The 144,179-nt window shown below is 37.9% G+C and overlaps 1 non-coding gene across 1 annotated transcript; it reads right to left on the bottom strand.

Annotated features, from left to right (window-relative positions):
* Positions 1 to 116,906: 116,906 nt before the first annotated feature.
* Positions 116,907 to 117,070, bottom strand: LOC142457521 (U1 spliceosomal RNA). Its single transcript, XR_012786243.1, has one exon. It is a non-coding gene; the product is annotated as a U1 spliceosomal RNA (small nuclear RNA).
* Between the last annotated feature and the right edge of the window lie 27,109 nt (positions 117,071 to 144,179).

Raw genomic sequence — 144,179 nt, 5'->3', positions numbered from 1 at the left:
GACTGGCCCAGACAGACCCTGTGACACTAAGGCAAACCACTAAAAGTGAGCGGAAGAGCAACCGTGGGAATCCCTGAGGGTGTACAAAGGACAGACTCTGGGCCCAGAGAATGGTGCCCCATTGGACATGACTGAAGGACACACCTAGAGATGAAAAATCAGACATTGATCTATTTATAGGTGTTTCTTTCTTTACATTTTTTCTTTTAATTAATTTATTCTTCTATGGGTAATTAGTTTATTTTTCTGTAGTCATAGCTGTGTTCTCACTCATTGCCTATCTTGCTATGATTTGATTTTTGGTGCATATTATTATCTCTACTGATGTATCTAGATGAGATAGACTGGATGAATAGTCTAGAGAAGAAAACAATGGGACCAATGGTCCCGGGGGGACAAGGGAGTGGGGATGCAAGGGAAAGGAGGTGGTGCTGACCAACCAAGGGACAGGGGAGGAAAAAGTGATCCAAAATCAGTGGCAAGGAGGGTATGAGAGGCCTGGTAGGGATTCAGCAAGGGCAAGGTAACAGAGAAATTACTGAAACCCAAATGAAAGCTGAGCATGATAGTGGGATGGGAGGAAAGGAAAAGGAAATAGAGGAAAGAACTAGGCGACAAAGGGTATTTATAGAGGTCTAAAGACTGGAATGTACATATGTAAATATATTTATATAAGAGTGTGGGGAAACAGATCTATGTGTATATATTTATAGGTTTAGTATTAAGGCAGCAGATGGACATTGGGCCTCCACTCAAGCACTTACTCAATACAAGAACACGCTGTTCTATTAAACTGGCAGGCTGTACACTGGTGCATATGAGGGTTGGAGGTACAGGGAATCCAGGGTGGATGATACCTTCAGGACCAAGGGTGTGAGGGACGATGCTGGGAGAGTGAAGGGTGAGTGGGTTGGAAAGGGGGAACTGATTACAAGGATCCACATGTGACCTCTTCCCTGGGAGAGGGACAGCAGAGAAGGGGGGAAGGGAGACTCCAGATAGGGCAAGATATGACAAAACAACGATGTATAAATTACCAAGGGCATATGAGGGAGGGGGGAATGGGGAGGGAGGAGGGGAAAAAAAAAGAGGACCTGATGCAAGGGGCTTAAGTGGAGAGCAAATGCCTTGAGAATGATTGGGGCAGGGAATGTATGGATGTGCTTTATACAATTGATGTATGTATATGTATGGATTGTGGTAAGAGTTGTATGAGTCCCTAATAAAATGTAAAAGAAGAAAAGAGAAAAAAATGATTAGGGCAAAGACTGTACAGATGTGCTTTATACAATTGATGTATGTATATATATGAACTGTGAAAAGAATTGTATGAGCCCCAATAAATTGTTAAAATTAAAAAAAAAATTATCAAGGTTTCTTGAGGGAAGGGGGTGCGGGGAAGGAGGGGAAAATATGAGGACCTGATGCCAGGGGCTTACGTGGAGAACAAATGTTTTGAGAATGATGAGGGCAATTAATGTACAAATGTGCTTTACATAATTGATATGTGTATGGATTGTGATAAGAGTTGTATGAGCCCTAATAAAATTATTTTAAAAACAGACTTAGACAAACAAACAAACAAAAAAAAATAAACTGGCATTCCAGGATTCACATCTTCCTGACACGATAGCTGAAGAAAAATGTGTGTATAAGCAAATGTGGTGAAGAAAGCTGATGGTGCCCGGCTATCAAAAGGTATAGCATCTGGGGTCTTAAAGGCTTGAAGATAAACAAGTGACCATTTAGCTGAGATGCATCAAAGCCCATATGGAAGAAGTACACCAGCCTGTGTTACCACGAGGTGTCGAAGAGATTCGGTATAAAGCATCAAAGAACAAAAAATCATATCATTGTAAAAGTAGATGAGTGCAGAGTGGCGACTCAAAGCCCATCAGTAGGAAATTGGACACCCCCTTACTGAAGGGTTGTGGGGAGAAGATGAGCCAGTCAGGATGCAGGGTAGCAACGATGAAACATATAACTTTCCTCTAGTTCTTAAATGCTTCCCGCCCCTCCCAACCATCATGATCCCAATTCTACCTTACAAATCTGGCTAGACCAGAGGATGCATACTGGTACAGATAGGAACTGGAAACACAGGGAATCCAGGACAGACGACTCCTTCAGGACCAGTGATGAGAATGGCGATGCCTGGAGGATGGAGGGAATATTGGAAAGAAAGGGGGAAGCAATTACAAGAGTCTATGAATAGCCTCCTTCCTGGGGGATGGACAGCAGAGAAGAGGGCAGGGGGAGACGTTGGACAGTGAAACATATGAAAAAGGGAGGGTGGGAGGGGGAGAGGGGGGAAAATGAGCAACTGATATTAAGGGCTCAAGTAGAAGGCAAATGTTTTGAGAATGATGATGACAACAAATGTACATATGTGCTTAACACAATGGATATATGTATGGATTGTGATAAGAATTGTACAAGCCCCCAATAAAATGATTTAAAAACCAAAAAAAACCACCAAAATTTTAAAAAACAGAGTAAAGGACTTAATGTATTTTAAAAAGTTAATAATAATAAATATTATGCATATGTGTGTAACATCTAAATAGTTCACTCCACATATATGTTTGATTATATATACAAAGGTGTTATGTCTAAGTTTAGATAAAACAGACTATTCAATAAATCATGTTGAAACAGTTTACTGTCTTTCTGAGATGGTTTCATGTTCTAAATATAAAGATTATCATTATATAATAAAAAAGAAAATACTACAAAATAATATCTGTGTAGCATTGGATAACAAGTTTTATTTTAATGAGCTAAAATGCAAACCATTAAGAAAATAACATTGAGTTACATCAGAATTTTAAACAAATTTTACATATGTATAGGACAAGCTTAAACCAAAGTTGTAGATTAACTATAGACTAGATAGTAATACATTTGGATCCAGTATGTACTTAATGAAATAGATGAGAAATCATTGAACTAACAGAAAGTTTATTGAGGAATAAAAACAAATACTTTGCATATAAAGAAATACAAATAAACAGATGGAAAGGTGCTCAATCTAAATATTCAACATATGCATACAAATTAAGTTACTATAAAATGATATAACTAACCTTCCATTTTGTCAAAATATAAATAAATGGAGACCACAATGAATTGATAAGCATGTAGAGATACATATCTATTTGTATCCTGTTGTTGGCTCTTTAAATGTATACAACCATTGTTGAAGGGCAGACTGACATATTTTAAAATTTAAATACATATCATATGATATAAATCTTTTTTAATGTTTTATATTCTAGAAAAACACTCATACATATGTTCAATGAAGCGTGAACAAGCATATTAATTTTAAATCGAAACATTCATCAGTAGGGTGAATGTCTAGTAATCTTAAGCAACTATTAAAAACAAGTGGTAGATCTACATGTACTTAGCTTCAGAAAAATTCATGAAAAAACAATGACATCTATGAAAACCAAGTCACACAATATAGATATAATATTTGTGAACATACAAAAAATAATAGGTCTTTAACTGGTGATCAGAGAGGGTGTTTATTTTGTCTGTAATGGTTTTATTTTCTAGGAGCTATGATGTACCTAGTAATTGCATATGAAAGAGAGACAGTACACTGAAATAGACATATGCATTGCCTTAGTGCCATAAAACATGCTAACTGATTTACCCTGGAAGAAATGCAATTTGAAAACGAATGTTCACCAGTCCTCAGTATACCTCTCACAGTGGTAAAGGTTATTGTTCACTGCCCTTCTGTGGTTCCGACTCACAGCGCCTTATGTGCAAAGAAATACGGCCTGGTCCTGTACACTCCTCAACTGTCCTCATGTTTCAGCGCATCTATACAGCCGGGTGTCCATCCACCTTGTCAACGGACTTCCTACTTTTCACTAACCCTCTGCTTGACCAAGCATGATAGTTTTCCTCATGGACTGGATTCTCCTTACAATATGTCCAAAATATCAGCGATGAAGTCTTACCATTCTTATATATAAGGGGAATTCTGGCTCTACTTTTTCCAAGACACATTTGATTGTTCTTTTGGCAGTCCATGGTACTTTCAATATTCTTTGCCAGCACCATAATTCAAATTCGTTGATTCTTCTTCGGTCTTTCTTAATCAATTTCCAACTTTCACATGCATATGAGGCAATTGAAAATGCCATGGTTTGGGTCAAGAGCACCCTAGTCCTCAGAGTAGCACCCTTGCTTTTCAACGTTCTAAAGAGGTTTTGTGCAGTAAAGCTATCCAATGCAGTGTGTTGTTGGATCTCTTGGCTATTGCTTCCAAGACATTGGTTATGGATCTAAGAAAGATGGGATCCTTGATAATTTCAATTTTTTCTCCTTTTACACTGATGTTACCTACTTGTCCAGTTGTGAGTTTTGTTTTCTTTACACGAGTTGTAATCCGTACTGAATGGTGCTGTCTTTGATCTTCCAAGTTCTCTTCCCTTTCAGCAAGCAAGGTTGTATAGTCTGTGCATCAAAGGTTGTTAATATATCTTCCTTCACTCCTGATGCCACATTCTGTATCATATAGTCCATATTCTGTCATGATTTCCTCAGCATGCAGATTGAACAAGTATGGTGCGAGGATGAAGCTCTGATGCATGTCTTTCCTGATGTGAAACCACGCGGTATGCCCTAGTTATGTCGGCACTCTTGCAACTGCCTCTGAGACCATGTACAAGTTCCACATGAGTACAATGTAGTCTTCTGGGATCCCCAATCGCAGCATAAGACAGAACAAGAGGCATCAATAATGGTAATCTTACAACTGACTCAGCTTGGCCATTTTGAATGATTGTAATCAGTGTTCTGAATCCAGTATTGAATCAGCCTGATTAAGACTAAACAGTAGCAACAATATTGTTGATCCAAGATGTGTCTCTATCCTTACTTTGTACAACTTCCTAGTGACCAGAAACTCAAGTCACAAACAACATAGCTGGTAAATACCCACTCCTTACTTTTGCCACTTCTCTGCTACTTTTTAATTCACTGTTTATCCAACTTCCTTTCAGTTATTCCCTATCCCACTATTATTTTATTTATATTTTTCTTCCGTCAGTGTATTTTTAATTTTTTTATCTTACAGAATAGATAAGCCCCCCTCACCCAGTACATCCATAATTAGAAACTCCTACCCACAGTCATCTTGAGTTAGTGCCGCATGCTTCCACGGAGTCGGCTCTGTATTCACGATGCAGCCGTGTCTGGTGGTTGGCACTTTCACTACTAGGACTAGGATGCAGTCTTACTCTCTGCTTTCCTTCTTTGTATTTATTCCCTCTCCACATTTTATTTTTCTCTTTGTTGCTTCCTTTACTTCTTCCTCTTCACCTAACCCACCAGTTTGAGCTGACGAAGCAAATGCAAAAGCTCCCATCGCCTGACTCAGTGATTCCTGCCCTTGCCCCTATGTGGGCATAGATGCACAGTTGCAGAATGAGCTTCACGCCATGCCTACGCCCACAGCACCTCCGTGCTTACTAACACTCACTCCTGACCTTCCAGATTCAGTTCTGCTGACACTCAGAGAGCAAGATCAGCTCTCTGAGCATGTTGTGCAACCAATCCTTCTGTTAATACTGTTAGCTTTACCCCATATTTTTCGTCTTTTTAAACTTTCTTCTTATGCCTTTCCCTTACTCCTCTCCTTTGTTTTGTGCCTGTTTCTCTTTGTTATTTCTGTTTCTTCCCCAAATTCAGAAGCCACCAAAACTATCCAAATCTGCTACCCTCCATTTTGCCTAAATGCTCCCTCTCCAATGTCAATGACTCAGTAATAGACAGCTTACAACATGGACACAGTTTGCCTTCAGCTTTGCTACACAACTAATAAAAAAAAATCATAAGCACACTCCCACTGCAACTAAATCTTCTCAGAAACAGGGGAAAGATAGATACTCCAGTGGAAGGAACACAGCCCAGTGAAAACACCCGGGATAGGCATGTAATACAGGAGCTCTGGGCTCAAGTCCAAGGAACCAGAGGTCAAATGCTGAGGCAGATGCAAAAAGCAGGTGAGCTTTGCTAGAGCATCCAAATCCACAAACATCTGGCGGCAGGCACCCCCTCTGAGGAGACACCTTTTCAGTTACTCGTTGCTCATAACATACCTCTCACAGAAATGATTACATCACTTCTCTTCATGGGAATTGACTTTAGATCATAGCTGCCAAGCAACCAAGAAGCATGGTCCAACCAAGTCAACACACATCATTTACCCTGACACCTGTAATTACTTATGCTGGTCTTTGTGGTCTTCATCTGTATTTATGCATTGCTGTGTCCATTCAAAATAGTTGGGATTCAATGTGGACAGTTGAGTGTCTATTTAAAAATTCTATTTGTGATTCCTGAAATTTTTGATCAATATATGATCAAGAGTGTTTATTCTTTGGGGGAAAATAATTTTGATCCTTCATCACAATGGATGTGTATGGAAATTTATATTACATTTTATATGCAATTTATAAATAAAATGTTTTTATGAAATATTTTCCCAAACACTTATACCATAATATTAATGTGGTAGTTACACAATCTGTTGTCAATTTAAGACTTATGAATGAAAGGATGGAGTTTAGCCTGTCAATAAGATCACAGCTTGATGACCTCATATGGAGATGCTAAGGAGATACATAGTTCACTGGGGGTGGGACACTAACTCACTCCCCATGAGACATTTCTGTTGATAAGACACATGGAGCTACGCTGGAGCTCTGGAGGTGAAGGAGCCATGTGGAGACACCTGCTATCGCTGAGGTGCCTCTACCACCACTGGATCCATAAGACTTCCCACCCACTGGCCTGTGATCATCCTGCATTCAGCATCATTGCATGAGTTTTGTGAGTTTGAAGAGGAATTTATACATTGGTGTCGGACATATGGCCTAATAGTAAACTTATGGACTTGATCTGGACTGGGCTCGGATGTTTCTCAATATGCAATTACTCTTTGATCTGAAGCTCTCTCTATGTGAGAGTCTCTGGATTTGTTTCTCTAGTTAAGCCAGACAAACACAGTAACTAACTTGAAAATCAAATGACTAATAGGACACTAGTTCTCTGCTAAGTATTCTCTTATAACCATGAAAAAAATTTCCATTGTAATATTGAACTTAATGACATATATTTGAAAGAAAATAACATATATCTGCCTGGTTCTGTAAAGATGATTTAGTGAGGGCATTTAACTTTCTAACATTACTACGGGAATGGCGAATCCAGATAAGCATCCCAAGGCTCATTTTTCTCTATGGCTGAGGTCAGACAAGGCTCGACCCTTCAACCATTTTTCTGACACAAACTGTTCCTTTGTGGACACTCTCTACTTCGCTCCTTAAACTTTCCAAATGGAAAAGGCCCAATGAGCCACACATAGCAAGTGATGGGCAAAATAACTGTTGGAAGCATTCCTTCAGATTATTCTATGACTTTGGAAAAGCAATCCTCTGTGTTCCATGTCTTTCCAAACCACCATCAATCCCTTTTGCTCACTGGTAGGGACCAAGGATAGCCTGATAAAAAAATGAATCCCCACCTCTCCACAGACCACAATGATATCACTGAAGAAGCTTCAAAAGCATGTGGTTTTAAAATCCATATTGAGTTAATATTTCTGTTCTATCAAATTAAATATTAGCCTAAATCATAGCGTAGGTAAGCTTGGATTTTCTTTTTACCTTTACCTGTATCCATCTATCATCAGAAGAGACTTTAAGAAATGAACCATTGATTTAGAGAAAGGATAGGTGTAGAAAAATATTATCTCACGAAACACAACACAGTTGCCATGGGGAGGAGACACCAGGAGCAAGTGTCAGGCAATATGAAAGCTGGGGGCATAAAGAAAAGGAGACAAAGAACCAAACACAGAGCAACAAGTTCACTGCTATTGAGCCTATTGTGACTCACTGTGACCCTACTACACAAAGCTGAACTGCCCCCGTGGGTTTCCGAGACGGTAACTCTTCACAGGAGTAGAAAGTTACTTCTTTCTCCCAAGGAGTGACTGGTCGTTTAGAACTGCTGACTTTGCTATGAGTAGTCAAACCCATAACCACTATCCCACTAGGGCCTCTAAGAGAACAACAACAAAAAGAGAGTTTCAAAATCAGTTGCCTGTGTACATCCTCTGATGAGAACTAGAAACACAGGGAATCCAGGACAGATGATCCCTTCAGGACCAGTGGTGATAGGGGTGATACCGAGAAGGTGGAAGGGAGGTAGAGTAGAAAGGGGGAACCAATTACAAGGATCAGCATATAACCTCCTCTCTGGAGGTCAGTCAACAGAAAAGTGGGTAAAGGGAGACGTCGGACAGTGTAAGATGTAACAAAATAATAATGACTTGTAAATTATCAAGGGTTCATGAAGGATGGGGGAAAGAGGAGGGAGAGGGAAAATTGTGGAGCTGATGCCAGGGGCTCAAGTAGAAAGCAGATGTTTTGAGGATGATGATGGCAACAAATATGCAAATGTGCTTGACACAATGGGCGTATGTATGGATTGTGAAAAGCATTTTATGAGCCCACAATAAAATGATTTTTAAAAATAATCAGCTGCCTCTGAGTTGACAGTGACTCATGGCAAAGCCTTGTGCCCCAGAATAGAACTTTGCTCCACATGATTTTCAATGACAAAGAGATTACCAGGCCTTTCCCTGAAACTCCATTAGAGAGACTTGAGCTATTAATCTTTTGCTAGCATTTACATACCTTACCTATTTGAATATCCAGTGTTCCAAGTAGAGATTCATTCACACACACACACACACACACACACACACCATTGCCATCTAGCTTATTCTGATTTAGAAGGAGCCTTTGTAGATGGACCCAGGTTTTGTAAATCTTTATGGAAGCAGACAACCCCATCTTTTTCTCTTGGTGGGTTTGAACCATGGACCTTTTGATTAGCTGTCCATGTTTACCTGACAGAGACACTGAGGAGACAAGTAACAACACACAATTCTCTCTAGGAGAGGTCTAGAAGGCAGACAGGCCAGGAGAAGGCAAAAGGGGTCTACACAAACAAAAATTATAGGTGAAGACCCATTATAGGAAAAGAAAAAAATCCTTAAATTGAATTATGTGAGGAAAAAATAATAAAGTATTTAAAATTAGCTGTTAGAATATTTGAGATTTATATATACATCCAAGTAAAACAGATTTTCTCTGATATAATGTTGAAGTTTTTTTAAAGGAAGATCTAGGACTAATTTCTCATTAAGGTATGATTGCATTTTCCAGAAAGTAGATGATTACAAATTATATTTGAGGGTAATGGAGAAGCTGCTTTAGGGAAGTGTTTTAAAGACATTCTAGCAACCTATTTGTGCTATTAATCTGCTATTACACTTCTTTTTCTTTGTAGGTACTTTAAAGTAATAAACTATTAATGCTGTGTAACCATTGTCGAAATCATAAACAAATCACAAAGCATTGAAAGTCAAGTTAATGAGCTTTCACTCTAGCAGAATAAAGCTCCTTAGCTGCTACAACAGACAGAGCAGGTAATAAACAGAGTGAATCTCCGGATGCTCCTCCAGACAACCCAGACGAAAAAAGAAAAAACAACCACAACAAAAAACGTTTCCAGAGACTGCCTGAGCCCTCCTTGTCCTGGCCATCACCAGTGGGCTCTAGCAGCTACATGGGCGCATGGAGGCACGTCCTCAGACAGATTTGCCTGCTGCCAGAGCCTTCAAATGGTACACGGTTTTTGGCCGCTGCCTCTGTCTACTGCAGGTTTGTGAGCTCCTTTGCTTGTTTGGAGGTATAATTTGATTATTTTCTATGAGAATTTTGTATTTTTTTCAGAATAAGTACTACATAGCAGCATCATTACAAATCTAATTTCCCCTAGTACCTATTTTCCAATTTCTCCAAAATTTTGTGGAGAAAAACAACCCCAAACTGTAAATTTTGAAATCCATTCCCACTGAGCTGATTGTTAAAAGAAAGAAAAATCTTGATAATGTGTACTTTGGTGACAGTAATATTTGGCTTCTCTTTTCACTCCCCATCTGCATGCTTATGGTTTCCTACAGGTTTTTATAGTTTTATTTTTTAAGAGAGTCTGCAGCTACATTGGGAATTTTTCTCTTTTGTAGTTGTTAAGTATGCTTGCACTCAACATCAATTTTTAGTTCTTCATGGAGTCTTATAAATATAATAAAACTTTCAAGTATGAGGCCATTTGGGGGATTTGTATGTTTCCCCTTATTTTTCATGATTCCTATTGCCTGTACAGAGCCAAGACTCTTCTCCTGGTTCTTGAAAATCTCCTCTTGTTCCTAGGGAGGATTGTTTTTAATTTCATGTTCAAGAAATATTAAGCCTTTTCCTTTTTGTAGAATTCAAGCATCAGCCAAAGAGATGACTATGTTGAAAAAGATAAAAAGAAGAGTGAAGAATATTTCTAAAATATAATCTATCCAAAGATTTGCTATCATGAATCCAAGTAGAATATAATAACAAAATTAATTTCATTTTTTATAATAATGCTCTGTAACAGATTAGAATACTAATTATAGCTTAAAAGATTGCCTAGTAAACTAGATCATGTATTAAGATGTCACACGCCTCAAAAACTACATGTATAAGTCAGTGAGTAGTGACTAATGATCTTAAGAATTATTAGTGTATTACATTGATCAATTCGTTTCCTTAATTGCATTGAGTCATTTTTTCCCTATGGAAGGGTAACTCACAAACAGTGTGAAAACATATACCTCCTTTGTAAAAGGAACAGTTTTAAAATATGGATATTAATTTGGATAATATGATTTTAAATAATGAAGTTGCTCTTCCCACAAACCTTTAATCATTTCTTGCATAAATAGGACATCTCTAGAATAATCTTCACAAAGTTTTAGCTTTCCAAATGCTTTATCTAATAAACATTGCTTTTGAATTCTAACAATTTATATTCTGCAAGTATGAGAGGGGCGGGGTTGTACTTCAGAAAGAAAAAGATCTGAATTGGAGAATGGGAAGAGATTCCCCTCTGGAATCAGAGGGATGTGGAGAAGTTGGGTTTTAAATTCAGCCTTTGCCTCATATGGATAGGACGACCTTCAGTTTCATAAACCATATACAGAAATGGCCATTCCATTACGGTGTTGCTTCCTTTTCAATTATCAAGGTTTTTGATGACTTAATTCACCGGAACCTCCAGATCAGAATCCTGAACTGTGGACGGTGTGGAGGAAAGAGGCTGCCATGTGTTTAAGACAAGTCCTTGTGTCTTCTGGGTGCCCTTCCCTTCCGTTGGTTCCAGCTAATAGCCACCCGATGGCCCCGCAGCAAGAAAGACCATCCGGGTCTGCCCCATCTTCCCATTGTTGAGCACACTGTTCCAGTCAGTGTGTCAGCCCACCTACTTGAGGCTCTTTCTCATTTTCGTGGACTAAGCATGATGTCCTTCGCCAGGGATTAGTCTCTCTTCATTGCATGTTCAAACTAAGTCTTGATTTCCTTGATTCTAAGGAGAATCCTGGTTGTACTTCTTTTAAGAGGAGAAAAAGAGTCAAATTTAGGCAATGGGGATAGTAAGGTAAATGTGATCAGATAGATCCTACTTTGATTTTGTACTTAACTCATTTTCGTGATACAACCTGCCCATATGTCCTCACTCCAAATGCATTTTTCCATACTTTGTCAGGTCAAATCTGTGGCCTTTTTACCGTGTGCCTTCTGCCTTCCATGACTCTGTCAGGCACTTGTGTTCGTATCATTCGGACACCTCTTTAGAGACCTTTAAAGACAAGAGCCATGTTTTATTCATCTCTAAAGGAGTAACTGCTAGCCTGGTGATTGATAAATACATTTTTTCAAAGCTCAAATATGCTGCTATCCCATCTGTTCTAACTCATGGTAACCTCAGGTGTGACAGAATTACATGGGTCCATAGCGTTTCCTTCCAAGGAGCCCTGGCGGCGCTGCCAGTATGCACTGGACCACTCATGGCGGAAGCAGCGGTTCTGACCCAATAGAGACTCTGTGGGATGAAAATCAGTCTATTTGTTCCCATAACAACGTACAGCCCTGAGTGCCCTATACAGGGCTGTTATGAGTCAGAATCAACCTGATGGCAGTGGGTTTGGTTTTTTGGTACAGTGCTTTCTTAGGCATAATATTTATAGCAATAAGCCACCAGACGATTTTTTTGATGTTTCTACTGGAAGCTAGGGGTGGGGTTCAGGAACTTGAACAACCAACCTTTTATTTTGCAGGGAATTGAAAACTGCTTAGATTACCCCCAGGAACATGCTCTAGAAAGAGTAGAAATGTATTATGTTAGTCTGGGTAGACTAGAGAAACAAATTCATAGGCACTCATATGTGTGAGAGACAGAGTTTTATATCAAAGAGCTATTGTACATTAAGAAAGCATCCCAGCCCAGTCCACTCCAAGTCTGTAAGTCCAATATTAACCCATATGTTCAGTACCAGTCTATAAATTCCTCTTCAGACTCATGCAACAATGCAATGACGCTGAATGCAGGAAGATCACAGGCCAGTGGGTAAAAGTCTTGTGGATCCAGTGGTGGTGGAAGCATCTCAGCGCCGGCAGGGGTCTCCATGTGACTCCTCAGCTACAGGGCTCTGGCTGCGTCAGCGTAGCTCCATCAGGCTGTTGTCAGTAATGTCTCTCAGGGAGTAAGCCTGTGCTCCACCTCCAGCGAGCTATTTATCTCCTTAGCGCCTCTAATTGAGGTCATCAAGCTGTGACCTGATTGACAGACTAAATTCCATCCTTTCACTCTTAAGTCTCAAATTGACAACAGATTTTATATGTAGCTACCATACATATAAAATATCTTTGCAAATTGTCTAGTGGAAATATATTTGTGTTAAATTGAATCAAATTGAAATTAGAAATTTCCTTTAATCCAAAGAAAAGCTTGGATCAATCATTTCATTCTCATTATGTTTTTCTGAACTTCTTCCCAAACTTCACCAGTTACTAGTTGTTATTACTAGCCAAGTTCAAAGAATAATCGATGCATCTGAATGATGGTGTTGAGGATGAATATTGAATATTCCGTGAACAACCTAAAAAGAAGCACATTTCTCTTGGAAGAAGCAAAGCCAGGATGCTCCTCAGGCATGAAGGCAGCCAGGTTTCTCCTCACACACTTCAGATGTGTCACAAGGAAGGTTTAGTCCCTGGATAAGGACTTCATGCTTGCTAGAGCAGAATGCCACCCAAAAGAAGGCTGAGCCACAATGCAATGGACAGACACAGTAGCGCGCTGCAACACGGGGCTCAGATGTAGACATGTCTGTGAGGATGGCACAGGATCTGGCACTGCCCCTTCTGCTGCATGCTGGTCACCGTGTTCAGCTGGGTTGACTAGAGAAAGAAATCAGTGACACTCCTCTATGGATAAGAAAGAGCTTTATATCAAGAAGTAATTATGTATGTAGAAAGCACCTCAGCCCAATTCACCTCAAGTCCATGAATCCATTACTAGTCCATAAGTCCCTCCCCAAACTCATGTAGCCCCATCCAATGATGCAAATGCAGGGAGATCCCAGGACAGGGAGTGCAGAAACATGTGAATCCAAGTTTAGTGGCAACATGGCAGGGCAGCAGCAGCTTCCAGGGCCAGTGGCAGAGTTCTGGCCCGCAGAAGGGCAGAGAGATCAGAAGGAGGGAGGCTCCCTGTTGCTCATGTTGTAAGAAGGCCACATCCCCGGAGGCATTATCAAGATGGGACCAGATTGATAGGTTGCATTCCAACCGAACATGTTCATGCCTCTTCACTTATTTTCTAGACATAAAATTATCTAATCCACAGTCACTATGAATTGAATGGACTTGAAGACATCTCATGACAACACTGACCCAGACATATAGATCAGTTTCCCCTCATAAATACGATTGAGACTTAAGGGAGAGTGGAAGTCACCTCGGGGTAGTTGCTAAATGTAATCTAAGACATAAGGGAAAGAGCCTGGGCATCTTTGGAGAGAGAGGCATTCTTGGGGAACTTTTCTAGTCTGTTCACAAGGAAAAAATATATGAATCAGTATTACGGCACAGATTTTCAAGGATATAGACCACAGTAGGCTTTTGATGTAGCTGCATGTACTTTGAAGCTAATAAAACTTTAGCTTTGAGGTTTCATAATAAGCATTGACCTCATCTAAAGTATGCACCAAATTCTGTCTTCCTAGCTTTGGCTGCTTAAAAAAAATAACTCTGACAATTATGTCTGCTTTGGTGCCTAGAAATCTAGATCTGACCCCAAATACCACATATATGGTGATTGTTTTTCCTAAAAATCTAAAATTATATTTAGAAGTTGTATATGTTGAAATGATGATAGTGATCAATATTAATACTTTTTCATTATCAAATTTCTGAGGATCTTAATCTTTTAAAATTTTACTATGAATTTTGCATTTATTTTAAACACACTGATTCTAATCTAGGTAACCCTGTGCAGCTAGGAACACAGGGCAACAGGCCTTCCAGTGGTATGCAAGAGACTCTCGTGGTGTAGACCCCACTCTGCCGAACTTCAAAACGCTTTCTAAGCTCTTTACGTCACACCATCATTCAGAATGGCAAAAGTGGCTACTTTAAAAAGAAATCTTGTATGTCATTAGGCACCAACTCAATATCAATAGATTCACAAAATGAGGAAGCATATGGTTTCTAAATCATTTATTTCGTGGTTGGTCATGTTACCTCAAATCACATCCCTCTTTAAAGAACCAAATAGTCCATTTACAAGTAGGGTAATAGTCTGTCAAGACTGCATGTGGGGACCATTAGGAGAAGATGAATTAGCCAGTCCACAAGGTTGTTAAATGTTAGTAACTATAAGATCTGAAATGGCGAGTGTTAATTCAAAGAATGTTAAATGCTATTCATGGGATAAGTGAGCTATGTCTAATACCGGAAAACAACTCAGGTATGGAATGATCCAAAAATGCTGCCTGGTGGATATTCATAGAGACGCTGCCGTTTTCCTTCCCAGTTGAGGTAGTTTTCTATTGTATTCATTGCACTTCATGTGGACGTGGATGTTTTGTAGATTTGGCCAGTGGAAAGGATTTTCTGTCATTTTTTGGTGTGGTTAAAAACAAGAGTGTATAATCGAATCTCAGCCTTTTAGGCTCAGAAAATTCAGTGGTCTCTTCCCCTAACCAGAATGTCCACTATATGAGGAGACTTCGAAGAGTTCATAGAAAAAAATCTATTATCTTTAATTTCCATTTTCCATGAACTTGTTGAATCTCCCCTGGTATCTGTGGGGAATTTACATATTACAAGATCAATTGACTTCTACATAAAACTAGATTGCAAATTAATTATATTGCAGTAGAAATCTTATTTAGATGCTAAAATGGCCCCTCACAACTCAAGATCTCTGCTCAGGCCATTTTATTTTTCTGTAAGAAAGAAAAAATAATTATGAATAAAAAGGAAGTATGCCTGCACATTTTTAAAAGGAAATATTAGTAGACCATAAACTTGTTTTTGTTTGTGGAGTTTTCAAATGGATTTCTTGAGAGTCAGGTAATGATTCTGGGTCAGGAGACCTCTCCCTGGACAGTGACTGGCAAGTCACAGTTGCCTCTGATTCTTCTCTTCTCTTACTGTCTAGGCTTATCGCGTGCCCTGGAGACTTCAACATTTGTTCACTGTATCGACTTCCTCCATCTGAGCCCCTGCCACTGCCCCACGTTAATCTTAATGCAGATTCACTTTCTCTGTGAATGTGACTCTAATCATTTTCGATGCAAACTTGAGTCATCGGTTAATCCTTGCATCTTAGCTCCTCCCTTGAATCTATCCCAAGTTTTTTTTTTCCTATTTGAGCCTCAGAGTATCTTTTCTATCCACCCTTCCTCATTTTACTGCTTTCATCTAAATCATGTTACTCTCTTTTAAAAAGTTTAAGTTACCACAGTGACCTGCTATCTCAATCCCACCCTGCCACTAAAGGTTTATTTTGCTCTGATGACAATTTGAATCATGACATCTCCTACCCCTCTCCTTACCTGAACACTTTAATTCCTTTATTCACTTCTAAATAAACCTAAACATCTATTAGAATCTATGACATTTTTCAACTTTCGCCCATATTTGTTCCCTGCACTTCAGCAAATATGCTTCTATTTTCCTCCCTGGGTTCTAGGTGGTTCACTAGCTTCTTAGTTTCCTTCGATGTTCACATTCCTCTTTTTCATAGAAGCCTCAAATTCGACCAAGAGCTACCTGTGATTCACACCTACAAAGACTTTCATTTGCGTTCCCTTTCACATTCCAGATCTAGCTTCTCAAGAAAGTAGTTTCTCTATGACCACGACAATATCCTTCTATGAGTTTCTCTTTGCACTATGAATGTTTTGTCAAAAGTCACATTCATAATTGTGCATTTATTTAATTTTGCCAGGTGCCCTTAACTCTATTTGAGCCCATAGCCACCCTATGCACAACTGATGCCACACTGCTTGGTTCCACACGGTCCTCAAAATTATTATTTTTGAGTCTGTTGCTGCAGTCACTGTGTCAGTATATCTTCTTGATAATATTCCTTTTTGGTGACCTTCAACTTTACCATGCATGATATCCCTTCCCATGGACTTATCTCTTTTCATAATATGTCCAAAGTGTGTAAGATGAAATCTTGCCCATCACTTCTAAAGAGCATTCTTGGCTGTCTTTCCCAAGACAGGTTTTTGGCTCATCTAGAAGTCCCTAGTGTTTTCAATATTCCCCACTAACACCTTAATGCTAACATGTTATTTTTAAATTTTACTCTGTTGTTCATTGTCCAGTTTTCACATATATATGAGGCAATTTAAAATACCATGACTTGGGTCAGTAGCATTTAAACCTCAAAGATATATATTTTCCCTTTAACCCTTTCAAGAGGCCTTGTGTGGCAGATTTGCCCAATGTATTGCCCACTGTATTTGATTTCTTGATTGTACCCTTCAAAAGCATTGATGGAAGATCAGAGTAAAACAAAATCCTCTACCACTTCAATGTGGTCTTCATTTATCATGATGTTATCTATTGGTTTAGTTTTGAAGATTATATTGCTTTCTTTACATTGAGTTGAAATCCATAATGAGGCATGCAGGCTTTGATTTTTGTCAAAGTACATATATATTATTTCTTCCTTCATATCAAGAGTTTGTTGAGCAGACCCGAATACAAAGAGGGTGCTTAACTAATGGTTACTAATAGAATAAATGAAAGACAGCATCGCTGGATGGGTAATTGGATAAGTAGACAGATTTAAAAGTATTAGGATAAAAATGGGGATTTTATTCAAGTCAATATTTTAACATAATAATAATTCTGGCCTCTTTTATTATTAATACATATTTTAACTTAATACTCATTTAACAATTGTGTTTTTATATACCCAATTTTGTCTCATTTACAACCTAAGAATTGAGCAGTATTTTTCAAATGATGACTGTTTAAGGAAGAGCAAAAACAAACACAGATAAAAAATATATATGAGTAGTGTGTGTTCGTGTGTGTGTGTGGTACATAATAAATACCTTTTATGGAGCCCTGACAGTCAAAGTGCGAGAGTGCACTTGCCTTCGAGGCTGCGGGTAGGCAGGGGAGAAGAAGTCAAAGAAATGCCTAGGAAAGCAATGTAGTCTGCATGGCGTATGGCTTTTAGGGTCCAGTGCCATTAGGTATGGGACATATACCCAGAGCATAATAGAAAGCAATGACAACTGTCTCCCTAGCCTTCAGTGGTGTCTCATGTACTAGAGCATGGACTATGGTAGAGATCCCAGCATATGGCATCTGATACTCTTCCTACAAGTGGCAAAAGGGAAATAAATTTTGTTCTAACTCAGAAATAGTGCAGCATTCATCAACACAAATCTTCGTGTTAAGAGTATAATGTATCTATTTGAAGCATGAGGTGAAAATACAAGCTAAGGTGAGAATAAATGCATAAATCTTTGAACTTTATCATCTACAAATAAATCAAAGTGTACTTTGTTCAGAATGGTGAGTTTTCTGACTCTGTTCACAATCTTCCGGCAAAGACTGTATTTTAATATCTCCCAAGACCTGTTGCTTTTCTGATCATCTTTGGAGTAAATTGTTATTAGCACTGTGGGGCCAAGAAGAATACGAAGAACTACAGCTTTTCGGACTGAGTCTCTGCTATGAATTCAATATCTAACACATAGAGAAGAGTTTCAGAAATTTGAGATAAAACTCATTTTAAAAAATGTAAGACCTTGATTAATTTGAATTTTAATCAAGTGAAATATGACTGTAATAATGAATTCTTATCCATTTCCTGGATCAAAGAATAAAAGACAATATACTGATCCTAAAGAACACAACATTTAGTGATTAGAAGATCCAGTAAAAAATGTAACAAGTATCCCTCCTCATTTCCAACTTGGTTTTTAATTTTGTTTAGTCCATTCAACACCATTAACACAAATAAAATGAAGGAAAAACAAAATAAAATGCTGTCCTCTGAGGGGTTCAAGGTGACTACTATTGGCTGTATGATTGATAGTTTGTAAATTACAAAAAAAAGAAGATAAAGGCTCAACTTCAGTATTTACATACTGAAGAACGCTCAAATATGTTTATTGATGTTAGCAGTTTATTTTGAATAAACCCAATAGAAAAGAAAAAGTCCCACAAACAATCAGATGCCTTAAGGATAGAAAGAAGGCTGTATACACAGTAAGGCAAATCATCAAAAGTGAATCATAGGAGTTGGTGACTGTACAAGTGTTGACTAAAGCAGTCTTTCGCATTTTCCCTATATTTGAAATGTCGTCTATAGAAAGTAGTTACCTGTAGCCCCTACAGAAAGTAGTCTATAATATACTTTGAAAAAAGAAATAATAACAGATACTTTTAGAAAGGGCAAGGAGCTAAGAAGGGCTTGGGAATTACTAGAAGGATTCTGATTCTTGATCTGGTTGTTGGTTACAAGGGGTGTTTACTTTGTGAAAAGAATCAAATGGAATATTTAAGATGTTTATATAACTGTGCCTGTAGGTTTGATATAGCTCAATAATAAGTTCACAAATAAAACCAAGACATATTACCAGTATTATACTAGAGTCTTTTGATAGCAAGTAACAGAAACCCAGTCATAACAATGTAGGGGGGGAAGTTGGCTTATGTACTTGGAAAGACCTAAGGCACAGCCAAGTTTATCCCACTCTGGAATCTGGGATGTTGTCTGGGTTCTGTGCTTATTTATCTTTCTGACTTATTCAGTTCACAGTAACAAATGGTGTCCTAGTATTCTGTTTGTCTCTGTTCATGTCTCGGCCAGACCTTCTTCTCTTAGCAGACCAGATGTTTGTCAGTTAACAAACAACAGCAGCAAAACAAAACCTAAGGGGTTGGGGTGGGGGGCAAAGCATTTCCATCAAGTCAATTCTGACACATGGTGACCTGTGTAGGCAATGGATCTTTACAGGAGCAGATACCTTCATTTTTCTCCTACAGAGGGGCTGGTGAGTTTGAACCACCAACCTTGCCGTTAGCAGCTTACTGGACAGTCACCCAGAGCTTTTGACTGTCAACAGCCACATATTTCTATCACACAATCCTTAAGTGCCTGGACTATAGAAGTCTATTTTGATAATTGACTAATAAATCACACGAAAAACTGATTGGACTAGATTGGGTCACATACCCTGATTTATAGAATAAGGGTATAGAGGATGATAAACTTTTATTGTCCCATCTGGGTTATATACCTGCGTCTGGGGAAAAAAAGCACCTGGAGATAGGTCTGAAAAAAATTCATATCACGGCACATTCATCAGAGCAGAGAATTAAAATAATACCAGAAAATAAAACCCAGAAAAGAGCATATGCTTGTGCACAGTTACACCACACACACTCACACAAACCACACACGCACACACACACGCACACACACACGTCTACCATATTTGATACTCCATGTAATGTTGAGGTTAAAATCTATGAAAGTGGTATCTGGCCCAGGACAGTTAAAGCGAATGAGGATATATGGATATATAGGGATATATATCTATAGATATATATCTATCTATATATATCCCTATCTACATTTCTACTGTTTCAGCTCATCTCCCACAGCATGTCCTACTTTTCTATGTTCTATAATTCATTGTAGTAGCCACCCCACACTCAGTTAATACTCAAGATTATGGAGTGTATTATGGAGGGTAACAGGTTATAATTCCAATGAGAAATGTTCAGAGTGGAGCTGTCCAGTAAAATCATGTTACAAAGTTCTTTGAGGACTGCTCATAAATGCATGTCACTCCCCTGTAAGTTTCAGCTGCAGTGCCTTCATGTCAGCACACCCCACTCCCCTAATTAAGTGCCCAGAGAGATTCCCCTCTACAGGCCAGCCCCTGCCCAGCATCACTGAGCTCTACTTGATCTGTGCCTGGGAAATCCACAATTCTCCATCTCGTGCTCTGGTTCCTGCCTCTGCTGCTGCCCTCCATCACAGTTATGTAAGCTTTCTTTCAAGGAGGTCCACCGCACAGGGTTGCAGACATGCAGGGTCCAGGACACGTGCCCCCCACGCCCAACCCCCATGGCTTCCGCAGGGAGTACAAGAGCCCTTCCTCTGTCTCTTAAATGGCTTGCTTTATAACAAGCAGGATGGATGTCACTCACCCCTGAGTAGTATAATACAATCAGTATCTTCCCCCACTTCAGTCCCATTGAGAAAAAGCTTTGGTGGAAGTCACAGAGACTATGGCTGGATGAGCCATATTAAATAATTCATTCCCCTGCATGAACTCCATAGCCCATCCTGTAATATTATCATTGAGAATTGAAACCTAAACAAAATTGAATTTATGTGGTTATTTAATGAAATAAATTTGGTGATATAAGTAAATCATAATTATATAAATTAAATTTCTATATAGTATTTTCACATTTATACTAAAATAAAACACTCTGATCTTGACTTTTCAAACAAAATTGGGAGATGCAATTAGAAAGATATTTCTGCTGTCTTGTGTAGCTAGCTATTTCCACTATACATCCTGAGAATGGTGGTGGAGGGGAGGATAAAAGACCCTTGAACAAGCTTCAGAACTGAAAAGGCAGTTCTAGCCTCAGGAGGATATATAAATGCCCATATGAATAATGAGCTAGACTTGAAGATTCTCTTATTACACAGAGAAGAAAAACTAGAAGATAGTTGATGTCTGTAGAAGATAAATAATGTGACTTCTTCAAATAGACATTCTTCAAATGTACTGCAGTACAGCCTGGGACTGATGCACTAGAGATGGTTTGACCAGTTGGGGTTGAAGAAATAAAAATTGTTGCTTAATCATTTGTATTATGACTGCAATGATTTATTTTTCATTATAGAAAGCAATTGAGATAATATCATTCCTGGGGGTAGGGAGGTTTATACAAGGTAAAACTACCAGAGCTATAAAATTCGTTTTAATGTCACTAGTTTGACATTGTTTTCATGACCTATAGATAGACAAAAGAGAGGGAAGAATATAACAATATCCTGGATAACCATCACTAAGAGAATGTAACTGTTAGAACTCCATTTGATGGTCCCCATATTGAAATCTTGTACAAGTTTAATAAATAAATAAAATATACCATGATTTACTTCTCCTTCTACAACTGATATTATGTTACTTAGGTTCCAACGTTTGTTCATTTATTTTCACCGAAATATGGCATGCCATTGTGTCCTTATACCATGACTCATTTCCAGATATCACTCTTATAGTATTGTCAGTGACTGAAAACTATTTTTGTAATTAAATATCAACTGTGCTCATTTAATTTTGATTATGATATGTCACATATATGTATATATATAATTAATGCATTTGGATTTGGGTGCTGGTGAAGACCTTTGAAAGTACCATGGAGTGCCAAAGCAATTTTAGATTACATCCTAAGCATTTTACCCATTTAGTTTATAAAACTCTTGGAGATTACACTTAATTCATTGTATATTGTCTTGGTAGCCAATCAATTCAGTTAACTTCAGGTTGCAAATTTTGTCCATATTTTGTGGATTGTGGTTCTAATATTAGTTCACTTTGAATGCTTAGGCTGTGTTGCTCTGGTTCTACCCTAGCACTCTGACTCTCAGAGGCTGTTGTTGGTAGGTGCTGTGGAGCGTAAACTCATAGCCACTGTATGTGCGCAGAATGAGACATGACCCGGCCCGGCACGGTTCTCGCATTAGTTGCTGGTCGTCATCACATGCATGTGAGATGATGAAAGCAACCATGGCTTGAGTCAGGAACACCTTAGTTATCAAAATGACTGACATTTTTGCTTTTCAACACTTTAAAGAGATGTTTAACAATAAGTTTGCCTAATACAGTGTGTTCTTAGATTTCTTGGTTGCTACTTCCACAGGCTTTGATTGTGGATCCAAATAAACAAGATTATATTTTACAAGTTCAATATTTTTTCCATTTATCTTTTAACCTCTCAGGATATCAGCATTTAGCTCTTCGAGCTTTTGGTACACTGTGTTGTTTGCTGCACGGACATTTCATCTTGATCCCTGGACTTGTGTTATCTCATACACAGCTTTATGGAATCTTCTCTGGTTCTCGAAATTCCTCTCACACTGAGGCCCTTACTAAGTTCTCTTTACCTACCTTGGCTCTTAGACATGCTTTCTCTAAAAGTTTTCGTCTCTTGCTCTGCAGCCCATCTTAGAATGGTGGTATCCAACCAACATCAGGAAAAACTGTGAGAAAAAGAGAGACAGAGGGAAAAGAAGAAGCGGGCTGCCTTATACCTTTTGCCTCCTCAACCCCATACCTCAGTTTCCTATGGTTGCTTTAACAGAGTAGCATGAATTGGGTGTTTTAAAAGTCTAAAGTATATTCTTTCACAATTCTGGTGGTTAGAAATCTGTATTCAGATGCTAGGGGCAGGGTGGTGGTGGTGGTGATGGTGCATGTTTTCTACAAGACTGCAGGGGAAGAGCCTATCTTGTCTCTTCTGGCTTCTGGTACCCCCCAATATCCCTTGGCTAGCAGCTACAGTGTAACTCTTATCTTCCTGGGACTTTACTTTTTCTCTCATTCTCTATTTCTTCTGCTCAGTTGTAGGCGCCATTTAGATTTCATTAAGGCCATCTCACTCTCATATGAAAGGTCTTGGTGAAACTGTGGCTTAAGCATGAATCTGCTCACCACATAGTTTGTGGTTCAAGGCCACGAGTCACCGCACGGGAAAGGGATGAGAGGGTTTCCTCCTGAAAAAATTTACAGAAACATAAAACCTTCAGAGGGTCCTTCTGATTTCTCTTCCTTTTTTTTTTCTTTTGATGGGGGAGTTATGGTTTTAGGTCCTCCACTCCAATGACTGCTTGTATGAACTGATCACCTCATGAACGGATACCATCTTTAAACTTTTTAATTCCAAAGAATGTCGTGTTTACAGGTACCTGGAGTTGGGGTTACAACATACATTTAGAGTGGACATAATTTCATTCTTACCGTTCTTCTCTTCGATCCTCGTAGGAGTTTAGTGTTCTCTTCAGCTACCTTGCAGTTCTGCAACTAGGATAGCCCTTTGGGCTGGGCCTGGAGGAAGAGATTTAAAAAATACAAACAATCGTAATGCTCGTCTGTGAGCACACCCTCTCTTCAGTTTTTCAAGAGCAGCCTTTCCACATGCTCTGCCCCAAGGTCAAGGATTTTCTCATAGATTTGATTTCCTACCGGAACTTGCTGTACTGTTATGAAAGATCACAGATAGGAGGTAAAAAGTGGGAAAGATTTCATAAGCTAGAAACTCATTTTAGTTACATCATTCTTCAAGTTTTGATTTCCTTTGCTGTTGATTACTTTTGAGAGTACCCCAGTAGTTACTCTGCCTTCCCCGCACCCCCTCAGGGTTTTAGTTGCAATCAGCATAATAGATAGGGTCAAATGAATTGACTTGTTTTACTTTTTTTTTGGCAATGAAACTTTTTGACTGACACTGTAAATCCTCACTCCAAAAGTGCAACCAGATTATCAAAATATTACTTTAAACCTTAAGAATGTACTTAAATTATTGTTGGTCACTACTGATGTGCCTCTTGCTTACGAGTAATTGATTTCTATTGATAGGAACTTTGTTTTTGAATTTCCAAACTCATTGACTATCAGAATGTCCCAAATTCTCTTTCCAAATCTTCATCAGCAAACCCTCCCCCGCCCTTCCTTTTAAAGATGAGGTCTTCTGCTAGTTACCTATGTGCCTGGAAAGCCTCTTTCCTGTAGCAGGGGCGCAGAGAGAACTGACAACAACTGCACAGCTCCTGCGTAACAAAGCATGATGATTCCCCTTATCACCGTCCTCTCAACTGTGGATATATTACGCAAAGGCAGAAGCTAGCACTTTAGCATTTTCCAGTTCTCTTCTTCAATGTTATTCAGTTGTACTGAACACATTAATTCCTAGTCACTATCGTGCCTACAATTCGATATGTTCCTTGTACCTTGATGAAGAGGCAATAAAGCTTTCACCTGCTTCTTTTAGTCTCAGCAACTTAATAAAAAGTTAGTGGTGCCTGCTTTGTGTTGGTTTCCTTTCTTTATTTTATGTTCACCAAGGAGATTGTTTCTTTACATCCTTCTAAGAGATTTATAAATGAACAGGAGAACAGGGAGGAACTAATTAGAGATAGCTAGAATACTAAAATCCATGAGTCCGGTCCAGTGGTCGGGAGCCTCTATTCATCATTTGAGCAGCTTTTCTCCAGGGGCCTCCCCTGAATCCATGGAGTTCGAAGTGACAAAAATAATCGGTCTGGTTTACCTTTGTTGCCCCAAGTGATATGGTATCTAGTGAATTAAGTAACCATATCAATCACTTACCTGTCTCAGGCTAATGGCATTATTTTACTTTGAATATCTTAGAAATAAAATAGAGAGGCATTTCTGGCCTTCAAATGATTGTTTCTAAATATGGAAGAACAAAGGATTGGAGAAGGCCGATCAGTGAGGTGTTTGTGCATATTTTTCACATCTCCACTGTACTGTCATAGTTATTCAGGTCTAAAAAGAATTCGTCAAAATGATCATTTTCATCAATCTAAAGCATACACATACATACAATCCCCTCATAATTATCCGCCTAAGCAATAATTTTTAAGTGTCAATTTGATTCAAAAATAGGTTTGTTCAAATTGTTCTTCATCGTTGACAGAAGCTGGCATTGTCAGTAATTTAGAATAAATTTAGCCATTTCTAATTTTAATTTCAGTCATTCTAAGAAGTGTGTAGTGGTATCTCATTATGGTTCTGATATACATCTCTCTAAAGACTGCTGCTTAACTAGGCGCGAACCAAACACTGTCTCGGATGACATGGCCTCTGTTTCCTTCTCTACTGCCATTAGGGAACACAGAACAGCATTTCACACTTAATAGAGGACAGTCTATGGTAAACATAACTTTTAAGTTCCCTGAGAAACTGAAAAAAACAAAAACAAAACCCTAGCTCCCTATGTTGCACTACTTGCTTTATTGTGGAGGTCCGAAACCCAGTCCAAGGTATCTCTGAGGTATGCCTGTATGTGATTCTTTGCCGTCTCACATCATGATATGTCAGCCACGACCTATCTTAGGTATTGCTTTATTTTAAATGTAGGAGCCATCAGGAAATATATCTTAAATGTATTGATGGGTAAATAAATGCTTTCTTAGAAAACTTATCTTCAAATTTCATCTGTTTACCTACTTCTCTTGGCTATACGTTAAGCTGCCTTCTCTTCTTTAATAGTGTTTCTCTTCTGTTTTACTGTCAAGTGTGGAATAGGCTGCTTTAAAAGAATATTTGCTGGTGGATAATATTTTACTAGAATAATAAGATATTAAGGCTAAATTAGCACACCCCGTATACTGCGTTGTCATTTTTTCCATTTCTCATCATTCAACAGTAAATTAGGCTTAATTACGACTACTCTAACCTGTGGTATTACTCTAGATCTAACTCCCCTCCAGTGCTGTCCTATTCTAATGTATCCTCTGATTAACCTCTCCAGACTCTAAATAAAATTTTTGTAATGCCAAGCCAACAGAATGTCATGGGGAGTAGAAATGAACATGGCCTTTGATTGGCACCCACACGAAGCACACATGCACAGACTACTGTATCTATTTACATTCAAATTAATCATATTTGAATGAACCAAACACAACTAGCAATTATTTGAATAAATATTAGGATAAGGTGGTGACGATAAAAACTCTTCAAGAAATTGTTTAGTTTCATATCTGGAAATGGGCTTACTATTCTATCACTTATTCATGCAGGTGGAAAAGGGTTTCTGTGGTGGGTGCTTTTCAAATGACTTGAAGGGAAAAGCTTAGTCCATTTTATTCATAGTGCACTCACACATGGTAAAATATAGTAAGCAAGAGTATTATATTTAACATTTTTTTCTAGAATTGGCTCTATTTTTGAATGTAGTTTTGACATTGAAGTTCATAAACAAATCCCACAGAATGAGTATAAAATGGCATGTAGGTGCATGTATTACTGATGCTGATTGCCATTCATTTGCATGTGTTTACAGGAAAATGTATTGTTATTACACTGTTCACATACATTGGCATTACAAGCCGATTAAATTTCCCAGGACCTGTGAGCAGAAATTACTAAATTCTAGCCTTTCTATTTCCAGATGAACATCATTCTTCCATTACAAAAAATTACACCACCAATGTGTAAAGCAACCTGATTTCACACATCTCCCTGAATGATGTACTAATCTAAGTCAATGTAGACAGGTAATATTTAAAACAACATCTTTAATCTAAAAATATATTTATTCTTTGTTCTGTCCTTGATTGTATCAAAATATATCCAGTCATCCAAGAGTAAGGTTGTACCCAGTAGTCAAAGAGTAAATATTTAGCCAATGGAAAATAGCGCAATTTTTATTTGGGTATTACATGCAACTAGTTCAATATGTCAACACAATTCTAAATGTTGCACATCCTTTTTATCTAAAATAAAACAAAGCAGCCTTATATAACAAAATAGAGACAGTATTTGATATTTCCCTTTCATTGTAACCGAAAAATCATGCGAGTGCTGGTTATATTCTAATTGGAACCAGAACTCAAACCCACTACCCCACCCTCACCTGCCTCTCTGTCAAGATCTGTGCCCCTGGAAAGCTTCTCCTATAGACTATGACTATGTATGATTTCAAAATGATCATCTTTAGTAGCCACTGTACAGCCCTTACTTGATTCCTTTGATTGAAGCATTTGATAGACGTATACCCCTTCTTCCACAACACTCGTTAACATGTCCAGTTTTAAAAAGAAACAAATAAGTGGGCTTCCACTGCAAATAAACTTTTACCACATTTCTAGGTCCACTGCAATCTTGTATCTTGTTCAATTATAAAACTCCAGATGATCTCTCACTATAAATGTTAACACAAAATGCATACAATTTTTAGTGTACTATTGTTTTTTATTGTTTGTGTTTTTATTTTCTTGTATTAATTCTAAATTGAATCCCACTATACCTGTGTCCAAATTAGCTGATTGCATTCAGAGCATGTCAGTGACACTGTGGAGTTCTTCCCTGTAGGATGAGGATGTTGCTATGGATATTTTTGTCATGCCAGAACGAGGACCCCAATCCAGCCGTTGGAGGTTTTCAGTTCTCTATGGATAATTTTCTAATCGAAAGTCTTCAGTAGTAAAAAATGCTGACCTTCATTATTTTTTAATATATTTCTGAAGCATCGCCTCCGTTTAAAAGTTGTAATTCCAGTCTACTGGTTCTTCACTGAACGCTTTCTGCTGGACAGTTTTAGTAGAGCTGATAAGAGACTTCCTCATGTAGATGACCATGCAATTACTAATTCCACAGGCTGGTTTTTCTCCATACACTTTTTGGGCCAGCCCTTGTTAGCATTTGAGTCCACAACCCTGCATTTAGGTATTGCAAATAATATAAATACAGAAAATATCAACAAAGTATTTGATTCATCCTTAATACATTGTTGTTAAGTACCATCAAGTCATTTCTGACTTAATATAGAGCTACAAAATAAGAAGTCCATCTTTTTCCTTTTATTTATTTATTTAGATTTTAGAGGTATCAGAAAAACTTCAGATCAATGACCAAGTTTGGCATTCAGGCAACAGATATTTATATATGATGAACATTGAAGAATAAACAAGAATAAAAAATAGTTGTGGACTTCAAGATCATTTCAGGGAGATATGAAAGGGCCTCTATGAGTCAGCATGTACTGTACAGCAGTGGGGAAATTATATATATAACAAATTTTAAAAACTATTGTTATATTCCAAGCTACCTTTTTCTCCTGTGGAAAGGGTATCACCCTTTAGAGATCTCATAAGAAAGTGAAGTTCCTTTATATTAATTGTATAGATTCATTGCAGAAAGTTAACATTGAAATGCATATGTATAACCAATGTCACACCAAAGCAAAAAAATTTTTTTAAGCAACCATAATTAAGAAATGGCTCTCACTCATCCATGTAAGTAGTCAGTATATCAGAACTCCACAATTCATCAGAAACTTTAGAGTGATTTTTCATCTCCTATAGAACATGTTCATAACTGTCCTAAGAAGAAAAACCGGACATTTTGAAGATGAAAATTTTTACTCTACTTTAATAGGTCTCTCTTGTTAATATGATGACCATATGATTTATGAGCAATTTTTATGATATCATTAAATGTTCGACATTTACTGACTAGTTTTTGTTTTTTTAATACTGGGCAGGAAATTAAGTAATGTCTGGTCAAGAATTTCAGACCCAGTATCATTTCTCTAAGCTTGACGTCATGGACTTGTAGTGCTGCATCAGGTCTAACTGCGTTCAGGCAACAGAAGGCTTGGACTGCTTCCTTGCTTTCTCTTACGTTCCACCCTCTGGTTTTCCCGTTCTTATCTGATTCTGCTCCTACCAAGGTCATAGTGGAGAAATTCACTGGGACCCCAGAGTTTATTCTTTTCCTGGGCTCTTGTAAGTTTTGAAGACCTCCAGAGAGCCTCTGAGGTTGTGAAAGATTTGCTTTCTGCCTTTTCAGGACTGCATTATGTACACTGTAGCTGTGGCCTGTTTTAGTCTGCTACTCCCTGAGGCACAGGTTGCCTTCTACATTCACCACTGTTCCTGGTAGAAAGAATTTCCATTAGATATTGCTTTTTATTTTCCTCTCCAGCATCATGCTGTCCTGTCTTTTGGTTTTATGTTTTTCTGTTTTGTTTTGTTTATGCAAAGCTACTTATCTCTATAGCAACTCTCACAATATATATGACCATTTTGAATTTTCCTGTTCATAATTTACTATTGTATTAAATTGTATGCTGGACTTATTTTTTAAAAATAGTTATGCTATATATCATTTATGTGCTAGATTAATAGGGTGATAAAAATGACTTCCAACTATGCATAATTATAAACAAAAGATTGTAAAGCAATTGACATACGATTCAGTCAATTATTTGTTAGGTTATTAATTTTAAACATGCAAACAACCTACTGCATTGACTTAGAAAAGCCTCTTTGTGGTTATTACATATTTTTATTTTTAAATGAGGTTCATTAATGTAGAAGTTATTTCTACATACGTCTATATTATGTATTTTATTGTAAAATCAGATTTTTAACTTAATGAATAAAATCAAATGAATATTATTGCCAACCATTTTTAATATTTCATATTTGTGGTTGTTGATCATTTTGAAGAGGCATACATGATGTATTTTTGGTGATAAATGCCTAAGTAGAGTGAAGAATATGAAGAAATAATTGCAAATATTGAATTATAAATTGAAAAGAGTAATAATTAAAAACGTCTCTCCTATTGTGATCATATATTCACCTCTCCCATGGGCTTGTGTGTGTGTGTGTGAGTGTGTGCTACCTTTCTTGGCTTTCCTTACCTAACTAAAGTAGACTAATATCAATTCCCCTGAGGGTCATGCTTCTCCTCTAAGGAGCACAGACACATGTGATTTCCCATGATTATATACTCTTTTGTTCCATTTCTACCTAAGTACATTAATTACCTTTCTTTGTTTAAACTTTTTATTGGTGTATAATTCACACATCATACAATTCAATAGTTCATTCACGTTAACAAGAGTTGTACAATCATCACCACAATCGGTTTTAAATAATTTTCTTCATTCTTGTACTCATCATTAAAATTCCAAATTTTCCCGAACTTACCCTGCCATACCCTCAAGGAACCATTAATCCAGTTACTTCCTATACAATTCTACCTCTCCTGGATTTCACATACTTAAAAATGTTAAAATAAAAACAAGCACTAAGAAGAATAACAGAATACAACAGATAAATCCGTTTAAAAGAAACAAAACACGAGAAAAAAGTTGATACATTTCAATGGGTCATATCTTCAAATGTTATCTTTTGCATTCCAGTTTCCTAGTGAGAATTTCCTCTCTTCCAGGTATAGTGTCTGTTATAGAACATTGTTGGTTTGTGTGGCATCTAATTGATTCAACCTCGTAGTGAGCCTATGAACAAAGGATGAAATACTGTCTGTTCCTTTACTGTCCTCACAATCATTGCTATATTTGCATGTATTGTAACCACTGTGTCACTCTAGCCTGCTGAGGGGCTGCCTCTTTTGTGCTCACCTTCTACTTTAGCAGGCATGATGTTTTTCTCCAGACCCTGGACCCATTAAACAGTGAGTTCAAAAAAGTCTCACCATCTTTGCTTCTATCCTCAGGGCTGCACTTCCAATGGAAATGTAGTTATTTGTCTGGGCGTCAGCCCATGACATCATTAACAGCCCTTAGCAACATCAAAATACATAGGAATCTATTATTCATTGGTCTTAATTATTAATAATCTAGCTATCACATGCATATGAAGCAATTGGAAAGATCCCCACTGTTATCAAGTGCACTTTAGTTTACATGGTGACATCTCTGCTTTTTAATACAATAAAGTCTTTTTAAATAGTTTTGCCTAATGCAGTAAGCCATTCCTCAAAAGCTCCTCCCACGTGTCTGGACTGTGGATAGAAGTAAAATGAAATCTTGAAAACTTAACTATGTTCCTCTTTATCATAATGTTCTTTATTAGTCCACTTAGGAGATTGCTTGTGTTCTTTATGTTGAGACATCATCTGTACTGAAGACTACTATCAATAACCGTTTCAGGTCTTTTTTACTGTCTGTTCGCGAGGTTGTGTCATGAGCATAATAAAAAGTTGACTTCAAGTCTTCTGCATATATTCTGATTCTCAAATCATTTTCTCAACCTACAGATTGAATCAATATGGTGAACAGATGCAGCCCCGATGCATAACTTTCTAGATTAGAAGCTATGCAGCATCTCCTTGTTCTGTTCAAATGCGAACCTCTTATTACATGTACATGTAGGGGTTCTGGAATTCTTATTTTTCTGTATACTGTTCATAATTTTTTATAATCCACGCAAGAAAATGCTTTTGCATAGTCACATTAGACAGTTATGGTTATTTACTCAATTACTTTTGCTTATTTTCCTTCTAGGTTGTAAGCTACAGGTTGGCAGGCTACATCTTACTGAAATGTCATTATTAGATCACAATTACAGAGCAAAGAAGCTAGTATGTGCAAATAAAAATTTGATGATCGATAGATTGCTCTTATATTGTGGGAGTTACATAATTTCATGTCAATCTAATAGATGGTTGAAATGTTGGATTCTAACTTGTCAAGAGGTCACAGCCAAGTGATGCCTCTTTTAGGCATGGCCTTCTCATGAGGATTCTGGGGAGTTCCTCTCTTTCTCCCTGGAGGTGGGTCACACTCTCTCTGCTTCAACTTCCATGCTGAGGAGCCACACACTCAGGAGTTTGAGGACTCATGTGAAAACCTGAGCCAGCACTGACATTCTTCTAACACCACTGGATCCACAAGACTTTTCACCCATAAGCCTGTGATCTTCCTGCATTCAGCATCACTGTGAATGGCTACATGAGTCTGAAGAAGAATTTATGGACAAGTATCAGACATATTGACTAACAGAGGATTTATTGACTTTATCTATTAGGCTGAGATGTTTTCTCAATATACAAATGTTCTTTGCTATAAACCTCTTTCTTATACACATATGTATGTCCCTGGATCTGTTTCTCTAGTTAATCTATCGAACACAATATAGAACATAGCATGAGGTTGTAAATAGAAGTTCAGAAATTAAAATTTGAATATCTAAATTTTGAGGATTCTTGATAAGGCCAGGTGGATACAATTGATAGGAAACTAAATATTCAGCTGCAGATTTCCTGATAAATGTCCGGGAGATATACGATTAACAAAGACAGTGCTCACTCTGCATGGTACTGAGCATATAGGGATGTGTGCTTATTGTGGAAAGACATATGGTTCCAATGTACACATGCTTTTGTTAACAAGATACCATGCAAGCAAACGCTGCGCGAAGTTTATATTATAATTTAAATCAGATGAATATGTAGAATGAACTCTGTGAGGAAGCATCAAAAAAGTTTATGAAAAATTAGACTAAAAGATAATGGATTTTTAGCAAACTTTAAAAAGCCCCATTATTTCTATCTATCTATATATGTCATTTATTTATCTTAGCTTATTCAATAAGACATTAAAAAATGAACCACTTGCCATTGAGTTAACTCCACTTTCCGACAATAAGGCTTTCAATATTTTTACTGGGATCATAATTCAAAAACTTTAATTCTCCTTTGGCATTTTTTATTCACGATCCAATTTTCACATGCTTATGAGTCAATGGAAATACAATGGTTAAGTCCAGCATACCCTATAACTCAAAGTGACATCTTTGTCCATCAGCACTTCAACAAAGTCTGGTGCATCAGATTAGCCAAAGGTAACACTTCATGTGTTCACTCATAGTTCCATTAGCATTGATTGTTGATCCGATGACGACAAAAACTTTGATAAATTCAATCTTTCATCTGTTTATCATGATGCTCTATATTGGTCTAGTTGCAGGTATTATTGTTTTCTCAATATTGAGTTGTAATGCAACCCTAGACCGTCATCAACAAATGCTTTGCCCTCCTTCATTTCAGCAGATAGATTGTGTCATATGCTTACTGCAAATTATTCATGTCTTCCTTTAATCCTGATGAGCTCTTTTACATGTAGCCCAGCTTCTCTGATTATGTACTCAATACAAGATTGAATAAGTGTGATGAAAGGATACGACACTGATGTTTAACCTTCCTCATTTTTATAACTGTTTTATTGATACTCATATATGATGAATACAACCTCAATGGTTCAATCATATTAAAAAGAGTTGGGCAGTCATCACCACACCCAGTTTTAGGACATTTTCTTTTTCATGTGCCCATTGTTGTTAGCTTCTCATTAATATATGGTCTCTAGAAATTTACCTATCCTGTATTTAATATGCAGAAAAACATAGTAAACCAAAATAAAACAACAATAACAAAAATAAAACAGAAAAACCTCAACTGAAAATTAAATGGAAAAAATTTTACTTGGAACAAGTACCCAGTATAATGCGTCAAAGAGGAGATGACAAGGTGTAACATTTTAACCTACCTACCTCTGCTGCAATCTGCCTTCACAATGCACCCATAGGATAATAAGGCCATTCGCATCCCCCTAGCCAGAGGGGAATTGCTGGAAGCTTAATGCACATGGGGGCCCTGAAAATGGTTGTGGGGTTCCACTGTCATCCATACCCTTCTGAAAACTGAGTGATTTTAAACCACTCAGTATTCCCTTGTTCTGTCCTAATGACTGATTCTTGGTAGATGTATAGGTTCCACATGAGCACAATAAAGTGTTCTGGAATTGCCATTCTTTCTGAGGCTGTCTGTAGTGTGTTATTACCACACAGTTGAATGCCTTAGCATAGTCAGCAAAACACCAGTAGGCATATTTCTGGCATTGTATGCTTTCAGCCAAGATCCCCCTGACCTGAACTTCTGGCAGGTCCTGATCAATGTACTGCTACAACCATTTTGGATGGTCCTCAGCAAACTTTTACTTGTATGTGATATCAATGATTATTTATACTTTGAGCATTCTTTTGGGTCATTTGTCTTTGGAATAGATATAAGTATGGATATTTTGCAGTTAGTCATCCAAGTACTTGACTCCCAAATTTCCTGGCATAGATGAATGAGTTATTCCAGTACTTAATCAGCTTCTTGAAATATTTCAATTAGTATTCCATGCATTCCTGGAGTCTTGTTTTTGGCCAATATTTTCAATGTAGTTTATACTTCTTTTATCATTACATACCAGTGACTCTTGCTCATATTCTAACTTGTGAGATGGTTGCATGTCAACTAGTTCTTTTTAATACAGTTCCTCTGTGCTTTTTACTCTTTGAGGCTTTTGGTGTTTCTTCATTTTTCCCATGGAATCAAGGCTTGCATTGTTCTTTAGGCCTTCCAGTTTAAGATCTGCTGAGGGTGCTCTTCTTTAAGCTTCCTCATTCCAGGTCTTCGCACATTTCATAATAACATTTGACTGTGTTCTTGAGCTGCCCTATAAAATTTTCTATTCAATGATTTGGCTTCATCATGTCTTCCATTTGCCTTTGCTACTCTATGATTAAAACAGGTTTTGGGGTCTCTGCTTACATCCACTTCATATTTTGTTTTCTCTCTTATCTTTTTAATGACCTTTTGTTCTCTCTCTCTCTGATCATTTTATGGGGATCTTACAGCTCTTATCACAATCCATTCATCATTTGAATCAAGCATATTGGTACATATGTTGCCATCATCATTTTATAAAGCACCTCCTTTTCCCCTCCTTTACCCAGTCCCACCCTCATGACACCTTGATAAATTATAAATTATTTTCATATCTCATGTATAATGTTCTTGAATTCCTTTAACAACTCATATGGTTTTCTGTTATTAGTGTTTAATGTATGAAATCTGTTTTTGAGATATTCTCAAAATGGAAGTGAGTTATACCCTTGAGTATTTGTTGGCTTTATTTGGGCTCTCATGAACTTGCTTTAATTTTATTCAACCTCAACCAGAACTTAAGTATGAACAATTGATACTCTGTTCATAGTTGGCCCTGCCAGGTCCTGGCTGTTGACATCTCCTTTGCATCATCCCACAGGTAAGGTTAGTTTGATTTCTATAAAATCCATCTGGAGAAATCGCGCGTATAGTCAGATGCCTTCTGTGTTGTTGAAAAAGGGATTTGCTGTGAAAGAGTTGTTAGTCTTGCAAAATTCTATCATTCAATCTCCAGCTTCTTTTCTATCACCATGGCGATATTTTCTGATTAGTTTTCCCTCCTCTTTGTTTCTGTCTTTTGCATTCCAATCTTCAACAATTATCAAAGCACCTTGATTGCATGTTTCGCCAATTTTACACTGAAGAAGTTGGTAGAATTCTTAGATTTCCGCATCATGAGCTTAAGTAGTTGATGCACATTTTATGCATGCATTTGAATAACAGATAAATTGATAGAACGTCATTGTATGTGGATAGACATTATCCTATCACAGATAGCATCATATTTAAGGATAGATCTTGAAATGTCCTTTTTTCATTTTAAGTTTAATTATTATGGTAGTCTTGTTCCTACATTTTAGCCTGTTTTACTTTTTATAATATTTTATTAATTGGGAGCTAATATATATAATTCCATGTTTCAATCACATCAAGCGGAATTGTAAAATTGCCACCACAACCCATTTCCAAACATTCTTTTTCTTCATGAACTCCTGATGTCATCTCCCTTTACCCCACCCCCACCTCCTCCACTGTACCCCACACTCCAAAACCCTTATTCTACTTGCTGTCCCCACAGGTTCATTAATCCTGGATTTCATATACCCAAAACACAGAAAAACATATAATACAACTTCATGAGGGTCCCTCCAAAGGCAAAATACCACTGAAATACACTCTAATATGTACAAACAAAAACAATGCCATTTATTTTGGTTGCGTTTCTCCCGGCATAGTAGCCATATGATTTTCTGATTCAAAATGGCCGATATCAGCCCATTTCAGCTCACTAGCCTGTAGTCCAATAATGTCTTGGATAGTAATCCTGGTGGCATAGTGGACACTGGCTGAGCTAATAACAGAAAGGTTAGCAGTTTGAAACCACCACATGCTCTACAAAAATAAATAAATAAATAAATGGGGCTTTCTACTCCCATTAAGATTTATAGCTTCAGAGGTTCACAAGGGCAATTGTACTCTGGCTTATAAAGGCTCTATGGTTCAGATTTGAAAGGATGACAGTGAGTTTGGTTGCCTCAGAGAATGAAACAGAAATTTCCCTTTTTATATGGCTACATGGTTTAGTGAATAATTTTATTCAGATATTTAGAGGCTGAATCTAAAAGTTCAGGGATTTATTTTAAGTAATCATTCAAATTACATCATTAAGGATCCTTCTTTTTTTCCTCGGATGCTATGGATCATAATCATGTGGCTTTCATTTGAATGTGTGATAAAGCCTCCAGATTTAACTGATTTAGGATGAAGAAAGAAAAAGACTACACTAACAAGCAACTAAAGTTGCTTTAGACTGTGGAATTTGCCAAGGTTCGGTTTCAAAAGCAGACCTCATGCTGATAAGAATGAAAATCTATCTCCGAGAGTCTTTTGGAGTGGTCACTTATAGATTCCCTATGCCACAATTTATTTTCACAGAAGCTAATAGGCACTGGACAATAATACAAATACATTATTTGTATAAAAAAGAAGGGCAAAAAGAAAAAAAAACAAAAATAAAAGGGCAACTGTGATTTTTTTGAATGACTAATGATTTGGAGAACACAGATTTAATTAAAATTAAGCAGAAATCTCTGTGCAAACTTACTCAGATTCTGTAATAGTTTTGAAAAACACATGCATAATCAAGAAAGAAATGTAGCTGGAGATTTTGAAACATTTCCCACACCCACTTTCCATTCGAATCTTTATTTTGTCCTTCTTAAAGAACAGCTCAGGGGACCAGTTCTTCTTGGAAAACACTGTGAGAAATGCTATCAGCCGTGTTCTTGCCTTATGAGAGAAACATTTTCTGTGCTTCCTGGTCAAATAGGCTAAATTGGGTGAAATGGGAACTTGAGATTACACAAGCCTTTGGAGACAACAAATCATAAATGTTGGAGAGTGCGCAGAGCACCAGCAGCCACAGAAATTCAGGCCCCCAAAGATTACTTTTTGGCCCTCTTTACTTCAATCCTGCTTCTTTCTGTCATCTCTGGGCTGGAGAATCTAAGACAGATCTATCAGTGTGATTCTTCCTCTTTTTAACCTTTACCTTCAGACTTCATTAAAAAAGTTGTTCCTATTCTAGTTTCTTCTCCCACAATTATTCTTATGCCCCTCCTACACAAGAAAGTGCTGTTGCTGGCAATAGCACTTGTAGAATAATGATGGTGGTGGGACTAGTATCAGCAGGAATAAAAGCATTAACTAACCTTCATATGCTGATTAGATAAAAATTTGCCTGTAGCATCAGAAGACCACAAACAAACAAACAAACCATATTGTTGAGAACCAGGGGACTCAGAGTAGAGACCCAAAACCCATCAGTAGACAATATGACTTTCCCTCACAGAGGGGTTCCAGGGAATGGAGCAGTCAACTAGGACATAGTATAACACCAAGGAAGCAGTTCCTAGAGGCTTCCTCACCCCCCACTATCATGACCCCAGTCCTGCCTTTCACTAAGGGCTAGACAAGAGCATGTGCACAGGTACAGATAAGAGATAAGAGCTCATGACACACAGAATTGAGGAACAATAATGGGAGTAGGGTACCAGAGAGTGGGGGGGGGTGTGTGGGGAGAGGAGATAGTATTTTATTGTGCCAACCTGGCCCATAAACACATGTGGGGTTAATTGAAGAGCAGAGGGATAAATGGCTCAGTGAGCCTCACCTTTCCAGTTTTCTGGTCTCTTGCTTTGTGATGGTCAGATCAGGGTGCAGCTGCCTTAGCCAGTTCCCTGCTTCAGCTGGCAAGGCTCCCTTCCTACTAGACATCCCCAAAGAGAAGTCTCATGGATATACCCTGATGCAGGTCTGGGTGCTGGAGCAGCCACGTGGAGACCCCTGCCAGCGCTGAGATGCTTACATGCTCACTGATTGAGATTTCCTCCTGCAATTGGCATCATAGTGTGTTTTTTGTGAGACGGAGGAGGGCTTTGTGGATTGGTATCAGACATATGGGTTAATGTTGGACTTGTGGCCTTGGGCAGCACTGGGCTGGGAGGTTTTCTTGATGTGCACTTACCCTTTACATAAAACTCTCTCTTATACATGAGTTTCTGTGGATTTTTTTTCTCTAAAGGACCCAGACTAATACAGGAGGGAATGAAGGGGGAACCAATCGCGATGATCGACTGCACCCCACTGGCATGGGGAGGGGACCAACAACAGAAACTTTGGGGAAAGGGGAACAGAGGTTGGTGTGAAACTAATAATAATTTATACTTTATCAAAGGGTCACAGGGTGAGGATAGGGAGGGAAAAAAGGGGAGCTGATACCAAGGCCTTAATAGAAAATAAATGTTTAGAAAATAATCATGGCAACATATATTCAAATATGCGTGATACAATTGATGTATGGATTATTATCAGAGCTATTAGAGCCCCCAATAAAATGCTTTTTAATAAAAAAAAACTGCCTGCAAACCAGTCCTCGGGGTAATCCTATTGTTTATTCTTTTTTGTTGTTGTTTTTCCAGACAAGTGAACTACCAGAGCTAGCGTGTCAGTGACTTCAGCAAGTTCATTCCGAGTCATTAAAGGAAGGACAGGTCTGGGGAAGAACCTTTCCAACTCAGTCCTGAAGGCTGCGATCTGGGGAAGAATCAAATTCTGGAATAAAATCTGAGAAGGAGCACAACAAAAAGCATGTGGGAGTTAGAACTGATCAGTATAACTGCTTAGACTCGAGGCTTTGGGAGACAGGAGGAAAATAGTAAAATTTTAATTTCCAAAAAATATAATTTTCTGCATACATTTCTTAGGATGTTTACAATCCACATTGTGTTTTATGATAACTGTATGTGATCATAACTCATAGTCCTAATATTATTAGTTTATCAACTCCTGTGTATTGTCATGTGGCAAGAGGACACATTAATTGGTATGAATAAAAATATCTACTTTGTATTCAAGTCATTACTGTGGTAGAATGTTCATGAGCAACTTACAGCCTAGAGAAAAATATAGTCATATATTCTCTTATGTTAATACCTACATAATGATAAAACATCTGGTTTAAAGTAAAAAATTTAATTGGGTATTTTGCACATAATGACAAACATAAGTATGCCTTCAAGTGTCTGATATTGACATCATGTAAATAACCAGGTGGTTTTTTTTTTTGACATCTGGATGTTTTCCACTTTTTTAAGAACTAATTGTACTTTTCCAATTTCCTTATTTTACAGATTTTATCTGTTTAATGAAAATAAGTTGCAAAATAGTTTACTTGAATGCAGAAAACAAGACATGTCGATAATTTCATGATAACTATGGAGAGATACCTGAGCCATGGTGGTATAGTGCTTCCATGATGGGCTGTAATCTGCAAGGTCAGCACTTCTAAACCACCAGTCACTTAGAAGGAGAAAGGCAGGGATTTCGACTCTCCTAAACAGTAACAGTCTTGGAAATTCACTGGGAGAGTTCTATCCTAACTTATCGGGTCACTGTGAGTTGGCATTGACTTCATGGAAGTGAGTTTCACTTTAAGATGGCAAAATAAAACTTACATTTACATGGAAAAGTGCTTTACTACTGCACTGTTCTATTAATAGATGCTAATGCTCCTGTTAGGTGCTGTCGAATTGTTCCAACTCATAGTGATTCTACATAGAAGAGAAACACTGGCCAGTACTACACCATCCTCACTTTTGTTGCTATATTTCAGCTCGGTCGCAAAGCTACTATGCCTATCCATCTCATGAAGGGTCTTCTGTTCAGGATGTGACACTCTGCTTTGACAAGCATGATTTTCTTTTCCAGAAACTGGTCTCTCATGGAAACATATCCTAAGTCTGTGAAACAAAGCCTTGACAGACTCAATTCTAACACATTCAGGCTGTATTTCTTATAAGACAGATGTTTTTATTCTTCTGGAAGTCCATGGTATTTTCAACATTCTTCATCAACACTATAAAGTAAAATGCACACATTTTTCAATGGTCTTCCTTATTTACGGTCCAGCTTCAACATCCATATAATGTGATTAACAATACTTTGATTAGGCATACATACATCTAATGTGATTAACAATACTACGATAGTCCTCAAAATTATGTACATATTTGTAACCCTAAAATGAGGTCTTCTGCAACAGATTTGAGACACATAATAGGTCTTATAATTTCTTCATTATTTTTTCCATGGGCATCAATGTTACTCCAAGTAAAGCAAAAACCTTCACAGCTTTAAGGCTTTCTTTATTAATTATGATGTTTTTTTATTGGTTCAGTTGAGAGGATTTTTTTTCTTCTTTACATTGAGTTTTAACTCATACTGAAGGTTGTGTCCTTGATTTTCATCAGGAGTTCTCAATTTCAGCAAGCAAAATTGTGTCATTTTCATATTACAGGTTGCTAATAAGACTTCTTCCCATCCTGATGCTGAGTCCAGCTTCTCTGATGATGTGCTAAGGCTACAATTGAATCAATTGGTGAAAGGATACAACCCTGACACACACCTTTCTGGATTTTAAACCATGAAGTCTTCTCTTGGTCTGTTTGAACAGCTGCCTCTTTGTCCATGTACAGATTCTCCATGAACACAATGAAGTGTTTAAGAATTCCCGTTCTTCTCATTGCTATCTATAGACTATTATAATCTCCAAAGTTAAATACCTTTGCACAGCCAATAAACACAAGTCAACAGCTTTCTCATTTACGCTGCCTTGAGCCAAGGCCTATCTGATATCACAAAGCTGTTCCTCACTTTATGTCCTTGCTGGATTGCGTCTTGAATTTCCAGCAACTCCCTCCATGTACATGCACTGTTGAAATCATAGTTGAAAGATGTTCATTAAAATTTAATTTGCATGTGATCTAAGTAATATTGATTGATAATGTTCACATTCTGTTGAGCTGCCTGTCATGGAAAAGGGCACAAATAAGGATCTTTCTAGTTAATAGTCCAAGTAGATCTCTTCCTAAGTTCTTGGCTGGTGAAAATAATTGCTTCCAGTGCTCCGTCACCTTGTTAGAACAATTCAATTGGTATTCAATAAATTCCAAGAAATTTCATGTTTGCTAATGCCTCCAGTTCAGTTTGGACATATTCCTTCAATCCTATTGGTTCTTGATCAAGTGCTACCTAACGAAATGGTTGTATGTCAAACAGTCTCTGCGTTTTTTTCCTTCTTCTTTTGAAGCTTTATGCATCATTCAATATTTTGGTAATAGAATCCTTCAATATTTCAACTCAAATCTTGATTATTTTTTGTTAATCTTTCAGTATGAAATGCACTGATATTCTTCCTTTTGGGTGTTCTAGCTCCGTACCTTTCCATATTTAATTACATTGCTTTGCTTTATCTTCTATAGCTAATCTCTGAAAAGTTTTGTTCATGCCCTATATTTAATAATTTATTCCATTTGCTTTAGTAACTGTACAGGATCAAATTTTAGAGTCATTTTTGTCATCTATTTGGTCTTTACAACTTTTTTTGTCTTTAAAATTTTCTGTCTTTTTAACGATCTTTTGCTTTTGTTAATGATGATGGTCTTGATGTCATGTCGCAATTCCTCAATTCTTTTCATTGGTGATGAATGTGTCAAATCGGTTCTTCAGATATTCTCAAAATTCGAACGGAATACACACAATGTTGGAAATCGGCTCTTGTGGATTTGTTTTTGTTTTCTTCAGCTTCTGTCTGAACTTGCATGTGAACACAGCCATCCCCTCACATTGTTTGGCTGCCATCATGGATTTTCTTCCAGCACCTGCCTGTCATTTAGTCACACTGCGGTGGCTTGAGGAGTGCTGTGGTGTTGAATCCATGTCCCCAGGATTTAAAATACCAGGAGGGTCACCGAAAGTTAACAGGTGTCACTAGAGGTTCCAGGAGTAAAGCTTTCAGAACCTCTACTTGCTGATAGGGTATGACTCAAAACAAGAAGAAATAGCTGCAAACATCTACTAATAATCAGAATCTGGAATGTACAAAGTATGAATCCAAGGAAATTAGAAGTTGTCAAAATGAAGTAGCATCCATAAAGATCAATAGCTTAGTCTCTGGCAAGCTGAAATGGATTAGTCTTAGCCAGTTTGAATCAGAAAATCATATAGTTTACTATTCTGGGAATAACAGTTTCAAGAGCAATAGTGTTGCATTCATAATGAAAAAGGAAATTTTAGGCTTGTCTTGAAGTGCAAAGCTCACTGTGATAGGATAATATCTATCCACACACACAAAAAATCTTCTTGACATACTACTGTTTTACAAATTTATACACCAGCCACTACATTTTATGATTATGAAACTGAAAAATTTACCCATGTACTCGGTCTGAAATAAAGTCTATATGCAATTGAGATGCAGTAGTGATTTTGGATGACTGGGACACAAATGTTGTAAGCAAAGAGGAAGGAACAGTAATAGGAAAATATGCTTTTGGTGATAGACAAAAGGCTGGAGATCTCATGATAAAATTTTGCAACCACAAGTAATTCTTCAAAAACATCTTTCTGAAAAACACAAAAGACAAGTAAACATGTACATTTCTTCAGGTGAAATAAACAGAGAAAAATGACTACATCTTCAGGAAGAGATAATGGGAAAAAAAATCAATATCTATGCAAACACAAGCCAAGATCCTGACTGTATAGCAGATAGACAATTAATTGCTCATATTTATGTTCAGATTGAAGATGGAAAACTTGAAAGCCAAAATATGACTTAGAGAATTTTCCATGTGAATTTCGAGAACATATCACGAATAGACTTGGCACATTGAATACTAATGACAGAAGACCTGATGAGCTGTGAGTTGACCTCAGGAATATCATGAGGAAGCAAAAGGTCATTAAAAAGACAGGAAAGAAAGAAAAGATCAGAGTAGATGTAAGAAGAATACACTCTTAAACTTACTCTTGATCCCAGAATAACTAAAGAAAATTGAAGAAATAATGAAGTCAAGGAGCTGAACAGAAAATATCCTAGAACAGTTCAAGAAGACAAAGTACAATATTATAAAGAAATGTACAAAGACCTAGGATGCGAAAGCCATAACGCCACAAAGGAAGAACATGCTCAGAATATCTTAAATTGAAATAACTAAAGAAAATTCAAGCCTCAACTTGAAATAATGAAAGATTCTATGGGCAAAAAAATTGAAGGATAAAGTGAAGAAAGCTGATGGTGCCCAGCTATCAACAGATATACTGCCTGGGACCTTAAAGACTTGAAGATAACCAAGTGGCCATCTAGCTGAGAAGTAACAAAGCCCACATGGAAGAAGCACATCAGCCTGTGCGATCACGAGGTGTCGAAGGGATGAGGTATCAGGCATCAAAGAACAAAAATCATATCATTGTGAATGAGGGGAACTGCAGAGTGGAGACCCAAAGTTCATCTGTAGACAACTGGACACCCCTTTACAGAAGGGTTGAGAGTAGGAGACAAGCCAGTCAGGGTGTAGTGTAGCACCAATAAAATACATAACTTTCCTCTAGTTCTTAAATGCTCCCGCCCCCCCCCACTATCATGATCCCAATTCTACCTTACAAATCTGCCTAGGCCAGAGGATGTACACTGGTACAAATCAGAGCTGGAAACACAGGGAATCCAGGACAGATAAACCCCGCAGGAGCAATAATGAGAGAAGTGATGCCAGGAGGGTCAGGGTAAGATGGGGGGGAGAAAGAGGGAACCAATCACAATGATCTACATAGAACCTCCTCCCTGGGGAGATGACAATAGAAAAGTGGGTGAACGGGAACATTGTACATTGTAAGACATGAAAAAATAATAATAATTTATAAATTTTCAATGGTTCATGAGGGAGGGAGGGAGGATGGAGGACAGCGAGGAAAAACGAGCTGATGCCAGAGGCTCAAGTAGAAAGCAAATGTTTTGAGAATGACGATGGCAACAGATGTACAAATGTGCTTGACACAATGGATGGATGGATTGTGATAAGAGTTGTAGAAGACCCCCACCAAAAAGAGGTTTAAATAAAAGAAAATGGAAACAATACACAGATTCACTGTATCAAAAAGAACTGATTGATATCCAACTGCTTCGAACATTAACATATAATCTCAGCGTACTGTAGTATGAGTGAGACATAGCATAGGAAATGATAAAATGATGGGCACAGACCAACGAAAACTGTCTGTGATTCAGCTGAGTACTTTTAGACCTTACATGGGAATGCTTCTAAGGCATTCTCTGATGTACACGTCAGAGCTTCTTAGGTAGCAGGAAGGTAAATGTCAAACATCACCAGGTTCAAAATTAGTATCCTAGCCCCAAATCATGAAGGCTACACAGGCCGGAAGCTTGGCAGAGAACAAAAGCTGCAGAATAACAGTGAATTTGGTTACTTGAAAATCAATAAATACCGAAGTACTGCAAAAAGCTGCAGACAGCCTATGAACAGGAACTAATATCCCATATGATGCTTTCCACATGGCCTTACAGAACCACATCAGGCAAAACACGATGATGTCAAAGCTTTAGAAACCCAGATCTTTTCACATGTGTCTTTAGCGAGTAGTCCAGGTGGAGCTGCTTTTGATTCCTGATACTGGTTTTAAAAGTTCAACAGCCACCAAGAATATAATCAGCAAATAAGCTTCAATTTACATATTTAAAATATTTCACGCATTATGTCATCTCCAGTAGCAGAGACATTTTTGGAAGAAACTGACAAAAATTTAATACAATTAAATAAACAATACCATGACAGATCACATTTATAATGAATTTTTATACTTAGAATGTATATTTCAGGTTTAATTTCTATCTTAGAAAATTCCTGAGGGGGCTATATTAGAAGGGAAGAATATCAGAAGAAATAGTATAAGAAGATTTAAGTATTCCATTACAGGACTGTAGTGTATATGACTGTAGTGTATAGGACTGTAGTGTATAGGACTGTAGTGTATAGGACTGTAGTGTATAGGACTGTAGTGTATAGGCAATGACTGTGGGCACAGAGATGTATATAGATTTGATTTGGGGTATAGTGTAGAAAGAATTAGTTGGATTTAAAGGGATTTACATGTGGCAAATGAGTGGAATCATGCTGAATATGTTATGTTTGCACATTCAACTCTACCCTTCCCCTACCTTAATGGGGGTCCTGAAAGCTTGCCTTTCATAAATGAGGTCAACATTATGCATTGTTGTCTGGTATCCTAGTGGATTCAGACAGTGGGAGACACGGGATATTGGAGATTAGAAATGCAATGAAACATGGTTTTGTTACCTCTGCATTCTTCCTGCTGTTCACAATGGATTGACTCAGACCTTTACTGACACCCTATCTTGTGTCCAGGCAGCCCTGTCAATGAAGCCATATTGTCTACATTTTTTCAGCACTATCCTTCCACTAGGCCATGTGTGTCTGGGGTTTAATATCTCCTTACTTTTGATAGTCCTAGGATACTTCACTATCTCTTTGGTCCCTAAATTCAGTTCTTTTATTTTAAAAAATTACTAAACTCTCTCAAGAGTTTTTAATTTGAGTATAGGCACACCTTGTTCTGTTGTTGCTTCATTTTACTGTGCTTCATGGACACACTGCTTCTTAGCATATAGTCGACATTTGTGCCAACCCTGTGTTGAACAATTCTATTTTTTCCACGACATACTCACGTTGTGTCTTTCTGTCACATTTAAGAAACTTTCACACTCTCTCAAATGTTTTAAAAATGTTATCAGGTGCTTAATAGACTGCAACACAGTGTAAAAGAAACTTTGATATACACCTGGGTTCCAACACATTCATGTGACTTGTTTAAATGCAATATTCATTTTATTGCAACTCTTTAAAATTAGACCTGTAACATTGCAGGGGTTTGTGTGCCTTGACATTTCTTGCTGCTGGCCTGGTTCCCACAGAATAAGAGGTGTTTTATTTTGGGTGTTTTTGTTTGCTGTTGTTGCTTTCCCCCTGATCATCTAGGTGAATGCTAAGGCTATTTCCTGATGTGCAGAGGACATGGTGGAAGGAATTTTCCAAAGTCTAGCACACATCTTCTCTTTTCCCATCAGAAGCATTTTTCTTGTTCCTACAATCAGAGAAAGTTTTAATCATTTTCCAGCACCTTGGTTTTACTTTGTCCATCTTCCTTGGTGACATAAAAACTTGTTCTGCGCCTTCATTATACCATTTTTATCTAATAGTCTGTTTTGGGTCAAGAATAATGTGGATCATCAGGATAGGCATGTTTAGGAGAAGTAAAAGTAGCAACGAAGCTCTGGAACAGTGGAGACCAAAGCATGCTCAGATAAGTTTAAGAAGGAGAATTTGATTTATGGATTATGTGGACAGCAAAAATAGAAGGTTCTATCTATCTATATAATAGGAGTCAGTCAGGAATCATCTGATGAGACCATGAGGATCTATGAGAGCACACTTCCCTCTTGCTAAAGAACATCAACTAAAAGAGCCAATCTTTCACTTGGCAGAACCATAATCAAGTGTTGCATATTTTCAGTGGGGAAATACTAAGACAGATCCAGATTAGTGATTATTCCCACGGGTTTGTGTAGAATACTAGCTATACAATTTAAGATGATTTGGAAAGAAATCAGAGTCTTCGTTGCTAGAGCAATTTCAGACTGTTGAAAGAATACTTCACAAAATCCAGTATTGTGCTGTGAAATCTGTTTATGGAAAATGTTATCCTGGAACATGGAGCTTTATGAGAACTGATTCGTTTTCTATATACATACCCAACAAAATTGATCCAATGGGGTGTAGAAATCATCAAAATATCACTAATATCACATGCAAGGAAATTTTTATTGAAGAAAAAACTTTTTAAATTGGTTTAAGTTCACCAAACACCCAGAGGGGGAAATTTAGGGGCATCTCTTCCCATAAAAAATACAGGCTAAGAAACCCCAAATAGAGAGGTTATGAATCCAAATCTACTCAATGACAGTGGATTTTGTTAGTGGAAAAATGATTGAGACATTTATAGTGTTGGAAAATAATTTTTTTTGTAGCATGAATTGCCAGCAGAATGAATGAACCTCTTTGGGAACACAGGTAAATTGTTCCTTAAAAGTGAAGCTAGTGTGATTTTTAATGCATGTGAATGGTGTACTTTGGTCTTGTCATCAAGAGAGCCTGATCCGGGGAGAAGGTTGTCTACAATGTTTGGTAGTGTAAACACAAAGCAAACTCACTGTCGTGGAGTCGATGCAGGATCAGAGCGATCCCCTGCGGTTTTCTAAGACTGTAACTGTTAACTGGAGTAGAAAGCCAGCCTTTCTCCCGCAGAGCTGCTGGGGGTTTCGAACTGCAGACCATGAAGATCACAGCACAATGTATAATCCCTAAGAAGAGGAAGCCGCCAATGCAATGGATTTATCCACGGGATCAAAAATAGAAACAATTTTGATGATGCAAACTCTGAGAAAGTTTTGCTCTGTTACACATAAGGCCACTCTGTGAATTAGAATGGACTTGACAACACATTCAAACACCCTAAGAAATGCAAGCTCTTACAGCCCAGAACCACGGATCTGAGAAAGCACTGCATTTAGGATTACTAAGAGAAGACAAGGTTGCTGACCACTCACAAGAAAGAATTCAGGTGAGGGGCAGTATTCAGAGCAGAGTCAGAGACAAGGTTTGAATGGAGCATGAGGTTTGGACTGGGAGATATTTTGACAGGGCACATCAAAGGGCGCTCAGCTAATCCGAGGGCACAGTAGAATAAAGAGTTAGGATTTAACTAGCTAATGGCAGACCCTCCACCATTGGCTGGATTTCAGTTGGGTCTTCTGCAATTCACTGGCTTTCTGTAGCCTACCTACCCTCCCTATTCCAGTTGCAAGCACGCCTGCCCCACAGAGTTCATATTGGGCCTTTGTTGCCAGTCTTGGAAACCAAGAGTCAATTCAACCACTGCTAGGGACAGGATTAATATCCTATCTTTTCACACATATGCCTCTTCCCTACCTTCCTCTCTTCCATTGATAAGGAATCATGTCTTTTCTCCCCTTTACCTTCCTTTGTGCTGGGAAGGCATTGGGGAAGTTTGTCTTACTTCTCTTTTTGCTTTAGAATTTATTTTATTAACACTTTCTTCACTTTGTTAAGCCAAGACCAAATACAAATAATGACCCGAGAGTCACCCATTTGCCTTTAGTTTTGCTTGCTGAGGTTTTGGAGGGAATAACTTCCCATAGTCTTTATTGAGCCTCTATCTAGTCTACTTCAATACCCCATAGATTATATGACCAGTGATTCATTCCCTACCCTTTTCTTCTCATTATCTATTTCTGAGCTCTATGTATCAGGAGTTGTATATTTTCAAACCTTCAGTGAATATTTAGTTTGATCCCACAATGAATTTACTTCAGAGTTAGCCAAGTACACATAGTTATTAAGTGACTCAGACTCATGCTCCAATAAATGTCATCTGAATTGGAAAGAAAAGAACTGCTGCCACCTTAGGGCTCTCGGGTTCACAGAGCGCTTATCGACCTGTCTAGAGGCTCTTGAATTAAGTCAAGCATTTGACAGCAAAGACTATGCCGGCTCTCTCTTAATTGATGGTTTTCAAAAACTCCTTTCCTCCCAAGTACATCATACACTAAATAAATTGTCCTAACATATTTTGCTATCATAAGATTTGTTTTAGACAAGAGCACCATATGTGATTTCCTTATCACAAATGTTCTCTAAATATCTTTGACAAATGTTAACTCATAAATTCTCTAAATATGAAGATAAAATATCCCCTAAATATGAGGATAAAATACCATGGCCCCAACAATAGGGCCAGAGGACAGGCCCCTCCAGTTACTGAGCACTTGGTGTGTGACTGAGGAGGTTCACATTTAGTGGAGTAGAGTTAATTATGGTGACCTGAAAAGCATGTGTGAGTAGAAATTTTAGATTCTTCACGTACAGATGGGGCATGAACCAAGGTAAGGAGAAACAGCTACAAAAATCTGCTAATGATTACAACATGCAATGTATTTATTAAGTATGAATCTGGGAAAATTGGAAGTCATCAAAAGTGAAGTGGAATGCTCAAAACTCAATATTCAAGCCATTACTGAGCTTAACTGGATGGGTATTAGCCATTTTGAATCAGAAAATCATACTATCTACTATGCCATGAATAATGTAATCCAGAGGATTGGCATGGTTGTTAGTCTGGGTAGAATAGAGAAACAAATCCATGGACACATATATGTGTAGAAGAAAGAGATTTATATAAAAGAGCAATTGAACTTTGAGAAAACATCCCAGCCCAGTCCAGATCAAGTCCATAATTCCAATATTAGCGCATATATCTGATACCAATCTATAAAGTCCTCTTCAGCATCATGAAACACATGCAATGACACTGAATGTAGAAGAGCACAGGCCAGTGGGTAGAACGTTTTTGTGTTGTAAGCATCCAACACTGACAGGGGACCCTACATGGCTTCTCTGGCTTCAGAGTTCTGGTTGCATCAGGGTAGATCCATGTAGCTTGTCAGCTGCAAAGTCTCCCAGGCAGTGGGGTAGAGAGAAGTGCCTCCTACCTACAAGGAGGAAGTACCGGATTTACTAGAATTCTCAGGAAAGGCCAAGCCCACAAAGAGGCCTCATTGGCTATGATCTGATTGACAAGCTAGAGTCCACCCTTACACTCTTAATCCTCAAATTGACAAAGGATTATATATCTACCACACATGGTATTCATCACCGAAAAGGACACTGTAAAATCTATCATGAAGTATAATGCTGTCTGTGATCAGATCTATCTGATTTCAAGGAAATCCAATCAATACAATTATTATTCAACTTTATGCACCAATCACAAAATCTAGTGAGGAATAAACTGAAGAGTTCTACCAACTTCTCCAGTCTACTATTGATCAACTGTGCAATCAAAATGCATTGATAATTGTTGGTGATGGGAACGCAAAAATTGGAAACCAAGAGGAATAAATGGTAGTTGGAAAATATGGTCTTGGTGATTGAAATTAAGTTGAGGATCCCATGATAGAATTTGGCAAGACCACTGAGCTGAATTGTTTATAGAAAATATCTTTGTGTCAACAACAAAAAAGATGACTGTACACATAATCTTGTCCAGGTAGACTATATAGAAATCAAACTGACGGTTTGTGGGAAGACAGGATGTATGAGCTCAATATCAGCAACTAACACCAGACCAGGAGCAGACTGTGGAACAAACCATCAAATGCTCATAAATAAGTTCAGGATAAAGCTGAAGACAATTAAAACAAGTTCAAGAGCACAAATACTACTTTGAGTCTATCCCACCTGAATTTCAGGAACATCTCAAGGATAGATTTGACACACTGAACACTAATGACGGAAGACCTCATGAGCTGTGGGATAAAATCAAGAACATCATTCACGATGAAAGTCAAAGGTCATTAAAAAAGACCAGAGGGGAAAAAAAAGCAAAGATCAACGTGGATGTCAGGAGAGACTCTGAAATTTGCTCACAATCATAGAATAGCTAAAGCAAATAGAAGAAAGGATGAAGTAGAATAGTTGGATAGAAAATTTCAAAGTCACTTCAAAAAGGCAAAACTAAATATTTTCATGAATTGTACAAAGACCTAGACTTAGAAAATCAAAACTAAGAACACACTCAGCATACCTGAAATGGAAACACCTCAAGAAAAAAATTCAAGCTTTCAGTTACAATCTTGAAAGATTCTATGGGATAAATATTGAATGATGTAGCAAGCAACAACAAAGAGATGGAAAAATACATAAAGTCATTGTACCAATCGACAGTCCACCATTGCAAGAGGTAGCATATCAGCAAGAAGCTATGGTGCAGCACTGAAGGCATTAGGCAACATCAAGGCTCCAGGAATTTATAGAATACCAAAGCAAAAGATTCAACAAACTGATGATGCCCTGGAAGTCGTCACCAGTCTATGCCAGGAAACTGGAAGACAGCTGCTTTGCCAACTTAACCAGAAGAGTCCCCTATTTGTGCCTATTCTAAGGAAAGGTGACCCAATGGAAGGTTTGAGCTATAGAACAGTGTCATTGATATCAGACACAAGTAAAATGTTGCTGAATATCACCGAACAACAATTATGCAGTACATTGACATTGGACTGCCAGAAATTTAGGCTGGATTCCGAAGAGGTTGTGGAACAAGGATCCTCAACAAGGTGGATTGACATTGTGGCTGCAAGGACGGGCTCAGGCAGAAAAACAGCCGAAAGGATGGCACGAGAATGCACAGTGTCTCCGTCTGTTGTTCACAGGTGGCTATGGGTCAGAGCCAAGTGGATGGCACTTAACAGCAATGTTCGTCAAGTGACTTGTTCAAAAGTTTGTGAAAGGCAAGACTGAAGCTATTGCTAATTTTGAACTCACTACTTTATACTATAAAAATTTCCCCCATTTTTAATTATATATCTCCTAGAAAATTCAGCATTTATTTTATTCTTAGATTTTTTTATTTTACCATCATGTATTTCAAAATACAACTAATTAAAAAATAAAATGTTTTCATACTAATGGCACTCTAGAAGGAACACAATGTGAAAATATAGATAGCTAGGAACAGATAATTCAGAGATATCACAACATACAATTGGTGATTCATACCCCCCAGAGTGCTGGAAGTGGAAGAGGCTTCTAAGTCAGAACGTCAAAATCAAGCTTAAGCCTTTACCTACTGTTTTGATCTGTCACTGACTGGGAGACTTTGTGCCTCATATTAAACTTTGTGTTTATTTCCTCATTTATAAAACAGAGATAAAATAGTACTGTGTTTGGTTTGTAATGTAGATTGACCAAGGTAAGTCAACTAAACTACTTATCATACTGCTTGGCACATAGTATTTAATAAATCTGACAAATAATAAATATCTGTGACATCGTGTATCTTTTTTTTCTCCTTAGCAGTTATTTGAACTTGATATTGTCCAAATCAGAAACCTGAAAATGTAGCTCACTGAAAGCCATGAAAATAACTTTATCACTAAGCAGAGAAATTTTCTCTGGACAGATAATGTATGAAAAGAAAACATGAGATTTTCAATTTATTCTATCCATAGCCTTTATTTGAATTAAATATATTGATATTCAACAAACTTTCCCAAGTTTCTAAGATACCAAGGTGGTTTCCAATAGGCATACACAGATAAGTACTTCCTTATGCTAAGGGAATTTTATAGTTTTATGCCACTGAGACAAAAATCAAGAACTGATAGAGAATGGTACATTATATAGTGGAAGGGATTAGTGGAAGTGATTCAGGTGCCAAAGATGTAATTATTCATTCGTTTTAGGAAATTGAAGATAGAGTTGATTCGTGGGAAAGATGGCACTGGAGTCGAACTACTCCATGAATGTACAAGAAAGCAATTAGAGAATGACTTGTCTCCCTAAATTGGAGTAAACATAAAGATCATACAGAGAGATAAAAGTTTGAAAGCCCAAGAAGAAAACTGGTACATTGGCTTCAATTTACAGTGCATATAATTGTCATATGGACATTCAAAAATGAAGGATTTAATGCCCATGCTGACTCAACAATGTTTCCTTCTCAGAAATAGATATGGAGAAATTTAAGCCATCATTTCTGGAAGGAAAAAAAATCCACAATTTAAAAATTTTCTTAACAATAGTTCCAAGTGTTATTTACTAGTTCACTAATTTATTGATGAAAAAGTATTTTCTAGTCCTTTGAAATATAAGTATTTTAGACAATGTACCCGATATACTTGTGTGTAAGCTGAGTTTTTCAGCATATTTTTTATGCAGTTTTTGTGGCAAAAATAGGTGCCTCGGCTGATATTCGGGTTGACTTATACTCGAGTACATATGGTAACTTTCACATCTAGAGGTATCAAAATACATACTATTGTTTTTCTTACTTTAAATTCCCAATCAGAATTATAGCAGATTCTTATTTTATGGCTTAGTGCCAAAAGCAATTTTGTTAGTCAAATGAGGTTAACAATATTTTCATTTATCACTAAGGGCAATTTACGTTTTTCTGGTCATTTACAGTGTCCTCTCTTAATCACCGATTTAGTAAAGTGAAAGATTGCCTAAGGCTGCTTCACAGCAGGTATTAACAAGTTGTAAATGAGTGGGACATTGAGACTGTCACTTCAATCTTACTTGTGCATGTAATTTTTTAAATGAAATTGTAGTAGATACTGAGAATACTCCCCTGGAATTCCCACTTGTATTTTCACCTTGTGATTGATGTTTTATAATCTAGCTGAAGATTATTTTGGAAAAGTCAAGCTGAAGCATGTGTTGTTTTGTTTCATACAATGTATCATCACAAAATTAATTATTTTCAATTAGCATAATTTTTACATATCAAGAAAAAAATTGCTATCCTTGTAAGTCTACTTCCTCCCTAGTTTTATCAAACCACTTGCCTATGCATTCCCACTCTCTAAGGAAACTATTTGGGGTTTCGTGCTCCCTAGCTTTTCATTGTACAGCAACTTGGACGTTTTCTCATCAATCCAGGTAGTGTAAATCCTGATGAGCTTGCCTACTAATCATGTGTGTCACTATGAACCTATCCAGATTGCCTCAAAAGAAAGACCCAGCGATCACTTCTAAGAGGTTAAGGTCTTGAATGAAATCTTAGGAATTGAAGTTTGACTTTGAAACACACTAGTTTACCATGACTGATGACAACTGGTAGATGAGTTTAAACGTTTGAATTGCGGTTTGCCTCTTTTTAAATGAGATACCCGTGCGCGCGCACACACACCATACTTGACTAAAACCAAGCACACTGCCATCTACTAGATTCAAACGTATAATAACTCCACAGGAGCTAGTGGAAATGCTCTTTAGGGTCTCTGAGGTGTACACCTTTATGGGAGAAAATCGTCTCATCTTTTGATTACAAAGCAGTTAGTGGGTTCAAACTGCTAACCTTGCTGGTAGTAGCCCAATTTATGATCCACTGTACCACCAAAGCTTAGTATATGTGTATACCAACACAGACATAAATATGTGAATGTATACACAGGCCTACCTCTTTTTATTGTGCTTAACTTGATTGTGCTTTGCAGATAATGCTTTTTTTTTTTTTTTTCAGATTACAACAGGCCATGGGAACTTTTTTTTTCTTTTTTCTGCCAAGGGCAATTTGGACATTGACAACATCACTAGCAGGCCAAACAAAATTATCAACTTAAAATTAACCTGCTATATTTGGTCAAATATTTAATTAACTCACCCTTAATGTGATGGCTGGAACTGCTTTTATTTGGTGAAGTGTGGGATGTTTGTTGGTACTGATCATTTTGAAGACATTCATGGCCCATGGGCCAGGCATGCCCCAATGCTGGACTAACGTAATGGTTTGTGGTAAATCTACATCAAACCAGTCTATTGGTCTCCTTTTTCTTTTTCAAATAGCATGCGTTCATTTTCTGTCTCTGTATCACATTTTGATAATTCTTTTAATATTTGAATATTTTCACCATACTTTTGGATATTTAATAGACTGCAGTATAAAATAAATGTAGCTTCTATATGCGCAAGGGAACCCCCACAAATTGTGTGACTCGCTTTATTGTTGTGGCCTGGAAATGAGCCCGCAATAACTCCAAAGAAGAAAAGAAAAGAGAGACAGAGAGAGAGTGTGAGAGAGAGAGAGAGAGAGAGAGAGAGAGAGAGAGAGAGAGAGAGAGAGAGAGAGAGAGAGCCACATAGTAGTTATACTTTGATCTGGTTTCTTTTGTTCAACATTGAGTTTATAAGAATCATTTGTTGCATATAGATAGTGGTAGTTGTTTATTCATTTTTCATTGCTAGAGAGTAGTCTTGTCTACAAAAACATCATAAGTTTTTAACTTGTTTTACTATGACGCACAATTAAATAATGGCTACTTTGCCTATTGCTGCTCTTGAACATTCCGGGAATTTGAACAATGTTTTTTCAAAAAACTTGGTAGTTTTTCTGTTTCATTTTGTTAAAATGTAAAGTAAAATTTTTAAATCTACTCAACGATATTATATTACTAGATGTAAGCCTAATTTTTCGTGACAAATTAAGCTGGATTTGCTATTGTAGTCAGTATGTTTGGTTTTGAATGACTGCCTTTAGGGATTCAACGTCCAGTCGCTTGATGAGTTTGGTCTGTGGGTTTATTATCTTGTTTTGTCTTTTCAAAAGCAGAGGTGACTGTTCCTTCCTCATCTGCTTTCTGAAGAGATTGTGTTAAATTAGTTCAAACCATCCTTCATGTGTGGTAGAGTTTATTGGTGAATCCATCACGGGTGCATTTTTTGTTTGTTTGTGTCAATGTTTCTAACTACAGAACTTACTTTTAAAATATAAGATTATTCATTTTATTTCCTTGATGATTTGGATAACTTGCATTGTTCTAAGATGTGTACATTTTATATAAATTTATATTTTAGGTTCAAAATTATTTGTAATATTCTTTTATTTCTTTCTGCCTATTATCTCTGAAGTAAACCTAGCTTTTCTATTCTTAGAATTAATTATTTGTGTGTTCTGTATTTACATTTTGTTCATTTCCGCCAGTGGTTTAATCTATTAGTCTTTTCTCAAAACCAGATTTTCTCTAGCTAGATTGACACTCCCTAATGAATGTTTATTCTTTATTCTGTAAATTTATTATGTTTATTAGTACTGCACTCATTCTATTCTCTGTAGACTTCATTTGATGGTTCTATTTATTTGTTTGTTTTTCTCTTTTAATCCTTAATGCATATATTTAAATTATTTACAGGCAGTCTCCAGTTAGATTCTTCCTGTGTCTTTAAAAATTTATAGGTTAATCAGAACAGGTGAATATGGTTCTTATTTAGTTTTACTTTAGTGCAAGGAAAGGCTCTGAAACTTTTCAAATATGTAGAAGCTGCATGTGCAGCAAATAAAGGTGACTGTGACAAAGAAGTTGGTGTGAGTAGAGGTCCGTGATGGCCTGCTCACATAGGGACAAAGAAGGAGGGTGTCAGAGGGAAGTGCCTCACTTAAGATAATGGTGATCGCTCTGCTTTGAACATGTGTGGCTCTCCCTAATATTCCAGTTTCACAAATTAGCTCCTAAGAGCCCTTACTACGCGTCGTCACGGTCTCCCATCCCAGGGCTTCCACTCACAACTTTTCTCATTGTCTGTTCCCATTTCACTTTCTCTTCGACCATGAAGGAACCAGTTCACAGCACTGCTTTAAAGAACAAGTCAGACTTGTCCATAAAGTGGGCACTCTAACCAGGGAAGACTGGAATTCACCTTTCTTATTAATTCATTTTTAATCTCATATGTCTATTTTAAAGAATAGCATCACTTACATTCACAAATTTTTAAATAGAAGTTTATAATTTTATCACTTAATTCAAATACTTCTAAACTTCATTTAAATGATTTCACTTTCATTTTTTTAGCTATGAATGGCGTAAAAGTAAATTGTCAAATATTCAAGATTTGGGACTACTTTCTAGCAAATATTCCACGTGTAGTGTGAAAAATGGCATGAGGCTAGTATCTGGCCTCTGCTTTCACAAGGGACAAAGAGAATGCATATCAAAAGGAGTTCGAAGCCTGTTGGTTGAGGCAAAAGTCAGACATACCTCCACCTTCCAGTCTTCTTTGCCATTGCCAACACTAATGATCTGTCCCATTTCTTTGCTGGGTTCAATCATTCATTATAATAGCCACCTAGAACTTACTGGCTAGCCTCGTAATTATGGGGTTCACTGTTGAAGTGAATGGTCACAATTCAGCCTCAGAAATACTCAGGATACAGTTCTTCCATCAGGAGCACCACCTCATAAAATTCTCATAGTTATGCCTCGCTCTGGTTCTTTGTCTTTCAGCAGTATGGTTTCTTGGTCTCTTCCCTCATTGGGCAATGTTATAAAAATCTGATAGCTCTACTGATAAATGCCTAAAAGGCACTCCCCCCCCCCCCCATCAGTCCTACGATGTTCAGCCGCAGCTCTAAGACTCAGAACAGCTGCCACTGCAGCATAGGTGTTGTCAGGCACCACATTCCTCAAGGGATGACTCCTGTTTGAAGAAATTCAGGTTTTCTGCTCTGTGGACTTGACCGCCCAATTGAAAAAAACAGCATGGAAGGTCATATATGATCTCCTCTGGCCTCCTCATTGCCAAGAGGAAGGGATGAGACATGCCTCCACGCTCCACCACACTACTGGGCCGCCAACCATTCCTCCTATTTCTGTGATAGGTTCAGCAGTTGATCACATGGCCATGCAGAATTCCCATTGATGGGAGTCTATTAAGGACATTAGGAGGTTACCACAAGTCAGGTTTAGTAAACAATGTGGATATAGTCCAGTTCACAGCAGCACCTCTCCTCAGCAAACAAGTCTCTCTCCGGTCCTCAGCCTCTCAGCCACACAGTTTGGTCTCTGCACCTATTTAATTTTATTAAATTTGTTTTAGATATTTAGGACTACACATAAGAAGGAAATTAAGAAGGCACATATATCAAGCTCTAGACACACTGACTACAAGGTCATCCATTTGAAGACATAGTCTGCTCCCCGGGAGAAAAATGACGCGGCCACAAAGAGTAGCACTCTCAGAAACACTTTATAGAGTTGCAATGAGGCAGATTGACTTGATAGCAGTAGGTTTGGTTATTTTGTTGATTGTTATTCTTAGGTGGTTCTAACTCATGGACATCCTGTGTGTACCACAATGGAACACCGCCCAGGCTATTGCAGCTTCTGTGTCAATCCATCTCGTCGAAGGTCTTCTTGTTGGTTGACAAGGGGAAGACCTGTACTTGCCATGGTTTCCTGTTGCAGGAAATAGTCTTTCCTGTTGGCTTGTCCAAAGCATGTGAAGCAAAGCATTGCCATCACGTTTCTCAGGAGGATTCTGGCTGCAGTTCTTTCCAGAAAATTGTGTCTGTTCTTCTGGAAGTTCAAGAATCTTCACAGATATCATAATCAAAATCTACGAATTCATTTGAAATTGTCCTTATTCAGTGTCCAGCTTTCATATACATATGAGACTACTGATAATGTATTTTATTAGATCCATTCAAATTTCTGTTTGTTATATATTACCAATGGATTTAAACACTGGGAAGTATTTAATTAAACAATTATTAATTCCATATATTTTTTAATTTAGCATCTATTTTGCTTGACTTATTACAATTACATGAGGCTTTATTATTTCTGATACACAATACCCTTTTCTGATTTTAATTTCAACTTCTCTGTTTTTCTGTTTTTAGATATATTTTCATTAGATTTCATGTAGTGAAATTTAGTACTTTATACAGTCTGATAATATTTGACTTTAAAGGAGAGGTTTACATTTGGTCTCAGATCAAGATGTTACATTGTATATGCATTTTCTCATACCATGATTTAAATTACATCCTAAGATTGATTTTTCCCATCAAGAATATTGAACCAAATCAATTATAATAGAAACTTTATGCTAATACAACTTTAAGAATACAGAACCAAGAGAGTTCTAATATAAATCTGAATGTCAGCATTTCCCTTTGAAAAATGTAATAATAAACAATGGTTCACAAAAGCAAAAAAATTAAATCAACCAATCTGTTCATGTGATAACACATACACGTCCAAAATGATTATTTACAAAAACAAACTGTTAGCAGAAATATTTTAGCTATGTCTGACATATCATTATATAGACATATGTCCAATTTACAGGTTCAAAAATGTTCTTTGCACTTATGTTTGTTGTTATAAAAACTTAGAAAACACCCAAATGTCCCTCAGAAGAAAGGGAAAATATTGTGGCATGTGTATAATTGAACAACTCTAAACCCAATTTAAAGAAAAACTAAGTGTAGACAAATTTGCAAAATTTAATTTCTTAGGACATCTACATTGTGGGTTAGGATCAGCATAACATGGCATAACTCTTATAGAATTTAAAAATAGAACATTTATGGAATATCCCTAGATACAAATACATGATCAATTTATGTAAAACAGCATGGGATATAATAAAAATGCTTGTGAGTCTGTAATAGAATTAATTATGTCTTTGTGAAGATGATCAGAAATGAATTTTATTTATAATGGTCATTTATTTTCATTTTACAGTAATGTTGAAAATATTACATAAAGCATGATGATAAATATAGTTTTCAGTATATTTTTCTACTTGGAATATTTAATAAGAAATAGTAAGTCAAATGACAAAAAATGTGCTTTAATTTAAATAAAAATGAGATCCCTCTTGTAGCCAACATTAAAATAATGAATGTGAATATCGCCACCTAATTCAATACTTATCTCCAGTTCAATTTATGTGATCATTATCAATATTTTTATTATCCTATAAGTCCACAATGATGCAAAGTATTGCTACATGGCTTCATATGTTCACCTAAACTCCTAATGACTTTTAAAAAATGATTTGTGAATGCACTGGCATTTTTGCTTCAGAACTGATGTACAATTACTTGATGTAGAATTAGAGTTTATTCTATCATAAGCTAATGACCTAAAATAAAATAGACAGATAATGACGCTATTGGATTATGTACTTGAAAAAGTCATGGAGGAGTCTGGATCTTAAACATCGCTTGGTCCGGGAGTTTTAATGAGTCCAGAGCTGACTCCATCCACCTCCCAGCATTCCGTGCCTTCTGGTAGCAAGATGCCTCTAGTTCACAGCCTGACACCAACCAAAGGAGTCTCCGTGCGTCCTGCAGAGACTCAGGGAGGATTGTCTTTCATGTGACTTTAGTAGCACACTCAGCTGATCGGGAGTAATTGGATTGGACAGTGTCCTGGGGGAGAGAGAAGAACAGCTCCACCAAAGGAAGGACAAGTCATTCTTACCCCAAATGTAGGATTGTTATTGGTGGACGGAAATCAACAACACCCTTTGTAGTGAAGCTCATGAGGAGCTTTACAAGTATAATTTTTGATGGGATGATTCAGTTAGCAATATTAATAAATTCATGAATGGAAGACATATATTGATTTTTTTGCTTTTATCATTTAATATATATTATTTACCTTGCCATGAATCCATATGTAAATTCCCTGTAGTTTCCCACTTTAATATCATTATGAGTTAATAAATCTAGACAGAGAAACTGCATGTGAACTACTTTTGTTGCCTTAAATACATTGATTTCTGTTGTAACAGAATATTTTATAAATATTAATGTGGATTCTTGGTTAATTTTATATTTTAAACATCAAATGTTTGTTTTGTAAACAATTATTTTATAGTACATTATCTCAGTTCAGTCATTAAACTAGTAGCTAAAAAGTTGATGACAATATAAAATTTCCTTTTGGAAAGTTTGCATACTTGTTTTTACATACCTATTCAAGAATTTCCATATGATCTGTGTCAAAATATTGAAAAATGTGTAGCAGATGTATCACCGAAATTTCTTTAAATAAAAAATACTTTATTTTCCTTAGCTTGAGGGAAATCTGTGTCCTTTTGGCACCACAAAGTTTTTCCGGGGAACCAGACTGCCTCATCTTGCCTGTGGACTTGACTTATTTCAAAATGCAAAACTTTCAGATGGGCCAGCCAAGATGGAGACATAAGAACAGAACCTAGCACAGGAACCGCAGATTATAGATGCCCAAAGTGATGCCTAACCCTATCTCATAATGTTTATGGAAAACATGGCCACTTAGAAAGCTACATCGAACAACCGAACCCTCTAAGCTAAATTGCCTTTTCTACAGTTAATAAAGTGATTGAAAATCTTAATATATTGTGACTTTAGTTAAAAATATACATTTATAGTAACAGTGAATCAATGGACATTAAGTAGATAATTGGAAAATGAAGAGGAGAGTCTTCAAACCCTGGATTTTAGTTATTCTAATCTTCATATGGTACTGATGAAGTATTGAATATATATTGGTGAGCCAGAGGTAGAAAAATCTGTCTTGGATGAAATCCAGTTAAAATGCCCTTTAGAAATGAGCATGGTAAGATCTTGTCTTAAATGCTGTGAGCAGGTAGAGACTTGTGTCTAGAGAAGGTCCTCGTGTTTGGTAAAGTAGATCAATGAAAACAAGAAGAGCCTTGACTAGGTGAATTGAAACAGCAGTTACAACAATGAGCTTGAACATAACAATGTTTAGGATGGTGCAGGACCAGAGAGTATTTCATCCTGTCAAACATAGAACCATGTGGATAGAAACAGACTTTAGGACCCCTAGTAACAATGACTGTCATTGTTACACAGTACCTGAAAAAGTTCTACCCTCTTGTAATAGGGGTTGTCATGAGTCAGAATTAACTCAATGTCAGCTAATAATAATATTTTTCATTTGAACTCTATGCCATTGAAAATGTCTCAAATTATAAACTAGTCAAATTCCAAATGACTTTCATGAAAATAGTTCATAATAATTCGAAGATACCAAAAGTCTTAAAATATTATTATTAAAAATCCAAAGTAAAATAATTTCAATTTGAAAGCTTTTATAGAAGTAGACCCTATCTTCTATAGCATTTATGAGCTTTGGATACTAATGAAAGAATAATCGTATGTTAACCTGAAGTAAATTATTCTATAATTAAATTATCAGACAGAGAAAGCATCAAATGTCTCCTCATTTAGCAAATACACATTATTTAGATTGCTACTTGACATTATAATTTTGTAAAGGGGTTTATATATCATTAAACACATTATCATAACTTCGGAGGGTATGGGCGATAACATAATAATAATAAGAAATATATCATCACAGAAGTATGCACCTCTGCTCATTCAATGGGGAGTTGATAAACAGCAAGAAAAAGTATAGAGAGCGATTGAATTGATTTGGAATCATAACAGACTACAATAATTCTTTCAGGTACCAAAGCATAAGCATCTTTTTGACAGATGTTTGTTTTACTAAAAACTCATTGCCATCAGCTCAGGCCAACTCATAAAATCCCTGGAGGGAGCAGTGGAAGTAGCCCTGTGGGTTTCCAACAAGTATTGAAATCAAGCGGACTTCGGAATCCTCAGGTTCCACATTGATGATAAATACTGAATTCAAGTTTATCATTTAAAGAAAACATAATGACTTCCAATAGTCATATAATTGAGCAATAACTAAATTATGAAGAAACACTCAAATATACTCATATTTTAAAATAATAATGTTTTTGTTACTGGAAAATATAAAGGATATATTTGATTAAAGCATAAATCAAATTGATTAAATTAATAAATATATTAGAGAATAAAAAGTAGCAGATTTAATGTCAAGAAATCTTAACGAAATATTATAAACTTTAAAAGTAAAAATATAATAAGTTCTAAACAATTTAAAATATTAATAAGAAAATATGCTATTTAAGTCATTTGTAAAATATCACTGCTTAATTTATTAAGTAAAATGAATAATGTTAAAGATTATATGATTATATAATTATATGATTATATGATACTTTAACTCTAAAATTCAAAATAATCTAAATGACATTGGAAAATGAAGCAGACTAAGCCATGATCCTTATTACTACCTTATTTTATATGGACTATAGGATAAACATATTTATCTAATATATATTTCAAATTAAATAATATAATTGGTACCAAATACAAAGAGATTCTATTTCAGAAAAAAATAAAACACCTATATACTATAGTAATAGAATATTTGTTCCAAATGACATGACAGCTAAATAGTATGTTGCATCAGGACAGAACAGAAATAGAACATTAAGTGAAAGTAAAGAAATATAAATATTATAGAATCCTAAACTCAATGCCCTAGTGGCTCCATGGTTTCGACATTAGCCTGCTAACTCTAAGACTGGAGCTTCAAACCCGTCTGCTCTGTGGTAAAAAGATGAACATTTATGGTCTCAGAAACCCTATATACGGTCGCTCGGATTTGGAGCCAACTCAATGGCAGTGGGCTTGGGTTGGGTAGGTCCTAAAGCTACTACTACTCATTTCTCAATATTAGTTCACTGATTTAAATCAATATAACATACAGATATCAAGATAGGAATCACAGTCACTCAGTGATTATGCTTTCATTCAGTAACCATAAGGCTTGTAGTTCTAAACCACCAGCTACCCTGGAGGAGGAGGAGGAGGAGAGTAAGAACTGGTGATTGGCTCCAAAACGATTTCAGCCTAGGAAACCCAAAGGGACAGTCTATCTTGACGCATAGGGCACTATACGTCATGAAGCCGTACTACATGAAGGAAAACTAAGCAATATAATTGGCGGAAGCCTTATTAACAACCTTGTTACTGAAAATGAGGAGGAGTTGAAGAACTTGCTGAAGAAAATAAAAACCGTGAACAAGCGGCCATCTAGCTCAGAAGCAAAAAAGCCCACATGGAAGAAACACAAAGGGACCAGGTATAAGGCATCATGCAAAAAAAAAAAGATATATGTGTGTTTATGTATATATATGTGTGTGTTTATGTATATATGTGTGTGTATATGTATGTATATATACCATATTGAATGAAGGGGGAAGTGCAGAGTGGAGACCCAAGTGTCGGCCAATGGAGATCCCCTCATAGAGGGGTTTAGGAGAGGAGATGGGTTAATTAGGGTGCGAGGTAGTACCGATGAAGAACACAGCTTTCCCCCAGATCCTGGTTGTTTCCTCCCCCCAACTACCATGATCCGAATTCTACCTTGCAGGGCTGGATAGGGCAGAGGTTGCACACTGGTACATATGAGGGCTGGAGGCACAGGGAATCCAAGGTGGATGATACCTTCAGGACCAAGGGTGTGAGGGGTGATGCTGGGAGAGTGGAGGGTGAGTGGGTTGGAAAGGGGGAACTGATTATAAGGATCCACATGTGACCTCCTCCCTGGGGGAGGGACGGCGGAGAAGGGGGGGAAGGGAGACTCCGGATAGGGCAAGATATGACAAAATAACGATGTATAAATTACCAAGGGCACATGAGGAAGGGGGGAGCGGGGAGGGAGGGGGAAAAAAAGAGGAGCTGATGCAAAGGGCTTAAGTGGAGATCAAATGCTTTGAGAATGATTGGGGCAGGGAATGTATGGATGTGCTTTATACAATTGATGTATGTATATGTATGGATTGTGATAAGAGTTGTATGAGTCTCTAATAAAATGTTAAAAAAAGAGGAGAAAAAAAAAGAAAATCATTAGGGCAAAGAATGTACAGATGTGCTTTATACAATTGATGTATGTATATGTATGGACTGTGATAAGAGTTGTATGAGCCCCTAATAAATTGTTTTAAAAAAAAGAAAATAAAAACCTGAAACTTTCTGTATGTGTTACAACTCAATGTAAAGAAAACCCAAATCTTTACCGGTGGACCAATAGGCGATTTCATGATGAAGAAAGGTGAAGACACATAGCAAGTCGATAGCAAAGAGTAGACCTGACACCTTTGGACATTCGAGATTGTAACTCTTTACAGGAGTAGAAAACTGCTGGTTCCTTTGAATTTCTGAGCCTGTGGTTAGCAACCCAACACTCATTAAACCACCAGGGCTAAATGTTTAATGTGTTGAAGGCAAGGATGTCACTTTGAGGACTTTGGTGTGCCTGATGCAAGTCATGGTACTTTCTATAGCCTTACATGCTTGTGAAGTTGGATACAGCCGCAAGAAAAGAACTGGATTTTAAATTTGGTTTTGACAAAGAATATTGAAAACATAATGGACTACTAAAAGAATAAATTAATCTGTTCTGGAAGAAGTATAGTTAGAATTCTAGTTAGAGGTGAGAATGGTGAGATTCATCTTACAAAATTTGCCAGGTGATCAGGAGAAGCCAAAAGGACATCATGCTTGGTACAGTACAGGGTTGGTGAAAAAGAGGAATGATATCAAAGAGATGGATTGACATGGTGACTGCAATTATGTGTTCAAATATAACAGCCAGGATGAGGATGATGCAGGACAGGGCAGTGTTTCATTCTGTTTTACATAGGAAGACAATAGAGCAGAATGACTCCACAGCACCCGAGACAAACAAGGTAGGCCAGTTAAAACAGCAACAAATGGTAGATGCTAATAACAGAGGAAAACAGAAATAAGTCCACAAAAGCCAAAATATGACCTTGAGGATGCTCTACCCTAATATCGAGAACCTCTAACAAACCATTCATTAAACACTCATGACAGAAGACCTGGTGAGCGGTAAGTGATATCAAATGCAGCACCCATAAAGAAAGGAAAATGTCACTAAAAAGACATGAAAGAACTGTGCACTAATATTCATCATGGTGAAATGCAAGAGTGATAGAGATAACATTGTGTGAATCATAACAAATTATGATTCACTTTGAGAAGAATGGAAATTTCAGAGCACTTACTGTAGTATGTAGAACTGTAAGTAGATCAAGGGGCAGTTGTTCAAATAGATGAGAATAGAATATGGCTTAAAATTAAGAAAAGTATATGTCTGGGTTGTGTCTTTTCTCCATCTGTATGCTGTGCAAATAATCAGAGAACCTGGACTATATGAAAAAGGATGTGGTGTCAGGATTGGAGAAAGATTCATTAGCAATCTACAATACGCAAATTTCATGTCTTGCTTGTTAAAACTGAAAAATACTTGAAGATTAAAGATTACAGCCTTCATTGTGAATTACACCTCAGCATAAATAAAAAATCCTCACAACTGGACCCAATGCAACATCATGATAAACAGAGAAAAACTAGAAGTTGTCAAGGATTTAATTTTCTTTGGATACACAATCAACAACCAGAAAAACAAAAGTTGGAAATCAAAAGGCATATGACAATAGGCAAATCTGCTACAAATATCAACTTAAAGTGTTAACAAAAAAGGATGATACTTTAAAGACTGATGTGAGACTGACCGAAGCCATGGCATTTTCAGTTTCTGCATATGCATGTGAGAGCTGGACAGTCCATTAAAAAGATTTCAGAAGAGTCAATGCATTTGAAATGTAATGTTACAAAAAACTATTAAATATATCGGTCTGTCAGGAGAAAAACTCTCTCAAAAGCAGGATAGCCAGGGTGCTCCTGAGAATTAAGCATGGTGAGACTTTGTCTCATGTTTGGACGTGTTACCTGGCAGTCAGTGAGAGAGGTGAAGACTTTCTATGCAATAGGACGGACATTGTGACCACAACAATGGGTCCAAACATAGCAACAGTTGTGAGGGTGGCATGGGATGTATGGGACAGCATTTCATTCCATTGTACTGAGGAGTTAACTAAGTAACAACCAATTCAAAATCACATAACAACGTCAAATCTGTTAGATGGAAACAATATTTTCTATTAGAGTAAAAGAGGGTCATTAATGCTGTAAAATGAATGTCAGCAAGTTATACAAGATCACATAGAAATTCATACTGATTTTAAGGTTAGAATAAATGATCTTATTATTATTTAAATACAGTTAAGAACAATAGTTTCATCATCTTTACAATGCCACGTGAGTCATGTCATACTGATTACATATTTGAAAGTATCTTAGTAACCTACCAATGAACTGAGCGTCTTTTAGTCTAATTGTGTATAAAACCATTTCCTTTCAATGATGGGGGGAATATACTTCCTTTTACTTCCCAATAAAGATTTTTATATAACTCTTCCTTGGAATTTTCTTTGCTGTGACAGCTGTGCCTTCTTGTCATGAGACCCCACGGGAATGATTATAGTAAGATAACAGTGAACAGCCTGCTGGGCTATATGCCTTTCATGCACTAATTACAACGCACGCTGGAAACGCGGCTTTATGGAACACTTTGGCCATCAAAAATAAAACAATTTTAGGGAAACCATTTTAGGATTTCATCATTAGAAAAATGGTAGAAGTTGAAGCAATACAATTATTAAAGTAAACAGAAAATACTTGATGAAGCATCGTTTTAAGTTGTTATCCATTTCTACTACTCTGCATCAGAGGACTCTGGTGTCAGGAGAAAGAGGGTTGATAAGGGAGAATGAGGGAAACTGCACATAACACAGATTTAAATGAAGAATAGCAATGGTAACAAAATCCGTGAATCCGTGAAAGCTCAGGTATGATGGAGTTTCTAAGTAATAGTATGTTTATTTCATAAGAATATTTAACTTGATTGATTAATTGTGAATGGTGGAAATTGAATTGATTAGAAAAACAAGATATTTTCTATTTGAGTTATTTCTAACATGAGAAGCTCGTCTTATTGTCCTCCATCAGAAAATGTTCTGCCTTGATTCATAAGGTTTCGGGTGGCTAGCTTTTCCAGACAGGACATCCTTTTCCTTCTTATGGCAAGATTAGGGCAAGAATCCGAAGACTGATCAAGTGCATTCAAGAGAATGAATATACTACAGACTTGCAAACCTGGACTGGTTAGAACTTAGACCATGTCTGAAATGTACTTGTGTTCCGTGACATTTTTGTTAGCTCTCTTGCCTTTGTTGCATTTTCTTAGTACAGCTGGTAAAAATAGTTTTGAAGATGTTTTCCAGTTTCCTTTAAATCACAGAAGCAGGAACATACCTTTGATCAAGGTATAAGTATAATAAGTGAAAGAAACGACATTGCCCTCAAGGTCAGAGGTGAAAGTGATGAAGACTGAGAATGGCAGCAGGACAGGGCTCGGGGTTGGGGACCACTACGAGTCCCCGAAGCCCCTTTTTTCTTTCTTCCAGTCCTTCAGAGGAGATCTGAGGTGTGTGTAAGCAGAAATATGCACAATTTCTTTTCTAAGATTTTGTTGACTCTGGTGGACCCTCTGAATGCGGCCCCAAAACTTCCTAAATCCAGGTACGAGTTTAAATTCACATTTAAATTTTGCATTAATAATTTCAACCTCACCTCACAATTATATGAAACATAGTATGCATATTATCCCAATTTTACATATGAAAAAATCAGTCTTAGAGGAGTAAATAACTTGTCCAACACAATAAAACACAGGAGGGTGTGATGGTTACAATGCTGTAGGCAGGACTATGCCCAGCATTGCACTGGTTTAAAAGTGGCCTACCCTGTATATTTCTTTATCTCCAACTGTTCTTTTAATCAACTGTTTTACAGGAGCACATTTTTATTATCTCCATAATACATAGAAAAGTAACATTGAATGCATATTATTCAGAATAACTCTGCATGTAACCCTATAATTAACTGTGAAAATAAGTTTAGTTTAAGGATTAAATTTTAATTTAATGTCAAAATTAAAGATTTGACTAAAGTATGTGACAAAACTTCCAAAATATTGAATTTCCAACAGAACTCAGGGGCTTGTAACTATAAGCCAAAAAAAGGGGAGGAAAAAAAAGAAAAAGCTTTTTCAAAATTCTTAAGAATCATGGCATGTCATTTTCGGGATAAATTATAAACATTCATTATATATCCCCAAAAATCAAGTCAACAACTCCAGATAAAAATTAACAGTCATAGTTCTAAAAGTTATTTAAAAATAATCTGCTAGTGAAGTGTTTAACTGTTTTTTGAAACATACTGGAAATTTGTCATTAACACACAAATGTAAATGTGTTCTGTTGTTTACTTCTTTGTTTTAAAATTAAATTGTTGTTAAAATAAATGTGGGATAGGAAGACTTGAGAACTGAAAAGGAAGAGAATGTTGATCATATTAGTTACAAAACAATTTATTAACTAAAAGAAATACATTAGTTAACAACATAATTTCCTAGATAAAAGCAAATTAAACAGTAGAGGGACATTGATTCATTCATTTGAGAAGTGTTTATTTAAGATAGTTTAAGGGCAGAAACATCATTAGTCCCTGAAGATATGCAGACAAACTACACAGTCTTGAATTTGACAAGATGACAATCTAATCACTAGAAAATAAATAAGTCAATAACTATAATAACACAGGACAATAAATTTAAATATTTTCAATGTATATTAACAATGAGAAAGACAAACAATGATAACATTTAGACAAACAGAACATCAAAAAAATCTGAATAAATTGGGTAAATGAAGGATAAAGCCCACAGCAGCCATAGGTTTGATTGTTTTTCAAAAGAAGTCAAAATAGAAATATTAATGCAGACTTGGTACTAAAACTTTATAGTGCAGTTTTATTATTTGATAAATAAATAAAGTTATATCAAACAATATTGATGGTCATGTCATTAACGCACATATAAATCATTTAACTGTTGGAAAAGAATATCATAGTTCTCTCAGTTCTACACAGTTACACAGAAAAGTAAATGCCATAGCTAAACCTTTCTTTTTCACTCTCTCACTCCCTTTGAATGCTTTCTATTGACCCATTTCAAGTACGCAGTCTGTTTTTCAGCTGGGATTGGATCCATAGGTGAATCCATTAAAATAAGTCTTGATCTGTTTCAGACTTGTATTGTTTCAGTATTTATTTTATGCATTTTCTGTATCTATCTTTGATATATTTACGCATTCATGTTGTTTATCATTCCCGACTAAATCATTAGATGTTGTTAACACAGAAATCAGGACAAGCAGAAATAAAGTTTGGCTCCATCTAGACCAGCGGTTCTCAACCTGTGGGTTGCAACCCCTTTGGGGGTCGAACGACCCTTCACAGAGTTCACCTGATTCATAACAGTAGTAAAATTAGAGTTATGAATTAGCAACAAAATATGCAAAAAGAATTATGTTTGTGGGGGTCACCACAACATGAGGAACTGTATTAAAGGGTTATGGCATTAGGAAGGTTGAGAACCACTGATCTAGACTAAAAATCCAACATCACCTTTGCTATTTAAGTACATTTAAGCATATGATTTTATTTAATGCTCTTCATCCTAGGATGATGATATTTGAGTAGGGACAGCGTTGTGGATTTGCTCTTGTTCCAAAGAGCAGTATCTTTTGAGCTTCCAGATAGAGTTACAGGAAACAACCTATATTTATCTTCTCTCTAAAGTATCCTGGTACCTCAGTGGGTTGCACATTGGGCTGCTTACTACAGGTCTATAGTTTGAATTAAGTGGCCCTGTCTGTGGAGAAAGATGAGGCAGTCTGTTTCCTTAGAGATGAGCAGCCTTGGGAAGCTTAGACAGTATTTCTACTCGGTTCTATAGGGTCACTATGAGTTGGAATTGACTTGATGGCAGTGAGTATCATAGATCTCTAGGAACATGCCCTTGTCTATTATCATAATTGATTTAATCTTGAGTGCTTCGGCAAGCCATTCCAAGAGTTGAACCCTGGGGATGGATGATGCTAAACATTATAAATTACGTGTTATGAATGAGGTACCAAACTTTTAAAATGAGGAACAACTGAAGTTCAGGGAAGTGATATTTCTACTCATGTTGGACACAGTGCTTTTAGCTGTTCTTGAAAAGCAAATGATACATTTTAAATATTTCAGATAATCTGGCTCTATAATTGTCAGACTGGTTGCACATGAGAATCTCTAGGGAAGGAAGGGGTTGGAGGCATGTTTTTCAAAATGCAGATCCCAAGAACTTCTGACCCTGACAACAAGGCAAAACAAAATTCAACGGCTTCAAGTCGATTCTGATTCACATAAGGAGACCATATGGGAGGTTTCCAAGCCTGTAAATCTTTACAGGAACAAGCAGTCTCATTTTTCTCCCATGGCATGAGTGGTGGTTTCCAACTACTGACCTTGAGACTAGCTGCCTGCACCTAGCCCACTCTGCTAACAGGGCTCCTTCACCAATTAAATAAGAGTAGCTGAGGAGGATACGTATTAGTGTTTCAAAGACCTTCCCAGATAATTCTGATACAAGGTTAGTGTTCAGCCGAAGACATATGAGGAAAAATGGCGCACACACACACACACACACACACACAAAATCTTTGATAAATTGCCTTCTGAAATATGTATGTGATGCAGGAGGGAAAGATTGATAAATATAACTATATGAAATGAATCATGTTTTATATGATAAATATTCTATAAAAATTTCCAATGATCTACATTGTAGAAGGTATTGAATATATATAGAGAAATATAAGGTTAAAAATCTTATTTTAAAAGAATGTCTGGTTGTTTTTAATAGGAAAGGCAACGGTACTTAATAGGAATCATTATATAAACAAAAATCTACAAAATAAATACAAATGTCCAATAAACACTAATTCTCACCAATAAACCTAAAAAACCAAGAAGTTCCTACAGGAAATTTGCCTGGCAGAGACCGGAATGGTTTCTGAGAGGAGACCTTTGTCCCTGCAGACTGGATTCTGCTGAAACGAAGAGACTGTGCTGTAGCCAGCATGGTGAACCGTGCTGCAAACATCCTGTAAATGCTGGACCTGTACTTAGAATTTGGAGTCGAGTGTGAATTTGGTTGGAAATAACTTCTTGTTCAGAGGGTTCTAAAGGTACTTCTTGAGAAAAGCTGCCCTAGGATATGAGAAAATGACTTGCAATAGTGTATCGGAAAAGATAAAGTCAACCAACCAGCATGCCCAAACTCTCCCTTCCTGGAACAGGAGGATTGCCAAAAGGGACATGGATCTTAGAGTATGAGCAAGAGCTGTGTATGCTCAGGGAGGCAAAGCCTTGTGCAGAGGGCATGGATGCAAGGTGAGCTGCTCTCTCCCAGGGATCTCTACATGACAGTAGCGACATCAAATTAGAACCAAATCTACCCTAGGAAATCACATCCATTGTAAATTCAGAAACCACATACCAGTGGATGCTACCAGCCATCGATAGAACCTGCTAAAAACAAGCCAGCATAAGTCTGAGGACTCTTCACCATCTGTGGAACTTTCATAAGGAAAATATGATTTTCACTTTTTGTCTTGCCTGATCTGTTCTCAGAAGACCTCGACCCAAAGGGATAGGAGAAAGTGATAGAAAAAAGCAGATCACACCATCAGCTCTGTCTTCCAATTTTGCTAGCCCCAACGGTTAGCAATTCAAAATGATCAGGCACTACATGGCAGAGATAAGGTATTCTACCCTTGTACAGAGTTATAGTGTCAAAAACCCACGGGGGCAGCTTACGCTGTCATATAGGGGCCCCGTGAGTCAGAATCAAGAGCAGTGAGCTCTTCATTTTGATCCCTTACCAAAATTTAAACAACAAGCATAAAAAGAAAACTGCAAGTAAGAGTACTAGTGATATTGAACATAATGTTAGTTATAATATTGAAATCGTAGGCTATACTGAATATTAACTTAAGACAATAAAAAGGAATCTTAAACTTAAAGAAAGACATATTTGATAGATGGTAGATAAACACAGGGGTGATGCCACAGAATGACCTTGCGGAAGTGGCTATTGAGTTGTTACTCTTCAATAAACAGTTTGGTGTGCATTGCTGTGGAGTTGGTTCCAATTTACAAAAAGCCTTTCTGTGAGGTGTAGAAGGGACCAGTTATCAGACATCAAAGAACTAAAAATCATATCAGTGGGTGCTCACCTTCCTGATAAGATCAATGAATACAAACGTGTGCATAAGCAAAGGTGGTGAAGAAAGCTGATGGTTCCCGGCTATCTAAAGATATAGTGTCTGGGGTCTTGGAGGCTCGAAGATAAACAAGTGGCCATCTAGTTCAGAAGAAACAAAGCCCCCATGGAAGAAACACACCAGCCTGTGTGACCATGAGCTGTCGAAGGGACCAGGTATCAACCGTCAAGGAACAAAAACTCATATCATTCTAAATGTGTGAGTGCAGAGTGGAGACTCAAACCCATTGGTAATGTGTGAGTGCAGAGTGGAAACTCAAAGCCCATTGGCAGCCAACCGTTCACCCCCTTACTGAAGGGTTGTGGGGAGGAGATGAGCCAGTCAAGGTGCAGGGTAGCAACAAAGAAACATATAACTTTCCTCTAGTTCTTAAATACTTCCTCCCCACCCACTACCATGATCCTAATTCTACCTTACAAATCTGCCTAGACCAGAGGATGAACATTGGTACAGATAGGAACTGGAAACACAGGGAATCCAGGGCAGATGACTCCTCCAGGACCAGTGGTGAGAGTGGCTATGCCTAGAGGGTGGAGGGAATGTGGGGTAGAAAGGGGAAACTGATTACAAGAATCTATGTATACCCTCCTCCCTGGGGGATGGACAGCAGAGAAGAGGGTAGAGGGCGACATCGGACAGTATAACATATGACAAAACAATAAAAATTTATGAATTATGAAGGGTTCCTGATATAGGGGGAGTGGAGAAGGAGGGGAACATGAGCAGCTGATGTTAAGGGCTGGAGTGGAAGGCCAATGCTTTGAAGAATGATGATGGCAACAAATGTACATATGTACTTGACACAATGTATGTATGGATAGTGAAAAGAATTGTACAAGCCCCCAATAAAATGACTTAAAAAAAGAAAGTCTTTCTGATCCTTTGCCATACTTATATACACCCATAGAAATAAGCATATATTTATAGTCACAGAAATTATCATAGCTTCATACTGTTCTGTTAGGAGTGGTTGGTGACCTCTAGGGAGTAGGATAAGAGGGGATAATGTTGAAAGGAGAACGTTTATATTTTCAAGTTCAAAGACTACTGCAATGTTTACATTTTTCATAAGAAAAATATATTAATTTTAATTAATGATTGATAGAACGATAACTTCAAATTTCAACTGCACAGTGTTTAAAAATATGATCTGCCTATTAAGGCAATGCAATTACTTTTGTCCTGTCTTTCAGAAGTAGTTGGATTTCTTGCATTACATATTCACTAGTGTAATAGAAAGGGGCTAGGAAAGTGGTAGCGTCTTAGCTAATATGTTTTGTTTATGTTGTTTAAAGAGACAAGCAATGTTGCTTATCATAAATGGTTATTTCACAATTATAAATGGTAATGAGTGGCAAAATTAATGTGTAATAACAAAATTGAAAGCAACAAATATTGCTCCAATGTAATTTTAGATAGTATTTTCTATCTTTCCTGCTACCTAAGCACTTAATTGTTCTATTAGTGACTACAAACACTAACCAGTTATAGATCACAACTCTCCGCCATTCATCCCTCACACATTTATGAATCTGTTGACAGGGAGTTAAATGACTGAGTGGTAATCATCAGCTGGGACTCTGTAAATACAGTACCACTTACTCAAACATTGAAACCCTGAATTAAATATGGCATGCTAAGTGTCCTGAATCTAGCATATCTATTTCTCATATATCATGGATATACAGATGTCAATACTTTACTTACTTTTTATTATAAAGGTGGATCTTTATTTAGCCACGGGCTCTCAGATCCTTATGGCCAATCACAGTGATATGTGACTTGGAGAGGTTTTTGATGGCAAACTTGATAAATAGACACTGTTTTTATTATTGTCTGTTTCTTCCATCAGTTCAGTTCTATCATTTCTGACCTATATAAAATCAGTCATCAGCTGTTAAAATGGCTTTTTGAATGACTGACATATTCAGTGAAATGAAAACAATTTCCAAATAAGGGTCTCAGCCCCAGTACATTCTTTGCCAGAGGTGACAGCTGCCCATTCCTTCTGTCTCTTGTTTTCTGGCTACCTAGCTTTCACTGTACTCACCAACTCATCCACCCTCACTGTTTCTTAGCCTCTCGATGCTGAGGTTTCTTACTGGCGCTCCTGATGCTTTTCTATCGTGTAATAGAAATAGAGGAATTGTGCTAGTTCTCATTTTCTCCAGTCGTAGCCAGAGATACAGGTGGGGCACCCCTTTGTCTCTCCTCAGAGCACATCTTCAGCTCGCTCTCGTCTGCTTCCTGGGTTTTCCTGTCGGACTTTAACTCTCTAGTGAGGCTGTTGGCTACCCTGTCTGCAATGAAACAACTCTTCAAAAGAATAAAATGCTTCAGATGTCCTATCTCTACACTTTATTGGAAACAGGATCTAAACCATGTTTCCTCTCATTTCTTTTAATATGTACCTAATCTCAACTCTGACTTTAACTTCCTCCTTATGACTCCTGTTTGCATATAGCCTGGCCTTGGTCCGGGGTCCAATAGGTCACATTAAAGGACAGGCAAGGACAAGTCTGACTGAGGAAAACAGGGAGGCAAGGCTGTGAGCCTGAGCAGCCAGCACCTTGCCAAGTAAAGACATAGCTGGGTCCCAGCTAACCAGGGACAATTGCTTGAGTCCCAGGCAACGAAAGTAAATTCCTGAGGTTTTTTTTCCTTCTTTTGTTTTTGAAAAACCCAGCCCTGAGGTCAAGGGCCCCTGTCAGACACATATTAAGGGCCTGTCAGCCCTCAGTTCTTTCACCCTTTCCGTAGCGTAGGCAGAGTCTATCCAGAGTGTATCCTGACTGGGCTGCTCAGGAGTAAACCTGCTGTGCTCCTGCTCCTAACGGGTTTGTTATGTCTCTGCATTGTCATCGTGGAAAAGAGGTCACTTACCCCAACACTTTCTCCCATCCACCAATATCTACCTTATCCTTAGAGAACGAGGTGGTGTTTTCAGACACATCTATTCAATGTCGTTTTGTATAACTTAATGGCCTGGACTGCATTGCAAAAGGCTAACCTACTGGGAGTGTGAGGCAGAGCTTTCCAAATGCTGAGCCACTGAGTTCAAGCCTCCCCCTGACTCCCCTGTGCCTTCCCTCTCAGCACCACGATTTTATACAGAAGAGGGTCGTCTGCTTGGGGGACACATCACATAGCTTTCTTTCCTCATAGGTCCCTTCGCTCAATTATCAATAACATGCACCCCAAACTTTGCAACCCCCCAAAAATACTGTGTGTATGTATAATATAAAAATACACCGAAAGGAAATTTAATTGACCTTGATTATGTCAAAAATTCAGAAGTACTGATTGCTTTCTGCTAAGAACTTTTTCTTTCCAAAATCTTTTCCATAATGTAATACTGAATTTTTAGACTTTAAAAGTTACTATTAATTTATATAACCACTGTCCTCTTGTTTAGGGCTGAATTTGGATCATTCACAATTATCCAAAGAATATACGTCTCTAAGAAAATACAACAATATGAGACAACCCAGAATAAGCCATGATCTTTAGATTCTAAGAGCAAAGAAGACATGTAAATAAATAATAGCTAAAAGGAATAAGTGAAAAAATACAATTTGTACTTGACAAGTGGGGATTTAATGGATAAAGAAAAATATATAACAGCTTCTACTCTGAATGTATGACAAAAACAGATTATTCACAAGTACTAAGCCATTTTGTTAAGATAAGAGTTAAGTGCTCTCAGATTCTGCTTTAATTACTCCAAATCCAGGAGGAATTAAGAACCAATCATCAATTAAGCATTTTCTATCTCTCTCTCATATCATATGTATAATTATAATTTATATATTAGCTATATAATCAATGCAACCGGTGATCATCCTCTGGCTTTGTAGTTAGCAGCCCAACTCGTTCCCACACTACCATCACCAAGGATCCTTTGTCTATCAAGATACACCCCCAGAATTTGGGGATGGGATTCAATTTAGAGGACCAGATTGAATTTGACATTGAAATGAAACCATTTCTATTTTAATTAGAAACAAGTTTTTAATAATGATTAAACATACTGCTAATTCTATAGCTAATATATCTGTACTTAAAATGTACAGCACTTTAAAAGATCATTTTATTGGGGGCTCATACAATTCTTATCACAATCCATACATATATCCATTGTGTCAAGCACATTTGTACATATGTTGTCATCATTGTTTTCAAAGCATTTTCTTTCTACTTGAGCCCTTAGTATCAACTCCTCATTTTCCCCTCTCTCTCCGCTCTCCCCTACCTCATGAACCCTTGATAATTTAAAAATTATTATTTTGTCATATCTTACACTGTCCAACATCTCTCTCCACCCACTTTCCTGTTGTCCATTCCCCTGGAAGGGGGTTCTAGCAAGGTCAATGTGATCGGTTCCCCCTTTTTACTCCCACCTTCTCCTTGCACTTCTGGTATAACTACTTTCAATATTGGCCTTGAGGAGTTTATCTGTCCAGTATTACCTATGTTTCCAGCTCTTATCTGTACCCATGTACATGCTCTGGTCTAGCCAGACTTGTCAGGTAAAGTTAGGGTCTTTTATAGAGATCTAAATACAGGCATGTATATATTTGAATATATTTATAAATGACAACGGGGGAATAGATCTATGTTCATATATTTATAGATTTAGTATTTAGGAAGCAGATGGACATTGGACTTCTACTCAAGCATTCCCTCAACACAAAAACATTTTGTTCTAACAATATGACACTCTGAGATGCTCTCCTTTCCAACATGATCACTGAAGACAAAGCAGATGCATAAGCAAATGTGATGAAGAAAGCTGATGGTGCCCGCCTATCAATGACATAGTATCTGGGGTCTTAAAGGCTTGAAGACAAACAAGCGGCCATCTAGCTGAGCAACAACAAAGCCCACATGGAAAAAAGCACACCAGCCTGTGTGATCATGAGGTATCAATGAGATCAATATCAGGCATCAAAGACCCAGAGCAAAAAAATCATAATATGAAGGAGAGATGGGGGGGGGCAGTGCAGAGTGGAGGCCAAAAGTCAATCTGTAAGCAATTGGACATCCCCTTATGGAAGGGTAAAGGGGAGAAGATGGACCAGTTAGGGTGCACCGATGAAACATACAGCTTTCCTCTGGTTCTTTAATGGCCACCCCCACACTATCATAACGCCAATTCTACCTTACAAAATGTGTAACACTTTTAAAAGCATCTTCTCACTACCTTCAAGTCAATGCTGACTCATAGTGATCCCCCTAAAAGTTTTCAAGATCGTAACTGTTCGTGGGAATAAAAAACCCAGTCTTTCTCCCGAGGAGCTCGTATTGTGAACTATGCAGATCGCAGGCCAACACCTAACCGCTGCCGCCAGGGCTCCCAAAACACCTTACAAGCACTTAATCTTCTAGGAAAAACACCTGATCTCTTCCAGCTCCCAAGGCTTTGCAATAAGATTCACTCTGAAGGCACTCAGCTGTGGTACCTCTTTTCAGAAAGTGCAGCTTTCCCAATTAAGTGCCCAGAGGCATCTGAGTTAGTCCGGGTACATCAGAGAAACAAATCCTCAGAAACTCATACGTATAAGAGACTGTTTTATATAAAGGGTGAGTGCACATCAAGAAAACAGCCCAGCCCAGTGCTGCCCAAGCCCACAAGTCCAACCTTAACCATATGTCCAATAGCCATCCACAAAATCTTCCTCCATCTCACAAAACAGATGCAATAATGCCGACTGCAGGAGGAAAGGGGAATCAGTGAATGTGTAAGCAGCTTAGTGCTGGCAGGTTTCTCCACACACTGCTCCAGCACCCAGGGCTGCATCAGGGTAGACCTATGTGGCTTCTCCTCAGGGATGTCTTGCAGGAAGTAAGCCTTGCCAGCTGAAGCAGGGAACTGGCTAAGGCAGCTGCATCCTGGTGCGACCATTACAAAGCAAGAGACCCAAGAACCAGAAAGGTGAGGCTCACCTAGCCATTTATCTCTCTGCCCTTCAATTAACCCCACATGTGCTTATCAGCCAGGTTGGCACAATAAACTTTAACTATCTCAGCATCCCACTTGTAAAGTCAGTCTTAATGGCAAAAGGCCTTCAGTTTTACCTGTTTGGTGGCCTCAGAAGTCCATAGCTGGGTCTCATTCTTTGGCTCCTGGTGCTGTTCCCACTGCTGCTCCTCTGCTGCCAAAGCTGCCTCCTGGATCAAAAAGTTTCAATGTGTCTGGATCTCAGGGTCCAAAGGATTCACTCAACCCCTGGCTCTCTTTCTTGCTGGTAGAGGGATCCTATTCCCATCCCACCTTCCTCTGAGTTGGCTTATTTTATACCCAGCCGGATGACTATCACACTTTACCCTGTTAACAATCACTTAGAGCTGAATCACAACATCAAACTAGTATCTTTCTCCACCTTATTACTCAGGCCTATCAGGAGAATGACTGTCATTTTGTGGGGCCAACAAAGTCAGAGACTAGCAGCGCCATATTCAGTGATTGACTGCCTTGCATTCTCAGAGCTATCATATAAGTTCAGTACACTTATTTTATTGTCCCCATGACACAGGTGGGTTTTCTGAGGCAAAGGAGGGTTAAGTAGCTTGCTGTAAATCATAGTACAGTATATCTTGAAGCTTAAAATAATACATGTAGGTCACATGTCCGGTAATAACTCAGAACTAGCCTGTAGCACTATCTAGATTGAAAGTGTTATTTTTATGAGATTTACCTCCTATTGGATTTATTTTTTCTGTAAAAATTAAAATGGTTCTTTGTAGTACAGTTTAGGGATTACGACTGGCCTTATTGAACTGTTATGATAGTTATGAGCCACTGCTTTGAAAGACAATCAATATTGAAGATTTCACCAGTCATATAAAAGGTAGATAGCCTTGGGTTATCCAACTTACCAACTCTGCCCCTAATTAAAGTGAGGAAGTTACTTTTGCTGAAAATTCTGGAGAGCAGAGAAATTACCATAGGAACCTTTGGTACTTAATCTAGGGAGAATTATGCAGAGTGCAACATGGCGTTCCACATCAAAGTGCACCATGCGGCATAAACCAGTATGGAAACAGTACAGCATAATACAGAAAAAGACATTCGAACTTTAAAAGCAAGCAAGACAATTGTAGAACAAGTTAGAAGAAAGACAGATGTACTACTCACCTGGACAATAATTTTTCACTAACTCTAAGGTATAGAAATTGATACCAGAAACCCACAGCATTTGGTCAGTAGTAATAGTAGTAATCGTTGCCAGGTGTCCTCTATTCCATTTTGATTTCGGAAATCCCTTGTGACAAAGTGGAATGTTTTTCTTGGTTATAATCTTTATAGGCGTGGTCTGTCCTGTGAAATCAGTGGTGGATTCAGCCATGAACCTTTCCATCCATAGTTGAATACTTAACTCCTTGAGCATGCAGAACTTCAGAGTAACTAGCTTTCAGCTCTTAAGTGACTATATTCCCAACTCTCTGGATTCAATGCTAAGACTTTCAGATTTACACATTTGAAAAATCCATTGGAGACCCAGTTATAGATTGGTAGGGTGAACTGGGGTAACAAAGGGAGAAATATTCTTATGGTCCAGGTCAGAGTGAATATTAGCAGGGAGCAAGAGATAACAGTGCACGTGGGGAGAAGTGCATAAATCCAGAAATGACTAGGTGATAACATTGGGACTTGAGTTCTGCTTAGAAAATATTCTGCATGAAATATTTGAAAAATAATCAAATTGATTTCCATGGTTCTGTTTTCAGGTACGTATTCAGGTCATTAATGTTAAGGATGTAGTAGGTGCCAGGTTTCCTAGAACATTTAAATGAGAAGGGAAGTAAATAGTTGGCTCTATGAATTTGGAATGCAACAGACGCTTGTGTTAGAAATGTGAAAATCATCATAAAAACAGCACTTATATGAAGAACATAGAACAGAGTAGTCAGGGCGAAAGTGTAACTGGAGCTTGAAAAGCTCACATGATTTCACTTAATTTTGCAACTGTCCTACGATGCAGGTTTAACTGAACCAGTTTAGAGTGGCCAAAACTAAGACTCAGATGGGGTTATGGACTTTGCTGATAAATCTTGAACTCAAGCCTGTATGTTTTATTTCAAATCCTATACTTTTATTCACAAGCTAGGTTATAATTACATGACTATAATTATGATGGTGAACTTAATAGGTAAAATATTTACATAGATACTTAACTGATTACTTCTTTGTATAAAGTTTCAAAGACCTCTACTATAGTTCACTATAGCGCAGTATGTGGTACAGTACTTTATTTGGGTTGTGGTGCTTATTTCAACCAAGTCACTGGTACCAAGAGGGACAAAACTATGAAGTAAATAATAGCATTTGGTAAGATTTATTCCATTTCTATGTGCTGTGCTCTGTATATTGAGCATACAATATAAGCAGCACTATATTTAGATTTGAGATGGTGTTTCGCTAATGCATTGGGCTTCCAAAGCAAGGCCTGAAGTTCAAAACCACCAGTTGCCATGTGAGAGAAAGACAGGGTTTTCTATTTCCGTAGAGTTCAGGGGGAAATTCTACCCTGTACCCTAGGATGGCTGGGAATTGGAGGCAACTCGATAGCAGATAATATGCTTCAATTAAAAAAGAATAATGGATGGTCACTTATAATTGGGAGAAAAAAGTATACACTTAAAGCAACTGTGAGCACACACTAACCCCAAACCTTATATTGAGTTTCAGCCTGAGAGTTTATCCAAAGGATTTAGAGACATCCTCCAGTGACAAAAGGACTTGACCCAAGGGAGTCTGGGGTTCTTAAACAAAAGAGGGAAGAGTTTTCTAGTTAATGAAAATATCAAAATGATGTTACAAAACAATACATGATCAAGCCAACTTCTTGCAACAAGAAAGGCAGGTTTATGAGGAGGAAGGTTTATGAGGGGGTACACCCCTCTAAACAGATTTTTTTCAAAGCTATGTATTTAAATTCATTTTTACACAACAACCGAATCACCTTTAACGTATTCTCCATTACATTTAATACTTACATTTTCCAAATCTGTGATTCCATTCTTGGAAGCATTTTTCAAATTCTTGTTTGGATTGCCTGATAGAACCTCCCATGTTTTTTCTTCACCTTTTCCATGTCATCATTTCACTGTCCTCTCATGTCCCTCTTCATTTGTGGAAACAAAAAAAATCACACAGAGAAATGTCAGGGGAGTTAGGTGCATGGAGCAAGAGAGGCATGCTGTTTTTTTGCCAAAAAACTGGCGTGCTGAGATGGCTGTGTGGGCAGGGTGCACTGTCCTGGTGGCAAAACCAGTCTCCCGTCTGCCACAGATAAGGCCTTTTTTGGTCACACATTGCTATGTGATCTTTTCAGAACCTGTAAATAAAAAGCTTGACTAACAGTCTGACCTGGTAGAGTGAACTCCACATGCACTATCTCCCTCACATCAAAATAACACATGAGCATCATCTTGAACTTCGATTCACTTGAGTTTGGGGGAGATGTGATGATGGCGTCTTCCACTGGCTTAACTGAAGTTTGCTTTCGGGATCATAAGAATAACACCAACTCTTATCACCAGTAATGACCTTGGATAAAATGTCTGGGTCACTTCAGAGCTGTTCTTTCAAACATGGCAGGTTTTTACTCGAAGCTCTTTTAGGTGATCAGTCAGAACTTGAGGCACAAAGTTCGCAGTCACCCTTCTCATTCCCAAATCTTCTGTTAAAATTCACTGAACCAAGCTCCAAGATAGTCCACAGAACTTCCTCATCTCTTCAATGGTCTGTCGATCTTCAAGCACAAGTGCACGAATTTTGTCGATATTTTCATCCATTTCGGAAGTTGACACACGTCAAAATGAGGTTTGTCATCAATTGACCTTTCACCTTTGGTGAAATGAGAAAACCACTTGTACATTGAGTTTTCCCCATAGCTCTGTTCTTGTAATCTGTGTTCAGCATCACAACAGTTCCTGCAGCATTTTTTTCCAAGCAGGAAACAAAATCTCACAGCACATGCTGTTCTCTTCAATCAGCCTCACCAAAAAAAAAAAAAAAAATGAGGTTTGAGCCAAACTGCTTTTATGAAAAATCCACAGTGACCAGAGAGAAACTTCCCAGTTGACACCACCAGGTGCCCTAACGCAGAGTGAGGTGTTTGATGCTCAGCTAGGAAAAATACATATTGTGAAAACTCCACCCAGCAGGGGTCTTGTTTCCTTTTTTAAATTTTTGGTGGGAGGAACGGGTCCCCCCTCATCTGTCACAGGATAAAGCATGGTTTTCCAGCCCGAGCAATATCTACTTTTTAGTGGGAGCTATCGTATGTTTACCAGCATTCCTGGTATCTACTCACTCAAAATAAATAACCTCCTCAGCTGTGACAAGCAAAAGTATCACCAGATATTACCAACTGCCTGGAAGAGAAGGAGGGGCAGTGAAATCACTCTAATGAGGACCACTGGAACAGATTGAGGTAATGCTTTATATGTACACAGGTATTGTTTTTTGCAATGATTCTGATTCCTAATTGAACTCCTGGAATCTCATGATACTTAATGCTCCCCCAGGCAATCTATTTTTGTAAGGAGTGAATAGAACACACGAATGAAAATTAAACCAATTGTTTCACTGAAACTTGTTAATCACCTAGATCAGTAAAGAAAGAGTATATTCACACATCCCTACATTCATGGAAGGAGGAAGTAATCTAATAATATCATTAATATTAAATTTAAGGACAATTTCTGCTAGAGATCATTCAACAAAGGAATAGTGACAGAACTGCCAGAAATCCAACCTGGATTTAGAAGAGGGCATGAAAAGAGGGATATTATGGCTGACATGAGATGGATCTTGGCTGAAAACAGGGACTAGTAGGAAAATGTTTGCTTGTGTTTTGTTGATTATTCAAGGACATTTGATTCTGTGGATCACAACCAATTATGGATAACATTGAGAAAGTAAGAAATCTAAAAACTTAATTGCATTTATGTGGAACTTATTTGTGGATCAAGAGATAGGCATTCTTACAGAACAAGAGAATACTGATTGATTTAAAATCAGGCGATGTGTGCATCTGAGCTGGATCCTCTCACCAGATGTAACCTGTATGCTGAGCAAACAATAGGAGAAATTGGACTATGTAAAAGGAACAGAGCCAGGATTGGAAGAAGGCTTTGTAACAACCTTCAATAAGCAACATACTTGCTGCCATTGAGGAGGATTTGAAGCACTTGCATATGAAGATCAAAGAGTGCTGCTTTCATTATGTATTAAACTAAATGCAAAGAAAAATTCCTCACAAATGGCTAGATAGGTAACAGCATGACAAACTGAAAAGAGATTGAAGTTGTCCATAATTTTATATTGCTTGGATCTACAATCAATGCTCACAGAAGTAGCAGCCAAGAAATCAGCAACTTGCATTGGATAAATCTGCTGCAAAGATCATTTTAAAGTGTGAAGAAGCAAGGGTATTACTCTGAGGACTAAAGTGCGCCTGATCCAAATCATGGTATTTTCCAATGCCAATTGCCCCATGTGCAGGAGAAAGTTCGTCATTGAATAAGAAAGATGGCAGAAGAATTGACACATTTCAAATATGGTGCTGATGAAGAATTTTGAAATGTCATGGACTTCCAAAAGAAGAAACCAATCTGTCTTGGCAAACGGACAGCCAGAAGCTCCTTTGAAGCAAGGATGCTAAGACTTTGGCCATTTTATCAAAAGGAACCAGTCCCAGGAAAAGGGCATCACCCTAGGTAAAATAGAAGGATGTGGAAATAATGAAGACCCTTCATGAGATGGGCTGACACAATGGCTGCAACACTTGGCTCCAACATTACCATAATTGTGAGCACGGCAGCGGGAATGAACAGTTTCCTTCTGGTGTAGGTAGACTTACTGTGAGTTTGAACTGTCCCAAAGGCATCTAACAGTAACACAGGCATGGAAATCCAGGGACTGGATCAATTGAATATATTGGTTAGCTCAATGTGAATTTCATTATCTCGATAGATCCTCAGAGCCATAAGAATTTCCCTGATTGAAAGTTGATCTGAGAATATGTGTATATGTTTGTAAAAGTACTTTATAGTTGCCAAAGCTCCTCATAATTAAAAAAAGTAATTGGGGTGCATGTTTAACCACTTTTCTCAGGCTACTTATTTTTACATTGAGGTATTCAGGCTCACTCTTATCTTATTCCCCTTGGATATTTTCTCTCAAATTAAACAGTCTGTCTGCTACAAAGAACTTTCTTACTGTGTGTTAACTTTGACTGGCTTAGAAAAATCTCAATACCAAAAGGTTTTACTATGCTAGCATTTCATTTTCTTGCCCTGAAAATCTGATTTAAAATTCAGTTTCACCTTGCCAGATAAATAAAGCTCAAGTTATTTATTTTAAATTCTGTTTATTTTATTGCTAAAGATAATGCTTTAACAAATGTAAGTTTATGAAGGATGACATCAACATTTCTAATAAAGAATATAAAACCTCAAATATTTGTAGTTAACATTTTGCTAAAATAACTTAAAAGATCCCTTTTTTGCTAAATACAGTTTACAATAATGTTTCGCTCTGAATAATAGCCTAACCTTTGTTGTAAATTACTGTTGATGCCATTAAATTGACTGTACTGCTGACTGTGAAACAGAATTGCTAATTATTACAGAGGGGGCTGCAAATGTGAAGTGCTTGATCTTAGCTAGCAGAACTAAAAATAATCTCACAACAAATAACACCACATCAGCAGCTGTTAGGTGTGGAAATTTCTGGCTTCCACTGAAGTGCACTTTGGGATTTTTTTTTAAACGAAGGTTATGGGAATTATATACTCCCAGGACCAATAAGATCCTTTGTATTTCATAAAATAACCAGTTCCTATGTTGAGTTTTCCAGTCTTTTGAAATTAAAAACAAAATAAAACTTTTGTTGAGTCTATGTAAATAGCATATTATGCACTTTGGGGAAATAGAATAGGCAGAGATACGTGAAAAGCAATGAGCAGAGAAACCATAAACTATTTTTCAGACAAAGAAAAAATTACATCTTTCACTTCCTCCTTACAGCCCGATGTACCACCCCTAGGAACAATTAATTCTTTTGTTACATTTCTGGGGTGGTTTGTCTCAGTTCTTGATTCTCAATTGTGAAAGAATTCAGGCGGCAGAGCACTTTTGTAAATCCAAGTAATATTTATGAGGAAATTGAAAGGAACCATGAGTAGGCAATTCCAAGAGAGGTGTTTGGGTGCACACACATGAGAAATCCCACTCTCCAACCTGCAAGAGAGCAACCTGCAAGAGAGGCCTGAGAGAGAGACAGAGACAGAGAGAGAGAGAGAGAGACCTGAAAGCGTGCATGGGCACATGTGTCCAGCCCTCTGACCAGCAAGAGAGCCCCTGAACAAGATGAAGTAGTTTCCCTCAGTCTGATCTCCTCCTAACCCCACTGGGGGTGGGGTCGGGCCTGAGGGTACTGGCTGACCTTCTTGGCTGAGTTCAGGTGTACCTCTGTGATGTAATATTGATGGTGCCCTATTTGGGGCTCTCAGGTTGACTTCCACCTGGGCCTAGGTGGCCTGGGTCTGTGATTTTCCCATAGGTATCTTAATTAGTGGGCCTGATTTCTTTCCAACCCCCTTCCTGTGGCAGTGAGAGCTAATTTTCATTTAGGGTAGACATTGGAGGAGCTAACCCCATTTTATCCCTAGTCTATCTCTGAATCACTTTTGCATATAATGGGAAATGAAGTCTCATTGAAACATGGTCATGTAGAAAGAATAGATTCTCTCTGTGTGTTCTAAAGGGACTGCCCTCAAATCCTGTTCATTAAGATGATCATACAAGATAACTTTATATATTTGATTATTAGGGATCTCATGGAAAATAGATATAATAGAAAACACATTTAATTATCAAGATTATGATCCTCAACAGTTCATGGAATACAAAATTTCATAAGCAAAAAATATCTATTCAACCTCTAAATAAGCAGATAGGCAAATTAATAATTTCTTACCTGTTGGAGTAGCAAACACTTTAAAAATTATACTAATTGATAGGAAGAAAATTATGAGACAGCTACTTTTATTCACTGTTATCAAAATTATGTAGGGCAAGCATATTAACACAGGAAACTGTTACAAATCAATTCTGGAATAAAATTAGAATTTCAATCCAAGATTTTTGTAAAAGAAGACCGGGATAGCATCAGCAATCACAGGCTATGGAAATATTTGTCAGGGTCTTACTTAACAATTAAAGCCATAGACAAATTATATTTAGCAAAGTGAAATCTTTCAGTGACATAATTTAAGGTAGGGGAAATAATAATAATAAAGTCCTATGAATCTGATTTTAAAAATTCACTTACATTCCATCATCACAAAATAAAATAAAATAATCAGGTAATGTTTTATCTAATTAATTAAATAAGACAATATTTTTGTTTGTTTAGGAGAGACGGTTTTTTTTTTTCATTCAAAAATTTAAGAGGAAGGTCATGATTCACTACTTTGCAAGCAGAAAGCAAACATTTCTAAAATAAATTGATTTCACGTTTAACCAAATGTCATTTGCTGCCAAGGAAATTTATACAATTCCACTGGATTTCAAATCTGGGCCTAGGTAGGCTTATTTCATATTCTTTGAGAATTAAGCGCTAGATCCCTTGTGGGGTACTTTTCTTTAAAACAAACCAACAATATTCACCTGCTTGCATGTGAACCATTGTTGATGTGCTGTTTATACCTTTAAATTGTAACTGAGGAGTATGTATTGGGTCCCTTTGCCTGTGACATGTATGTCTAAGATTTGTCCATTGTTTTCCCAGAGTTTCCTCTTCTGTCCCCTTTTACCTGTCCTCGTGGAAGGAGCACATTGTAGGTGTTGTCAAGTGGATTCTGACTCATGGGACCCCCATGCACAATAGGAAGCACAGTGCTATTATGTGTTAGTCCGTGGTGGCAGCCCCTGGGTCAATCCACCTCCCTTTCTTTTCTGACCATCCACTGTACCAGCACGAAGCCCTTCTCCAGAGACCGCTCTCCTGAGACGATGTCCAAAGCACATGGGACAACATTTGTTTCCCCATCCTTGTTTCTAAGGTCCTTTTCAGAGAGGCTTCCCAAGCACACTGTTCTTTGTTCTTCTGGAAATTCCTGGTACTTTCAATATTCTTTAACCAACACCATCATTCAAATGCAACAATTCTTCTGCAGTCTTCTTTATTCATTGTCCAGCTTTCATCTGCATATGAAGTGACTAAGAAAACCATTGTTGTGTCAAGCTCACATTGATCCTCAAAGTGACATCATTGCTCTTCAGCCCTTTAAAGAGATCATATGCAGATTTACCCAAATGCAATCAATCATTAGAATTCCTGGCTGCTGCTTCTATGAGTACTGGTGCTGGATCCAAGCAAATTGAAATCCTAGACAACTTTAATCTTTTCTTCATTTATCACGATGTTGTCTAATTGGTCCAATTGTGAGAAATTTTCTTGTCTAACATTGAATAGTGTGTCTAACATTGAATAGTGTGTTAGTCTGGGTACTTTAGAGAAGAAAATTCACAAAAACTCATGGGTAAGAGAGTTTTATATAAAGGTTAAGTGCACATCAAGAAAACATTCCAACTCAGTGCTAGCCAAACCCACAAGTCCAACATTAGCACACATGTCCAACCCCAATCCACAAAGTTCTCCTCCATCTCACAAAACACATGCAATGATGCTGACTATGGAAGGAAAGCGGAATCAGTGAATGTGCAAGCAGCATAGTGCTGGCAGGGGTCTCCACACACTGCTCCAGCACCCAGGGCTGTATCAGGGTAGGTCCACGTGGCTTCTCCTCAGCGATGTCTTGCAGGAACTGAGCCCTGCCAGCTGAAGCAGGGAACTGGCTAAGGCAGCTGCACCCTGGTGCAATCATCAGAAAGTGAGAGATCCAAGAACTAGAAAGGGGAGGCTCACTGAGCCATTTATCCCTCTGCCCTTCAATTAACCCCACATGTGTTTATCAGCCAGGTCGGCAAAATAAACTAACTCAAATAATAGACTATACCGAAGGCTGTAGTCCTTGATCTTCAACAACAAATGCTTCAAGTTGTCTTCCCTTTCAGGAAGGAAGTTTGTGTCATCTGTATATTGCACATGTTAATAAGGCTTTCTCCAATCCGGATTCTGCATCTTTCTTTATACACTACAGCTTCTTGGATTATTTCCCATAACACATGGATTGAACAGATCCGATGAAATGATATAATGGTGACATATGTGTTTGCTGGTTTTAAACCATTCACTATTGCCTTGTTTTGTTGAAACAACTGCTTTTTGGTTCATGCATAAGTTCCACTCAAACACAAGTAAATGCTCTTGAAGTTCTATTCTTCTCAATGTTGTCCATAGTCTGTTATCATCCAAGCAATTATATGTCTTTGTATAAATATTACAACAGAGAGTTTCATTTTATCTTCTCTTTTATTTGTCCAAATATGAGGAACAAGTTGTTAAGGTGCCATCTAGTGGATTCTGACTCATAGCAACCCTAAGCCTAAGCGAACACTTTCTGACATTCGGAGGAGTGTTGTTGTTTATTTCAAAATTCAATATATATTATAACAGCTTTGCTACTCAATATTTCCAGAATTGCATGCTAAAAATCAAGATTTACTTTAAAATCATTTGGGTAATAATGTGTCTTTTTTTTTCGTGGAAAGTAAAAAATAACTCACCTGAGATGCTACAAAAGATTGGATTGTCGATAGAATTACACGAATAGAGTTCTTACATAATAGCCTACTTCCTAAAAAAAAAAAAAGGCACAAGTTATTTTTAAGTTGAGAATTGTCTCTGGTCTGGGGAGCAGCTAGTTCTCTAGGCTTCTTGAAACCACCTACACTCTGGACCATATGACTTGCAAAATGTGGAAGTCCAATGAGGAGTGTCAATCCTCACTACAGGGAGCTGAAAACATTCTCATCAGTGGTAAGTCGATGAGGTATTTGAGAACAAACATCTTTGCTAGAGTAATGCATTAGAATGTCTAACTGGTGTGACTAAAATATACATAACCTGGGCACACTGTAAGGAGTATATTTTACATACCCCCATCCAAAGGGACCATATTATTTGGGCCACAGAACTCTAAAAGTCTCTGGGTCCCATGGATTATAGTTGTGCCCTTAAGGGAATATTCATGTGACAAAGAAAGACATAAAACTCTAATCATTTTGGGTACCTTGTTTATAAAACACTCAAATGATGCACCTATTTCTAGTTACCTTTCTGTTTGTATGCTGTGCTAGAAATGCATTATAATAATTGTGTTATCTGGGTAGACTTGAGAAACAATTAAATATTGAGCAAACATCCCAGCCCAGTCCAGATCAAGTCTATAAATATATTAGTCCATATGTCCGTTACCAATCCATAAAGTCCTTTCCAGACTCATGAAATACATGCAACGGTGCCAAATGTAGGAGGATTACAGGCCCATGGGTTGGAAATCTTCTGGATCCAGTGGCATTGTAAGCATCTCAGCACTTAAGTGGCAGGAGGTCTCTATGTGGTATCTCCAGCTCCAGAGGTCTGGTTGCATCAGGGTAGGTCCATGTGGCTTCTCCAGCTCTCGGGCATAGTGCCATGTATCTTGTCAATAGAGCATCTCTCAGGGAGTGAGCCGAGAGTGAGATCAAGAGACAGAGTGAGAGAGAGAGAGAGAGAGAGGTGTCTCCTGCCTCCTAGAGGAAATCCAGGAGTTCCCAGAATTCTCAGGAGAAGGCCATGCCCACACAGAGGCCTCATTGGTTATATCTTAATTGACAGCCTAGACTCCACCCCTACACTCTTAATCCTCAAATGGACACCAGATGATGTAACTACCACAGTAATGTAAAATCCAGATGAGAAGACTACTTGTTCTCATAAAAGGAAGAAGTTGTGGAGAGGGCCAATAGGAAAAAGGGTCAAGGTAGCCCCAACAGGCGCATCCATTGGTTTTAGAAAACGGTACATATGGATGATTATATTTTAAATTATCCACAAAACAGCAGGGGAAGTGTACAGGGGAGAGGCAGTACATCTTGCTGTAGCTTCTATATTATCTTTCTGTAAATCCAAAACTCTTAAGAAGAAGGTCTATTAAAAAACAAATTAGAAAATCTAGCCACCATTTTGCATGCTATCCGTCGTATCGTCCTTCAGTGAGACATACATTTTGAAGGTCATCAGAGTGGTCAGAGCTCTGAGAGAGTTCTGAGCTGAGTTTGGTTGTTTACTGTATGAGGAGAGGGAGATACTTACAATGCAGAATGAAAGGGCAAGGAAAAATGCCTGAAACTAAGGTGTACGGCCTGGATTCCAGTTTCCTCTATTTTCAGTATTGTTCTCAGGACACTAAACCTGCCTACGAGTTTAAATAGAGAGTAGCAAGATATTTTGGATTATTAAAGATAATTAAGCTAAATCATAGAGCTCTTAATCTTCATGTCTGATAGCACGCAAAATAAAAGGCACCGGTGATGGAATATTTGATTCTGCACCCTTGTGTTCAATTAAATAGCTGACAGGGATATGCAAACCTCTTAAGCAGTCAATGAACCATTTCTAGATATTGTGACATACATTTTTTTCTATGTGACTTAGATGATTTAATACTTATTCTTTTGATTCAAATGTCTTAATCCAATTACCTACCTCTTCTAAAAAGATCTTGTCCTATGGGATATATAAAATGATTACCATACAGCATTTTCAATTTCATGATATAAAGGTTAGAGCCAGACTACAATAAATGTTCTTGGTACCTTTAATTTGAGAAAGGATTGCATATTGGAAAAAGTTGGCTAGATTATTGGCTAGTCAAAATAATATTTATACTATAACCTATATTTGTTAGGTACAATTGAGTCCCTTCCAATTCCTACCACCTCTGTGTATGGAAGAACAAAACATGCTGGGTCCCGTGCCATTTACACAATCATTACATTTCTGCCCGTTGCTGCCATTTCGGCCAATCTCATCTAGGATTTTTCTCTTTTTCACTGATCCCTTACCAAGATTGATGCTGGTTTCCAGGGACTGGTATTTCCTGATAGTAAGTTCAATTAATAAATTCAAGATTTTTCTAAAAAGGGAAGTTCCCTCTCATCTATCCTGGCTCTGATTATTTTGTTTTAGATAAATCTGTGAAAGAAAAAAAATACTTTCCCCATTTTTGTGTGGTTTTCCTATTTTTTTCCTAATAAAAAGGGAAGAGTTTTGTATCCAAAGCCATTTATTGAAAGGGTCCTGGCTTCTGCTCTGTACAGATTAATGTGACAAAGAGGTATTTCCTTGAGCAGCTATCAAATATGTAGTGCTAGTATTAGCATAAAACCATAACTTTGCTTTTCACTTTGCCAATATTTAGATTGTGCTGCCAGCTGATTCATAGGCAGGTTTACAGGCATTCATTCTGTCAAATACATTTTAGACACTAAAAAATTACCCACTCATCAGCTTTTTATTAACTCTTATGTCATGTACATTCAGACACATGGGAAAGTGGTCAAGAGAGGCAAGTAAATTCTTTATCATCAGGAGCACTTAAGATTTAAATTGAATTCATGGAAGATTTGCAGCTATTTGGAAAATGATTTGAGAAATAAAAGAGACCATCCTTAAAGGAAAACGAAAGCCAGTCAGAGGAGCAGAATGAAAACTTCGATGCATTTGCAGAGAAAAAGTTGACATTGGATTAAATTCGAGGGTAAACCATTTAAGTCATAATGAGCATAGAATAGACCTCAGTAATAAACATCCATTCTCTGCTCATAATAAGAGCGATGGACACTGGCTCATCATGAGTTTGCTGTTGTGTTTCCTTTCTCAGTTCGCATTTGTCTTCTGCAATAAAAGTGAAAACATGATGGCAACTTCTACTTCTGAATAACAACGGTGTAATTGTTACCAAATACACTAATAGCATTCAATTCAGAAAGACACTCTTAGACATTATTTTTTCTATTTAAGTAACATTTATTTTTGAAGGGACTATACACAGTCAAGACATCCCATTTCAAGCTGTACTACCTATCTTACCATCCTTTTGCAAATTATTCTACCACCATTACCTTAATCTTAAACTTACTTTCTCTAGCTTTCTCATCCAATCTTTCAAGTTGTCTTTGTCAACTTGATCTCACATAGATCATTTTAAAAGTTTTCTTTTAAAAAGAGAGTTGCTCTGTAAAGCATTGATGTTAAGTAAATTAGGAAGATTTATCACATGGTGAACTCCACTGACTCTTGTCTTCCTCTCTTAATAGAAATGAGGTATATGAGGGATTAATTCAATAGTTAATTAAATCATACATATACATCAATCACCAATCAATCTTCTCGAATCTGAAGGTATATTGGAAGCAAAGCGAATAAGGCTGATAGCACATGGTACTTAGATCCCATTAGAAAACAAAGATTAAAAAAAACTGACTAATAGTACAATAGAATTTGAAGTCATGCCATGTACAAGATAAAGAAAACAACGACGGGAGAAGAAGGAACTTCATTTTAACTAGGGTGAATGAGAAAGCCTTCTTCGAAAGGCGACCTGGGACCAGTAATGGACTACAGTAGGCCATACTTATAGGGGACGATTACCAGGCGACACAGCAACGAAAACATAAATTTGTCATAAAATTAATGGAGAGTTAGAAAATGCTGAATGCAATACCAGAATGTACGTAAAAATGGCAAATCTATTGCCCCCTCAAAGTAGCAGTGTTAAAGGGTAAAAATGAGGGGAAAAGCAAGATAATGCGAACCACAGCCAGGGATACAATTATGAAGGGCAACATAAGTCATGGTAAGGACGTTAACTTTGAATGAGATCCTCGGAAGATCTACTGGCATCAACATCTAAGGTAATCCCCCCAAAAGGAATACACAAAATCAAGAACATATGTATTGCAATTATTTTATTTAATTTCTTACTCATTCAATTGGTTTTGTAGTTTTTAAGATGATATTCATGCCTACTTAATGTTTGAAAATATTAGGTGAACAAAATGGAAAATATCACTGTGTCTCTTTAGATGAAACAGAATATAAAGCCAGTTCAAAACAAATGTGTATTTCCCAAAAGTCAGTATCATTTTATAAAGATTTGTTGGTTGATTTAAGTTGCTTCAATTAAGCAAACACCAAACACTCCTGAAAATTACCTAGTTGAGAAGTCCCACGAGAAAAGAGCAGGTAAATTACTTTATACAACCTTCCAAAATTTACCATACACTTTACAGATGGAGATCAAACAGAATTATGGATATGTATGTAAAATTCACCACCAGTAAAGAAAAAGCAACTCACTGTGCTGAGTAAAAAATTGTTCTAGAAAGTACCAAGGTTTCCTAAGTAATTAAAAATAAATGTACTTTGGAAACAATTAAATGTAAATTTGACATAAAATTAATGGAGAGTTAGAAATGTTGAATACAATACCAGAATGTACATGATAAATAACAAATCTATTGCCCCAAAGATACCATCATTGAAATAATTCTATTGTATTAAAAATTCAAAGAAAAACTAATATCAACATTGCGATTAGGGTCTAGAATACAAAACGTTGCTGCTGTATTTGTAACAAGTTGAACCTAAACATATAAAGTCTATTTAGTAATAATTTTCTGAATTGCATTACTGAAACTTGGAAAGTAAACACATGGATGATCTACCCTCAAGTACAGACATAGACACTCAAATGCAATGATTGGCTATACCTAAAGGATTCATGAGTATCTTTGCTATCTATAGTATCAAGTTGTCTTTGTTACTACATTATCAATCATCTCAAATTATATATTAATAACACACATAGAAAAGGCTTTGGGGGCTTGAAGTTAAAGAAGCAGCCATCTAGCAGATAAACAACATGGAAGACGCACACTAGCCTGTGTGATCATGAGGTGTCGATGGAATCAGGTAGCAGGAATCAGAAGACCCAAAATAAACAAACGAACAAACAAACAATATTGAGAACAAGGGGGTCGGAGCAAAGACAATGGAACATTCTGTAGACAATGGAACATTCCCTCACAGAAGGGTCACAAGGAAGGGATGTGTCAACCAGGCGCACTATAACCCCGATGAAACACAATATTCCTCTGGCTCCTTGAGGCTTCCTCACCCCCCACTACCATGACCCCAGTCCTGCCTTTCCCTGAGGGCTAGACCGGAGCATGTGCATGGGCACAGATAAGAGATAAGAGGAACAGGAACAGGACTGGGAACAGCAATACCAGGAGGGTAGGGGAAAGCGGAGAGAGGAGGGGAGCAATGATGGACACATAACCACCCCCACAACCACCCCCGCCCAGAAACCATGGGGGAAGGAAGATATCAGTCAGTGTAAGATACTAGTCAATCTTTCTCAGGTGCATTTCTGATTTTCATAGAAACTGTTGACATTATATGTTTTACTTAACCTACTGAAAACACACATCTTTAAAAATGCGACTGTGAAAGACAATATGTTAGGCCAGATTGAATAAGGAAACAAACCCAGTGACACTCATCTGTGTATCTCAAGAAGTAATTATATATGAAGAAGGTATCCCAGTCCAGTCCAACTAAAATGCATAAGGCTGATACTAGTCCCTAAGCCAGACTCATGTAGCCAACTTCAATGAAACAGAGCTTTCTGCAAGAAGATGGCAAGCCAGTGTGTGCAGAGTCCTATGGCTCTAACGTGGGGGACAAAACAGTAAAGCACTCAAAGTCAGCTCTCAAGTTCAGTGGCAGAGTTCCACCAAGCAGGAAGATGAATGGGGCTGAGAGAGGGAGACCCCAGTTTCTTCTTATAAGAAGGCCACAATCCCTGGAAGGCATCATCAGGCTGTGACCTGGATTGAGAGGCTGGACTCCACCCCTACCCTTTCATACCTCTTCGAGTTGACAAAAAACATGTAACTCCCACAGATGGCTAAGAACCAGTTGCTCTCAACTCTAATCCACAGTGACTCCATGAATGTTAGGAGTCGACAGGCCCTGGTGGCAATGTTGGGTAAGCACCGAACTGCTAATACAAGATTGATGGTTCAAACCCATTAGCTGCTTCCTTTCTCTTTTTTGCCAATCACTTTACTGGGGGTTCATACAGCTCTTATCTCAATACAATATCCCTTGTGTCAAGCACATTTGTACATTTATTGCCATCATTTTCAAAACATTTTTTTCTACTTGAGCCCTTGCTATCAGCTCATTTTCTCTCCCTCCCTCCCTTTCCTCTCTTACAAATCCTTGATAATTTATAAATTATTATTTTTCATGTTTTATACTGACCGATGTCATCCTTGACCCACTTTTCTATTGTCCGTCCCCCAGGGAGGGGGTTATATGTAGGTCATTGTGATTGGTTCCCCCTTTTTCCTCCCTCCTTCTCCTTCCCCTCCTGGTGTAGTTACTCTCATTATTGGTTCTGGGGGGTTTAATCTGTCCAGGATTCCCCGTGTTTCCAGATCTTATCTATATCCATGTACATGCTCTGATTTAGCCGGGTTTTAAGGTAGAATTGGGATCATGATAGTGGGGGGGAGAAAGCACTAAAGAACTAGAGGAAAAGTGTATGTTTCATCTATTCTGCATTCTGACGGGCTCGTCTCTTCCTTGTGACCCTTCTGTAAGGGGATGCCTAATTGTCTACAGATGGGCTTTGGGTTTCCACACTTCACTCCCTGCTCATTCACATCAGTATGCTTTTTTTTATCTGGGTCTTTGATGCCTGATACCTGATCCCATCTACACCTCATGATCACACAGGATGGTGTGCTTCTTCCACGTGTACTTTGTTGCTTCTCAGCTAGATGAGTGCTTGTTTGTCTTCAATCCTTTTCTTGAAGAAAGATGAGGATATTAGCTTTGGATATTTACAGCTTTGGAAATCCTCTATAGGATCATGATGAGTGAGAGACGATTTGAGAGGAGTGGACTAAGGTTTGGGATACTCCACAGGGTATGTGATGGCAGTTGTAGGAAGTAAATCTCTAGGCATTTTCTTTCCAAGGCACCTCTAGGAGGAACTCTCACCTTCTGTCTTTCAATTAGCTGTCAAGTGCATTAATTATTTGAAGCACCTAGAGATATCTAGATTAAAAAACACACAAACAAACAACAACAAAAACTCACTGCCATCCAGTTGATGGCCATGTATAATAATAGATTGCATGGTGACACAATGTTTATGTGCTAGGCTAATCAAAATGGTCTTTGGTTCAAACTCACCAATATTTCTCCCAGAGAAAAGGCCTGGGAATCTGCTCCTACAAAGATTGCAGCTCAGGAAACCCTACAGGACAGTTCCCTCCATCATGCACAGTTGCTACGAGTCACAGTCTACTAGATAGCAGACAACAAGAACAGACATCTTAATAAATTCTGACAGTTAACTTGCGACCTGACTATGATCATTATCTCCAACTAGCAGAGGAGAAAACCTAGGATGAAGTGGGAAAATAACTACTGATTGACCAAAGAAGTTAATTAACAGATGCCACCCCAAATAAAGCAGGTATTATGAACTCAACTAGTACTTCTAAGTGCTATGTTAAATCATCTGGCACGGCAGCCAAGAAGGAAGGAAGAGTAGTGAGATTAGTGATGTTTGAACATGCAATACACCAGCTGGGAGGGTACTCTTAGTAGGCATCTACATTTTATTTGAGTAATGAATTAATTGGTTGAGTGATGAATTAGCTAAGTCCTAAACTCATTATAATATAATTATATTATATTAATGAATTATAAAAATAAAAATTAGTGTTGACATTGAAAACTGTGTACTTTATTGGGGTCAAACCTATGCGGGATCTTATTTCTCTGAAATAAATGAAGATTGGACTGACATTTTTCACTGTTTATTTGATTTAACAAGACTAAAATAAACATTTGAACCCTGAGTTATTAAATGTTTTTTGTAATTATTAATGCACCCATGATTAAGTATTAATATACATCTTGCTTTTGAAAACTCTCTCTTTAAATGTACTCTATAGAAAAGATGAAAGAATATCTTCACAAAATTAATATCATTGAGGAATCCAAAACAGGGATAATTACATGTTTAATGTTTAGCTTCTTTCAATTGAAGTACTTCTTATCACACAGCTGGGTACTATTAGGAAGAGCTCTTATCTGAGCCCATTCACTGCCTGGTATACAACTTTAATTCTATTATATTTAAACACCACTTTTACAGTATTTTGAAGAATGCTGAATGTGAGAAACAAATTTTGTAATACTTATTTCAGAGACAGTAACTCTGTCAAAGAAATACAAGCTTAGATTGGTAGGTATCATTTTTAATTAAATGAATTCCTTCTATGCCTATCTATGCTGTTTGTTTCAAAACACTTGTCCAAGTGGTATATTTAGAGGTTCTCTAATGGTCAGTCATGAGGAGTCCTGGTGGCTTAGTGGTTACATATCAGGCTGTGAGCTGCATGGTCTGCAGATCTTAAACGGCAGCAGCTCCACCAGAGAAAGACTGGGTTTTCTACTCCCTTAATGGCTGCAGTCTTGGAAACCCACAGGGAGGTATTATGAGTCAGTATCAATTTGATGGCAGTATATTTGGTTTATGTGGATAATGATCATTTAAATATTAAACTATGTGATATATTTTGTATTTTATTTTTTCAATTTTGTTTTTTTCCAATCCCATCATGAAAAATGAACTGTTTTGATATTCTCATTTCAAATAAAATAGTTTAATATATGTAATTTCTTAGCTCAATGCATAAGAATATGCTGCAGATCATAAGTTGGGCAGTAAAGCACTACTTTGACAAGTAGTTCTCGCTACAAACATAAATACAGAATTTTGAAAACAAAATGAGATCATAGTAGTGCTGACAATATAAAATTCAAAATGAATATTTAATTGTTATTAGTTTGGTAGAAAATTACCCAAATGTATAGACACTTTCTTTTTTTTAAGTCATTTTACTGGGGGCCTCTACAACTCTAATTACAATCCATATATGCATCCATTGTTTCAAGCATATTTTTGTACATTTGTGGCGATCATTCTCCTCTCCTTCCCCTTCCCCCCCTCCTTCCCTCACCCTTGATAATTTATAAATTATTATTATTTTGTCATGTCTTTTTTTGTTTGTTTGGCTTTTTATTTATTTATTTATTTTAACCATTTTATTAGGGGCTCATACAACTCTCATCACAATCCACACATACATCAACTGTGCAAAGCACATCTATACATTCATTGCCCTCATCATTCTCAAAACATTTGCTCTCCACTTAACCCCTTGGCATCAGGTCCTCATTTTCCCCTCCCTCCCCACTTCCTCCTCCCTCATGAACCCTTGATAATTTATAAATTATTATTTTGTCATGTCTTGCCCTATCCGGCATCTCCCTTCACCCACTTTTCTGTTGTCCTTCCCCCAGGGAGGAGGTCACATGTAGATCCTTGTAATCGGTTCCCTCTTTTCAACCCACTCTCCCTCTACCCTCCCAGTATCACCACTCTCACCCCTGGTCCTGAAGGGATCACCTGCCCTGGATTTCCTGTGCCTCCAGCTCCTAACTGCACCAGTGTACATCCTCTGGTCTAGCCAGATTGCAAGGTAGAATTGGCATCCTGACATTGCTCCATAAACATGCCAATAGTTAAAATCATGTCCAGATTATAAAATACCTGAACTGGACTCTCATAGCTATATTGTTAGTCAGCACATAGGAAGCACAGAATAAATGTTTCCTGAGTTGTTAATAATTAAAGAGGAAAATTTAACTTTTCTTTCAGTCTTTGGAATATTGGGTGTCAGTCAAGGAGTGAGAATCCTATGCTGATTTTTAAGAAGCCTTGCAGGGACCTTTCATAGTCTTAGTTAATTCCTGGGGATAAAACACCCAATGGTCAACCTTAAATACTCCAAAACCCACTTGTTTCAAGTCACCGAGTACATTAATATCTCAAAGATCAATTTACATTAACAAAAAGAATAAGATTGCCTTTAAAACCAGAAGGATGACTTTATATAATTTAAATGAAACAGTTCATCATAGTGTCTTCACATTCTCTACTACAGGTAGATCAACTCAGAAAATCACATTGTCAACTGAAGATTGATTAATGGTCTTGCAAACTCAACAAGCTGGAAGAAGCTAACCAAAAATATATATATAAAGAATTGGTTAAGGTATCAATTTAGTGTCTCAACGTCCAAACTCTCATAATTATTTCATTTGTTTAAAATATGATAACAATGAATGTACAAATGTGCTTTACACAATTGATGTATGTATAGATTGTGATAAGAGTTGTAAGAGCCCCCTAACAAAATGATGTTTTTTAAAAGATGATGAGTGTAAGATGAATACTATATGTAATCCTGACTTCCTATAATTCATGGGTTTAAGATAATTAATGTTTGATACAATGCTTTAATGATTGGAAATAAAATTTAATGGGCATTAAAATTTCACTGAAAATATTTATTTTTACCATATTCTTGTGATTAGTAGCCAAATCAATATACAAATAAATTCCTTGGGAAATAAGTAGATATTTAGTTATATTTCTGACCAGAAAAAAATAAGACAGTTTAAGGTTGATTTCAATCATGGGAAAAGATACCACTGATAAATCACTGTGGGACTCCAGTCCCAGAGCTCATATTTTCTAATTGTGTTGCACTGAAATAATCATGTAACTTCTTTCACTGTTTGCTCATCAGTAAAATATAGAAAAGTAATAAGCAGACAAGAAATTGGTACAATTATGAAATTAATAATGTTCCTAAAATATGTATACAAAATAAAACATGCCAAATAGAAAAGTAATCGAGGCGGGAGGCTTAATCACCTTTGTGATTTTTTTGTTTGCTGTCTTCATCTCTTTTCTTCTCCCCTAAAATAAAATCTCTTGTGATTGTCCAGTGTCCAATAACGGCATAAGACTTCTCAACACTTAGGCTTTAAGTTCCAACTTTATATTTCATTTACTCTTTTGTCTTTCACCTCGTGCTCTGTACTGCTTGTTATTACGCGCTAATATACCAAATTGGGAGTTTGAGCGGAAAGAAAGAATTGGTGAGATTTCAGTTCTCACCATAATGGCTCGTTGCGTATACATGTGTCACTTTGACTAGAGATAATGGTTCTAATCAAATTCAGTCGTTCCATCTGGATAAATAATTTCAAGTGCTATATTTTACACCAATAAGTTGTATGTTCTCTGTTTTTGCTTCCTGTGAAACCTATGTGCAATTTTTCAGAACTAATAGTTTTTATAACATTTTTGCATATGGATGACTGATTTATTTTAGTTTTGTTGTTGCTGGTTGGTTGGCTGCTTAGTTTGTGCTGTCCAGTGGATTTAATTTTAAGTTTTGATGTCTTTGTCTTGGTGCCTGTTGATGCCCCAGTTTGCTCCCCAGGAGCAGATCTTTACCAGCCTAGCCTCAGTTTCGCCACCAGCCCCTTTATGAGCAGTATCCATTGCCGTTCTGAAAACCACTTTCTCAATACAGAAAGAAAACACCCCCCACCCCACCCCTGTCTAAGAAAACAACTCTTATCAGGGGAGCTGGCTCCTGCCCAGGAATAGCAGGGGTCTCTGCTCTTGCCTTTTAAAGAGGTGAACTAGCCCCTCAGCACATGCCTCCGCCCTGACATCCCATTGCCCAGACGCCACGCTGAGTGCACCGTTTATTTCTGTGGACACTGCGGTGGGGGAGAGAGCACTGGGCTCAGAGGGTCGCAGGGCCCTTGTTCCAATAAGATGGCTCGGACTGACCACGTTGGTCTACGGGCAGGCATAGTAGAACTGACATCCACACCTCCCTGCTGCTGAGTGATAGGTCGGGGATGCTCCCTCGAATCCCTGGCAGCACCATGCGGAAGCCTTTATGAGCTCAACGCTCAGCATGTCTCTGGGTTGGAGATCAGCTGCATGGAGCTGCAGTGCCCTCAGGCCTCACCAGGATCTGCCGCAGAGAAAACTGGTTCAGTGGTTTATTTTCCAATTGCCAGGCCGCTATCAGACAATCCATGACTTCTTGACCATGGCATATACGTTTATTATAAAAATATGATGAAGCGTAACATTTTTCAGACAGTTGAAAATTCACTTAGGGAAATACCACAAGATATGTACAGCATAGCCACAGACATGGTGTGCTGTAATTTTTAAACATATTTTTTCTCTACTTAAAACAAAAAATGAAACCGTTTTGTTAACATATTATACTGTGCTGTTTCTGCACTTTGTATGTGTGCACACATTACTTATTTGTGGAAAAATGTAAATATTAAAATACATTTTGTACCACTGCCCACATTATCTAAAGACATTATCTTTCCATTAAAATAAACTCTCCTTTTTAGAATTGCTCAATGCCCGATAACAGCATAAAGCTTCCTAATACCGAGGTTTACCATGCTGGCTTTATAGTGCATGTACTCTCTTTCCTTTCTGCACATAGTCACGTGCAAAGCATGTTAGAACCTGTGCACACAATCCTTGTCCCCTCCTTTCGGATTTCACAGCTACTGTCCTCATCCAAACCCTTGCTCTCTCTCTTTTAGACTGCAATAATAATTTTGTAAATATGCTGTGCTTTAACAAGCACAGATTTACATCAAAATAGAAAAAATGAGAGAGAGCTAGGCAGAAATTTAATGATAGATGGTTCATTGACAGAGAGACCAAAAATAAAGGGTCCTGAATAATTAATGTACCTGTTCTCTAAGAAGGCATTATCTTTTAAAATTCATAGTGCCATTAGGAAGATTTCTATATCTTAATTTCATCCGGGTTAATATTTTACCATGACATTTTGTGTTAATAGCAAAAACAAATCTTATCAAGGCTTGGTAATATCAATTTAGTATATGATATAATTGAGTTTTACTAACACTAACACTCTGTGTATATAATGTGTATTCATATCTTGTATATTTTACTTTAACTCTGTCCTTAAGTGCTTGATTTCATTTGTTAGTATTTCACACCTGTTTTACTACCTTTTTAATGGTGTTACCAAGGTTGAACTTGAAAAGATGTGACTTTGCTAGATGGCGGGTGTTTTAGTGATTCATAAAAGTAAAATCCTTTAAAAAGAATAAGGGAGGAGGGTAGATGCATCTTTGATTTTCAACTCAGAGAAACAAAACCTTTTATATATTCTTGACTTGTCTATATGGTTCAACCTCACATCATTACATAGCTGCCAGATTAGTAAGAATCATGGCACAGCTAGTTGGCACATAACCTGACTCTCACAGCCAGCATTGACAAAGTCAAGGAAAGCCACATGGTCTAACTGATGAGTCCCCATAGACAAGAAATGGGGAGTCCAGAGGCCATGAACCTGACCCCTCTTTGGGGCTATTTTGTTAAGCTTATTGGAAAATTTAATAGGGAAATGTAGACTTCACAATAAAGGAGTCGACCAAAACTTACATACATAATAGAATGTCAGGAGGGTAAATGTTACACTAGTGATGCAGTGAAGTCATTGAGAGTCAAAACTCAGCAGGGACTCCTTGGTTTCATGCTGCTCCAAGTTTCTGCCTTCAATAGGTTGTAGCTGTATTGTTTCTCTATTCTTCAGTGTAGTTGAAAATGCTGGTGTTTCCGCCTCTGACAGGTTACTTGCTTTCTACAGGTTTCAGCTTTTAAAGATTATTATTTTTTAAGCATATATAAGGATAGAAGAGAAGGGGTCCACAGAGCATTTCAGCAGAGACCCTGGAAATTTTGCTTTCTTAGACAAAGAACGGAAGATCATTCTGGGCAAGCTCTCTAATTTACATCTACAAATACTTAGCCATCATTCATTTAGCAAATTCCATTCTAACTTTCAAATTCATATTCTAAAGATATGGCTCCTTTTTTCTCTAGCTGTCTATCTCCATTTGCAACATTGCCAAGAAGTCTACATATTGTTTTTCTTATTCATTCATTGTATTTTACATAGGCTAACTCAAAACATTAAAAATGCCTAACATATCAAAGATACTAATGAAAACTTGTTTAATTTTATTTTCTTAAAAACCTAAGTATGATCATAGTTTTGTAAATTGTAATGGACACATTTTATAAAAATAAATTTATTAAATAAATATGTCCAATGAACTTGATTTCCTCTTAGAAGTCTATGCCGAGGTAACTTTTTTTAATGTACTTATTTCTATAGTGATGAATTAAGTCTGTGAAGTTAGGTTTCTTTAACACTTATTCATGCATCATAACAAAAGAAAGGGATGTCAGCATCCTGAAAGAAAACTGTCTGCCTTTGAATGCTCATGACCAAACAAAAGCAAAAGAAAGCAACATCAGCAGAATACATGGAAATAGCAAAATAGAATTGCCAATCACTCCAAAACCTTAAGAAAATTCACTCATTAAAAATAAAATGAAAATCCATTCTTTGTGTTGGCAAAAAAGAACAGTGCTCAAATTTTGTTCCCCTTTGGAATGAATGCTTTCCCCACTGGGTAACAGTTGAAAATTGGATCGGGGACACATTTTCAATGAAAAAGACACACTTCCTGATGGTTTCTTGGCAAAGGAAGGGGATGAGTTGATTACACTGTCATGTGATATCTTCAAATTCAGCAAAGTGCAACTTAGCAACTTCTTGTTGAGAAGGATGAAGGAGGACATTCAGGTACGAGGCATGCTTTTGACATTATTAAAGTAAGACTACTTTGCAGTTTTATTGGTTCCCTTCGATTGCTTTCAATCAGGGAAAACACAAAATTAATCTGAGTCAAGAACACCATTTGCACTAAATGAAAGTTAAGTGTCTCCAGAGTTAATTCTTTGAAATCTTAGTGCTAAACACACTCCTCATAAAGCATATTTTACTTTTCAAGAAAAATATAATATGCATGCTCATTTACTCCCTTGCTGTTGAGCTGATCCCAACTCAGAGGGAACCTGGAGGGCAGCATAGAACTAACTCCCTGGCATTTCTGAGGCTATCAATCGTTAGTGAAGCAGACTGCTTCAGCTTTCTCCCGTGTACAGGCCATCGTGGTCAAACGACCAGCTTTCCCGTTCACAGTCCAAAGTTTTACCAATTGTACCACCGAGGATCTTTATACGCATTGATTTTTCACTACCACTGAGTCAATGCTAAATCATAGGGACCCTATTGGACCAGGCAGAACTGTCCCTGTGGGTTTCTGAGATTGTAGGTCCTTATGGGAGTGCAAAGACCCTGCTTTCTCTCGCATGCTCAGTGATAGATGCTGCTATTTCAAGGTTCTTTTAGATGCTGCATTCTTTCCATTGCAGACACTAATGGTGGCATGCTAAGAGGTACTGAAGAACAATATGTCCCTTAAAGGACTATTATAAATGCAAAACCAAATGCAATAATATCAAAGTGATTCTGACTAATAGCAAGCCTACACAGAGTCACAACCCCTTTGGGGGTCAAACGACTCTTTCACAGGGGTTGCCCAATCCATAACAGTAGCAAAATGACAGTGATGAAGTAGCAAGGACAATAAATTTATGGTTGGAGGGGGGAGTTCACCACAACATGAGGAGCTGTATGAAAGGGTCACTGCATTAGGAAGGTTGAGAACCACTGCTATGCAGCAGAACCACTGCTGTACGGCAGAACCACTGCTATACGGCAGAACCACTGCTATACGGCAGAACCACTGCTATATGGCAGAACCACTGCTATATGGCAGAACCACTGCTATACGGCAGAACCAGTGCTGTACGGCAGAACCACTGCTGTACGGCAGAACCAGTGCTGTACGGCAGAACTAGTGCTATCCAGCAGAACCAGTGCTATATGGCAAAGAAAATTTCTCCTCTGGATTTCTGAGACTGTAAATCTTTATGGGAGCCGACAGGGTCATCTTACAGTTGGTTTTGAACTGCTAAATTTACCTGGTTACCATCTCTCTCCACTCCTAATATGAGATCACTATTTTGCTGTCCAAACTACACTGACCCATCTGAGGAGGTTGTCAATGATATGGTTTCTAATCCACCAGCCTTGGGTGGGCCAATTGCAAATTCCACTATTGATGAGTTCAGTGCTTGGTACAGTGGTCAGTATATAAGGAAAGTAGAGCTGTCAATGTCCATTTGGGGAGCTCCTATGAAAGCTGGGCTAAAGTCACTATGCTCCTGATATGCCTTGATAGTAAAGAGCATTCTAGTCAGTGTCTGTGAAATATGACCTGAAATAAAGAAAAAACAAGAAAGCAGAAATAAAGGGGGAGAAAAATAGAAACATATGAGGGAATGCCCATGCCCATCCCCCTGCCAAAAAAGGGATAAAAGCTACACTGGGTGGAGTTTTCATAGTACACATTTTTCACGCTAGTGAGCATTTAGCAAGTTGCTTTGAGTTAGCGCACCCAGTGGTGTCACCTGGGAAGGTTCTCTGGTCATAGTGAATTTTTTTGTAAAAGCAGTTTCGCTTGAACTTCGTTTTTTGTGATGGCCAATTTAAAAGAACAGTGCATGGCTGTGAAGTTTTGTTCCCTGCTCGGGTAAAATGCCACAGAATCTGTGGTGATGTTGTGCCCTTACAAGGGCAGTGTTGTGGCAAAAATGTAAGTGTATGAGTGGTTTTCTCCTTCAAAAAAAGGTGAAATGTTGATTAATAACAAACATTCTGAATATCAAATTTCAGACGAGATAAAAATGTTGAGCCATAGTACATTTGGAGTAATTTCCACCAGGTCAGCGGTTAAATCAAGCTTTCTGTTTAGAGGTTCTGGAAAAGATAGCATAACAGTGTGCAACAAAAAAGGCCAGTTTTGTGGAAAAAAGGGACATGGTTTTGCCACCACCACAATTTACCTGCTCATGCAGCCATTTCCTTGTGCAAGTCTTTGGCCAAAAACAACAACACCAACAAAAAAACCCAGCATGCCTCTCTTGCCCCATGCACCTTCCTCACCTGACCTTGCTCTGTTCTTTGTTTTTGAGAATGAAGAGGGACATGAAAGGACAGCGATATAATGAGGTATAAGAGATGAAGGAAAAAACGAGGGAGGTCATGTCAGCCATCCAAACAGATGAGTTTGAAAAATGTGTCCAAGAATGGAATCCCACATTTGACCAATGTATTAAGTGTAATAGAGAGTACGTTGAAGGCAATAAGGCTGTTTTGTAAAAAAAACTTGAAGTACATAGGTTTGGGGAAAAAATCTGGGTTTTATTTGGGTACCTCTCATAGTCCTGATGGTATCATTTCCACGCTGTGCTTCTTTTACACTTAAACAAACCTGCAAACATACTTTTTAAAATTAGTAGCCATTAACGTATAAGGGTAAGTCTAAATGTACTGACTCATTCCAGCAAAAGCTGTTTAAACATGTCTCCATGATCGGTGGATGGCTGCAGACAAGTTCTCTCAGGAATACATTTGTCTTACTCTCATTAGGGTGTCTTCAAAAAAAGAATCTAATAGTGGCTGGGGAAGACATCTCCAGGCCAGTGAGCTTCAAAGCAGAGGGGTCAGCTCAGAAGATAAAGGTGACTTGGGATTTCAACAGAGTAATCCAGTAGGATTTCTCAAAAAGCACAAGGGAATCATGGGAATTTATTAATGCAGTTTAAGAAGCTTGAAAACCACATTGGTTTAAAGGCCAGGAATATTGAACCTAGGATTTTTTCCCCTCAACACAAATGCACATACGCTGTCTTCAGGTTAGCAAGGAATGACCCACAGGAATTTCATTGGGAAACCTTACCTCCTCTACTTTACAGCCCTGATCTTGACCCTTTACACTTCTTTTTGTTCCTAAAATTCAAAGGAGCAGGGCTTGAGTCCTCTGAGGATGCCCAAGCAGCCTTTTTGACATGATGTCAATTGCAGAGTTTAGAAGTCTTTGAGGAAAGGTTAGAGACAGAAACACTGAATTCAGAGGTATCTACACCTGGATGGAAGATGTATATCAAGAAACCCTACCTTCACATTTGGATAAAGGTTTCTTTGGTTTTGTATTAATACTTCTTCTCTTAGCCTCGTGTGTATAATTTCTTTTATAAATTATTGTGATTGTCACTTCGGCTGACAGTGTCTTGACTAAAACACTAAGTTTCTGTGTTTGAGAAGAGGACATCTTAGATACTCACATCATAGAAATAATATTTGTGTTGATTTAGTAAAAGCACAAGCTACAAACGCAATAAAATGGTGCCTGGTTTCTTAATCAGAGAAAATGGCAAAAGTACATAAAAAATAATACCATTAGTTTTATGTACCATCAAAAGTTGCCACTTTATATATTATGTACTTTTGATTTAGCATCAGAATTTGTTCTAGTGATAAGGGAGGTCAATTTGCAATGGATTCCAACCAGTGTGTCCTCTTGGGAATGGATCCTGGCTTTATTCCGTCTTCAGGTGTGGGGGCACTAGGTAGGGGAAAACAGAGGGGAAAAGGCCTCAAGTCTGAATTTATCTCTGAACGACATTTTAAAGCACAAGAATGTACTAGAACAACCCTAGGTTGTCCAGCACTGCATGGTTTCTCCCTTTATGTATTCAAATTGGTCTGTTATATCATAATTGAAAACTCACTTTAATTGGCTTACTGATCCCTGAAACTATACTCTTAGAAGTGAAATATTCATTCTGTTGATTTAACTTTCATTTTCCCCTAGTAGAACAAATTTTACATGAACGCAAAAGAAAACATAGAAGATAAGTGCTAAGGACGGGTTGTTTCTATTTTCCTTAAAAGAGGAGATAGAGGTCTGGTCCCACTTTCCCTGTGGAGATATAAACAATACCCTCCCCTTGGGTGGATTAATGCCCCATGACCCCACTACCCTTTTCTTCCTTGTATTCGTCCTTTTGTTTTCCTTTCCCCACCTCCTCCACCATTGTCTACCATGTACATCCCTGGTTTTGGTCTGGTCTCTTCCATACTACACCGTCTTCACCCCTAAAATGTTTGTATACAGTAGCTTTTATGTGTGTGTATGTATGTGTATATATGTGTATATGTATATATGTATATGTATATATGTATATATATATCATATTAAATGAAGGGGGAAGTGCAGAGTGGAGATCCAAGGCCCAAGTGTCGGCCAATGGAGATCCCCTCATAGAGGGGTTTAGGAGAGGAGATGGGTTAATTAGGGTGTGAGGTAGTATCGATGAAGAACACAGCTTTCCCCCAGATCCTGGATGCTTCCTCCCCCCAACTACCATGATCCGAATTCTACCTTGCAGGGCTGGATAGGACAGAGGCTGTACACTGGTACATATGAGGGTTGGAGGTACAGGGAATCCAGGGTGGATGATACCTTCAGGACCAAGGGTGTGAGGGACGATGCTGGGAGAGTGGAGGGTGAGTGGGTTGGAAAGGGGGAACTGATTACAAGGATCCACATGTGACCTCTTCCCTGGGAGAGGGACAGCAGAGAAGGGGGGAAGGGAGACTCCAGATAGGGCAAGATATGACAAAATAACGATGTATAAATTACCAAGGGCATATGAGGGAGGGGGGAACGGGGAGGGAGGGGGGGAAAAAAGAGGACCTGATGCAAGGGGCTTAAGTGGAGAGCAAATGCCTTGAGAGTGATTGGGGCAGGGAATGTATGGATGTGCTTTATACAATTGATGTATGTATATGTATGGATTGTGGTAAGAGTTGTTTGAGTCCCTAATAAAATGTAAAAGAAGAAAAGAGAAAAAAATGATTAGGGCAAAGACTGTACAGATGTGCTTTATACAATTGATGTATGTATATGTATGAACTGTGAAAAGAATTGTATCAGCCCCAATAAATTGTTAAAAAATAAGTGCTAAGGACGGGTTTTTCTATTTTCCTTAAAAGAGGAGATAGAAGATAAGTGCTAAGGACGGGTTGTTTCTATTTTCCTTAAAAGAGGAGATTCCAAACAGTTTGCTCTTCCTTTACTTTCCACTTGCATTTTCCCAAAGAATAACTGTTTTCCCAAAGTTCTTTAACTAAAACCCACATAATTCATTTGCCCATGTGTTTATGACTTCCTTCATGAGCTATCCATTTCCTGAGGACATGGACCATATTAACCCACTTTCACAAGATTGTATTGTTCCCACATACTTTGCTCTGTTTTCTAATTTGTTGGTTTCTTCTAAGTGGAGTTTGTTAAGCGAGAGACAAGGGCCAAGAGAGGGGTTAAGTTAGCACATATTTTAATGTATAGGATTATAGGATGACAGAATTCAATGGTTAGAAGATTACAGGATGAGAGAATTCAATGAAGAGAAAAATGGCAGCACTTGGGAATAATTTAGATCCTAAATTAGATCCTCCTAGCGACAGACAAAATTCAGAGAAATCAAAACAAGTTAAATGTTTTGGTCATGTCTGTAGCAGGCAGCTTACACTACGGTTGGTTACCATAGAAATGAAAATGTCTACTTATGGTACTAAAACTGAAATAAGTAAAATAAATGAAATCCATAAAATATTTTAGTTACCAGAATAATTTCTCTAAGTAAGCCTTTCGTTAATGTTCAATATTTCATACTTTAATTGCCGAGTTACTCTCATAAAGTAAAATAGAAGTTCAGACCCGCATCTCCAAACCACCTCCTCTCTCTTACTGAACTCCTAAGACATCTTAGCAGCCACTTTTTTTTTTTTGCTCTGTCTACTCCTGTATGTCTTGTTGTTATATTAGAACCATGGCTGTATTCTAATTTTCTTTGGGAACAAACTCCAACTGTTAGTAAAATTAGAGCCAAATTAGAAAAAGCAAAATGTTTTTTTTGGTTTTGGGGTAGACAGTGTCAAACATGTTTAGTGAAATTCAATTGTTCCTGATTTAGAAGGAAATATTAATCAGAAACTATTGCAAACAGGTGAATGCGATTCTTCATTCTAGAAGTTACATTTTTTGAAAATCATTTTTACAAAAAGGTATTTTTTTGCAGATTTAACATTTCTAGAATTGGTGTTAGGACGTGTATTATGGAACGATTACTTTTCTTATAATTATTTACTTTTCATATGTATTTTTTTTCTCCTGATGAAGGGATGAAATTTGTTTGTCTGTCTCCTTGCTGAGTGTCCTGTGAGTTCCTTGACGTCAAGAGTTGTGTTTAAGCATGTTTTGTACCCAGGACCGGGAACCATTTCTGGTTTGAAATAGAAATTCAACCAATATTTTTCAGTAAAATCAAAATCCTCTAAGGACATTTTCTTTTCTTTATAAAATTACTGCTGGTAATTTTACAGACATATTTTCAAAATGTCTTATTTTCCATGATTGTCATATTTGCTGCATATGTCCTAGGAGCATTTTCTGTTTGGATGGAGAAGGAGCAAATAGCTCACAGCTGTTATTATCTAGAGTAATAGATTTTACCGAATAATTGGAAAATAGACTGATTTCCTCACATTCTCGGGGCTTGCTCCAGGCACAACAGCACCTATTTTTAAGGAAAATACAATTAGTGATATTCATAAAGGAAGAATCGTGGCTTTCTTTTACTCTCCCATGTGAGCTGATGCTTGGTGACAGTTTCGATCCTCCATGGACTTGTCTAACAATTCTGACTAGGCCACTCTATATTGGAACAGGGTAGGAATATAATTGTGCTCTTGTTAAAACATGCCGTAATGTCGGGCACACTGCATTTTAATTCCCATGGTGGGTCCAGGTAATCAGGACATTCTCCAACTGTGGGAAGACTTTGAAATCATATGTGATGTTTTTACAGCTGAACATAATTTCCTGCTTTGCCACCTTTGATCACCGTGTCACCTTAAATGAGGGCAAGAAGACAGAAAATGTGACTGTGGAAGCTACAATTTAATAGACTCAGCTGAATTTAAAAAGAAAGTCCACATAAAATAACAAGAATATCCTTCAAAATTTACATTCTAAGGGATTCCAATTAGAAAGTGTCTAAGGTTTACAGCCTGTATTAACTTTCCTCTGGCATTATTTTTTAAGTTTCATGAGAAACAAACTAGCTGAAAGCATGCGATTACAGAGAAGACATGAACTTATCTGATAAATACAAGTTATCTTTGTATTAATTCCTCACAGAAAGCATAGAAGATATAGCCTTTGTGATAAATAATATATGGATAAGAATTCTCCAAGCTACAACTATTACTTGACGATTTGACACCTGGCGATCAAGCACTACGTCTTCACTCTCTCTCTGCCTGGATAGAGCGGTACTCACTGGGCAATTGTCAGGGACAATTTTAGGAAGATAAAATATTTATAAGATCCAAGAACTGTTTGAATACTTACTAGTATGGAGGAAAGTTGTTTGTTCTAGAATCTCCTGTGTTTGGTCCTACGCAATCATATTACAAAATGATAAAATGTTTTCAACTTAAGGACAGGACAACTTTCCAATAGAGTGGGTAGGTACCTTTTGGAGTGACAATCTAATCCCAATTTATTTTTATAGATAAATGAATTAAGACCCATGGTACAGAAATGTGGGTAAAGTTTTCAACTTAATAAGTGGCAGAGTAAACCTTTCACATCATTGTTCGACAGACAGTATACTATTCTTTAAATGCAAGCAAGCTCCATAGCTTTTCTGCCTTCTTGTGTCCTCTCATGATACTTACCTCAGGCTAGTTCCATAACCAGACTGGTCTGTCAGTTGTCATGCTGTGGTGACTTGCGCATTGCTGTGATACTGGAGACTATGCCACTGGTATTTCCAATACCAACAGGTCACCCAGGTAAACAAGTTTCAGCAGAGTTTCAAAACCAATAACAAACTAGGAAGAAGGGGAAAAAATGGCACCACCAAGAGGAAAGTTAAAGGAAATAGAGGAAAGAACTAGGAGGCAAAGGGCATTGATAGAGGTCTAAATACAGGCATGTACATATGCAAATATATTTATATATGATGATGGGGAAATAGATCTATGTGCATAAATTTTTGGGTTAGTATTGCGGTATCAGGAGGACATTGGGCCTGTACTCAAGTATTCCCTCAACACGAGAACACTTTGTTCTCATAACCTGCTATTCCATGACACTTATCTTCCCGTCACAATCACTGAAGACAAAGTGGGTACGTAAGCAACTGTGGTGAAGAAAGTTGATGGTGCCAGGATATAAAAAGATATAACATCTGGGGTATTAAAGGCTTGAAGGTAAACAAGTGGCCATTAGGCTGAGAAGCAAAAAAGCCCAGATGGAAGAAGTACATCAGCCTGTGTGATCATGAGGTGTTGAAGGGACCAGGTATCAGGCATCAAAGACCCAGAACAAAAAAATTCATCATTATTAATAAAGGGGAGTGCAGATTGGAGACCCAAAGCCCATCTGTAGGCAATAGGACATCTCCTTACAGAAGGGTCACTGGGAGCAGACACGCCAGTCAGGGTGCAGGATAGCAATGATGAAACATACAACTTTCCTCTAGTGATTTAATGCTTCCTTCTCCCCACTATCATGACCCCAATTCTATCTTACAAATCCAGGTAGACCAGAGTATGTACACAAGGACAGATAAGAGCTGGAATCCAGGACAGATAAACCCCTTGGGACCAATATTGAGAGTAGCCAAACCAGGAGGGGAAGGGGAAGGTGGGGGGAGAAAAAGGGAACTGATTACAATGATCTAAATATAACCCCTTCCCCGGGGGATGTATAACAGAAAAGTGGGTGAAGGGACATATCAGCCAGTGTAAGACATGAAAAAATAATAATAATTTATAAATTATCAAATAATTCATGAGGGTATGAAGGTGGGGAGGGAGGCGAGAACTGAGAAGCTGATAGCAAGGGCTCAAGTAGAAAGAAAATGTTTTGAAAATGATGATGGCAACAAATGTACAAATGTGCTTGACACAATAAATGGATGGATGGTTTGTGATAAGAGCTGCATTAGCACCCAATAAAATGATTTTAAAAACAGAGAAAAAGAAAAAAAAGTTCCGTTTTGATCAATGAGCCCGTGGAAACCTTATGAATGTCTGAGGAACACTATGTAACACTACGCCAGAAGATGAGCTCCTTTGGATGGAGAGCACTTGGCTGACAAAGAGCTGCCTCCTCAAAGCAGAATTGACCAAAGTGAAGTGGATGGAGAAAAGATTTGGGCGTGTTTATTTACTGATAGGGCACTACTCAAAATGAGAAACACCATCTGCAACATCCATTAATTATTGGACCATTGGTCTCAGAATATTGGAGGTTGTTGTAGTTATTGTGTTAGTCTGAGTACTTTAGAGAAATAAATTCACAGAAACTCATGTATAAGAGAGAATTTTATACAAAACTTAAAAAGGTTAAGTGAGCATCAAGAAAACATCCCATCCAGTGCTGCCCAAGCCCACAAGTTCAATATTAACCTACTAACCCATTTGTCCAACACCAATCCACAAAGTCCTCCCCAATCTCACAAAACAGATGCAATGATGCCGACTGCAGGAGGAAAGCTGAATCAGTGAGTGTATAAATATATCAGCACTGGCAGCGGTCTCCATATAGCTGCTCCAGCACCCAGGGTTGCATTAGGGTAGGTCCATGTGGCTTCTCCTCAGGGATGTCTTGCAGGAAGTGAGCCTTGCCAGCTGAAGCAGGCAACTGGCTAAGGCAGCTGCACCCTGGTCCAACCTCCAGAAAGCAAGAGACCCAAGAGCTCGAAAGGCAAGGGTCACTGAGCCATTTATCCCTCTCCGCTCTTCAATTAACCCCACATGCGTTTATTGGCCAGACTGGCATAATAAACTAACTACCTATGTTATATAATTGGTTCTCAATTTGAGAGGATTATGAGTGAAGGGGTGGATTTAGTCTCTCGACCAGGTCATAGTTTGATGACCTAATATGGAGGCACTAGGGAGATAAATAGCTCACTGGATGCAGGACACAGACTCAGTCTCTGTTGACAAGCCACATGGAGACTGGATGATGGCAGCCAGAGCCATGTGAGTGTTAAGATGCTTATAGCACCATTGGATCCACAAGGCCTTCCAGTCACTGGCCTGTAATCTTCCTGCATTTGGTGTCATTGCATGTGTTGTGTGAGTCTGAAGAGGAATTTATAGATTAGCACCGGACGTATGGGTTCATATCAGATTTATGGACTTGATCTGGACTGGGCTGGGATGTTTTCTCAATATTCAACTGCTCTTATATATAAATCTCTTTCTTATACACATATGAGTGTCTATGAAATTGTTTCTCTAGTCTACCTGAACCAAGAGAGTTGTTAAAACTGGAAAGGAATACACAGTCTTAGGCATGAACGAACTGAAATCTACTGGTATTAACAACTTTGAATCTAACAATTATATGGTTTACTATGTCCCAAATGGTAAATTTAAGAGGAATGGAGTTTACTACATCATCAAAAAGAACATTTCAAGATGTCTTGCAAAACAATGTTGTATGTGATAGGATAATACTTATCCTCTTACAAGGAAGTATAGTTATACAACGACTATTCAAATGTATGCACCAATTACTAAAGTCGATGATGAAGAAATTTAGAAATTCCATCATCTCCTTCAGTCTAAAATTGATCAAGCATGCAATCACAAGTATTGATAAACTGGTCATTGGAATGCAAATGTTTGAAAACAAAAGGAATGTATGGCTATGATGATACAAAGCGGGAGACCCTATGATAAAATTTTGCAAGATCAAGGATTTCTTCTACAGTGGCAAAGTGGGTTACAGCTTGGGTTCCTAACAGAAAGACACTTGACTAGCAAAACTGTTTGAAACTCCCAGACACTAGTTGGAGAAAGAGGAATCTCTGTACTCCAGTAAAGATTTACATACTCAAAGGCCTATATGGGGGCAATTCTCCACTGTCCTATAGGGTTGTTGGGGGGGGGGTCAGAATTGCCTTGATGGCACTGAGAATGAGTGGTGGACTTCCATGAGGCAAACACTTTTAAATCACAGCATGATCAGTTAGTATGAACGTTAGCACTCTAAGCAACCCCCACGCTATTATATCTGATGTTTATGTAAGTCAGGATTTTGAGCAGGATTTGGATGGATGTTTCACTCATTGCCCAGAGCATTCACCACAATAGTATGTTGCTGGGTGGAACGGACTGAGATAAAAGGCACTTTCTTTGTATTATCTTTGCTTCCTTGTGTAGCTAATGGAATGTTTGGCTTGGCTATGCCACTCTCCTTCTCGGTGAAGTCTCAGCATCTCTTCCATGTCTCTCTCTTTAGTCTCAGGACATTCCATGTAGGCTCTCTGGCAGGATCATTCTACTTTTGCATAGCAGCTTGGAGTTCTAAGAGACCAACGTGGAGCTGCTGGTCCAGTGAAAGTCTAAACCTAGAACTGGCATGCTGTCATTTCTCATCTCCTTTATGTGCTAAAACAGGAAAGGGAGTAAAATCTAACCCTGGATGGGAAGAATGTCAATGCTTTTGCAGTCACCCTTAAAGTGCCACAGTATATGATCCTCAGCGATGTTACATTTAAGAATCTTTATTAATTACATTCCTTCTCTCTGATTTAGGATGTCTAAGCCCTTTTAATGATTATGGAATAGGAATTTATATCAGTCTTAAAACACTCTAAGTGTGTCATGTTGCAATATTCCCAAAGCTGCCCTCTGTGTTTTGAGTTTATAAGCTATCAGAAGGACTTTAATTTTATTTAAACTTTTACAAAGGGAGATAGAAATATCCTGGTGATCACTTCAAAAACCTATTCTTATCTTTTATTACTTTCAAAATTCAAGATTTTTCATTTTTTACAAAAGTCTTCAAAAAATCACTAACAAAGAAGATGTATTTGGAGTGAATAATAAGAACAACAATTTAGAAAGAGGTTGTTATATCTTTTACTCATTGTTATTGTAATGAGTGTCATTTTAAGCTATGAAAGACATATTTTAGAATAAACTATTTGACAATGACTCTTTTTCATTTTGTATTTAATTTTAATATTTTAACTGTGCAAATATCAGAAACTGAACATAGATGATACACCTTTTATGAGAAAGCAAAATTAACCTTATGTTCATGTTTGCTAAGTTTATCTCAATATATTTAGTAAGGAGGAGACTTTTTGTTGTTGTTTACTTTAGAATTATAAAATTCAACAATAACAACAAAACACCCATAAAAAACCTGAAAAAAATGTGCTTTAGGTTCACAAGGTTAGATTCATTTTTGTCCTTAGTTGAAGTTAAAGTCTTACTTACAAAAAGACACATGTTTCAGCTTTATGTTTTTGTTGTCCGGAGATTAATTTCTTTTATTCCTTGAAGGCGTAACGCTCACAGGCTGCTTTATTTTACTCACTATAATGTCTTGCAATAAGGGCAAAGGAATATTGAAAATAATAGAGGGAATATTTATCATAGTAGCAGATACATTGTTTTCTTTTTTCCAGGGGAGAGCGCGAACACAGTCCCCCACTCCCACAAATTATGCAGTCGAATTTCCCACATTTGGGGAAATCGCAAGGGTCAGCACATCCGGAGTGCAACGGATAAGCCTCGCCCTGGGAAAACCACCTTCCTGATCATGGTATCTCCCCTGCCGGGTAAGTATGATACATCTTATTTTATCAATTACTTGGTAGGTTAACTACATGAGATAAAGTCTCACCATTCTTGCCTCTAAAGAGAATTCTGGTTGAATTTCTCCCAAGACAAATTTGCTAGATCTGGTCAGTCCCATTGTACTTTCAATATTCTTTACCAGCACGATAATTCAGTTGCATCAATTCTTCTATCTTCTTTATTCAATGCCCAAATTTCACATTCATATGAGACAATTGAAAATAACATAACTTGATCAGGTTTACCTTAATTCTCAAGGTTAGATTAAGTACTTTTCAATTATCTGCTAAGCTTAGCAGGATGAAATTTACAGCAAAAGGAATAGAACAAAAAGATACCCTTTTTGAGTAGCTACTTAAAGACTGACCTATTGATAATGATGTATTAATTATTGGCACATAATAAACCATGTTTATGTGTTACCAGGAAGAATAATTAGCTGCATTTGTGTTCAGAACTTAAATTTGGAAAATCAGATTCAAATTAAGAAATAAATGTTTCATATTTTTATGTTTTATAGGCTTTGATATATATTCTTTTCTCATCTCATGAAAAAAATACTGAGTGGAATTGCACATACCTGGAAAGTTCACATACTTTGCCTATTGGAAAACAGCTGAGCGCAGGAATGTTAATCTATTTTATAGAGTGACTTGGAATATAAGTGGATTAAATTAGATCAAATATTGCAAAAATTATTTTTGATGGATTTAGTTTTCAAACAGGACAAAAGTTTTAATTTGTGGGCTATTTATAATATTTTTGCTTATATATTTTATTAAAAAGATGTCAGCCTTTGAATAGAATAAAAAATATTATCTCAGGGAAAATATTGTCTTTCTCTGACACACAAACACATACATAAAGAACTTCAGAAGTAGGTGAAGTCAAAATCATATTTTCTCACATGAAAGGCTATGAAACCACCAGAGCTAGGAATAATATCTAAGGAAGAAGCTAGGTGATTAGCAAGGCTAATCAGGATTTCTAAACATGCTGATAAATGTGAGACTATAATAGGATTACATTCTCCACGGCTCAAGTCATCAGTATTTGCATACGAATCTGGTAGGGTTCAGAAACCGAGAGAGCTTTAATACTTCCAGATTTGTAACCAAACCTACCATGTTTTCTAGCATTTCCATTTGAGAAAGATAAAATAGGAGGCAAAAATCAATCAAATTCCAGGGAGTAGCTTTGAAAACTTGTGATTAAGTGGTACTCAGTATAAAATCAAATCAAAGAAAAAGACAGAGATCATTTCCAGTGAAGAATGGTATACGTTCAAAATTCTAGAAGGGCAGAACACTTTCCTTCCAACAGAATTTCTGTAAAAGAAAACCCTGAGGTAAACAAAAGTCCACTGTACTAGAGTTTAGGTAAATGTCAACACGATGTTTACACATAATTAAATGAGAAAAAAGATATATATAGGAGTGCCTATCTTGTAAAAGCACATTCTAATACAAGATACAATCATATGGAATAGCATGACTTATTCCGTGTTCTGTAGTCATTTTCTCCTTGTTGATCAGGTTGTGAGAGGTAATCTGTCAATTCCTATGGTCTTCAATTCTTATGGTCAATTCCTCATGGGATGTATTAGAATTCTAATCTCTATGCCTGTGGTTATTATGCCATTTTAGAGAAGTCACAAAGGGTAAAGCTGCGGTAAGTCCTGATCTTAGTAGAGCACATGAACCATGCCACGCCCTCCGTTTCCTTGGCGGCTTCGTTAAGGTCCTTTACTAGAAGGATGACTTAAGACACCCTCATTTTTTAAGTCACCTTCATCTTTCTTGGGGGTATAGTCAGCTAACAGACAAAAACTACACTCCATCAAAGCTATCATCAGTACAAGAGTCATCTGGGACAGAGAAAGAAATTCCAGGCCACTGAAGACCCTATCCAAGATCGCTCTCTAGGGATCGAGCCATGGAAACTGTATACCCCGGAGACTGGCACAAAGACTCGGCGAAGCAGAGCTGAGATGAGGGGATGCCACCTTCTCATCCAGTCAGAGGATATCAGCTGTGAGGGAGTGAGAGTCTGCCTGGCTTCCTAGACCCTGGAGCAGGCATCCTCAAACTACGACCCACGGGCCACATACGGCCCACTGAGAACATTTATCTGGCCTGTTGGGTGTTTTTAATGGTTTGTTCTTTTACTTCATAATAAGATATGTGCAGTGTGCATAGGAAGTTGTTCATAGCTTTTGTTTGAACTATAGTCCGGCCCTCCAACAGGTCTGAGGGACAGTGAACTGGCCCCTTGTTGAAAAAGTTTGAGGACTTTTGCAGATTTAAAGAGCAAGGGAACATGTGGTTGAGAAGCTCCGGACCAAAGAAAAACTTGGTATCTGACAGAGGAGAGGTGTTTCTCTAGACCAGTCATGATAGCCTTACTATTTATAGATCCCGACTTGTGGCAAACTATTAACTTCCCTAATAAACCTCCTTATTTCGGACATTATCTGTGAGTCCAGTGTGGCCGTTTCAAGGAAGTATAGAAGCCGGCATTGAAGTGAGTGCTGTGGGGTTAGTTTAGAATAGGCCAGGAAGACAAAGAGCGGACGCATATCTGAACCCTGACTCTTGGCGATGGGGAGGCCAAAGGGGGTAAGAGAGGTTCACATCCATGCTGCTTACTGAAGATGGCAGTCGATTGCAGGAGTTGGCATTTTGACTCATGAACATCTAACTTATAAACTGGATTTCAAAAGTTCACTAACTTGACATCCCCATTGGTTAGCAGCCTCACACTTAACCTACTGTTGACTCTGTTGAAGACTCCTGACTAGGCATGGATAGTAGTCACATATGTTAAACTCAAAAGCTAGAAAACAGAATTTTCTTTCCTTAAAAAAAATTAATTGTAGACACTGTAGTGTAATTCAGAGCCACTCAATCCCTGATGGTAGTAACTAACCACATGTTGGACTTCCTCAGGGCTGCTGTAACAGAGTCAAATAAATAGGTGGCTTTAATAAGCAGGTGCTTATTTTCTCACAATGTAGAAGGCTGGAAGTGTGCATCTGGGATACCTAGTCTAGAGCAGTGGTTCTCAACCTGTGGGTCGAGACCCCTTTGGGGGCGTCAAACGACCCTTTCACAGGAGTCTCCTAAGACTACCGGAAAACACATATTTCTGCAGGTCTTAGGCATGAGACAGTGCTCCTTTATCTGGCTCCAGGTGGGTCTGCCCACATGCAGATATGCCCACATAAGAGTACCGGCATGCAGACTGGTACTCATGCTACACCATGCTTCAAGACAAAATTTCATTTATTTGTCATTAGAAAAAATATTTCATAATATAGAATTACATATTGTTTTTGTGATTCATCACTATGCTTTAATTATGTGCAGTTTGTCACAATGAAAATATATCCTGCATATCAGATATTTACATTTTGATTCATAACAGTAACAAAATGACAGTTATAAAGTCACAATGAAAATAATTTTGTGGTTGGGACACAGCACAACATGAGGAACTGTATTAAAGGGTCGTGGCCTTAGGAAGGTGGAGAACCACCTCTCCAGAGGAAGTTTCTTTGTCCACTCAGGCCCTTGTCTTGTCTCACGTTCTTCTGAAAGCTTGTTGGAGTTCTCACTCCCATCCATCTCCCCGCTGCCCACCCTCCAGGTCCACTTGGTTGTGTGCCTAAATTACTTTTCCTTTTTGTCAACCACTTTAGGATGTATAAGGATACAATTATATGATCTCATTAGCCTACAAAGAAGCTCCACATTAGCATTTTTCTTTTATATATTGATATATTTTAAAGAGAAAATGAATTGCCATAGCCCATTTATAAAATACTTCGCAAACGAGGATGCTTTTAACAAACATATATAGAAGATTCATGCTATTTGTGTAAAATTGGGGTACATTTCGAGGTATAGGTATGGATTTGCAACACATGTATGGAACACACAATTCAATTCAAAGCACCACATCTAACTATTTAAGCTAATTAAGATGAAATAAAATACAAAAGGGTGTTTCTTAATCACAATGCTCAGGAGCCACACATGGCTAGTATCTACTGTGAACAGAAAACCAAAGTCAGTGCTTTCTATTTGACTATGACTCAGATCCACACCCCGCCCCACCCCCACAGTATGACTGCACTAGAGAGTTTCTAAGACTGTCATTTTAAAAGGAAGGGACAGCTTCATTTTCATCTCAAAGAGCCTTATGGTTAATAGCCCAACACTTAACCTAGTGTGAGATCGGGCTTCTTGGCATAAAGACAGTGCAAATACAGAGCATCCCCATTATTTCTGAGTCTTCAGTTGAATAACGCTAGGGAGCATTTCTTTAATTGAAAGCAAGAGTCTGTCAATGGTTGTGATGGTTGCTGCTAGATGCCATGAGATGGTCCCCGGTCGTGCCCTATCCTGCCCCAGCAGCACAATCAATCTTATATTTGACTCTGCTGCTGTGTCCACTGTGTCAGTCCATGTTGGTGAGAACTTTCCTCTTTTCCGCTGGCCTGCTCCTTTACCAAATGTGCGGGCCTGCTCCGGGGCTTGATCTCTCTTGATAACACATCCCAAGTACTATAGGTGACCCCATGCGTCCATCAGTAAACAAATATTTCAATAATTATTGTACTTTCATCATATAAAAAATCAAACTCACTGCCATCATGTAGCTTTCAACTCTTTTTTAAAAAGTCATTTTAATAGAAGCTCTTACAGAGGTCATAATGGTTCGTAGTTCAATCACATCAAGCAGTACTGTACAATAGCTACCACAATCAGTTTCAAAACATTTTCTTTCTTCTAGCACTCCTTGATAACAGCTACCTCTGGCCGCCCCCTCCCTACCCAACCCTCCAGGAACACTATTTATTTACTCATTCATTCATTTTTGCCTTCTCTTATACCATCCACTATCACCTTTCCCCTACAATTGCTGTTCACTCCCCTTGAGCGGGATCAGACAGTCATCATGTTATCAGCTCCCCTCCCACTCCCTTTTCCTGGACCACCTGGCTATTATTGGATGGATGGGCTTGGAAGGAGATGCAAGGGCGGGCAGTTTGATCACCTTGTTGCCATTGGCTGAGGATGTCCTCAGAAACTGATTGAGTTCAGTGTCCACAGCCAAGGGAAGACAAGAGCTCTGGATCTCTGGTCTGCTCACGGGTCTCCAGCCTGTCATGGTTTTCGGCCCGCTTCTGATCTCCCACCTGCACCGAAACTCTGGTCTGCTCACGGGTCTTGAGCCTACTCTGGATCTCCAGCCAGCAGCCACAGTCTCTCAACTTACCAGTCCTCAGTTCCGCACTCTCTGCCATCTTCCAGCCATCCACGCAAGCACAGTGAAACTCAGCTCCATTCTCTCTTATCTTGGTAAAAACTGACCCTGCTTATTACTGAGCGCCAGCTGGAGAGATTGCCCAGGAGCTGCAGGTGGCCCGGGCTGTGCAGGTGCCCCCTGATTCCAACTCTGAATGACCCTCTAGAACTGCCTGAGACTTTCCTAGACTATAAGTTTTATGAGAATCAAAAGCGTCCTCTTTCTCTCTGAGAGTGGCTAGTGGTTTTGAATTAATTCGCATTGAGATCACAGTCCGACCCTGAAGAATGCAGAAGTATAATATTATGGAATGGGACAATGGCTACAACTTGGACTTTTTAGCATAACACTGATTTTGAGGATGACCTTGGACCAGACCCTTTTTCTTTTCTTTTTTCTGTTAGACCCAGGGCCATTATGACTCTGTTTCACCCAACAAAAGCAAAATCATATAAAAATTATTGGATTATGATTATTTTAATTTACTTACACCTTTCAACTCTCATCTATGGAGATCCTTATTACAGTGCCCTCTCTGACATACTTTTAAGTAAAAAAAATGAAATGGAAAATAAATATAGCTAAAGGAGACTGTGCATAATTAGGAGGCAAAACAAGAATAATTGCACTATACAAATCCAAATGGATCCCTTTTACATTTCTACTATGTACATAAACATGAAAAAAGTTGTGCACGTATTACACTGGGATTTCAATACTGCTTTTGTTGGAGAATTAAGAAAGAAATTTATGGGAATGTCAATGGTTTTTATCTTTTTATTGCCTCATATTGTTTCTCTTGCTCCAAGGACATGCATTCACTTCACAATGTAAAATAATCATCATCATCATCATCATCATCACTGAAAATAATGCCTTGCTCAACTTCTATCAATAAGCCTCCCACTGCGAACCAGGATTTTGCAATAAATATTAATAGATTAGACTTAGTTCTTCATAACTTATAAATTACTTCCATACATATTTAATCCTCGCAATGACCTTGTCGGAGAGATGAAGCTGGCCAGAAAGCACGTTTGGTGAATGAGTGGTGAAGCAGGGGGACACCCATTTGTTCTGAAACTCAGTCTTACCCTTTTCCATAATGCCAGGGCACCTCACACATGAAAATCCCTGTTATTCTTTTCAAGGGATAAATTTTATAGATGAGGAAATTAAAGCCTAGAGAAGTTGCAATGTCATGTTTTAATCTCCCTTTGTATTGTAGTATCTTTCACCAAAATCTTCTTCTCCAAATGAGATCATGTTTTAAATATCTGCTTAGCAATAGGATTGTAATCGGTTCAACAACAACAAAAAAATCCGTGTGAAGCATGAAATCCTCCATTTATATAAAAACAAACTTTCATGTATAGAAATGTTGAAATGTTAGAAAATTATTTAAAGTGGTGCATGTGCTTACTACTTCGTTTATTTGCATGAACAGTAGTATCTTTTAAACAAGATGGAATTTCAATAAATATTAGCTTAAATTCGTTCCCATTGATCATAAAATATAGCCATAGAATTGAGGCATGTAAGAGTTGAGTGTAATTTTCCATGTCAAATATTAGACTAATAAAGCATGACTTCTTTTTCCAAAAATAAAACCCCCAAAATAAAATGGTATGCACTGTGTGGGAGTTACATAAGCTGGTGTCAATTTGAGGATTAAAAGTGTAGGGGTGGAGTCAGTCAATCAGGATATAGCCAATGAGGCCTCTGTGTGGGCATGAACTTCTCCTGAGGATTCTGGGAACTCCTTTACTTCTTCCTTGGAGTCAGGAGACACTCTCTTGGCTCACTCACTTGGAGACTCTTACTGACAAGGCTCACTCTCTTCAAGATATCCCTGAGGAGAAGACACATGGAGGGAGATTGATGGAGCCAGACTTCTAGAGCCGAAGAAGCCATGTGGAGACCCCTGCCAGCGCTGAGATGCTTACCCCACCACTGGATCCACAGGACTTCTCACCCACTGGTCTGTGAGATTCCTGCATTTGGCATCATGGCATGTGTTTTATGAGTCTGAAGAGGACTTTATAGATTGGTATCAGACATATGGGCTAATATCAGACTTATGGACTTGATCTAAACTGGACTGGGATGTTTTCTCAATGTTCAACTGTTTTTGTATATAAAACTCTTTCTTATTCACAGATGAGTGTCTATAGATTTGTTTCTCTAGTCTGCCCAGACTAAACACAATGTTAGAAAAGGAATAAAGCACAACCTCTCTTTCCAAAAAGATAATGGTCTGTACAATTAGAGGGTGCGAGCCAAGGCCAAGGGGGAATCATTAATCACTTTCATTGTTCAGCTATGAGAAACTAGGATGAAGTGACTTTACAAGAGAATGTGGCATAGTGTATGTGTCATCATTTTGTTAAAATTATGGATATACTTAGGCAGAGATATATTTAAATTATATAATGTTTGAATTCATCATTTAAAATAGTAATTGTAATTAAATAGTAATATCAGTAGTGGTACCTATATTCTCTTCTCAAACAGATTAATGAATTCAGAGAGCTTCAGTTGTAGATTGTGTTAAACTGAATGAAGTTATCTGGTGTTTTCTCCTGTTCTGATAAACATTGTGTGCTTTTTTTGGTTGGTTTCTCTGGAAACAAATGATTCTGCTAATGCTCCATTCAGAACTTCAGTTTGAAAGGCCTGGGACTGACATTGTCTGCTCTTGATACAGAAGCCAGCATTTCAGCTCAGCCACCTCAATTTGCAGTTCAAGTTTCCATTTGCTTTCAGTCTCCACAGTAACGCGGCAGATTAGGGGAGCTCAGCCACTTTTAAATATTGTAAACAGATGCTCTCTTACCCATCGCATCTCTGAAAAACTCCCGTTGGGATAAACCTGTTAGAATCCAGAGCCCAAACCAGGCGTCTACTCTGATAGAAATAGAAAATAGGAACAGGCAGAGAGTGAAAGAAAAATAAGATAATTGATTAACATTCACGTAGGGAAAATTATTCAGTGTAACAGCTTTGATTTCGCTCCCCACCCACTCCCCGATGACTAGAGGCCTTCAACATTCATTGGAGCAGGTTTGGTACACACTTTTTGTTGATGAATACGCTTTTCACAGCTGTTTTCATGGGTGGATATAATTCATGGTGAGTCATTTTCAGAGAAGCACACCTGTCAGAGTTGAACTTTTTTTTTCTATTTAAAAAATTAGAGAGCTAGAAATGGAGTCCTTATGAGCGAAAAAAGAAGAAGAAAGTGATTTGTCAAAATAACATCTGATAAAGCACCTAGGAACAGAATTATAGATTAGGTATTTACATGTTTATAGACCGACTAGGATAGGCTTTTTAATTACAAATAATGGATAGTTTGAAGAATGTTTATCTTAAATGACAAACAGCACAATATCAGGTCTCATGGAGCCCCATCTCACCAGCAGCTACGGCTTTCCACATGCTGTAGGGGCTCCGCAGCGGTCAGTGGACATTTGTGGAACGATGCTGTGGACTAGTTTCTGACTCAAAGTGACCCTGCGCATAACGAACACAACACTGCCTGGCCCAGGTGTCAGCAGACAAGGGAAATAATATATATATTATTATTATATGTTATATATATATATATAACGGCTCAGAGACTGTCCCATGGATTTATGAAAAGTTATTGAGATTTATCATTTAAGCACACATAAAAGGAAAAAATTCAACATCACTTGTGTGGAATTCACTGCCAAATTTCAGTACTATAACCATAGGAGAGCAGTTGTAATGTTTTACAAAATTATACAGTTATGTTTCTCAAAGTTTTTGATACAAATAGAATTGTCAGCTCTATTATATATACAATATGGATGTTAGATTTCTAGGATGCCTATGGGAAAAGTGTTAATTAACATCCATGATTTTAGCAAGAAGAGCTAAAACCACTTGCACTTTAATTCCAATATTCAAGAAAATTTTACAATAATTTGTGGATGCCTATTTTGATAGATGTGAGGGCTCGTTCTGTCTGTTTATCACATATTTGGGTCCTTATGTTTGGATGGGTTCTCTAGGGAAGAAAAGCCATCGATCCTTCTACAAAAGTGGTTCTCAACCTTCCTCAGGCCACAACCTTTTAGTAGCCTTCCTCATGTGGTGGTGACCCCCAACCATAAAGTTATTTTCATTGCTACTTCATAATTGTACTTTTGCTTCTATTATGATTCTTAATGTAAATATCTGATATACAGGATGTATTTTCATTGTGACAAATTGAACATAATTAAAGCATAGTGATTAATCACAAACACAACATGTAATTATATATTGTGAAATATCTGTTTCTACTTAAAAATAAATGAAATTGTGTCTTGAAGCATGGTGTAGCATGGGTAACAGTCTTAATATAACAACAGTAATATTGGTACATTTTGCGACAGTATGCATAAAAAGCCAGCATCAGTGTGAAGGTTGAGTTAGCTGCTTTCTCACCGGATCAGAAATTCTCAGGGCAGTCTTTGCAAGAGCACACGAAGATCATCTTCCACAACAAGTCTACTTCTGTATTTAGACTTGATAACCAACACACTTGAAAACCCTGTTTCACAAAGACATGTTGTTAGAATGGAAGAGGGTGCAACGCAGTCTCAGACAGAACAGGATATGACTGCAAACACATGATCCAGAATTTTGTAACTGGCGTTGTAGAGAAATCAGTTTCCACTACATCGCTATTAATAAGTTCAATGGACTCCTCTTGTGCTGCCTCAGGAACATCTTCAACTTTGACTGTGAATGGGCTTCTGGCAAGTGCAAATGCGTGTCTGGTAGATTTGGAAAGGACGATGAAATTGTGTCTGTAAGTATGTGAAAGTGTTCTTTCACAGGAATTATTATCATAATCCTTTTGTCTGGTTCAATGCCATGTTCCTCAAAGAAAGCACGTAAGGTAGGCAACCTGTAAATTTTATTTTTATCCAATATTATTATTGCCAAAGCAATTGATTGATCATTTCAGACAAATCAAGGCCTGTTGTATTTGGTCCTTGCAGTGATAAATTTAACTCATTCAAGTTAGCAAGGATGTCATCCAAGTAAGCTATTTTCTACAGTTTACTTTTATCACTGAAAAGTGCTTTGAACTGCAGTCTTGCCCTCTGATAAAAACCGTTTGAGTTCATTACGAAATTCAAAAACACATTTTAGAACTTTTCCTCTCGACTATCATATCACTTCAGTGTGAAATAGCAGCGCGTTATTCTGCACATCCAACTCATTGCACAGTTGAGAAAACAGTCGACTGTTTAAAGTGTTCGCCTTTACAAAGCTGACAAAACTTATGATGCTTATCATTACTTCTTGTAACTCTTGTGGCAGCATCTTCATTGCTAATATTTGCCGATGAATCATACAGTGAGTTCCGATGACTTTTGGTGACTCATTTAGTACCAAACTTTGAAATCCAGGTCGACATCCTAGCATAGCTGGAGCACCATCTGTGCAAACACCACAAACCTTTTCCCAGAGATCTTATGCTCTTTCAGAAATGAACCAACTGTGTCAAATGCATCATGTGTAGTTGTTGCTTCAAAAGGTTTGCAAAAAAGAAACTCATCTTTAAAGTCGCCATGATTAATATACTTCACATAAACCAGTAACTGTAAACAGTTTGCAACGTCTGTGGATTCATCAAGCTGAATGCTAAATATTGGAATTGGAGCAGCTTTAATTTCCTGGATTACCTGATCAAGAATATCAGCAGGCACGTCATCTATTCTTCTGCACAATGTCATTAGATAAGGAAATTGCACTCAGTTTCATCTCCGATCATCACTCGAACAATGTCTTTGGCTGCTGACAACAGTACGTCATCAGCAATGGTGTGAGGTTTCATAGCTCTGGCGATGCTGAGTGCCACCAAATATGAAGCTTCAACAGCCGTTACGTTTAGTTTGTGGTACTTGCCACCAGTGTCAAGTCTGACTTTCTTGAGTCCATCAGTTTTGCTTCTAAAATAGTTGGTATCCTTGCCGACAAAGCTCAGCTGTTTGTTATCAAAATGCCATTTTAGTTTGTTCAGCTTCATAGATTCAGCCGATAGAACTTCACAACAAATAACATATTGTGGTTTCTCAATTCCTACTATAATAATTGAGGTAAAACCATACTGTAAAATATCCTCACTATATTTTCTTTTCTTAACATTCTTCTCTACATGATCAATTGTCATGGGATGGTTTGCTAATGAAAATAATAGATAATCATAGCTTTAATAATATAAAAGATGATATAAGGCATAGTTCAGTCAATATATATCATTAAAGTTTCCTTTCATTTACCAGTCTCTGTGTGTGTGTGTGCTTTTTACATATCTGTTACTATAAAAAGGGCACAGCATTCACATCAACCACAGCTGAGGACAAAAGACCACGGTACATATATATATTGCAGTAGTTGATGATTTTACATTTACCCAGTAATTATAATTCATGAAGTGTCATTTTACCTCCAGTACTGCTGCTTTCAGCACAGTAGCTTCTTTTAACAGAGTAACTGCTCTCAACACAGCAGCTGCTTTCTACACAGTAGCTGCTCTCTACACATGTGTGATTGGTCTGCACCAAATACACTATGGTGCCAACCCTGTCACACATACCTGTATTTGTATGGGGTGTGTGTGATGGTGTTGGTGAAAATGATATCAACACACCAGGTACTCGTATGTGGGCCTATCTGCATGTGGTAGACCCGCCTGCAGACAGATAGAGGAGCAGTGTCTTGGTTCCTAAGACCTTCAGAAATATGTGTTTTCCGATAGTCTTAGGCCACCTCTATGAAAGGTTCATTCAACCCCAAAGGGATAACGACACAAAGGTTGAGAATTACTGTTCTACATGTATGTATATCAACAGATATTTAGATAAAAAATGGCTTACTCTGTTGTAGAAATAGCCAAATTCAATTGGGTTCAAGTCCATAGGTCAGATGTAAGTTGGAAGCTTCTCCTAGCTGATGCAGCTGCAGGAGCTGACAAACAGGAAGCAGGAAGAAGCACAGCAAAGGGCACATGCTGGTGGATGCAGTGCTGAATGAATCTGAGTCATTCATTCTTTTGGTCAGCAGTTCCATGATGGCTCCTGGGATCAGCAGGTGACGGAGCAGGAGGTTTATAACCTAAAAATAGAATTCAGATCAAGGAGGCGGTGAACAGGGAGAGCCCAGTTCTGGTCAGGGGTTCTCTTATATAAAAAGCCATATCGCCAAGGAGGTGGCAGCGGGTGGAGATCTGATTTATAGGTTGGGCTGTACCCTACATTCACTCAGAAAAATCCAGTGTATATATAATTTAGCCATCACAGCCCTAACTCTAGTTTGGTATTATTTGGCATGTTTTACTTTGTGTTCCATATCACGGCCACACACAAGGCAGTACAGTAGGACAAATTGACAGACAAGTGGTAGATGGCAATTCAATGTGAGAAAGACCAAAATCCTCACAGGTAGACAAATAGTAACATCATTACAAATGGAGGAAAAGGTCGAAGGTGTCAAGAATTTTGTCTTGTTTGGATCCATAATTAATATTCACGGAAATAGGAGTCAAGAGATCCTCTTATCCATAATTAATATTCATAATATTTGGATCCATAATTAATATCCATTAAATAGGAGTCAAGACGTATGGCATTAGGTAAATCTGCTGCACAAGACCTCCTTAGAGTAGTGAAAAGCAAGGATGTTACTTTGAAAACTAAGGTACGCATGACCCAAGCCATGGTATTCTCCGGGGCATCGCATGCAGATAAAAGTTGGACATTGAATAAGGAAGGCCATAGAAGATGGGATTCATTTGAATTGTGGTACTGGGGAAGAATATTAAAAGTCCTGAGTACTGCTAAAAGGACAAAATAATCTGTACTTGGATAAATAAGGCCAGAATCCTCCTTACAGACAAGGGTTGCAAGACTTTGTCTTACATAATTTGGACATATTGTCAGGGAGAGCAGTCCCTGGAGAAAGACATTAACCTTGGTTAAGGGGTGGAGCCCTTAGTAAAAAAGAATGCACTTGATGAAATGGATTATCACAGTGGCTGCACCAATGGGCTCAGGCACAGGACAAATTGTGAGGATGGTGCAGGACCATTCAGTGTTTCAATCTGTTGTGTATAGGTTTACTCAATTTAAACATACAATTGGAATATTTCCCATTATAGAAATTTCACATGTATAATTCAGTGTCATTTACAAAATTCACCATATTGTTCAATCTTCACTCTTATTCCATTTCCAAATTTTGCCATCACCCTTAACAGAAGCTCAGTACACCTGAAGCAATATCTTCTTCTTTTTCCTCCCTTTCACCTCGACTAACCACTAATAGACTTCAGAATATATTAGCATATTCCTGATATTTAATATAAGTGGAAAAGGTGACTCAATTTTGCCTCATTGTGAGGTTTTAATGTGTTTAAAAAGCTGGCCTGGCAAGTTATTTGGTGAGGGAAAAGAGCAAAATTTGAAATTTTACTTATCTCTCCTTAATGCCTTGCTAAATCTATTGCACATATAAAGGAATTCAGTTTCTTTGATTTGATGCATTAATCAGAGATATAAACTATATACACTTCAATGAAATAACCTAATGCATAGTATTTACATATATATTATAGATTGGCTATGGATGAGCATTGCACTATTCCTGACACTCTAATATCCCTTTATATTATTATCGATGTTTAAATATATATTACAAAGTTATATTTTACTTCATTATTTTCATACCTGACATTGTTCAATGATAGCTGAAAGGTTTGTCTGTCATATTCACATGTCTGACAGACTACATTTGTTGAGTTATTGAAAAGGGCAAATAATGAGTTTGTTCCAGACTAGCAGGATTTGACAATGAAGTCAGCATATGAAGAAGAAAAGAAACAAAATTATTTTAGTTGAAAGAATATTTGAGGGATCCAAGTAGGAAGACGATAATATTCATGATGTGCTTAGATAGCTGAGATGAGATGGACCTGACTAGCAGAGGTTTTCAGTAGGAAGCATCAAGAGATGGTTGAATAATTAATGTTGAGCCAGTCATGAAGAGTTTCAACTTCAATAACTCTACTCCGTAAAGAGGGGTTGTCTCACCGGGCAGGGCTTCTCTGTCCTGGAAGGTGGTAATGCATTGGAATCGACTCAATGGAGGTGAGTTTGTTTTTGCATTGTTCTAGAATCAGCAGTAGAAAGAACATGGGGTTAAGATAATCTTTCATTTGCAACATATTTTACTCTTGATAAAATGATTATTAAATATAGTATACTGCTTATAAAGCAGATAGGAAATAATGTTTGCATATACTTTTCACATTATATTGATTCCTTTGGCTAAATTTTAAATCAAGACCCTATAACTCAGAATTCTCTAGTACCCTGCAATAATAAAAGATGAAAGACCTGAAAAGGAAAATGATAAAATATGAAAAGTGCATTGTCAATATTTTACATCATATATCATAGTCAATAGTATGTGTTTGGGGACACAGTATCCTGAGTGGAGCTCAGAGACCTACAGTGGCATAAAAACTGGTTACAGAACTCTCAGAATAATTGTAACCTGGAGGGGTGGCTGAGACAGTCTTAGTAGCAAAGGCTCGATGTATAACCCTTATTGTGTAGCCATTGTATGTGCGGCCCTAAACTTTAGATATACAATTTCAGTTAAACAGGTAGCTGGTGAGGTATAGACATATAGGTGGCCTGTCTCAAGGAGCTATGATTCAGAGGAAGGGAGTACATCTGTAGGGTTAATAATCAGGACCGGGAACACAAAGTAAGACAAACAAGTTGTCGAATTGAGAATCACAATACAACACCCTCACTAGACATTGGAGAGCCCTGGTGGCACAGTTAGGTAAATACTTGTCTGCTAACTGAAGGTTAGTTGTTCAAATCCACCAGCTAATCTATGGGAGAAACACGAGGCTGATTGCTTCTGTGAAGATTTATAGTCTCAGAAGCCCTAAGGGACAGTTCCATTCTGCCCTGTTGGCTCACCATGAGTAAGAATCGACTGGATGGCAATGGGTTTGGGTATTGGTAACAGGCAATGGATAGCTACTATCTATGTCTGTGTAGCATTAATATATATATATATATCACATTACATTTCTTTTTAAATGGTGCACATTAAAAAACCCTTTTTTGTACCTCTGTATAATAATAGGAACATTTCAGTCATTCACACCCCACGTGGCAACTGTAACAAAGGTGTCAATTTCACATGAGTGAACTCAGTCGTCACTTGTAGAACTTTAAACAAGTGTAATTACTCAACATTTGAATGAGCAGTACCATTAAAGGAACAACTTGAAAAGTGTTGTTAGCTTTGATTATTATTTCAAAGTTGTATATTGATACTTTATTAAGTAATAATTTTCTAGTACTGAAAGCAGAGCCTGAAGGTGATTGGCTTGAAAAAAAATCCCAAGTCAAATGGTGTGCAGTGCATGCTTTTCAATCATATATGTATCATAATACTAGCAAAACAGATGACATTCTGAATTCCATAGATAGTAAAAACATTGATTTAAGAATATTTAGAAGTTGAATATAAAGATTTAATTCACCTTACTAATATTTTCTTTTAATATAAGCAAATAGTGATTTATAATATGCATACATGTATACCTCTTTCAATAAATAAAAACAAAAATGCCTGTCTTTAGAAAGCATTATTTTCAGTGTAGTTGCTAACATGTAATCCATATTCTACTATGTACTAATTGACTATACATCTTCAATTATATAGCATCTTAGGTTTCATGAAATATTGTAGAAATTGTATTGAGATAATAAAATATTTTGCTATGCTTTCAGCCATCATGCAAACTACTGCAATGCCTATTTTACAAATGTTTAATAACAGCAAACAAACGTTAAGATGATTTCCATAGTCCTATCCCTAGTACTAACAGGGTGTGCTCAGCCCCACATCTGATTGTTTTCAATATTCTTATGCTGAATTTTAATGGCAATGGCTCTCAAATTAACTCCACTCAGTAAGCAAATAATATAATTTGAAACTATACCCAAGATATTCTGAGATGTGTGTTGTTAGCAAACAACTAAATATGATTTTGCAGTAGAATATCCATATCTCTCAGAGTACCCATATCTTTCCAGATAGTGAAAGTATTACACAAAGGACTATAGTCACTATATCTGGGGCACAGGATCAACAGTAGTTTATAACAAGGCAAATTGGAATCTATATCTCTAAGTTCCACTGGCAATTACACTGCAAATAGCCCCTGAAGTCTGGGGAAAATTTGAAATGTGCAAGTAAAAGTTGAGTGACACCAGGTGTAAAGATTAGATAAATCCAAGGGCAGGTGACCAAGCAAATGATTATCCCAGTGGTAATAGTCAGAGAGTATCAAATATTTAACCATGTACCATGAATAGCTGACAAAGATAGAATTGATGGCATCTATTTTCCTTCAAAAACAATACAATATATTGTTAAGTATATAAGCTAAACAAAAAAAATAATGCTTAAATAAGACTCTTGAATAGTTTGAGGTAAGATGGAGCCTGAGATGTAATGCTACTGCTTCTGTTTTTCAAACATCTCATTAAAGTGAGACAAAACAATCAAAGGAATATCAGAGGAATGCTTGAGAATAGAAATTTTAATGAACTTATACTAAATATGTAATGACATAGTCTGCTAGGAAGTGACATATGCCTGCAACAATTATTTGAAAATATGAAGGGAAATACTACATTGAGGAAAATGGCAGGGCACCTGTTGTTGTGCTAGGTGCTGTTGAGTCAGTTCCAACATGTACAACCCAGTTGTGGTAGTTATATAATCGCGTGTCAACTGGGGGATATTAAGAATGAAGGGTGAAATCTAGCCTTTCAATCAGGTCACAGCCTAATGATTCCTCCCTGTTGGCATGGACTTCTCATGAAAATTCTGGGAAGTTCCTGGCTTTCTCCCTGGAGGTGGGCCACCCTCCCTGTCTGCTTCACCTTCCTCTGGAGGAGACACTCAGAGAGCAGGAGGAGCCCTGTGGAGACACGTATCAGCATTGAGACCTGCCCACAGCCACTGGATCTGCACGACTTTCCACCCACTGGCCTGCGATCTTCCTCCATTCGACATCCTTACATGTGTTGTGTGAAGTGAGTCTGATGAGGAATTTATGGACTAGTATTGGACAGATGGGCTAATATCAGACTTATGGACTTGATCTGGGCAGGGCTGAGATGTTTTTCAATATACAATTACTCCTTGATATAAAGCTCTTTCCCATACATATATGAATGTCTGGAATTGTTTCTCTAGTCAACCAGACTAACACGCCTGTCTGCAACAGAGGATCGTGACTTAAAATCTTTCTCAAGCAATAAAACGTGGGAGCAGAAACGGGTTATGAAGCATATCCAATTTTGATCAACATATATGTGAAATAACAGAGAAAGGACATCCTAAGAAAATCGGGTTGTGGTAGTGTTTGAAAAAGCTTATATTAAGCATGCAGGGAAATTATCACACTGATTTGTGGCTACCTTATCAAATGAAAAAATTGAAATTCAGATCATGGTAGCTGGGGGGAGGAAGCATCCAGGATCTGGGGGAAAGCTGTGTTCTTCATCGGTACTACATTGCACCCTGACTGACCCATCTCCTCTCCTAAACCCCTCTATGAGGGGATCTCCAGTGACCGACGCTTGGGCCCTGGGTCTCCACTCTGCACTTCCCTCTTCATTCACTATGGTATGTGTGTGTATACACACACACACACACACACACACACACACACACACATATATATATTCTTATTTTTTTGCATGATGCCTTATACGTGGTCCCTTTGGCACTTCGTAATCGCACCGGCTGGTGTGCTTCTTCCATGTGGGCTCTTTTGCTTCTGAGCTAGATGGCCACTTGTTCACCTTCAAGCCTTTAAGACCCCAGATACTATCTCTTTCGATAGACGGGCACCATCAGCTTTCTTCGCCACATTTGCTTATGCACCCGTTTGTCTTTGGCGATCATATAATGGAGGTGTGCAGTCAATGATATGATTTTTTGTTCTTTGATGCCTGATACCTTATCCCTTTGGGACCACGCGATCACACAGGTTGGTGTGTTCTTCCATGTGGGCTTTGTTGCTTCTGAGCTAAATGGCCGCTTGTTTATTTTCAAGCCTTTAAGACCTCAGTCACTATCTCTTTTGATAGCCGGGCACCATCAGTTTTCTTCACTACATTTACTTGTTCACCCGCTTTGGCTTCAGCAGTTGTGTCAGAAAGTGAGCATCATAGAGTGCAAATTTAATAAAAGAAAGTGTTCATGCATTGAGGGAGTGCTTGAGTAGAGGCCCAAGGTCCTTCTGCCACCTTAATACTAAACCTATAAATATAGACACATAGATCTAGTTCCCCATCCTCATAAATGTATTTGCATGCACATGTCTTTGTCTAGACCTCCATGAATGCCCCTTGACTCCCAGCTCCTTCCTCCCTCTCCCTTGACTTTCCTCCTGCCCCACTACCATGCTCCGTCCCCAACTGGGCTACAGCTATACCTCTTCCCTGTGCAACCTTACCTTTGATCATTCCCCACAAAGCTTGCCACTCCCCCCTCACTACCATTTTGGGTCCCATGTTGTTCCCTTGTCCCTGTGTTTATTAACACCACTTCCTTACCCCCTCCCCCTCCCCCACCCCAAGTCCCCCAGGAACTCTCAGTCCCATTGTTTTTCCTCCAGATAGTTCATTCAGCCTGTCCTATTCAGAGAGACCTGTGGAGACACTAACATGCACGAAAACAAGGCAGAGGAAAACAAAGCAACAGTATACAACCAGACAAAAAAACAACAAAAACAAACCATTGACAAAGAACAAAACAAAACACTTCACAAAAGAAAAGTTTGTAGTTCCTTCAAGGATCGTTTGCTGGCCCTTAGGTGTGCTTTCCATTCCAGTCTGTTGGGGCGCCATGCCCTGGCCCCAAAGTCTACTTTCAGCATTCCCTGGGTACCTTGCCACTCCATTCCCTTGCTGTTCCGCTGCACTCCCCCAGTGCTTTCCCTCAGTGTGGTGGGATCAGGTCAGGTGGTATCGCAGAGATTGTACACTGGTGCATATGGGAGCTAGAGGGACAGGGAATCCAGGGTGGGAGATACCTTCAGGAGTAGGGGTGTGATGGGCAATTCTGGGAGAGTGGAGGGTGAGTGGTTTGGAAAGGGTGAACTGATTAAACGGATCCACATGTGACCTCATCCCTGGAAGATGGATGGCAGAGAAGGAGGGGAAGGGAGACTCCGGATAGGGCAAGATATGACAAAATAAAAATCTGTGGATTATCAAGGGCTCATGAGGGAGGGGGGAGCGGGGAGGGAGGGGGAAGAAAAAAAAAGAGGACCTGATGCAGAGGGCTTAAGTGGAGAGCAAATGCTTTGAGAATGATTGGGGCAGGGAATGTGCGGATGTGCTTTATACAACTGATGTATGTATATGTATGGATTGTGATAAGAGTTGTATGAGCCTCTAATAAAATGTTTAAAAAGAAAAAAGAAAAAATTGAAACTGACAGAGGAGCCGTGATGGTATGTGCTTCCACTTTATTCCCAGTGAGTCTTTATGTTTATGAATTAAAAATACAAATCCATGATGAGTCTACAGATCCCTGTGTTGTATGTGGGACTAAAACATTGGAACTATTGAACAAGTAAATACACAGAAACTTTCTCATTCTCTAGGCCAGAGGAAGGCTATCTTTATTATTTTAAGATAATAATTTTATATCAATCTCACTAAATATAAGTAAATACACGGCGAGTAAGCAGAAAGGATCCTCTGTAAACAAAAAAAATCCATCTTGGACCACGTAGAGGCAGAAAGTTCTTTTGAGGCCAGGATGGCAAGATTTTGCCCCAGCTTTGTTGCTGTGTTGTCAGAGGGACTCGTGTCAGGAGAAGGACTCCGTGTTTGATAACGCGGAGGAGCAATGGAAAAGAGAATGCCCTGCATGAAGTGGGTCAACACGGTGGCTGCAGCAATGGTCTCAAACATAAGAACAATTGTGAGGACGGCACAGGGCCACGCAGTGTCTCACTTACTCCGTGTACACGGTCACCGTGAATCAGGAACGACTCCATCGTATTCAAGAGGAGATTGCATTTATACAAGGGTAAGGCCAATATATTGCTACAGTTGTAGAAAACCACTTATGAAGTAGAAGCATCAGAACGTGAAGCCGTTGTTTCTAACACATCCAGGTGTATGCTATTCTGAAGGTAATTTTCTCACCTATTTAACTCTTCCCTGAGAAACTCGTTCTCCGCAATTTACACTTTGCCAAATCGAAGTTCTGGCAACCTCAAGGGATGTACACAGTTTTCCTTCCAATATTCGTTTGAGTGTTGGAAATATAAGGAAATCGGTGCAGGCAAGATTGGGGCTGTAGGGGGATCAGGTAAGCTTCCAAAATGGAATTCTTGGAGGCCGACACTTGCTACTCCAGAACAATGAGCAAGTGCCTCGTCATGATGGAAAAGATTTTTTAAAATTCCTCAGCAAAACTTTTGTGCTCTTGTCCTCACCAATGCAGTGTCCAATGTTCTTAAAATTTCTTCATTACAAGTTCCTGTGATTTGGTATATATATATATATATATATATATATATATATATATATATATATATATATATATATAATCACTATAAATCTCTATGGTGACCTAGCTGCCTTGAATTGAGCTGGTCCACAAGATTCCATTGGAAGTCAGGGTTTTGACTGTGCCTTCTCTTAAAAGTCCCCGATGAAACTGAAACGAGTGTATTACTGAGAGAAATGTTGTAGCTATCTACTGATCACAGTGACATCTTCAAATAACTCTGGTTTGGAATAACATAAAAAACTGGAAAACTAGTAGAAATATCTTTTTTCCTTACTCCTACATTAAGGAATTATATAAAATAAGAAGAAAAACTGAATGGAAAGCAACAGGAAAGTTTAAAACTAAATGAAAGTACAAAATAATAATTTTGAAATAGAGAAATCATTCCATGAACATGAAACTTGATATCTTTTTGAATAATGAATGAGGAAGAAGTATAAAATAAGGAAAGGAAAGATTGAAGAACCAGTTCTGTTTCTGTTCTGTGGTACTGCTACTAATATAGGCATAAGAAAAATATCCTTTGAAGGACTGGGGACATGAAAAGACAGTTAAAGTTTATTTAGTCAAACTCTAATAAAGGCAAGAACCTAGAGATAAAGGCATAAAAATGAAGCCAATTTCCCCTAATGACACTTGGTCTTCAGAAATTGCACACTTCAATCAAAAGGTAACTTTATTAGCTGAGATAAGAATATCATTATGTAGGATTCAAAATTACAATAATTTTCAAATGTAGAATTCATATACAGTGAAAGTATAAAAATTTAAATTTGTATTTTTAGAATTTGTAAAAATTGAATGTCATCAAATTAAATAAAAATCACTGTACATAAATTATTTACCTATCTATACACAACTCTCTCAGAAAATATAACACTCAACTGCCATCGAGTCAAAGCTGACTCATAATGGTCCCCTGTGGGTTTCTGAGACTGTAGCTGTTTATGGGCCTTAGTAAGGTCAGTCTTTCTGCCGTGGAGCTGCTGGTGGTTTCAAACTACCATCGCGTGGATGGCAGCCCAACGCGTAACCACGACACCACCAGGGGTCCTTAGAAAATAAAATTAATTAATTAAAAATTAAAATAACAGCTGCACACACACATCTTTGTAGAACAAGCATAACCGCAACAACCAAAACTGGTGATGTCTAAATTATAAAGAAAAACTATAAAGCTTTCCTAAGAGACATAAAAGACCTCTGTGGACTGGGAGAGAATAGATTCTTTGTAGGAAGAATGCAGCATTGTAAAGATGTCACTTCTCTTTCAATTACTCTATAAATTCTCACAGGGCTTTTATGAAACTTGCCCAAAAAGTCTTACATTGTATCTGTAAGTGAAAATGAATTTTCATAGCCAAGTGGAGTTTGAAACAGAGAACAATAAATGGAGACTTCCACCAGATACCAAACCATACCATTTACATCGGGTGCTATTGTAAAAGTGGTTGGCTTCACCTTCCAGTTATCGAATCTTGAGTAAATTTTAAAATATTCATTTTCACATGTATTCATTCAGCTGCTCAGCTGCTTTTATAAACAAATTCAAGCAGATATTTAGACTAGACTCAAACTTTAAAATACCAATCTCTTAACACCCAAAATACGAGAAATATTTTTTAACTACTCCTCCGCTCGGTTCTCTCCTTCATTAAATTCTCGCCATCCCAGAGCAGCCTGTTAGGAACAGATTGTCTCCGTGTTCCGAGGTCTTTGCTAGTTGCCTCTTGTTAGAATGCCAAGAAGCCCCTTCCCCTAAGAGCGGTGGAAGTGCAACAATGCAGTTAAATCCTGACAAACTTGCCACAGATGCAAGCAGCTTGTTAAAGCTGAAATCTCGGAGCTGTAAGAAATTTTTCATGCCTGCAGATAGGTACTCTTGCTCACTACCAGTGCCTCCCTTTAAACAACATTCTGTTAAGGCGGCAGTGGTTCTGCTGTTAAAAATACCTTAGTTTGGCGGGAAGTTTCTGTGAAACTTATAATTGAATAATCCTTGTAATACAAAATATAAACCTTCTATATTACCCAAAGCACAACAAAAAGAGTAATAAATGATATAGTCAGAGTAAACATTTATAACATATGATGATGAATATCTTTAAAATGTAAGTTGTTTCTGAAAATAAGGAAAAAATAATTACCAATAGAAAATTTTCAATTGTGAAAAGTGTTCAGAAGAAATTGCTATTATAAGCAATCCTTAATACTACAAATAACCTAGGGATTATCAATATAAAAAAGGAGATTCAAAATGTTACTACTGATCAGCTTACATAAAAAGTGAAAATAAACATAAACAATGCTGATATGGGTATATAAACAGTATTGTCATACACTATTATAGTATTACAATTTGAAACCTATTTTGGGAAGTGAATTTGATGGAAGCTTGAAAATTTAATATGTTTATATTTATGAATCAACAACCCACAGTAATTCTTAAGTATAAATTATTATATATGTATATGGTAGTTAAATAATCTACCATCAATTTGAAACTTAAGATGAAGGGGTGGAGTGTAGCCTATCAATCAGATCGCAGCTTGATGACTTCATTTGGAGGCACTAAGGAGATAAAACAGCTCTCTGGAAGTGGGACACATGCTCACTCCATGGGACACAGTGCAGCTGACAGGACATATGGAGCTACACTAGCGCCCTGAGCTGGAGCAGCCACGTGGAGAGCCCTGCCAGCACTGAGGAGATTCTTACAATGCCACTGGATCCACAAGGCTTCCCACCCACTGGCCTGTGATTCTCCTGCATTTAGCATCATTGCATGTGTTTCTTGAGTCTGAAGAGGAATTTATGGATTTGTATTGGATTTATGTGTTAAGATCAGATTTAGGGACTTGATCTGGACTGGGTTGGGATGTTTTCTCAATATTCAGTTGCTCTTGTATCTAAAGTTCATTAAACAAATATGAGTGTCTATGAATCTGTTTCTCTAATCTATCCAGACTAACACAATGTGTAAAACACAGAAGCATATATTGTTGTTTTTATAATGTGCTGTTGATTCCAACTGAAAATGAATATACACATATATGTGCACATATGTATACATATATTTTATGTGTACATATATAAATATGCGTGTGTGTATCACTGCTGTTAAGTTGATGACTCACCATGACCCTATAGGACAGGGTAGAACGGTCCTTGTGAGTTTCTGAGACTCTAAGTCTTTAAGGGATATGTGAGGTCAGGTTGACCAGAGAAATGAATTCAGTGGCACTCATATGTGTGTAAGGGAGAGCTGTCTATTGAGTAGCTATATATAAGGAAAAATACCAGCCCAGTCAAAATCAAGTCCATAAGTCTACAGTAGTCCAATACCAGTCCATAAATACCTCTTTAGACTCACACAGACACAGACAATGATGCAGAATGCAGAAATATCACAGGCTGATGGTGATCAAATGGTATTCAATGGTAGTGGAAGTGTCACAGGGCTGCCCCAGGTCTCAGCATGCCTTGCCAGCAGGCTGAAGGTCAAGGCAGAGAGAGAAGGGTCTGCCTCCAGCAAGTCGTTGATCTCGATGGCACCTACAAATGAGGTCATCAAGCTGCTGCCTGTTTGACAGGCTAAATACCACCCATATCTTCTTACGGATGCCATGTTGGCACAAAAACTTAACTATCACAGGGAATAGAACACCTGGTTTTCCTCCCACGGAGCACACTGCTGATGTTGCAGTTTACAGCCTGACAGGTAACCACTTCACTACTAAAATGACCCTTTATGACTGGAAATCTTTTTGGAAGAAGAGTACCTGGTCTTTTTCTCCCCTGCGCCTTTGGTAGGTTTAAATGGACTAGTATGAGTGTTTCATCACTGCACCAGAAGGGCTCTTTGATACCTATGGGGAAACCACCAACATGTGCTATCAAGAGAGTCTATTGAAAGGAAATGAATTCGTATAAGGCACAAGTTAGAGTACGCAAGAGCAGACTATGGACCCAGGGTGTCTAGATTTGAATTACATGCTATTTAGATTAAATGTGTTCTTGGTGAGCCATATTAACTGTCAGTAGTATATGTCTACCCTGAGGGGACGTATTTAACCCCAACAGTCCAACTTTCTTTCATGGATTACTTTCAAATGTAAACAGGGCACCGAATAAATTTCCTTTTCAATGGTGGACACTGGCCAATATTCTTGGACATAATGGAAGATTCTTCAAAGGAAACAAAAGCCATGGAGCATCTCATAGCCTGCAAGAAGGGTCTGATTATAAAGTAGTATTAAGAAGTCATCTAGACTTTATTTTCAGTAATTTAAATTATATGGAATTTATTTTAATACTATATATGATATTCCATAATTGACATTTTTTAAATCAAGGAAGAAAGGCAAACAATATAAAAATAGTAGGGAGTTAATGATATGGACTTTATTACTACAGGACACTATAAATTAACTTCTGTTAATATATTGATTATGACTTGCTTTTGTTCAGTTTTCTCATAAATTGTTTGTTTTGTAAGGGTTCCTAAATGTATCCAGATATGTAATTCATTCTTCCATGAAATTATCTTATAAAATAATCTTCAACGTCCAATTCAAGTTTATCCTATCTACTAAATAAGACATTAATTTATCATTTCTCCTGTCTCCAAAATTCAGCATTTTTCCCAGAGAAAAAGGCTCATGACTTCATAAATGTTTTGAATGTCACATTGAGGAGATTGCTTGCTTGTTGACTTCAAAGCTCTCAAAGGATGAAACTGCTAAAACTAAAGATTTTAAACAGAAATTCCAACGGAGTAACAATTGAACTTTATTACAGTTTATTTACAAACAAACAAATAAACTTGCTGCTAGAGCGTCGATGCCTACTCGTAATGACCTGACAGGCAGGGTAGAGCTGCCTCAGTGGGTTTCTGAGTTTGCACCTGTCCGTGGAAGTACAAAGCTCAACTGCTGCCACAGAGTGAGGTGGTTTCCAACTGCACACGGAGCACTGAGCGGCCCAAATGTGGATACATTTACACTGGACTAATTTCAATTTCCTCATAATGAGGGTTCAAGACTGGAGGTACATAAGTGAACTCTATGTGTCCGCAGTGAGGACTTATTTCACTTGTGAAGGGGCAATACAAACCTAGGTGCCTGAGGAGCTCTGCCCAGGTTGCAGATGAAATCAGTTTTATTTTTTACGGTTCATGCTGAACTGAATCTGGAAGATCACCGAGTTAGAATACCTAAGAAAGTTCCTCCACTTCCTCCACAGCATGTTCTCCAGAGGAGGAGAGGGGAAGAAAGAGGAGAAGGAGGAGGAAGAGGAGAAGAAGATAACACAGGTCAAGTATCTCAGAGAATGGTGGATGGTTGGCAGGCACAGAACAGTTGAAGATACTTGTGACAGGGTAAACTGATCCAGTGGATTGAGCAGAAGCATTTGACTGTCTGCAGTCACAGGACAAGACCGCTGCCACTCTCAGGCCAATATTGGCTTAAGTGCTACGCTGTTCAAGCTACACAGCATCCTCATCAGGATGCCTATTTGCACAGATATGCAAAAGGATAGAAAAATTGCTTCCTGGAGGATATCTTCCAATTGGAGTGACTAAATCTTTAAGGGCACTTTCTCTAGAGGAGGCTGGTGGTTTGTACCAATGGCTTTTCTTGCAGCAGTTCAACACTCAACAGTACCCCCATCGCCCCTCCTTGGAGTCTAGGATACTAAAGGGTCAGCCCATCTCCAGTATTCTAATACAGGAGCCTGCATTGTATCTATGAGGATGGTGGTTTGGGGCCTATGCTTATAAACATTACAAACAGAATATAGTGGAAATAATTGTGATTTTAGTGATGAGATCGAGAAAAAGGCATTTCCCTCTACTCCCTTTTCTCCCACCTTAAGAAAATGAGTTCCCATGTGGGTTGTCTTTTTCTCTTTGTGGTGAAATGTTACTTGATGTTCAAGTTTTGTCAGAAGAGCTGATTTCCCTCCATCTGGTTTAGCTTTAAAAAAAATCAGTTCATCACTGAATTGATTCTGACACGTAGCCAACCTACATGACAGAGCAGAATTGCCTCTTTGGGCTGGTTTCCTCCACTACAAATTGTTATAGGAACAGACAGCCTCATCTTCCTCTCCTGGAACAGCTG

This window comes from Tenrec ecaudatus, chromosome 9, assembly GCF_050624435.1.
Source record: "Tenrec ecaudatus isolate mTenEca1 chromosome 9, mTenEca1.hap1, whole genome shotgun sequence".
NCBI classification, from domain to species: domain Eukaryota; kingdom Metazoa; phylum Chordata; class Mammalia; order Afrosoricida; family Tenrecidae; genus Tenrec; species Tenrec ecaudatus.
This window is presented reverse-complemented; position numbering and strand designations above follow the sequence as displayed.